The 144,179-nt window shown below is 43.6% G+C and overlaps 2 protein-coding genes and 1 non-coding gene across 4 annotated transcripts; 2 read left to right on the top strand and 1 right to left on the bottom strand.

Annotated features, from left to right (window-relative positions):
* Positions 1–26,428: 26,428 nt before the first annotated feature.
* On the top strand, positions 26,429–40,037 carry CSF1 (colony stimulating factor 1). The gene is made up of 7 exons (XM_056845524.1): positions 26,429–26,553; positions 32,002–32,064; positions 33,565–33,735; positions 34,226–34,403; positions 36,735–37,843; positions 39,381–39,439; positions 39,983–40,037. Exons 1-7 carry the CDS (start codon positions 26,431–26,433, stop codon positions 40,035–40,037), a joined length of 1,758 nt encoding a protein of 585 aa, XP_056701502.1. The 5' UTR covers positions 26,429–26,430.
* Positions 27,036–27,107, bottom strand: TRNAG-GCC (transfer RNA glycine (anticodon GCC)). Its single transcript has one exon. It is a non-coding gene; the product is annotated as a tRNA-Gly (tRNA).
* Positions 40,038–81,433: 41,396 nt separating the features above from the next.
* Positions 81,434–143,023, top strand: AHCYL1 (adenosylhomocysteinase like 1). 2 transcript variants are annotated; one of them, XM_056844622.1, is made up of 17 exons: positions 81,434–81,553; positions 120,151–120,262; positions 124,645–124,788; positions 125,548–125,648; positions 126,095–126,197; positions 128,782–128,876; positions 132,862–132,968; positions 134,658–134,774; positions 134,969–135,032; positions 135,944–136,032; positions 137,874–137,944; positions 138,264–138,358; positions 138,445–138,543; positions 139,309–139,377; positions 140,421–140,499; positions 141,759–141,879; positions 142,506–143,023. In XM_056844622.1, the coding sequence occupies exons 1-17, from the start codon at positions 81,443–81,445 to the stop codon at positions 142,510–142,512; spliced, it is 1,584 nt and encodes a 527-aa protein (XP_056700600.1). In that variant the 5' UTR covers positions 81,434–81,442; the 3' UTR covers positions 142,513–143,023. The 2 variants fall into 2 exon arrangements, with proteins under 2 accessions (XP_056700600.1, XP_056700601.1); XM_056844623.1 differs by lacking the exon at positions 142,506–143,023 and having other exon boundaries at positions 141,759–141,883.
* Positions 143,024–144,179: the final 1,156 nt, after the last annotated feature.

The following is a 144,179-nucleotide window of genomic DNA, read 5'->3' as shown; positions in this document are numbered from 1 at the left end:
GATCCATGCCTTTTTAAAAATGTTGTCAAGACTCAAGCCTCTCTGGAGCTACACACCCTCTGGCCCTGAAGGCCTACTCACTGATCCAGATATTGGCAGCTAGCTGTGGTTACGCTGTGATAAGGGAAAGGCATTCTGCATATGCTTGAATCTTTCTTTTTATGAATGTACACATCCCAGAGCTGAGCCCTGGGCCACACTTGGCCCTAGAAGGAGCTTAGCAGCAGTAAATTGACAGAAAGCCACAGGAATCAATAAGAAGCAAATATTTATCTGTTGTGGAAGGGAAATACGAAAACATTAACCAGAAGTATGTGTTTAATGATTATGGTTCAACAGCTTGCAGACATGGGCCACTGCCCAACACAGAGGGAAGTATGCTTAAGTCAACTGCATCGGTGTGTTTAGTTTAAGAGTGCTTAACCCTGTCTTGGACTGTGGCCCATGGCATTAAGGTGATTGCCATACAGCAACGATACTCTTGCTGTTGCTGGTGTAGCTGATTCAGGGCAGCAGCATCTGGGTTGCCACATGGCAGATCTTCTCACATTTCCATTGCCACAGTCTTGCGAAGTGGCCATTCCCCCAAACTTGATACTGAGAGACTGGGCTTTTAATTTTAAAAAACTTACAAACACCAATTGATAAATGGTTACATTACTATGATCAGTCTATTAGGTCCTCTGAATTCCCAGCTTTCATTTTTAAAAAGTCTCGTCTCTATTATTATAGAGAGCTGCATTTTCCCTTACATTTCTGCAGCAAAATGGACTAGAGTCTTCCTTTTTAAAAATGCTAGGAAATTCTGAGGTCCTATTAAACTGATAATTATAACATTGTCATGCTGTAGTGATTTGTCAATCGCCTAGTTGAAAAGAAAAGAAAATACCTGGGAATGCAAAGATTGGGGCAGGGAAAATGGTACCAATGTGGGCAACACTGGGAAAGATCAGGACTTCTTCCAAACAGCAGCCATTTCAGCCATTTCAGTTTTGCTGTGACCTTTGATTTACATTAATCTTTTTGCCCAGACCTCATTTGCCCCTTTAGGGATGGAACACTCGTAGGGTTGCCAACCTCCAGGTGGTAGCTGGAGATTTCCTGCTATTACATCTGATCTCCAGGTGATAGAGATCAGTTCACCAGGAGAAAGGTGAACTCTATGGCATTTGAAAGGTGAACTCTATGGCATTATACTCCATTGATGTCCCTCCTCCCCAAATTCTGCCTTCCTCAGGCTCCACCTCCAAAATCTTTCCCAACCCAGAGCTGGCAACCCTAAGCACTGGAGGGAGCTTCGACAGCATAATAGCACAGGAATCTTGACTAGGGTTGCCAACTCCAGGTTGGGAAACTCCTGGCATACAATGTTTGCAATTTTGTAAACTGGCTATGCTGTACTGTACTTATTTTTCACATAATTGTAATTATGTTGTATTTTATATGATGTTAGGGGCCTTGCGCCCTGTTCACCAGGGGAGGGTGGGGGGGGGAGGAGGAGAAGAAGAAGAGGAAGAAGAGGAGGAGGAAGAGGAGGAGTTGGTTTTTATATGCCGACTTTCTCTACCAGTTAAGGGGGACTCAAACCGGCTTACAATCACCTTCCCTTCCCCACAACAGACACCCTGTGAGGTGGGTTGAGCTGAGAGAATGTGACTTGCCCAAGGTCACCCAGCTGGCTTCATGTGTAGGAGTGGGGAAACAAATCCAGTTCACCAGATTAGCCTCCACTGCTCATGTGGAAGAGTGGGGAATCAAACCTGGTTCTCCAGATCAGACTCCACCACTCCAAACCACAGCTCTTAACTATTAGCATCAGTGTTAGTATTATCTGAGGCAATTGCAAATTGTCATTAAAAAGTATTTCCTTTGCTAGACAGGAGAAATGGAAGGACCAGACTTGCCAAGTTACTTCCAAAACTAGGATTAGCCTGATGACTCATCAGGCGGGCTGCAAACCTTATGCTCTAAATACCTTTTCTAGAACTGTGGGTAGTGTAGTTTGAGGCACTGCAGATTATGGTAAATGACAGAAACATCTGTCCCAGAACACGGAAAAGGGTCCTCTGGAACTTACTAAGAATTCAATGACTGTAAAATGCAACCACATGGTTTACAGCTATTAACCTTGTTTCCTTTCCCCCCTTTCTCCTTCGCTCCATCTGCTCTTGATATCGTCCAGTGTCTCATACTGCCGCTGCCCAACCCTGAGGGATGTGTCTTTGCTGATCCAGAGCCATGGAATGCCCTGCAGGGCTGCTCCTGCAGAGTGTGAAAAATCACTGTGGCTACTCTGTGGATACTCGGTGGGGGTATGAAACAGCCCCAGGGGGATAGGAACAATGGCTGTGATTGTACCTCAAGGTTAGTTCCACTTGGCTGGCAGCATTTATACTGGCAACAGACCAGTACAATAATTATCGGTAGTCTTGCTCATACAGAGATTTTGTCTTGAAATCTTGCCTGGTCTTGCCCATTAAACCTGAGCCCATTTTACTTGATAAATGTTTCATGGAAATTATTTCCCAGGAAATATGCCTAGGGTTGAAATCAAAAGCAAAAGTATTGATTGTTAGTACTTAAGTATGATTAATTTCTGTCTGTCTCTATCATCCTCGTAGCTTATATGAGGTATTATCTCAAATGGAGGCAGATAGGACTTCCCAGTCCTAGGCTCCTGGATTGTACTTACTGTTTCCAGGGTAGCTGTAGGGGCCTGATCATGCCTGCTAAAGTCTTGATATGACAAATATCTTGTAAGGTTAGGCATTGCAACATACAATTTTGTTCTGCTCCAAGTATAATCCTTCATATGTAGGAGAGTAAGAATTATCGGCATGTTACTGGGGAAATTGGGCTGAAGGAAAATCCCCTTGCAACACACCTTTTGTAGATGCTGATTAAGTAAGGCTTCACCTTCTCCTGTGCAGCCTCCAGACTTTCCTTCAGCATTGCTTTGATGTCATCTTTAGACTAAATTAGAAGAGAAGAAGAAGAAGAGTTGGTTTTATATGCCGACTTTCTCTACCACTTAAGGGAGAATCAAACCGGCTTACAATCACCTTCCCTTCCCCACAAAAGAAACCCTGTGAGGTAGATGAGGCTGAGAAAGCTCCAAGAGAGCTGTGACTAGCCCAAGGTCACCCAGCTGGCTTCATGGGGAGGAGTGGGGAAACAAATCCAATTCACCAGAGTAGCGTCTGCCATTCATGTGGAGGAGTGGGGAATCAAACCTGGTTCTCCAGATCAGAGTACGCTACTCTTAACCACTAACCCACGCTGGCTCTAAAGAGTTTCTGTGATACCTATTTGCTGCTTGCATTGCTGTTAGAAGCTTTGCTATTAGTGCAATTCTTGCTCAATCACATCAGCTCATTTCATCTCCCCAAAGAAACAATATCCTACATGCTAATGACCATGCATGCTTCCCAATTATCCTAGAATTGAGAAATTACAGGGTAACTGCTGCTAGGTGTAGTTTCCTTTAGATGAGACAATATTGGAGGTTTAGCTTGTATTACTAATATTTGTCTTCTTTTCAAATACACAAGCAGGGCATAGTGGAGAAAACAGACTCCTTCAGCTATCAGGGAAGCTGCTAATCCTGTCAGAATCCCAGAGTCAAGTTATTCCAACTCACCTTTGAACTCTCTTCTCCACTTCAAACAACAGATTGGTTATAAATTCTACCCCCATATTTTTCCAAACTCTTCTGAGTATTAAATGTTGGAGACAGATTCCCAGAAAAAAAAGAGATTTTCTATCATTCATTTTCAACCATTTCACACAGGGACTTCACTTTGAAATTATTTTGTGAATCTAAAATGAATCGCTGAATTCTGTGGATGCTGATTAAGTAAGGCTTCACCTTCTCTCTCCCAACCTTTTCTTGACATAAACAAAGGGTTGATTAGCAATATAGTTGTGGTTGTCTAGCAGTGCTACAGAGAGCATTCATTTCTTAAAGCTACAGGCATTGTTTCTATTATTTTGGGGGGTTAATCCCCTAATTTTTAGCCTTAGTTTTAGTTTTCAGACTTTTCTGTAAACCTGGGGCTTTTCTCAGGTTTGTAGAAAGATGTGTTTTGCCTGTTCATGGCTCCAGTCTCTGGATTTAAGTGTCCACAGATGAGGCCATGCTGAGAATCAAATATATTCATGATAGCCCACTTTTCTATTTCTGCACTTCATTTATATCCCACCTTTCTCCCCAACGTGAACCCTAAGCAGCTTACATAATTCTTCTCACCTCCATTTTATTCTCACAACAATCCTGTGAAGTAGGTTAGGCTGTGAGAGTGTGCCTGGCCCAAGGTCACCCAGTGAACTTCCATGGCACGAGTAGGGATTCAAACCTGGGTCTCCCAGATACTAGTCAAACACACATCACACTGACTCATGTTTGGTACTCAGTGGGGCCCCAAAACAGCTCACCACATCATTTGCCCCTCCTCCATTTTATCCTCATAACAACCCTATGAGTACATGAAGCCGAGAAAGAATGACTGGCCCAAGGTCACCCAGTGCTGAGTTTCCATGTCAGCATGGTAGCAGTAGGGAAACTCACTTCTCAATTGATGTTAAGTCTGCGTGGGGAGGACACACGAGGTCGGAGATGGAGTTCAAACAGCAACTGCATTTATTGTGAACTGGAACAGAACTGAAGAATACAGTGCAAACGGCCCTGCTTATATGCCCCCCTGGCTGCCCGCGGCCACTCCCCCCTGATCCGTGATAGGGGGGAAACAACCCTGGGTCACCAATGGCGCATGCCGGCTTAGGGCCAATGGCGCGGGCCGGTTTGGGCCAATGGAGCCTGCAGGACTTAGGATCCTTCGTTCAGGACTCAAGCTCCTAAGTTCCCCCTGCATATCGCCTAACTATATACATACATAACAATTGACATCTGAGGTAGAGACCAAAAACTGTTGACTGTAATGCTTACTTTAAGACAGAATTCACCACACCTGAACCCTTAATATGGACTGTGAGAAACCTGGGTCTAACCACTACACAACATTGGCTTAAAAATGTGTGTGTGTAAAGTGCCATCAAGTCACAACGTACTTATGGCGACCCCTTTTTGGGGTTTTCATGGCAAGAGACTAACAGGTGGTTTGCCACTGCCTTCCTCTGCACAGCAACCCTGGTACTCCTTGGTGGTCTCCCATCCAAATACTAACCAGGGGTGACCCTGCTTAGATTCAGAGATCTGACGAGATCAGGCTAGCCTGGGCCATCCAGGTCAGGGCTGGCTTAAAAATACCACCCTAAAATTGAGCTTGTTGTCACACAGTGTAAGAACAAGTATGTACCTTATTTTTCCCCCTAAAGACCTTTCATTATTCGTCATGAGGTTTGTGCCCTCATAATTCAAGGCAGAATCTAGAAAACCGAGATAAAAGATATCTGCTACAACCTGTCAGACTATGGTAGGCAAAGTTCCCACCTCTTGGAAGTAGACTGTAAAAACAAGCAGGTGTTCGAAGGGCCTTTTGTCTGTCCTCAGTCAGCTATCCACACAGGAATGCGTTTTTGCCAGAGCAAGTAGATTCCTAGCTGCAGTGCAATCCAGAAAAACTAGGTTCACTGTCATTGTCCCACCAGGAGAAGCAGGTTTGGGCTAGCCTCTAAGCATCAGCAGAATTCTGTGTCATTTATCTAGATGTACAATGAAAGCAAAACCTGTAGTAACAAGTAAGATTAAAAATAAACCATTACCAGAGTGGATACTTAAATTAATCAAGCATCCAACTTGTAATCAATTACTCAGTATCAAAGATCTAACTTGCAACAAAGTGTGTGTAATCCCATTATTACTATTGGTATTAAGCAAATATTTTACTTTTTATTGTTCAGATGCTAGGGTTGCCAAGTCCCTCTTCACCACCAGGGGGAGGTTTTTGGGGTGGAGCCTGAGGAGGGGAGGGTTTGGGGAGGGGAGGGACCAATGCCATAGAGTCCAATTGCTCCCATCTATTAAACAAATTGTGAATTGTGCTTTCTCTGCTTTCTCAAAAGGTTTTCCATTTTTAACTGCCCAGTCTGGTTGCTTTTACACAAGCAAAGGGCAAATATGCTCCTCTCCGTCTATAATTAAACCATGAGGAGCTGGCATAGTCTTGGGCTCCTTTTTGAATTCCACCTTCCAGTTCATTATGGCTAGAGTCCATCGTGCTATGTGTGGTTTGGAAACTTGGCTGCCCTGGATTTTGCCAGAGATTATATATTTGAGGGGAAGGTGATCAGTTTGAATGATGACTCTTGATCCGCCAAATAGAAATTTCTATGCCCAGACTAGTGCAAGGCACTTTTTCTCACAAGGAGAAAACAGCTACTCAGTGCTATTTAGAGGCATAGGCTGTTATGTGCACCTTCCTAGTCTGGTTCTTCTTCCCATGCTATTTCAGAGGTAGCCAATTGTATTATGTAGGGGAGCTCAAAATCAGGGTGTGCTAATGCCAGGGCTTGTATCAGGTCCTTCTTGATGGTGGCAAATGCTTTATGCTGCTCCAGTCTCCATTCCCATGTTCTGTTCTTTTGCAGAAGGCAAGTGGCTTGGCTTTTTCAGCAAAAGACTCAATAAATTCCCTAGAGAAGTTCAAAGGCCTTAGCAACACTTTTAGGAACTGTACATCTTTAGGGGCTGGCGGCTTGCTGATAACTTCTACCCACTGCTAATCAGGAGTTCTTCCCTCCTCCTCTAGGCAACCACCAAGGTATTTAACTCTTTGTTGCACCAGCTGGGCTTTGTCTTGGTTAACTTTATATTATAGGGCCCATATCACTCCAGCCTTAGCCCTTCTACACTGGCTCCCAATTGCTTTCTGGGCACAATTCAAGGTGCTGGTCTTGACCTTCAAAGGCCTATGTGGTTTGTGACCAACATATCTGAAGGACCACCTACTCCCTTGTGAAATTGCATGACAACTACGGTTGTCTTTGGAGGCCCTAGGCCCCCGCCTTCTGAGATTAGGTGGGTGGCATCAAAACTTTGCCATTTTCCACCAGCAGGTGAAGACTTTGTATTTTGTTTGGCATTCCTTAAATGATCCCTCCTTCCTAACTCATTTTTGTTGCTTTTATTTTGTATGTGTTTTAATTCTTTTAATTGTTTTAGTGATGTGTGTTTGAGGGTGGGTGGGGTTTTTATGGTTTTAAAATGAGATTTTATTATGTATGTTTTATAGACCCTGATGGCTCTTGTAAGGGCAGAAAGGCATAATACAAATGCCGCTGCCGCCACAACGTCCGGAGTGTGGAGCTGCACAAGGTCCATGGCGTGGAGAAGGTCTCCCTCACCATCCTGATTGAGGGCACCCCGTGCGTGATGGAGGTCGACTCCGGGTCCGCGCTCTCCATCATCTTGGCGGACACCTTTCAAGCCTTGGCCGCACGCACGTCCCTGTCCAAGCTCCAGCCGTCGGACATCCGGGACATCGCCTTCATCAACGTGTGGCACAAGCACTTTGCGCGCTGCCTTCGCCTCGTCGCTGTCAAGGGGCCACGCGCCAGCCTCCTGGGCCTCAAATGGTTCCTGGCGTTGGGGATCCACCTGATGGGGGTGAACTGCATCGACCAGGCTCAACTCGATTCCGTCTGGTCTGACTTTGAGGACGTGTGGCGGGCTCCGCTGGGCCGCTACAAGGGACTGTCCATTCACCTCCAGATCGACCCCGCTGCTGCCCCCATCCGCCTCAAGCCCCGCTGAGTCCCCTTCGCACACAAGGAACGGATCGACGTGGAGCTGGACCGCCTTGTCGCGCAAGGAGTCCTGGAGCCCGTCCCCAACGCGAGGTGGGAGACCCCGATTGTGATGCCGCTTAAGCCCAATGGGGGCGTCCGGATCTGCGCTGACTACAAGTGCACGATCAACAAGGCACTCCAGAGCCATGCCTGCCAGGTGCTCAGCCGGTTCCGGGACGCTAGCCTCACGGTGAAGCTCGAGAAGTGCCAGCTGGGCTTGCCACAAGTGGAGTTCCTGGGCTAGTTGATCGGCGCCAACGGCATCCACCCGATGCCCACCAAGGTCGCAGCCATCCACAGCGCCCCCCCACCCCGGAGCAAGCAGGAGCTTCAGGTGTTCTTGGGACTCTTGAACTTCTACCATGCCTTCTTGCCCAACAAGGCGTCGGTAGTGGAGCCCCTCCACCACCTTCTCGACAAATCCACCCCATGGTCCTGGTGCAAGCCGCAGAAGTGCGCTTTTGAGGCCAAGGGCAGTGCGCTTTTGAGGCCAAATGCTCGTGCATTTCGATGAGCGGCTGCCGGTTGTGCTGACTTGCGATGCCTCGCCCTACAGCATCGGCGCAGTCCTCAACCACCAGCTGCCGGATGGTTGGGAAGCCCCGATCGCGTTTTACTCCTGGATTCTCTCCCTGGCTGAACAAAACTACGCTCAGATTGACCAGGAGGCCTTCCCCATCGTGGCCGGCATCAAGAAATTCCACAATTACATCTACGGCTGGCCCTTCACCATTGTGACGGACCACAAGCCGCTTCTGGGCCTGTTCGTTCCAGATCGTCAGACACCACAGATCCTGTCTTCCCCACATGCTCCGCTGGTCAATTTTCCTGAATGCTTACGACTTCTGGCTCCTGCATCGGCCCGGGAAGAGCATCGCCAACGCGTACGCCCTCAGCCGTTTGCTGCTCGATGGACCCAACCCCAACCCCTTCCCGGCCGGGGACAGCTAAGGAAGTGTTAGCAAGATCAATAACTAAGAACTGTTTTGAACCCCCAGCCACTGCAGATATAATTTGATTCTGCTTAGCAACCACGGGTGCTACAACTGGAGTACATTAATTCACAGCCTGGTAATCAATAGTCTTGCAATACGTAATGTTTTCTGATTTGATAATGCCACAAAGGGAAGTTGCAAACACTGCATGTGTACAATAACTTCTTGTTCTAAAAGATCATCAGTGGTGGCCTTAATGACTTCCTCCACTGCTAAGGGTTATTTATACTGTTTTGTGACGAGAGATCTGGTCTCTTTGTGAACACTAAACTTTCCACTTTGTCATACTCAGATTTATTTTTAATCCACATATTTGCAAATTCTTGCCTCCATGGATCCACAGACGAAGCTGGGAAGAGAGGCAGAGCTTTAGGAGCTGCACGTAGATGAACAGCAGAAACCTCTGGGGGCCCATCTTTTAATTGCCACAAAATTCCATTAGCCAAGTCCACAGTTAAGCAAAGGTTTCTCGGGAAGGACATCCCAAAAATTTCTTTTTCATTTCCCTCATGAGCACAGGCATTGTTTTTTCCTTTCAATTGAGTGACTTGGAGAGGAATGTCCTCCCAAGAAGGAGCTTCTTGAACTTCTCCTCCACAGCCACTCATCTACATAATTTCATGAGGTCTTCCTCTGGACACCTACTTCAGACTGAGAACATTAATGGTAGTGCTTGCATCCACTAACAATCGTGCTAACATTCCCAGATTCCACAGTGTAGCCCTCTTAGTGGGTCTTCCCCAAATATCATAGCTGAGTCTAGATATGGCACAAGAAGACATCTAGATATCCAGGCATTCCCTAGCAAAGATTTATCTCAGCCAGCGGGGCTGAGAACTCCTTAAATCTGGATGCTGATTGACTGGTAAAAGGGACTTTAATGGGAGCTAACGGTAGAACTTAGGGAATATTTCTGTTCATGAGTTCCTCAAATGGGGGAACTTAGGGAATGTTTCTGTACATGAGTTCCTCATGCCGCTGGATGTCTGCCAGGGTGCCTGTGAAGACATTCATGGGCTTGACATGACATTTTCCCACATCTTTGCCCTTCTTGGTGAGCTCTAACCACAGGACCCTGCATGAAAAGGGCTCTCTCCTATCATTCCTGTCTTCCTGAAATGGTGGGCTTATCTAAGATTGCAATTGCAAATAGCTGAGGTTATTCCTCCTCTCTACCAGTCCCGTGGCACAGAGTGGTAAGCTGCAGTACTGCTGTCCAAGCTCTGCTCACAACCTGAGTTCAATCCCGACGGAAGTTGGTTTCAGGTTTGACTCAGCCTTCCATCCTTCCGAGGTAAGTCAAATGAGTACCCAGCTTGCTGGGGGTAAAGGGAAGATGACTGGGGAAGGCACTGGCAAACCACCCCGCAAACAAAGTCTGCCTAGTAAATGTCGAGATGTGACGTCACCCCATGGGTCAGGAGTGACCTGGTGCTTGCACAGGGGACCTTTACCTTTTTATTCCTCCTCTCTAAGTTGTGAGGCAGGAAATTCTTATATGCAGGCTGAGACGGCTAGAGTCCTTCCTTCCATGATATGGCTTTATTGGCCATAGCCTTATGCCTAACCATGCTAATTTTAAAAAATCCTTTTCCCTTCCAAGCCCATCCTAACTATAAAAATTTTGAATTTTATTTTATGCTGAATTACTACAAGATATTAAGAGGCCAAGGACTTAGTAATATTTGGATCATTATGCCAGAAGAAAGGAACTTTTTTTATCATTACTCGTAAACTCATCCTTCTCTAACAACAGGGTTATCCATCTGTATCTATCTTGACTAAATAAAGGGCATTCAAGGAGCCAGGGTACCTATCTTCCCCATGTTACAAGAGCACCAATGTTTTGAAAAAGGAACTCTGGTACACTGGCACTTTAATTCAGGCAATGGTACAGCATTTAACCTGACTCAAAAAATTTACATTATCTGGGAATAGCCAATGATTTTAAATATGCTGGAAGGGTTACTAGAGGTTCTTATCTATTATAGGATACACCCTTCTTGCTTGCAGATTTGTACTTCTAAAATCTAACTTTAATAACTGCTGTTTAGCCCGTGCCAACACTACTTTATCATTTTCCATAGATAATAAAAAAGCAGAAGTAAAACCTAGCTACTCTAATCTTTTTTCAACCAGCCTCTTCCATTTACTCTGAAGAAGTCTTCTCGTAGTCTGAGGGGTCTAGAACTATAATTAAATATAATCTTAATCCTGAGTCTACATTCATCTAACCAAACTGCTGATTCCGCTAAAGGAACTGCAAATTTTTGCTGAACAGGTATACCCATTATACATTTGGCAATCTGCTTATTTTCCTCAAGAATTTTAACAGAAAGGAACCAATGTCCTCTGAAATGATAATGCCATATTGTCCATATAATGTAGAATTGAAAGATCTTGTTGGTTAACAGCCTAATCCTGAGCCTTTGAGGGCCGGGGACAGAGTGGCCGAGGCGCCACCAGAGTGCCTCCAAAGCCGTTCCCTAGGCACTGAAAGGCTTTAAAAAGCCTTTTAAATTGTTTTAGTTTGAAAATGGGGCATTTTTGTCCCATTGAAAACAGCAAGGTTGCACCAGCAAAAAGCTGGCGCAGCAATGCTGTTGTTGTAGACAGCGTACCCAGGGCGAAAGGGGTCAGGAAGCTCTACCCCCCGAGACACCCTGGGAATGCCCCCCCAGGGCGCCAGCATAGGGCTTTGCGCTGGTGGGATGCTGGTGGGAGGCCAAGCTGGCATCCCTGGGCTGCGCTGCCATGGCAGCGCAGGAAGGCCAACATGAGCAGCCCCAAACTGGTGTCCCTGCCTCTCATGGTGGCACAAGTGACCTGGGCACTGGCACAAGCAGCCCGGACACCGGCACAGACACTTTCACTCCTCCTGAGCTCTTTTCTGCCAAGAGCTCAGGAATGGGCTGTAAGAATGAGTGCATGATAAATGGGTCCTGAAACAGCTTTGACAAAATCATTAATATACAAATTGAATATATAGGGAGATAAAAGAGAACCTTGTTGAACATCTTGAAAGGTAGGAAAAGAGTCAGTCTGTGGTCTGGCCTTCCAAAGTACATCTATTTTTAACTTCAGCCCCTTGATATAATCTAATCAGTAGCCATAACAAACTCCTATGAATCATAGTTTCCTTCAGTTTCTGCCATAGCCTAGTTCTAGAAATAATATCAAAGGCTGAATGCAAATACATAAAGGCTACATATAAATGATTATTTACAGAAGACGTGCACTTCTCTATCAAATGAAATAAAACCAGACAATGTTCAGCTGCAAAGCATCCTTGATGAAACCCCACCTTTTTTTTCGGATTCTTCCATCCATTCTTTCAATTTTAAACTCAAATAAGCGTCATATAATTTTCCAATGATAGATAAATGGATAATTAGAAGATAATTCGGTGGATGCAGTCTATTCCCTTTATTCTTAAAAATAGGAACCACCAGAACTTTCTTCCAAATAGAGGGGATACACCTGAGTTATTCATCACAGAGAATAATGGGACCAATGTAGCCCACCATTTGGGATTTGATGGTACTAGGTCTATTGGAACTCCATCTATAGCTGGTGTCTTTCCCAGTTTCCTATTATTTTTTAAATATTCAGTCGTCTTGACAGGCACTAATGTCCAAAACTCAAGCTCTCCAGTCTTAATAAAATTTTCATACTCTACATTAGCACCAGAATATAAAGAACTAAAAAAAAAAAAAAAAAACCCACCATGTAGCGGGAGAGGGAAAAAAAGGAATAAAGGAACTATTCTTACAACAGTGGTTAACAAAATGCCAAAATTGCTTACTATTTCCATCATAAGTAGCAGAAAGCAAAGTTCTCCATTTCTTAATCACAGCTGCCCCTTTTTATTGGTTACCAATTGTTTCCAACCCTCTTTAGCCATTTTAAGATTGGTTAAGGTTTATTCTGATCTCCTCAGTCTGAATTTCTTATGATAAGCTCTCAATTTCTTCAGGTGGATCCAACATTCAAAATCAAACCAATCATTTTTCTGTTATTTTAGTTGGTTAAAATAAGTTAACTGGTAAGCAGGTTTACATAGGTCTATGATCTGATGTAAAATGTCATCATAGGTTGAAATATCTTTAGCTGAAATGCATTCTCATTGTAAAGAACAACACTTCTTTATAGATCTAGTCCAGTGGTGGCGAACCAGAGGTGGCACTCAGAGCCCTCTCTGTGGGCATGCGCGCCGTCACCCCAGCACAGAGTTCACCTGAGTTTGTTCCCCCAGCTGAGGAGGCTGGGGACCAGCGGTGCCTTCCCGGCTCTTCTGGGAAGTGCCGGGCTCCTTCCCAGCTCCTTCTTTGTAGTTGCTGGCTGCGCGCTCCTAAAGTGAAGACAATGATGAGCCTTCTGCCGAGGACTGGAAGATGCAAAGCCGGGATGGGCTGGACCGGGAGTGGGACACCTGGGTGGCCGTCTGCGGCGGGCTGGTTGGTGACTGCAGCGCGGGGGATTGGCGGTGAGGGCCAAACGGGGCCCACCTGGCGTTTGTGCTGGAGCCAAGCCTTTCACTTAGCTCAGGTTTCCACTCTGCTCATTCATGCAACCGAAGGTGCCTCTGAGCGTGTGCAGAGGGCTGTCCCCACCATCACCCCCCGCATAACAGTCTTTTTAAATTCATATGAAGATAACAGTTGGAAAAAGAACCAAACTGAAGGGGTGGGGGCTATGCTCCAGCTGCTTTCCTTCCCCTGCTCGGCCGCCTATGCAGGGTTGCCAACCTCCAGGTAGTTAAGCAAAAATACAGCACAGATACCAACAGCGAACTGTGGAGAAACAAAGGTATCAAGCTCACAATAGTAATGCAAAAAGTGCTCTATTATTTACAAGTGCAAAGCGTCAAAAATATCATGAACATATACAAACATAACACAATGACAATGTGTAGCTGAAAGCTACCCGAAGAAGACAAATGTTTGCAAAAGTAAGTACAATGACTTGTTTGACAACTTTCTTCTTTTAACAGAAAGCAATAATGGAGCCTAGAATCGGGGGAGGCACGCCTCTGCTGGAGCGTTTGCCGGATGATTTAAACGCTTTCGCCGTCCGAGGACAGCTTCGTCACCCGGTGGCCTCAAACTGTTGCTCCTTCAAATCCTTTATAAATAATTTTTCAATAGCAATCTTTCTCTTCCAGGCACCTTTCTGGCTGCCTGAGTGAAGCTGTGTGTGAAGCTTCACTCAGGCAGCCGGAAAGGTGCCTGGAAGAGAAAGATTGCTATTGAAAAATTATTTATAAAGGATTTGAAGGAGCAACAGTTTGAGGCCACTGGCTGATGAAGCTGTCCTCGGACAGCGAAAGAGTTTAAATCATCCGGCAAATGCTCCAGCAGAGGTGTGCCTCCCCCGATTCTAGGCTCCATTATTGCTTTCTGTTAAAAGAAGAAAGTTGTTAAACAAGTCATTGTACTTACTTTTGCAAACATTTGTCTTTTTCGGGTAGCTTTCAGCTACACATTGTCATTGTGTTATGTTTGTATATGTTCATGATATTTTTGATGCTTTGCACTTGTAAATAATAGAGCACTTTTTGCATTACTATTGTGAGCTTGATACCTTTGTTTCTCCACAACCTCCAGGTAGTAGCAGGAGATTGCTATTTCAGTTCACCTGGAAAAAATGGCCGCAATTGGACACTATGGCATCGAAGTCCCTCAGGCTCCGCCCCCAAAACCTCCCACAGGTGGCAAAGAGGGACCTGGCAACCCCTAGCCCCATGTGGACATCTAGGTGTGTTGGGACTTTGCAATAAATAAGTGGGTTTTGGGCTGCAGTTTGGGCACTCGGTCTCTAAAAGGTTCACCATCACTGATCTAGTCTCTTGAGCTAAAGACGATGTCCATTTCTTTACTCTTATTCCCTGATTAATCTGTTCAGCATGGGAAACTAAAGATGGTGTCTTTACAGCTTGTTTATCCACAGTCAAAATTACAGTAAGGGAAAGATGATCTCCCCCTTAAAAAGTCTCTAAAACTCATAGATCTTTCCTAACTTCTCTTTAGGGATCAGACACTAATCAACCATACTGGCACCTCTATGAGTTAAGCAAATAAGTGACCAAAGATTAGGGTGCAAAGGATCGTGGTGGATATTTCTTTCAATGGCATGAAGTGGTCTGGGATCAATGCTATTACGTTACCTGGAGTCAGGTAAGCCTGCAGTGTGTTCATGTAAGTTTTAGTTAAATAATTCACATTACATTATTTCAATGTACATTCATTTGTCCACCATTGGTATAGAAGCACATCTGTATGTTTCCAGCAAGTACTTCGATCTCAATCTCCTCTGTGGGAGGAGTTGTGTGTTCTTCTGTTCATGTGTCAATTGCTGAGATTACTATCTGTTAGAGAAGGCTTAGTCAGATTTCCCAAGATTCATCAATTCATTAATCTTTTTCCACCCATTCAGAAGAGGCCATGCCACATCTTTTCTGTTTCCTGTCTGTAGCATCAAGAAGACAGAACTCAGCTGACGGTGAGTAAGACAGAAAAGCAGGCGGTAAATAAACCCATCTCTTCCTTAGTAACATCAGGAGCCAGGCTTGCACTCTACAGAAGCCCTCCCACAATGGAAATTAAGACCACAACAAGCAAGATTTTTTTCCCCTCTATTAACTTGATTGTACTCGCTAAATAAAATCATTTTACCACTTCCAAGTCAAACTGCAGGAAAGAAAAAAAGCTTGGGGATTTTTCTGCAGTTCAGTTTCATTTTAGTGCATTTAACTATAGTAAACCCTTTTGAATATACATGATGTTTCTCTTTGCAAAAGATTCCCGAAGGGGAAAAATAAAGGCCTATATTTTAATATGCATATATAATGTCCCTTTGAAAAACAAAAGCAAGGTATTAGTTATTGAAAAGGGGGGTATCATAATATCACCTTCACAGAGAGGATCTGCACATTAACTAATTGGCTGGAGGCCTAATCAAAATTCTTTATGAAATCTTCATTCCAAATCAGAAGGATTATTACAGTTCCATGGCTCTGTTTCCTCTCATTTGGCTCCAACTTACACTTCCATGTGGGCCGATAGCCAATTTTAAAATTCCAGCTCATAACTTTTCCTTTTTCCTACATGTGTGGCTCATTCCTTTCACCATCCCATAGCCAATGGATGACCAGGAAGCAAATGAAGCACATCAATCATGATAAAATGAGAGGTTCTTCAAAATGCAGGTTCTCCTCCCCACCCATTATTGTTTTTCCAATTAACAAATACATGCTGCTAATGGCAATTCTTTGTACTATAAAAGTATTACGGTAATACTCCTTGGTATTCCCCCCTGCCAAATTTTCAACACTGGCAAGATTGGATCCCAAGGAGAGAATTAAAGTGCAGCTTGCAACAATGAAAGGCATGCATGTGTAATGCTGTGGGTGATTGTTTTGCATTGTTCATTTGCAGACACGTGGAGATTTTAGAGTACAGAGCTGGGGAATGGTAGTTAGGCAGCTCACCAAAGAAACATTGTTTGGTGTCCACAAAATCCTAGAGTCAGGCTGCTAGAAAACAAAACACAGAAAAGCACGAGGAAACTACACAGATCATTATTAGTGATATTAAAAAGAGCATGTTGACATTAATGTTAATCAAATACATTTGGGATACGGACTGACATTGTGGCTTTGAATTTTACCAAAATATGGAGGAATGAATACAAGGGGAACCATAAAATTCTAATCCAAGTATGAATCAAAATGAGAATCCTGACTATAATTACAAAAATACATTTAATATACATAAACATTATTTGAGCACTGGAGCTATTCTGGAACTATATTCACCAAATTCTGTTCAAATGAATAATTTATCCTCCAAGATCTCATGGGGGGGGGGCAGGGAGGATCAATTTTCTGAGCTGCAGTAAAAGTCAGTTATGCAAAACACTGATTGTCTTGTGACTCGACATCATGGACACCATCCTTCAAACAAACAGGGTAGTCATGATACATGATCAAATACATGTGGTGAACAACCATTATGAAACATAGGAGGCAAAAACAGATTAAGAACTGAAGCAGCATTACATTTGCTGGTATGTATATCAATGTAGGAGGAAGCTTGACTCACCTCCAGGGAGAAAATTCACTGCAGCGACTGCTGAGTGTTACATTTGTAAATGCCCACAACAATCGTATATTCTAATAGTCAAGTGTGGCCCAATCTGTGGATCTCTATATCCACAAGTCACACAGACACAAAACATTTTCTTGCTAAATTGGGGAACACGCCCCCCCCCCCCCAGTTTGCAGAAAAATCTGAAAACATACAAAATACATTGGGGGTTAAAATAAAAGAGCATTCTCTGCATAAGTGCTGAGAAAACACCCGGCCTCCTGTGTCATCCCAGGGAGTCAGGTAGCTGCTCTGAGCCTGGCAGCGGCTACAGCAGAGCCAGGGAGCTGCTCTAGCCTCAGTGTTGGTGGCCATGGAGGCTTGGAGCCACCTGTCTCTCCTGTATGCATCACCACTTACAATCAGGCCTGTAGCCATACCATGGGTAGAACAGGAAGGAGTATTAGTACACCAAGTGTATTAATAGTTTCTTTAAAATCTTCTCTGAACATACGTAATGCAAGGCTTCTCAAGGTTTTGGGTGTCAGGCGCCAATTACACAGTCCTGGGCAACTAGGGTTGCCAACCTTCAGGTACTAGGAAATCAAAAGTCTGCACTTGTATAAAGCTCAATAAAGCACATACAAAGCACTTCGCAAGCAGTTATATTGTGAGGTGGAGCCTCACCAAAACAATATCCCAAGGATATAAATACAGAGCAAGAACTTGTTATAATGCGATAAATTTACATCAGGTAAGTGTATATACACAACAAAATCAGGTGCACAAAAATTGACAATCCAGAATGGTAATGTCCAAATGAAGCACGGAACAGATTTCAAACGCAATGGGCTTCCGGTAAAATCCCCATTTCAGAGCTTTCGTCAAGCTTCAAGGAGTATCACGTGCAAGTATCACCTGTAATAAAATGCATACCTACATAATATCTCAAAAAATCACAGGTTTGTACTATAATAAATAATTCATGGTTCTTAAAATATTTCGTATATACAAAAATATTTTAGCTTACAAAAATATATATCTTATTAATCTATTATATCTTACATACCAAAGTTTGGAGAGACATCTATTCTGCCATTCTGTTTAAGAGGCTAGCTGAGAGTCTGAAGTTAAACTCAACGCAATCTTTCTTAAGGTTTTCTTGATCCCACAGGTGCAAGCAATCTACTCAATAGTACAAACTCATGTTACCGTAAGTAGTGTGGAAGAAGCGAATCTACTAATTAGAAAAGTTAAAGGAAACTGGAGAGATCCAAAAATGAATTTAATCCATTAGGCATTAAAGTGTCAAAAAGGAAGATGAAGCGTGATTCTTGCTGTGCTAAAATTCTATCTATATTTTGATAATGAAATGCTCGACCATGAAACTGCCAAATAACAAAAAATTGCATATCAGTATCTGAATGTTTTAACTCTTTGTAGTGTGCTGTGAGTGGGGCTTCTAAATTAGAGTTCCTAATCCGGGACCTATGCTCCCCTATACGAAGCTTGATCTCTCTTTTCGTTTTGCCTACGTAAAGTAGACCACATGGACAGCGAATTAAATAAATGACCAGTTTACTATTGCAGTTACTAAAGTGCCTAAGTGTAAATGTAAAGCCCGTTCTGGTGTCTCAAAATTCTTTCACTGTGAGTCTCGAACCTTCAGGTACTAGCTGGAGATCTCCTGCCATTACAACTGATCTCCAGCCAATAGAGATCAGTTCACCTGGAGAAAATGGCTGCTTTGGCAATTGGACTCTATGGCATTGAAGTCCCTCCCCTCGCCAAACCCTGCCCTCCTCAGGCTCTGCCCCCAAAACCTCCTGCTGGTGGCAAAGAGGGACCTGGCAATCCTATATGCAGCCTTGAATGCCGCCACTGAACTTCTGACAACAACAAACAAGTGAAACAAACAAAAAGAATAGGATGCTATGAGGCTCACCTGCTGCTGCCGACTTCACTTTAAAAGAAATCCTGAAAAAAAAAATGCTGAAGGAAATGGCCAGAGTCTGCCTGTGCTTCCCACTTTCACCTTGGCTTTTATCCCTGATTCGCTCCCTCTCCCACCAAACTCATCACTGGTTTTGTGTCCTGCCCCACCTTCATTGCTCTATTGCTTCCCCCAGTTCCCAGACCCTGAAGGCGCAGATCTGTTTAAAGCGCCCCCCATGCGCGCCTTCAGGGAAGCCCAGTGAAGGCACATGGGGGGGGGTCTTTAAAGGTGGGAAAAGGCAGGTTCGGGAACACCAAACCTGCCGAATTTATTCGGTGATCACCCCAAACTCGCCGAATTCGGCACGTCCTTCCCCCCCCCTTTTTTTGAGTTCAGTTCCATCTGAACCGGAAACCAACGAATCGGGGGAAATTCGGCGGTTTTTCGGTTCAGGACGAACCGAATCGACAGCCCTACTGAACTGTGCTTCAGCCCGTATTGCTGGGAATCGTTCTCCATTTCTACAGGGAAAGGTTGAGAGGAAAGATGCACATAATTGATGGGAATGGTTATTATTCAGATAGTTACCAATCTTGAAGGGACGTCCAGGGAAAACAGCGCTGAAGGTGAAAATGACCAATGTTTCCAGGAGCACAGGAAAGAGCCCACACGGATCCAAGACACACACACACTATGAATGGCCAAAGGAGCAATATTTATACCTCAAAATGGGTCCAGAGGCGGTATAAGGTAAGCTGGCCAGAAAGCCAGAGACAAAGAATTGATGGCCTTTTCCAGGGTCCCAACAAAAAGATAGGAGAGGCTTGATGAGTCGTCAGGACCCAAAAGAATCCCAGGGGTATCCTCTTGAATGCTGATTGATTGCTGGGATGGGTGCAGATAGGGTAAGTAACGGTCTGCTCAGAGCACTGATTGAATCACCTTAGGGTGACACAATGGGGAATTAGCTAGCCCCATTGTCCAGCCAGGCACACCTTAAGGGCCAGGGGAAAAGTTCAGCAGTCAACCACCTTCCTGTCCTGGTTCACCACACAAGATCCCAAAACTCTCTTGTGGGCAGCAGTGTCTTACTCTTATGCCAGTCATTGGCCCCTGTGCCTTCGTGGAGCCCCTTAGTGGGTGGAGGGGGTCCGACTGCTTACAATGGCAACCTAGAATGGCACTCTAGGAATTCCGCAAATCTTTATGAAATTTGGGGAATTCCTAGAGCATCACTGTAATGCTGCAATATCACTTCCAGATCCATAACCAGATGTGAGGTCATGGCATTGCCACAACAATGCCATTTGGGACTTTGGCCCAATCACTCTCAGCCTAACCCACCTCACAGGGTTGTTGTGAGAAAATGGAGGAGGAACAAACGACATTTCAGCCACTTTAGGTTTCTGTTGGGGAGAAAAGCAGAATGTTATTAATCCTCGTAACAACTGGTAAATCGCTATTATCCCCATTTTTGAAACGGGAAACTGAGGCTGTGAAAGAGCAATTTCCTCAGGGCCCCGCAAGCGAATCTTTAACAGGACTTGAACCCAGATTCCCTCCAGCCAGTTCTGTGTTCCCCGGACGATGCGGCTGCTACTTAACACGCTGCTATAATAACAGGCCATTATTGCATGGTAACTAGCAGCACACTCCAGGCTGAATTGCCTCGCATATTTTTTTGAATTTTGCACACTGAACTGTCATTCCGGAAGTGACTGCGAAGCTGGCGCACAGCAGCTTTGCATTACTAAAGAGCCCATTTAACGCAACCTTTAGCCATGCAGATTAGCTTTGGATTTCACACATTAACAGATCACTTCAGGATACAATGGTTCCATATTAACATACCATACCCTCATCAGCACATTATCTGGATACTTACAGGACAATGGTTAGCACATTACCGTTGATACTTTTTGCAGGACAATGATTCAGCTCACCCCAACCCCTTTCTGACTATATATGACTCTTCCTACACACTTGACACTGTCCTTCAGTGTTACTCCTCTGACGATGCCGGCCATAGCTGCTGGCGAAACGTCAGGAAAGAAAATACCAAGACCACGGTCACACAGCCCGGATAACCTACAAGAACCAAAGCGACCTTTAGGTGTTTGCCACGAAGAATCCCCCTGAAGGAACCATGCAAAATAACAGCGGCGGGTTAGCTATGCACATGCGAAGGGCTATGCAAACAGGAACAAAGGAGCAGGCGAGTGGGGGGTGGAATTTCTCCTTTTGCGTCGCGACCGTGAATCGGCATTTTTCAAGCCGCGTTTGGAAGAAAAAAAAAGAGCTTTGAGCGAGCATCCCAACCGGCCGGGCATAAATGGCCCAACAGTTCTCGACGGAGTCGCAAACAATCCCAGCCGATTCGGGGACGGTGGTCCCAGCCCGTGCAGTCTGCAGACCCGGGGAGAGGAGGGCCCGCGCAAGCCGCGCCGAAACTTCGCCCCGTCGCGAGGCTTCAAGTTCCAGCGGGCGAGCGGACCGAAGGCCGGCTCGGCTGCGGGGGGGGAGGGGGGGTGGGCAGGGGGCAGGGCCCGCGCAGCGTGCAGGAACTGGCGCCCCGCCAAGGGTAATTTCCCGTCAACCACATGTTCGGCAGGAGCTCTTTATAAGGCCGAGAGCGAGGCGGGCGGCCGCGCAGCTTCTCGGTGGCTCCTCCACACGCAGGGGGAGAGGGGAGTCCTGAGCCCGCCCGGAGCAAGGCGCGCCCCTCCTGCTGCAGCCGCTCGCGCCAGCGGAGTCCCCCGAGCCTTTGGTGCGGGCCGAAGGTAGGGTCCCGCGCGGGGAGGGGAGCGCGGGGAGGCGAGCGGCCCCGAGGACCCGATGCCGGGGGGGGGGGCGAGCCCCGGACTCTGTCGGTCTCTCGCTCACTCTCTCCTTGCCGCGGACGTTTGGAGCTGCACGGAAACGCAGCCGAGCCGCGAATCAGTTCAGCCGTAAAGGTGGCGGCGGGTGCAGGCGGCGTCCTGCTTGTTGGGTCTGCTACGCAGACGCCAGCCTTGGTGGCCCTTGCTTCCCGGAGCCCGGCGCGCCGCCGGTTGACTCCCGAGTAAGTTCCCGAGACTTTCCAAGGGTTTGGGGTTGCCGCAGGGGGGACCGCCTGTGAGTAGGAGTGTGCTTTCGCTTCTCTGCGTTGAGAAGCAGCGAGATCCTTTCTGCCGCCGCTCGGGTTCAACCCAAGGGGCCCGGCGCCGGCCTGTGGCCGTTTCTGCACGGGAGGCTTCGCCTTGGATTTGCTGCTCTCCGGATGCACCTTTTCCCTATCCCAAGTCTGAAAACTCAACCATAAGCCCCCATGCAGAGTTTGGAGAACTCAGATGGGGAAAAGGTGCATCTGCAGAGCAGCAAATCCAAGGCAAAACCTCCCGTGCAGAAATGCCCTGGTGCCTGTTTGCCTCTGGCTGAATCGGCGTGCTTCGGCTTTGCTGGCGAGTTTTTGCGCCCAGCTGCCGCTCGTGCTGGAGCCCACAGTTGGTTCTTTTCCTCCTTCTGTCACGCGGCGCGCTGCTGCTCGCTGAGCCGGGAGACGGCTGGGTAGTAAAGGGGCTTGCGGTATAACGGGCCGTATGGGGTGAGAGCGTCGCCACACATGCTGGTGTTAACCGTGTAAATATTGGCCGAAGTGGAGCTGGGGGTGGGTGGGTGTGTCTGTTGAACTAACTTTTTTGCACTGGTGGAAATAGGCACGCTTTTAAGCTACACGGGTCTCTCCGTCGCCCGGATTCGAAGGCTTGAAAAGCTGTGCCTCAGTGGCTGTGCTGCACTAGCTGTCAAGGGCCAGGAAAATCAATGAGTGAGTTGGGAGGTGACGTCGTGGCTGGGTAAAATCAGATTCTTTGCACCCAAGTTCTGCATCAAGAGAAGCTGTGTTCTGTCACCTGCATAAGTCTGTACTTATGTGTGTGCTTAATTTGCGCAGTTTTGCTAGCTGTGAGAGAGCTGAGCAGGGTACTGTGGTCTGCCAGTCTCTAAACTTCCCCCAGTGGGTTGTGTGACTTTGCTAGGCATCGCATACCTTTTGCTGAGACCTGCATGTTAAGTTGCTGTGGTTATGCAGAATTAACCTTGAACCTAGATTTGTCTGGGTTTCGAGGGCCTTTTAGCATGTACAGGATGCTTTTCCTCACTACCAATCAGTGTAGCTCCATAGGTCTAAATTAACAGGATTTATTTATTCTATTTACTTCACTTATACCCCACCTTCCTCTCCAGTGTGGACCCTTGTTGTGTCCTCGATTCTGTTTTATCCTCACAACAACCCAGTGAGGTAGGTTAAGCTGAGAGTTTGTGACATGCCCAAGGTCATCCAGAAAATGTTTGTGATATGATGGGGATTTGAACCTGCGTCTCTCAGATCCTAGCCTCATACTCTGACCACTATTCCTCACTATGGCTGTGTAGTTTCTAGAAAGGCTGAGATTTCTAGAAAGGCCTGAGCCCTGGCACTATGCAGTTTAGGGATAGTGCGTGTTCCCTCCCTGAAGAGGGGGTATTAGTTGCCTTCCTCATGGGGTTGTTGTGAGGTTGGACAAGATCAGGATTAAGTACTTAAATTAAAATGGTATAGAACTTCTTGCAAGTGAGTGCGCATTGACAAGGGAGCCTGAAGTGTTCATTTTCCATCTTCAAATGAAAAGTAATAAATCATGACTGGGAGCCTTTTCCAAATCTATTTAATTCCCTTCCTGCTTATTTCTCCCCTCCCTCTGCTTTTCATTAGCTATTCTCTCTGCCCAGTGAGATGGAAGCTAGGTGCATTTTAGGGACTTTCCCAGAATTGCAGCGTGGTGGCCTCATAATTGTGCCACAGCATCAGGAAAGTTTTTCTTCTTCTTAAGAACAGGAGTTAAAAGAAGTGCGTTTATAAAGTGCAGAATAGAAGATGCCAAGGAAAGGGAACAAGCATGTAAGGGCCTGTATATAGTGCCAGGGAGGGCCCTCTGTGCTGGAGTGGGGGAGGACAGAGAAACAAGTGATCGGGGAGGAGGAGGGTTGGTGGAGGATTCAGTTATATTTGGGTGACAATGGCTTTCTTGGGTGTTCCCAGAGTGCTATGGTAGGAGAATTAAAAGGGGGGGAAAACCCTCTTTTGATGGACTGATAATGACTGCCTGTGGTTTTGGATAAGGTATCGCTTATTATATAGATTGGGGGGGGGGAGTCTTGGGTATTATCTTCCATACCAGTAGCTCTGTTCACAAGTTACAGTGCGGTTGCATACAATCTGTGTGCAAGGTATGCTTGATTTTCTTTATGCCCGTGTTGAGTAGTCCCCCCTCCCCGTTATATTCAGCTGAACGTGCTTTAAAAACCCACCTGTGTCCAGGTACTGGTCTCTGGTTTCATTTTTAAAGTGAATATGTGTTGGCTCTTTGTTATGAACATGCAAGCTGCAAGCGTATTCACTTTAATATGTGACCAGGGCTTCAGTGGGAGAGTACTGAAATGCGGTAGAAGGCATATTATGTATTGCTTTAACCCTCCTGCCATGGACCTCCTATCTTGCCTCTGTGGGAGGTCCATGTGATATTGTATTGTGGCATATCCTTGAGGGGATTCTTGGGGCTGCTAGTTCCAGTCTAAAGGGCAATGCCAAAATTGCAGTGGGATACCAGAGTGCTGGATGGTATTCTAGTACTCAGTACTGTGAGGGAACTCTGGCAGATAAGCTTCAGTGCCAAACGCCGTGGTTAGTTTATGCAAACTCCTATCCAGCTAGCGTTCCCATCTGACAACAAGGGACTATTTCAGAGAAAGATGTACTGCACATTCTCTTGCATGTACAGAGCTCTGTAGAACAGCTGGGTTTTGCTTAAAATCAGGTTCTATTGCTTTTTTAAAACATTTCAGTCATTTTCTGTGTAGTTTTGTCTGTCTGGGACTATTTCTAGTTTGTCAGGATGATGGCATCAGTGTTATTTCATCTGCCTAACAGATGAGCTTTATTTAACCTCTCCTCCAAGGAGACCAGGGTGGCAGATATGGTTCTTCCCTGCTGAAGTTATCTTTCCAGCAACATTTTTAGGTAGACTAGGCTAAGAAGATGACTGGTCCAAGATTACCCAGTGAACTTCTGTGTGTGTGTGACAGAGTGAAACTTGGGTATTCAGCATTCTAATTTTCTATACCACACCATGGCAGTTAATGCTTCATGGAGGAAATAAGCATGCATATTGATGGCTTCTACAATTTGGGAGTTTAATGGAGTGGCAGTATAACTCATGAAATTCCAAGATAAAGTGCTTAAAAGAGCAGGTCCACTTTATTAATGGGGCTTACCTGCTGGCAAGTGTTTCTTAGGATTATAGCCTTAAGGATGTTCTGAGCAATTTGTTTTTGGACAATGATTGCATGGGAGAGTTAAGGGAGAGATGTCAAGGGGGAAAGGGAATGGAAGAGAAGAGCAGGGGCTATGATAAAAGGAAGACATGGAAGAAGAAGAGATGTAAAGGAAGCAGATTGCTCCAGAGGATTCTCTTATGACCCAGTCTGCCAATCTTCTATTTGGGTTTTGTTCTCTGCTGCAGATTCTGTTCGCTACATTGTTAAAGCTGTCTTCATCTAGACATTCAATCCAGCTGAGTCCTAGGAATTTGGAAATTCCCAGCCTGGTGACTAGGCTGACCTAGTCCAATCAGAGTACCGGGGTGGGGGCAGGGAGAGTAGTCTTGCAAGGAGAATTCAAACTGTCCAAAATCTGGCTTAAAATATTGCTTATAGCGGAAACTTCAATTGAGGAAATCCAATATCTTATCAGCTGTATACTGTGCAGGAAGGGATAGTCCATAAACAGACAAATCTAATTCCCGGGGGGGGGGGGGGGCACCAAATTGCCATTGGCGACATGTAGAGTATTTCATACGGTGTGTTCCTGGTACAAAAGCATCCAGAGGAAATACCTGCTGAGATGGTACTTGGAGTACAAGGAACAAACCTTACAAAATACCAAGGATCTTAAAACTCAGTTCACTTTACTAAGGCTGTGTCCAGAGGTCCATGATAGTTAACTGTATCCAGTGCTAGTTCCAGGTTTTGGAGGGCCCTGAGCAGACAGTGCTCAGGGGCCCCTTCTGCCTACCACCAGGCCCCTCTCATGCCTCCCTCCCCACCACCCACCTCTGTGTCTCCCACCTGACTGCATCCTTCCCTACTCACAAGCCTTCCCACCCCCTGCATTTACAACCACTTGCCCTGCATTCATGCCCTTTCCTGAACAGCACTGGCTGTTGCATGCAGCTGGTAGAAATGGGGCCGCCAGGTGTTCTGCTGTTGTGTACCAGCCACATGTACTTCCCCATCAATGGCGAGGAAAATGGGTGGTGGAGCAGTTGCAAATGCATGGGTGGGGGTCAGCAACAGGGCCCCCGAGGCTGGTCCTGACCATTCCTCTTGTAGCAAGGCAGATATTATGTGAGTTCTTGCAAGTAGTCGGAGAGAAAAGTGATCCACTTGTGACTTGGAAACACAATGTGTGGCAAGTCACTGCAAGGGAGAAAATAGCAGTGTACATAATAACATATGCATACATATTAACGTATAATATTGGTGAATTCAAGTGGAGAGGGATCCCAGTTTAGGGGGGAGGGGTGCATGGGAGAGCAGAACACCGTAAAGTTTAATTCTGACACTTTGCATCCACTCTGTTTAGATAAACATGATCTCCCTCATCACATCGGTTCTGTTCTTCCTTGTGGCCTGCAACAGCTATGCAACTATGCTGAGTTCGCACTGCAAACGTCTTGTCACTAAAGATCACCTGAAAAACCTGTCACAACTGGTGAGTTACTTTAAAAAAATGTTGAGATGCGCCTGGACCCCTGTGGGTGAATGTAGTGCCTAGTCTGGTGGCACCCTTGAGTCCAGCCCAGTGGTGTAACTGGGCCAAGAGGCTTGTGACAGTGACAAAGGTGCCTGTTGGTGGTGAAACCTGTACTCATCTGTGGTAAGCAAAGATGCCAAGTCACGTGGAAAGTTTTTGCAAGAAGGTGCAAGCAGCAATGCTAGACATTTTCAATTGTTCAGAGTGTGTTGAACAAGATTGTTATTCCAGCAAGATCTAGTGAGTTGGTTGTGATAATCCCATATCGGGGAGGGGCCCCCAAAGCGGCTTGCTTCAGGGCACCAAATGAACACATGAAGCTGCCTTATACTGAATCAGACCCTTGGTCCATCGAAGTCAGTATTGTCTGCTCAGACCGGCAGCAGCTCTCCAGGGTCTCAGAGGACTTTCACATCACCTACTTGCCTAGTCCCTTTAACTGGAGATGCCGGGGATTGAACCTGGGACCTTCTGCATGGCAAGCAGATGCTCTACCACTGAGCCCCAACCCCTCCCCAATCGGTGGCAACTTCCAACTGATTACTAGCTGTGCCTCAGTCACTGTGCTGCACCAGCTGTCAAGTGCCAGGAAAATAAATGTGAGTTGGGAGGAGAAGTAGTGGCTGGGTGAAATCAGATTCTTTGCACCCAAGTTCTTCTTCAAGAGAAGCTGTATTCTGTCACTTGCATAAGTCTGTACATGAATGTGTGTGCTAATTTGCACAGTTTTGCTAGCTGTGGGAGAGTTGAGCAGGGTACTGTGGTCTGTCAGTCTCTAAACTTCCCCCAGTGGGTTGTGTGACTTTGCTAGGCATCACATACCTTTTTTCCCCAAGCTGGTCATCCAGGAGAAATGTTTACTTTGGTGGTTTGGTCACATAAACACATGAAGCTGCCATATACTGAATCAGACCCTTGGTCCATCAAAGTCAGTACTGTCTACTCAGACCGGCAGTGGCTCTCCAGGGTCTCAGGCAGAAGTCTTTCACATCATCTACTTACCTAATCTCTTTAACTGGAGATGCCGGGGATTGAACCTGGGACCTTTTGCATGCCAAGCAGATGCTCTGCAAACTGAGCCACAGTCCCTCCCCCAAGGGGTAAGAACAGCTTCCACTCCTATAGTTGACTTCTGTGCTGGTACCTGCAAGATATACAGTCCTGATGGCTGGTGTATGTGACCTCTGCTATTCAGTGGTCCGTTTCAGCAGCCTCTAGACCCATGCTAAGCTTGCAGGCTTGATATGTTTAGCAACTGCCTGCCTCCTACTGGTGGTGAGACAAGACACTACAGATAACGAGGAAGAGAGTTATTTGACTGAATGAGTGAATGGAATAAAATAGAGCCAATTTCATAAAGGCTGTAACATTGAGATACAGCTGGTCAGGACCAAGACTGCACTGTAACTTCTTAATGCGGTTGTGCTTCTGTACACTGAAGGAACAGACTTGCAGGCCCTCCCTGTTCCTTCAGGCTGGTCCCCAGAAGTCAGAAAATCTCACAGCCATCCCAAGTATCTGCTTGGCAACTCTGCCCCTTCCCCATGCTCCCCAAGGATGCTAACTACAAACTGGGTAAAGCCAGTAGTCAGCAGCAACTCAGAGTATTTTCTGCTGAATGGAGTTGCATGTGTGGTACTCTGCACCTGTGTTCACATTTAGAGGATCCTGGTTGCTGTGCGTGCGGGGCAGTCCATCGCAACTTTGAGCTGTTGTGCTGCAGGGATGCAAGCTTATCAGCTGCCCCTGCCCATTACTGCATAGGTACAGGGCATTTCCAGAGATCAGACATGGAGCATTCAAAATAAAAGAACATTAAATAGTAAAAAAGAAGACACATGGGCCATTTTGGCTCAGGAAGGGTACAAAGAAAATGTGAAAACATAGAGTCCCCTTTCTTCAGAATCAGTACTTATCCTAAATGATGTGTAAATAGTACAGACTAGTCTACATTCAGTATTATCTTAGCTCTTATGGGTTGGACTTCTTCCTGTTCTTGTCACATAGTTAAATAAAAAAATCCTTCATGGTTTGTTCCTCCGTGATCAGAAGCTGGAAGCTAAGGGAGATTCTTTGGGTCAGAGAATTTATACTGTCGCCTGAGGAGAGTCTGGTCCCCTCTCCCTCAGGTTAGCCAGATCTTCCTGAAACAGTTTGGCTGTCTTGCTCTCTGTCCCTGGATGTTACCTTCAAGCAGGGTGTGGAGGGTAAGCCATTGTCCTGCTTCGTCCAGCGTTATTAGCCTAAACAAGGGTCTGAACACTCTGCTTGGAGCTCGATGTCTCCTTCCTTCAACCCCCTCTTTTCTGCCACCTATGAGTTTGCAGCTGAGTTCCTGAGTACATGCACAGAACAGGCTTCCTCGGGAGGTGGTAAGCTCTCCCTGGAGGTTTTTAAGAGGTTTGGTGGCCATCTGTCAGCAATGCTGATTCTGCAACCTTAGGCAGTTCATGAGGGCATCTTGGCCATCTTCTGGGCATGTAGTAGGGGTCACTGGGGGGTTGGGGGGGAGGTATTTGTGAATTTCCTGCATTGTGCAGGGGGTTGGACTAGATGACCCTGGTGGTCCCTTCCAACTCTATGATTCTATGAATGTAGTCACAATGATGGCAAAATTGGGGTGAAATCTTAAGTGGGAGGCATTTCTCCACACACACATTTCATTTATACTCAGTTATCAGAAGTCTACTCTTCTGCAAGGAGTTGGGAGAATGGCAATATGTGCATAATTCCAGAGGGGTCGCTGGGTCACTCCATTGTAGCAAAACACAAGTTCAGTGGTACTTGGAAAGGGAAATACTTTCCATTTCATCTGACGAGGACATCTCTGACTCAATGAAAGCTCATGCCAGAGTAAATGCTGTTAGTGTTTAAAGTGCTCCTGAACTTCTGTTTTTTGTTTTAGTATATGTGTAAGGTGAGCTGGATGCTCGGCTGCAGGCTGACAAGAATGTAAAATTCTGGGCATGGGTGGAATAGGTCCGGATGATCCAGAGCTGTAGCATCTTCCTGGGAATTTTGTCCTGGCCTTTGAGAGGATTGTGCTCCAAGAGCTCTCATGATTAATTGGCAGAGAGCCACACGCTGATCCAGCCTATAAAGAATTCTGTGCAGTTTAAAATAGGAGCAGTGTGACAAGGCGAAAGTCCAGTTGTGGAACCTCATATTGGGGTCAGCAAATAGCCACCAGGTCTTCAACACATCTCCCTAGCGTCTGGGGTGTGGTGACTGACGCTCTCAACAAGACTAACCTATCTGTGGAGTTGTAATAGGCCAGTGGGCCAATTTGTATGTTAAAATCCTCATGGTCGCCACCAGCACTTTAGATCAGATGTGCGCCTGAAATTCTGTGCTGGGAATTCCTGGGCAAATGGAAGGCTGGTTCAGATTGTTGGTCTAAGAAGAAGGGACTTAAGACTCCTCCTGCACTGCGTCCTTGATGGAATGACTCCAGGGAGCCACTGACTTGCCTGGTTTGGGAAGTTAACATGTAGCAGTCTGTACACGTTAGTTTTCTCAAGGGTGCAAATAGCAGTTCCCCAGAGCTATTTTGCCCTGAACTGGATAGCCCAGGCTAGCCCAATCCTGTCAGATCTCGGAAGCTAAGCAGGGTCAGCCCTGGTATGTATTTGAATGGGAGTTCACCAAGGAACACCAGGGCTGCTACGCACAGGAAGGCAATGGCAAACCACCTCTGAACATCTCTTGCCTTGAAAAATCTTACAGGGTCACCATAAGTCAGCTGTGACTTGACTGCGGCAACAAAAAGCTGTTTCAAGTCAGAAAAACAGCTTGGGGGAGAGGCTTAATCTCTTCCTCTCCACAATGCTTATCCAAACCAGGCCCCCACATGCCTGGCACTGAGTTCCCGGCACAGAACTGCAGGTGCGCATCTGATGGTCCATGTAGCTGCCACATGGGCTCTGCAGAAGAGTTTTGGGCAGCTGATTCATTCAAGTGACAAATCCTACTTCCTCTTGTAGAGGGGTTTGATGTGTTATCTGGATCTTCAGTTGGTTCTTTATCAGCTCAGGTTATACATGTCTAACTTTACTGATTCACTTGCAAAAATATAAAAATTCCTTTTATTTACCATGAAAAAGAAACCTGAAACCCAAATGAAGCAAGTATATTGTAGAGCTTCAGATGAAATGGGAATAGTGCTTTGGGATGGAAAGTGTTCGAACATTTCACAGCCGATCTGTCCACCTCCCTAAGCAATGAAATGGTAAAAGCAAATTGTGCTGTTTCTCCTTTAAATGTTGTGCTATGGAAGAAGCCCAGCCGCAAATGGGAAATTATTGTGCAATTTGCCAAGGATGAGGTTACTTAGCTGATTGTTGCTGTGTCTGTTCTGCTGCAGCTGCTGCTCTGGTTCTGCAGGAAGTAGAGTTCAGTACTGTTAGGCCAGCTAGCACTGGATCTCTTTTTAAGTGGTGAAAATGAAACCAAAAGTGACCCTCTTCCTGCTGTCTGTCTTTCTCTGGTCTGTAGCAAGTCCAAGCCATGCCTTCTGTGCTGTGCCAGGGCTGCACAGTGGCCCAACAGATATTGGCAATGGATCAAGCCAGATAATGGAGCAATTGTTTCCAGTCAGCCCATGCCTTCCTGGCAGTCCCATCTCTTGCCAGCCACTCAGGGGACAACTCAGAATGATTTGGAGCCTCCAAAAAAACAGCCAGAGTTTGAGGGCAGAGCCGATGGCTCAATTCAGTAGAAAAGTGGAATTGGCACTCATAATGGAGGGCAGAAGATGAGGCTTGTTTGGAAGCAAATGAGCAACACCTGCACTTATTCCTTATTCTTTAGTCTGACCACTGTTATGTCACGTGTGCTGTCTCTTACCATTCCAAATACACTTGCAAGTTCAGACTAAAAGAGCATCTTGCTCTTTTGATAAATGCACATTATTCAGGGAAAAAGAAATACACATGCTGGGTATTTCCTGGGCAATGTTTAAATATTTGGGATGCGCAGATGGTGAAAGCAGGTGGGAAAGGGTGGTACAGCTGTACTCTTCCTGCAATTTGCTGGATGAACATCTGAGGCAATGGCTTTTTAGCCAGAGGATGCAAGTGGCTGGCCTGACCTGAACCCCCTCCCCCCCCCCAGAACTCAAGCAACACCCTAAACAGTGCTTGAAATGCAGCGGGGCTTTGAACCTCACTGCATTCTACTCTAGCACTGTTTTCTCGTCTGATCGCCAAGGGTTTTGAAGAGTAGGTAGCTGAGGACTAGAGAGCCTAAGAATAAAGGAGCATGGTGTCATCCTAGACCTCCAGAATCTTGTCCCAGTCCCTTAATGTGGCTTGGAAGAGAGATCCTTACCCAATAAGAATGATTCCAAGGTAACAGAACTGAAGAACTTGAAGGATGTGTGCCCTGACTCTGGTGCTTCTGTTGCAGATTGATACCCAGATGAAGAGTTCCTGCCAGATATCCTTTAACTATGTGGAAGAGAGTGATCTGGTAAGAACTGTTGGATGAATATCTGTTTGCCATTCCTTCCACAAGAGGTTGCTATACCTACCTAGGAGCACCTAGTGCTAAGGAGTAGTTCTCAGACCGGTAATGCTGTCGATTGTCTTGCATAAGAAGCGCTCACTTTGAGCAACATTATTTTAATTTTGAAAGCATGTTGTGCCTTGCATATACTGTCTGAGAAATTCTTGTTTTAATATGCCCCCAAACTTCTGGTTTCATTGGATAAAAATTGTGGAAAAGTCCGTGTGTGTGCGGGGGAGACCAGGTTTTTCCCTTTTTTCTCGTCCATGCAACCTGCAGTCACATCTCTACTCTTTGCATATCAACTTAACAGCCAAGAAGCCTCTGCATGGGTACCACAGAACTACATTGTTGATGCTGCAGTAAGACTCTTGAGGGTAGAAAGTATACTGCAGAGAATTCTGGGGCACATTCTGGAACAGGCTCTTGGATCAAGTGAGGCACTGCCCAGGTCTTGCTGTTTGATCATGATGGTAGCTGTTAGTCTGTCAGTAGCAGCAGAAAAGAGCAAGAATCCGGTAGCACCTTAAAGACTAACAAAAATTCTGGCAGGGTATGAGCTTTCGTGAGCCACAGCTCACTTTTTCAAATCCAGCTAGAATGCAAGTCCCTCTATCCTTAAGTAGAGAAGAGTGAATTAGACACACAACGGCAGTAGCACGTAAATGTCAATAGCAAGTAAATGACATGATGGGATTAGGTGTGATATCCAGAGGGGTAGTATAAGGTAAAGGTCCCCTGTGCAAGCACCGGGTCATTCCTGACCCATGGGGTGACGTCACATCCTGACGTTTCCACGTTTGCGGGGTGGTTTGCCAGTGCCTTCCCCAGTCATCTTCCCTTTAGCCCCAGCAAGCTGGGTACTCATTTCACCGACCTTGGAAGGATGGAAGGCTGAGTCAACCTTGAGCCGGCTACCTGAAACCGACTTCCGTCAGGATCGAACTCAGGTCGTGAGCAGAGCTTTTTGACTGCAGTACTGCAGCTTAACACTCTGCGCCATGGGGCTCCTCATAGGGATAGTAGGCTTGGAGAAATTACCATTGGTAATGAGACAGGAATCCCAAATCTCTATTCTGTCCAGGAGAATGCATTGTCTTGCTGTGTTCATCATAAATTGAGTTACCTGGAACAAATCCAATCCTGTCTTCTGTAGCTATAGCTGCGTGTTGCAGGTAAAGATTTACACCTGTAAAACTATTTCTTCCATCACTTGTCCACTGTTCTCTGAAAGACAGTAAGCCCACCACTGATATAGGTTGAATTAAATGCATTACAGATGAATTTGAGATTAGGCTACCAATCTTGCATGTACAAGGTCTAGGTGTAAATCTTATAGGAAACGATTCCACGGAAATGTAGAGTTCCTCAGTCTGACCTCTGTAAAATGGAGTCTTTCTCTCTCTGGTACCTTCTAGGGGGTTTCCATGACAAAGATTGATGCCTCGCTCTTTTGCCTTCCAGAACCATCAAGTTTGCTTTCTCAAAGCTGCGTATCACCCCCTGGGAAAGCTTCTCCGCGATGAAATGAAGTTCAAGGAAAACACTGCGAATTCCAGGATTCAAGAGATGTTGCTCGAAAGTCACAAGAACCTTAAAGAGGAATGTTTTAAAATTAAAGCTGATGAAAGCCAGGTACTTCCTGCCGATCAGGCTCCTGGGTCTTGCAAATGCTAAGTAAGCTGCGTTGAGTCTGAGAACACCACAAAGCAGCCAAGTCCTGCTGTGTTCCCAGCACTTTAGCCCTAGGAGCATGCTGTTTCCTTAGGTGATTCATCTATTGCAATTTGAAGTGCTGTGTACAAGGTGGCCTTGTAAGTGTTGCAGGCCTCGGAGAGATCCTGTAACATCCCAAACGCATATTTTAGTGTTATGCAATAAAGATCTCTCACTAGTTGAGACTTCCTTGCTGTGCTGGGTACTAGATACACAGTTCCCAATCCTGCGCTGGGAATGCCAAACAATCTTGACTTCTGGAGGTGCAAGAACCTGCTTCTGCATACAACTGCTCTTGCTGGCTCAGGACTGCTGCCCCTTCACTGCGTAAACTGCCTTCAGATATGATTGAATGACGAGGTTTTTGACGGAAACTCGGTGTCTCACTTGTGGTTAATTTTGGTTTTAGAGCGCAGCACGTTGCTTCAAGAAGTTCTCTCTGTCTGCAGAGGAGATGCTAGAGCTGGTGCGCAGATACTTTAGGCTGGCTGAGGAGCTAATCTATAGAAAGGAAGATTTCAGCCAAGACTGCAGCAGGATCTTCCGGAAGTGTTCAGACTCACAAATTGAAGTTGCCTCCCCTACAGGTAAACGGCTAGAGTCTCATCTGGGGTTTGTATCTGCAAACGGCAGTTGGTGTGTTAGGTTTATCAGCTACGCAGTGTGATGCGGTGGTTTGGAGCAGAGGACTCGGATCTGGAGAATGGGATTTGATTCCCCACTCTTCCACATGAGCGGCGGAGGCTAATCGGTGAACTGGATTTGTTACCCCACTCCTCCACACAAAGCCAGCTGGGTGACCTTGAGCTAGTCACACGCTCTCGGCCCCACCTACCTCACAGGGTGTCTATTGTAGGGAGGGGAAGGGAAGGTGATTGTAAGCCGGTAAAGTCGGCATATAAGAACCAACTCTTCTTCTAAATGATGGGTTCTGTGGGTGGGGGGAGGTCATATGTGTGTCTGATGAGTTCAATCTGTTGCTTGCATTTTTGTGTCTGCATATGTCCGTAGTGTGCTTTTGTGTCTACTAAAACTTGTATGTTATGGTTGTTTATGAACAACACACGTCACTGCTAAACCACCTTGAGCAAGTATCTAGATCCTACTTCACCAGATGTTACTATGATTTAGACCACATCAGCTTTTGGAAATGCACTGTAAACCTCTTCAATATGAGTAAAGGGCTGCTTCCTTACAGAAGCTCCTCGTCCTCTCTGTTTTACAGATGCTTCCAGCTCTTGCTGCTGGAAATGCTGGGCAGCTGAGCATCTGTACACTTTTTCCCCACACTTTCCTTGCTTCAGCCCCTGCCCCCTGGATGCCATTTAATCCCCCCCCCACACGCACCAGAACATTTTTAAAAATGAGATTGGGAACTGTTACACTGCTATAGTGTTATAATGATCTATTACCGTGGCTCAAGCAAGGAAATGGCAACAGTGTGGTCATACGTCCTGCAAAAATGCACACCTTCTTGGCCACATGGAATCCAAAGGTGCCTTGATGGTGGTCTGTTTGGAAGATCACATCAAACCAGGTTTGGGAAAGATCACAGGGAAGGGTGGGAAGACTCAGAGGCAAGACAAATAGAAGGAGACGTTTAGATGCCCCTGGAAACGCTGCTGCTGTGAGGAAACCGGGTGGAGCAAGAATCCATGTGGAAACAGCCTAACAATATACTAAGGCCCAAAGCATGGCTTTTTACCCTGAAGATTAGTGCAGTTTCCTGGGAAATAGTCAGCTTACATCTAGTAAAGAACTCCATATAGAACCTCCATGGCTCCAGAGAAGCTTCAAAATACGTGGATGAAGGCTTTTAAAGCACAACCTTCCTGGGGCTTCACTTCATGCATCTAATGAAGGGGGGCTGTAACCCAGAGCAGCTTGTGCTACCAAAAAAACAAAACAAAAAAAAACCCTGCCCTTTGTTACAGCAAACACATACAAAGAGTTATGTCACCTTAGACTAGCACAGTTACTCCACAGGAAATGAGATCCCTCCTAATATTGGAGGCTTTCGCTCATAGAAAAATCACAGGTAGCTCCCATGTACAAGACCTGCCTGTTTGTCTGTAGTTGGATGGATATTCTGAGGATCCAGAAATAGCCAGGTCTGCCATTATCACCCTTGGGTTAGATACAGGAACTCTTGGTAGCGGGCATCCCTGTTAAGAGCCAAGGGTAGTCATGGGCATTGTTAACAAGACAGTCTTTCTGGCTGAGCTGCCTCTTGGATCTTTGGAAGCTGCTTGTATGATTTAAAGAGAGCTGCTGACCTGTGAGACCAGTCTGTGTTCTCCCTGGACCTGGCAGCAGACTGACATGACCTCTCTAGGCTGTCTTCTCACCAACTCTTTAGTTTAGCTTGGTTCTCCTGGGCAGCCAGTAGGTTCAGTGAAGCCTTCTTCCCTCTGGGTGGTGCTCTGCAGTATTGATATGGAGAATGCGGCCATCTTTGTCTGTCCCTTTGTTCCGTCTGTACGGGTGCATGGCTCCTGGGACAAAGCTCAAACGAGGACTAGCCTGCTTCCTTTTGGATCTCGCTTGAGCAGCTACTTGTGGCGGTGACATACGGCTTACCTTCCTGCTTGCGGCTGTGTAGTCCCAGCTTCCCCGTTCTGGGACATTCATTCGGCTCATTAACCAGCTGGATCAAGCTCTGACGGAAGCTGTGCGAGCTTTCTCTGCTGCTCCTAGCCAATCTTGCAGCTGTCTCTGGACCATCTTCTTGTCTCTCTGCCAACTCCTCCTTGTGGCTTGTCTTGTTGGTTCTGGCCGTGGTCTGGCTGGACTGGAGTCTGTCTTCTCGTGGTGATTTGAGGGCAGGGGCAGAGCCAAGCCTGAAGCCTTTTTCTGTCCCTCGCATCCTGGAGGCCGTTCTCGCTATAGCCTCTCTTTTCTGTATCTGGCTCTTTCAGGTGTGGTGACTGACCAAGACTGCAAGTGCCCAGCCACAAGCCCCAACACTCGGGGGCTCGTGCCTTCTTTCCTTCCGACTTTCGAGTCCCTTCCTTCCGTTGCAGACCAGCTGGACAGCAAGGAGACCGCTGCCAGCACTCTCCAGTTATTTATGCTGCCTGGCACCATGCAGCCTCGAGGCCAGTCAGAGGGTAGTACCAGGCCCAGGGTGCCCAGGAGCACCTACAGAGGCCCAAGCATAGACTTGGGGGTTGCCGTTCACGCTGCCATGTCCTCTGCACCAGAAGAATTGGCGTCGGCAGCTATGTCACAGGGACATGACCCTGCGGCCATGGATACTGCAGCATTCCAGGAACTGACCCGACCCCTGCACCCTTGGTTCCCAAGGCCCAGTAGCTTCCCCGCCTTTCCTTCCATACCGCAGCAAACCAAATCTGATCTCCCTGGTTCAGGAACTGGCAGCAGCCAAATTCGGCCCAGTGAGTTATCCTCTCAACATCTATCTCTTTCTGGCTTAGCCAAACCCTCTCCCGGTAATCACTGGCTTCCGACAAGAGATGTGGCCGAGGCCATTCCTGGATCTGCATCTGATTCGGGTAGGACTGATAGCAGCAGCACATCTAGCCTAAGCCTGGAATCCTTTGCCACTTTGGAGCCATTGGACAGCTCAGGGGTGCCCTCCAGTGGCAGCTGGGCAGTTCTCCCACCCAGCGACCCAGCACTGTTCGCCAGCCTCGGCGCCGAGGAACCTTTCTCCTCGACTCGGCAGTCTTTTAGAGCATCCACAAGGGAGAGATCCCCAGACAGCTACTTCTGGGGGGAGCAGAGCAGCAGAGGCCGAGCCCCTGGAATACAGCAGAGCACCCAGGTCCGAGAGAGACGAGCAGGACGAGGAGAAGAGGGCCTGGCCCAGGACAGGGAGCCTGAGGATAGCCTGTCGGGGCCCAACTTTGACCTGAGCTTCATTCCTTCGAACACAGAGAAGTCCAGCAAGACGCCGGAACGCAGAGATAGCCAAAGGATGGCTCTGATGTATACCCTGGTGCCCAGCGTCCTGGGGATCCTGCTGGCAGTGGGAGGCCTACTGTTCTACTTGCATAAGTCCCGGGTAAGGTCCAGTCCTGCCTTGAGAAAATATTCTGCCCTTGAACTTCCCTGCCTTTGCCATTAGCTGTCTTAAAGTGTACTCCCCATTCCAGCACTGCTCTCATTGCGCATGGCAGAGGTTGTCAGTCCCTTCCATCCCCCACATGTCTTTCTTGCTGAGGATACTGAAAAGGAACATGCCTGTTATATTAGGTGCTTTGGAACATGGACGATGAGCACGCCTATGAGGTGCTTCGGAACACAGGCAGGATAATGCTGCTGCAGTCGTCTTGTTTGTGGGCTTCCCAGAGGCACCAGGTTGGCCACAGTGTGAACAGACTGCTAGACTTGCTGGACCTTGGTCTGATCCAGCAGGGCCTTTCTTATGTTCTTATGACCAGTTAGCTAGATCCTTGAAGGATCTGTCCTGGTGCGTATTTCCCAGTTTCTCATCTTGAATTGCCTCGGCATAGCAAACACCTACAACCTCAAGGTAGAGTCGTGCCTTATGGAAACAACTGCTTCTGGCACTAAACCCTAAAGTTTGAAAACATTTCAAGGTGTTAGACGCATAATGCTAGGAGTCAGGTGAAAGTTCTCCTTATGACAAGCCTCCATCTGTTCCATGAGAGGTATTCTGCAACCTTACATGGGTCTTTGCCTTTGTAGGCCAGTGGTTGAATTGGGATGGGAGTGGTGGCGGCAGTGGCTAATTCCTGATACCTCTTCCCATTAGGAACTGGATGGGGCGGTAGTGAGATGTCAGCCTCTGGCACATTGCTGTAATGCTGTGAACATGTGCTTCATCTTGCTGACAGCCTCCCGCCCCCTCAGGGTTTGGATAAGCATTTACTGTTCCTGTTCAGCCTTCTCTCTTCTTCTTCTCTGGGCACAAAGCCAGCAGATTTCTACTGTGAGAAGGGAGAGGTAGGCAGGAGCATCTCCTGACCTTTTCTGGGAGAGCTGCCTTGCACTCAGTACTCAAAAAGGCCAGGTCCTGCTGTTGGCAGGGAAAAGCATCCGGCACACTTATTCTTCAGAGTCTAAAAACTCAGAGTTCTCTTCCTATAGCGGAGAGCTTCTGTCACTGCCAATATTGCAATAGTACAAATGATCTGTCATGGTATAGTGACGGGCCTATAATGCAAGGTAGGACTAGAAGCAGTAGCATGCAAATGTGCTTGAACTCTAAAAGGAGATGATCGTTCAGAATAGGAAAGTGTTCGTGTATCAAGGCATTAAAAATGGAGGCATGCCTTTACTTTGCAGAGATGGCTTCCTCTCACCCCCACCCCACACACACACCAAAAGCAGCATTGTCTGGAGCACCTGGTTAGTGATTTGAATGCTAACAAGTAGTAGTTCCCCACAGTGAGAGCTTGCTAGAGCAATGCATGGCTTGTCCAGTCACAGCTGTGGCTATCCCGGGCAGAAGCACAGTGGACTGAGATCTCCTCCCATTCTCATCCACTCAGACATGACAGTCAGTGAAGTCTCCTTACTTGTGCTGGGTTGAGATCTCTTTTTCTGGTGCTCAGCCTTTCTTCTTTTCCACACAGATGCTAGCAAGGAGGCGACAGCAGAGGATGGGAAGTAACATGGAAGTGCAAGAAGGAAGGTAAGGCTCTACAAGGTGATGCAACCTGACTATAAAACTAGGGCTCCTCTGTCTGGTTGAAGGCAGTATAAACTGCCTTATGCTAAATCGGACCCTTGGTCCATCAAAGTCAGTATTGTCTACTCAGGCCGGCAGTGGCTCTCCAGGGTCTCAGGCTGAGGTCTTTCACATCACCTACTTGCCTAGTCCCTTTAACTGGAGATGTTGGGGATTGAACCTGGGACCTTCTGTATTCCAAACGCTCTACCACTGAACCACAGCCCCTCCCCTCCTTGCTTTGGTTCCTCCTTGCTTTGGCTTCCAATGGCTCTTGACACACTCTCTGGGGCTGTGACTCAGTGCAAGGTCTCCTGTCTGAACATCTGGCCTGTTAAAAGAGAATTATTGGGTGCATTGCTGAGAGGCTGCTGGGCCTGACAGCTGCTGAGCCTGGCTTCCTCACTTACCTATCCTCCTTCAAGGGGGGGCAGCGTTTTCCAGTGATGTATTCTAGTCTTCCATTTGATCTCAGTGTTCCATTCTACTTTTTCCCCCCTCTTGCAGCCCATTGAGGGAAGGGGAGGAGCATTTGGAGTTGCAGATGCAGGGGGAACTATGAGGTAAGATGGTCCATCTTGATGAGAGGAGAAGGGGTGGTCTCAACATGTGATAAAAAACTTCTGGGTGAGGGAAAAGGCTTGAGGTCTTCATACAGTCTGGATGGTAATGAAACTTCATGCTTGGAGGTAGAGAAAGCTATTGGCTTTATTCTGTGCTTTTGGGCTATTTGGCTGGCCACTGTTGGAAACAGGCTGCTGGGTTATATGGGCCCTTAGCCTGCTCCCACCGAGCTACTCCGGGGGGGGGGATCTGCTAGGGCAGGGATGGGGAACCTCAGGCCCCCCCATCCCTTCTTGGACATTTTTTGTGGCCCTCGGGAGCTCCGGGGCCCCGCCGTGGAGGCGCGGCATAGGGCGGCCCTCCCTGAGGGTGTTCCTGGGGCCACGGCTTGCAGGGTTGCTGCAGCGCCCTTTGGACCTCCTCTCGCCTCCTCCTCTTCCCCCTATAACCGCAGCGTGCAGGAACGCCGGGGCACACTGTAAGCCCCTCTTGCTGCCTGTCGGCTGTTGAGCAGCAAGGGTGGGGGGAAGAGGCCCGTGGCTCCCAGCTGCAGAGCATGTGCTCAGGAGCCAATCGGGTTTCAGGGGGCCTTTTGTGGACTCTGGGGCGGGGAGGGCATGGAGCCTGGGGCCAGGTCACGTGGGGCCGGCGGGTGTGTGTGTAGGGGAAGGCTTTTCTCTCTCTCTTTCTGTCTCCCTCTCTTTCTGTCTCTTTCTTTGTCTATCTCCCTCTGTCCTTTTCTTTCTCCCTCTCTTTCCATTTCTTTCACCCTCTCTCCCTTTTCCTCTTTCTTTGTTTTCCTTCCTTCCTCCCTTGCCAATCGACCGCGGGCTGTGCCTCCCTGGCGCCTCGTTTGCTCGGGCCCACCACTGGCTGCCCTCCCGCCTGGGAGGGGGGGAGGACCGGGGGAGCCCTCCAGGCCTTCTCTGTGTGGCCTCCCCTGGGGTTGCCAACCTCCAGGTGGTGGCCGGAGACCTGGCAACCCTAGCCTCCCTCCCCCCCCCCACTGGGAGATCTACACCTGGTATGGCCCCCGAATGATGTTATAAATGTGCAAATGGCCCTTGGCAGGAAAAAGGTTCCCCACCCCTGTGCTAGGGAATTCCAGCAACCAGAGTTATTGTCCCTAATAGCTAGCTGAGTGCCGTTGGGCACATACAATCTGCTACCTCATTTCTATGCGGGGAGGTGTTTCTAACCAAAGGAAATGGGTGCAGTGGAATGTGGTTTTCTCCTGCAGGCAGCAGTAGATATGGATCTCTGCAAATTACAGAGCATTCCTAGTCTGGAGGGGGGGGACTGTAGAACTCCCACCCTTGCATGACTGGCCTTCTTGTGAGTGTGAGCAAAAGTTGGACCTCTTGGACACTTGACTGCTTCTAGCCATTTCCCTTCTATCATCCCACTCCCCCCCTGTGTATGGTAGAAGGGCTGTTAGAAGCTGATCCAAGAAGGATTATGCTAAGTGTATGCAGGGTGCACAGTTAATATCTTGCCTTGGCCATAAATTCTCTAGGCAGCCTTGAGCAAGGTGATGTGGGAGAGGAATTACATGTTAATGATGGCAGCTACATTGACAAAGCATTCTTGCCTTTGGCAGAGCACCTCTGTATGGGGGTGCTTTGAAAGTGAAGAGGGGAAGGGAATGTTTACTTTCTCCTCCTAGCCCAGTTCCCCTGAAAATCTCTTCCCCAGCTACTTTATCCTTGTAAGGTTCCAGATGCATTTTATGCAAGGGAAACACTAATCCAGTATTCAGGGTAAACATTCTACTTCCACTCCTTTTGGCTTTACAAAGAAGTTTAGCTAAATGTGGCTTCAGGACAATATGAACAGGCCCTCTATAGCCTCTGCCAAAACAGGATTGAATGGTGATCTGCCTAGAAGCACTGCAGTGCTACTTGTCCAAGGGAACATTTAAAGTATGAAAATAATGTTGAAGGCTTTCCTGGTCAGAGTTCATCGGTTCTTGTAGGTTATCCGGGCGGTGTGACCGTGGTCTTGGTATTTTCTTTCCTGATGTTTCGCCAGCAGCTGTGGCAGGCATCTTCAGAGGAGTAACACTGAAGGACAGTGTCTCTCAGTGCCAACAAAATAGTTGGTAGAATTGTCCAGTATTTCAGTGTCTTGGAATAAGACCCTGGGTCCTGTTTGGGTCAGTCCATGTTCAGCCACTGCTGATTTCTCAGGTTGGCCAAGTCTGCAGTATCTTTCATATTCTTTTATCCTTGTTTGTATGCTGTGTTGTGTGGTCCCGATGTATTTTGTCATATTACACAGAGAAGCCATTGAAATTCATAAACATCAGCACAACTTTAACAGAAAAGAAGAGAGTTTACAAATGAATAAGGCTTGGCTTCCTGTCCTGAAAACCTCCAGACTAACAAAGACTACAGTCCACAATAGCCATGCGGATTAGCTTTGGATTCCACATGTTAATAGATCACTTCAGGATACAATGTTTCCACATTAACATACCACACCCTCATTAGCACATTACCTTTGATACTTTGCAGGACAATGACTCATCTCAAACCCAACCCCCTTCTGACTATATATTACTCTTCCTTCACACTTGACACTGAGAGACACTCCTTCAGTGTTACTCCTTTAAATTATGGCTCAAGCCACCGAGTGGGAAGCGGGGGAAGAGCGCTCAAGGCAGGGCAAAAAAGTAAAATCCTAATAAACGGGTTGCGCCTCTGGACCAGCAACACAGGAAGCTTTCATATGGAGTCTTGGTATATGACATGGGAAGTAAGCACTTCAGTTTAGTTGCCTGCATTGGAGTGGGGGGATTGTACACCCAGATTGCTTTTGTACAAAGAAGTATTGTGCATAAATGGTTGCAGGCAGCTTAAGTAACACCTTTGTCAGAAGGTAATGTGCTTGGTATTGACTTGGGAAGCCCAAGCTAGCCCAATCTTGTCAGATCTTGGAAGCTAAGCAGGGTCAGCCCTGGTCAGTATTTGGATGGGAGACCACCCCCCCCAACAGTGTCCAGGGTTGCAGTGCGGAGGCAGGGAATGGCAAACCACCTTCGAGCTACCTTTTCCTTGAACCCGCTCCAGGGTCACCATAAGTTGGCTGCGACTTGACAGCAAAGAAAGAGCCCAGCAGCTGTCCTAACAGCAGTTTTTGCACTCCTCCCTAAGTTTTGTCATGTAGTTCTGGCAGTTGTGCTGACTTGCTCGGCACCGCCCATGAAATTAGCACATGCGACGAGCCCATTCATGAGATTCCTGCTATCCATGGATGGCAAAAGATGTGTGGCTCAAAATTGGGATCAATCCTCCCACATTTCAGGAGGGAATAACTTGCAGCGTGATTTCTGGCCCGCGCCAGTGGTTCTGACTGAGTAAGAGGCCTTGTTAGCCAGCTGGAGTTCTTCTCGGTGGTTGGCTAGATTGCTTTGGGACGGAGGGGCCTGCGCATAAGCTGAGGTCATCTCAGCTTGAAACTCTGTACCCTGCAATGGGAAGGGGCAGATAAGTTTGTTAGCTACCTTTCTCACTGGATATTGTGTTCTGATGGTTGTTCTCTTCTTTTCAGCTGGGCTTTTCCCTCTGTGGGATGAGCAACCACATGGGGCTTCGATGTAATCCCCTTCTTCTGGCAAGAAGTTACAGACTGAATTCTGGGAAATGGTTGCCATCTCTTCCTGTGGAGAGCCTTTCTCCGTGGCAACAGGAGGAGCTGGAGAGAAAAAGGACATTTTATCTTTGGCACTCGAGGCTGGCTTCCCTATTGCCACATGCTGCAGTGAAGCCCCTTGTTCCACCAGTTGGTCAACAACCTGAACTAAGCAAGAAGAAACTCGGAAGATGTCAACAAGTCTGGAAGGTGACTTGGACATTTAAACCTCTAATCTGGTGGAGGGGTAAGAGTTTCTAGGAACTGCTGCGCCCGTTGCTTTCTGGTTTGAAAAGACTGACGTTCGCTCCACAGTGCCTCCAGGGAGTAGTTGGGAGTGAACCAACACATGCCTGGGCAAGGATGGAAAAAATTGGTTCAGCCAACTCTTGGAGATCTTCTGGTCCCTTTCTTAAGGAACAGGCTCTCAAGCCGTCTAGCTGCTTTTTCGTCAGACCCTCTGTAGCAAACTCTCTGTTTGTGGCTGCTGTAGGGCAGGCCTAGTTCTTTTTTCCCCTTGGCTCATGCTGTGTGTGGGAGTGTGTGTGTAACTTATTCTCTGGGCCAGTCCCCCGTGTCTGTGTCCCCCCCCCCTGGACTTAATCCCCATTAGGCCGAGCTGCTATTGGCTAGCCCAGTTGCCCTCCAACACTTCCCATAGTCGACCCTACAGTGTTTTAACTATAATTTGTAATGTGGTATCCACTTTTCATTCTTTTTTTTAACTAGGGTTCACACCATTAACTCTTTTAAAAAATGAAATCAATTAAATCTGCATAAAATTGCACATGACAGACAGTGCTTCCGAAGAGAAGTGTTAAGTTTTAGACAACACCTCCTATAACACAGGGATGCACTTGCAGAGGCAATTATGTTCTCTTTTATGAGAGGAGCGGCCTCTTTTGAAAACTGCAAATGGTTATCTGCTATCTTAGAAGCTGTGCAGTTTAAATTCCTCGACCCAGCTCAACAGGTACTCCCAGCTATCTCCAGCAAGTGCCCACTGTCACATGAGCGTTGTGAAGGACTGTGTGCTTGCCTTGTAACGTGTAGTTCTGCTCTCTATATTTTAACCTTGGCGGATTGTGGAGCCAGTACCCAGGAAGCTTTCTCCAAGAAGAGCCTCGCCACTCCCCCTTTCCATGTTATAGTGGAGAGTTTACTGTCCAGAGTGCTAATTGGAGTCGGCACTGCCTATTTTTTTTTTTTAAATGAAGCAAGCTGTTGCACTTTGTATACTTTAATGTTTTGCGTGCCATGTTCAGAGAACATTCCAGTCTTGCCTCTAGGAACCGGGCTGCGGCCGGCCTTGGGTGCATACATGTCGTGTAGCTATCCAGGAAGGATTGGCAAGAGGCAGGGCCAGTCTCTGCTTCATCTCGGTCCATCCTTTTCCTTGCTGGCTTTCTCTTGAAAGTGTTTGTAGCAAATGACCCTGAGCTGGCCTCAGGATCACAATGCTGCCGTTCTGCACTTATAGGTTTAATTGTGCTAGAGAAACTGTTGTCGGAGGAAGGTGTGGGTGAAACTGAGCTCACTGTAAGGAACTGACACTTAGTAGTGCTGTGCATGTTTTGCGTTAATGATGCAAGCAAGCCCCATGTTTGCAGAAGGTTTCGAGATGTGTCTTCTCAGTGTGCCAAATGTGTTTATATTCTGTAAAGCATTCAGCTTCAGTGTGGGTGCAACATCCTGAGCTGCTAGGGTGTATGGTCATGTTTATTTCTCTAGCATCAAACATCTTGATGCTCATTTAGCTAATCCAATAATACCTGCAGAAGCTTGCCTTGCAAGAAAAGAAATCAGCCTCAAACATTCACTTGCTACTATTCTACTGTAACCTGCAGAGAGCTTGTCTACATGTTAGAGCCTGGCAAGATCTTTTCTTATAGAAGCAAAGACAATGGAGGTTCAGATTTAAAGCCACTAGTGGCTTCAGCGAGCCTCAGATCCCAGGTGTCCCGTATTTGGTTCAACGGGAAATTGCTTCCTAGCATGGAAGAGTAACTTTTCCTTGCATTGTTGCATATGGTACAGAGCTAGTTCTGCACTGCCTCCAAAACCCCCTTTGCTATTTCTTTTGCGTGCAGATTTGCCAGCATCCAAGCGGTTCTGCTGGTTTACTGCATGCTGGAACAACTGCAGTGGCCTGAGTTGTCTGCAGCTCCTGTAGACCAGGTGGGTTTAGGAGATGCTGTGTAAAGAGGCCATGTGGGATAATGAGGTTCTTCAGTCGCATCAGAGCAGCTAGCCACAATAGCCAAAAGAAGAACCTCCATGTTTAACAATAGTAAATCTTGACTGCCAGATGCTAGGGAGAAACATGACATGCATACTGCTTTGCTTGGTCAGCCAGTTTCACAGAATGTTGAGCCAACTATGCCAAGCCCTTGCCTGGAAGCTGGTACATTGGAGCTGACCTGTCTCTAAAGAGCAGCAGGGTGTGCAACTGTAGAGAAGAAGCTTTTGAGTCCCAAGTGCAACTGGAGTTTGACCCACTTATTCAAGTGGTATCTTGGGAAAGGGGCAGTTCAGGTTGATCAGACTAGGATGACTGACTGTGGCATACCTGAGACAGGAGTCAGACAAGATCCTAAACCTAGTTTGAATTGCTTGATCCACTGAGTGGAATAGATATAATCATGACTTCTGTCAAATGATAGGAAATGATCCTCTTGTACCTGGTGGCCAGGCTTCTGATGCTGAGCCGGTATAGCAGCTGTTATGCTCCATCCTGAGTATGTACTTGCTGGCAAAGCGAACCCTGAGACGCACCCCTTAATACCTGTATTTGCCAACAGCTACCCTCACTTGCCTCTATATATAGGAGAAACCAGTTGGAAAGTTCCTTAAAGGGAGTTATAGTTCTGGTTCAAACTGTGTGTATGTTTGTGTTCTTTATATAAATATATATATTTTCAAAACAATGGATTTTATATAAAAACATTTTGTGTCTATTTAATAGGAAAGGATGTATTTAATAATAAACACAGATGTGTAACACTTTTTAATTCCTGTGTGGAGACATGATTTAAAACATTTGAGAGGGATGGATGTGGGGGAGGGGACGGGGGACATGGGGTACTTCACATGTGCTTCACTCTTCTCGTCAAGCCGTTCATAGGGCCAGATAGGCTTGGTTTCAGCTAGGGCTGTCAAAAAAAAAAATTCGGTACAGTTCGGATTCGGCCGAATTTGGCCCTTGTGGGTTCGGTACGTGCCGAAGTCCGAACTCCCCCACTTCGGATCCGTTCAATTCGGCGGGAATTCAAAGTTCGGAAACAAATTCGGCCGAATAAAGCCATTAAAAACACAACCGCGCCTTTACGCGGCTCGGGGGGGGGCATTTTTGGGCTTAGAGGTCCCAAACTTTTGGCAGAGCTTCAAAGGACGTTTATTGAAAGACTCCCCAAGTTTTGTAAAGATTGGGTTAGGGGGGGCTGAGATATGGGCCCTGAAAGCGGTCCCCCCCACCCTTAATGTTGTGCATCTCTCAGCAGAGCTTGCCGCCCACGCACAAAGCTCCCAGCCCGACAACAGCGGAGAAATTAGCAAAACAACTGCAAACACAACCTTGTTAAACAACACCTTTGCAACACACAACTGAAACCTCCCCCCTCAAACCAGGGAGCGAGAGACTCGAGGGGGAACACACACCCCAGGCAGAACCGACGAAAGCCCCCTTTGGCTTCCCCCCCACCCACAGAAACTGCTCCCTCCCCACACACACACAGACTCTGCTTTCCCCCCCACACACACACACACATACACAGGAGAAAAAATATAGATTAAAGCCCCCAAAGGGGTCTTACTGTGGCTGTCTTCTGTTCCATCAGGACGGGCTGTAATCCAAGATGATTCCAATTAGGCACGGAACGTTTTGCTCTGGAGAGGAGATGCACACAGGATCGGATCGGCTGCCCCATTCATCCCAATAGGGGAAAGGGGAAAGCCCATATCTCGGGACCCCCTGACCCAATGTTCACAAAACTTGGGGGGTTCCTTAAGAAGCTTAATTAAAGTTCCAGTGAAAGTTTTGTGTCTGCACCCCCAAAAATGCGCCCCCTGCAGCCATGGAAAGAGAAAAGGGGGGGAAGGCGATATTTCTGCCCCCACTGAACCCATCTTTACAAAACTTGGGTAGTATCTTAAGAATAATTCAATGAAGCTATGCTAAAAGATTGGGGGCTATATCCCCAAAAAAGCGCCCCCTGCAGCCACATAAATGGAAAAGGGGGGAGGGAAAAGGGGGAGAGCCCATATCTCGAGACCCCCTGACCCAATGTTTACAAAACCTGGGGGGTATCTTAAGAACACTGGTCTGAAACTCCGCTCAAAGTTTGGGATTTGTACCCCAAAAAATGCGCCCCCTGCAGCCATGGAAAGAAAAAGGGGGGAGCCCATATCTCGGGACCCCCTGACCCAATGTTTACAAAACTTGGGGGGTACCTTAAGAAGCTTCATCTGAAGTTCCAGTGAAAGTTTTGTGTGTGCACCCCAAAAAATGCGCCCCCTGCAGCCACAGAAAGGAGCGAATGTGCACAAGCACCCCACACACACACACGAGGATTTCGCTCTCTCTCTCTCTCTCCCTGGCCGGGCCGCACATCAGCTGATTCCTCCAGTACTCAATCCTGACTGATTGGCCAGAAGAAGACCCAGCTTGCCCACCGATTGGCCGGGGGAGGAGAATGCTGCTTACTGACGGTTATGCTGCTTACTGACGGCCGAATTGGCTGAATTTATTCGCGAACTCCCGAACTCGCTGAATTCGGGGGCCCCGGTTGCCCGCCAGGTTTGAGTTCGGATCCGTCCGAACAGAAAAGCACCGAATCGGGAAATTCGGTTGATTTTCAGTTCGGACCGAACCGAATTGACAGCCCTAGTTTCAGCCTTCATTCTCCTGCCTGCATAGCAGAGACCACATGATGGGACGGAGCAAAGTTCTAGAGCAGGGATGGGGAACGTCCGGCCCGGGGGCCGTATGCGGCCCCTGAGGACATTTTCAGTGGCCCTCGGGAGCTCCAGGGCCCAGCCACGGAGGAGCAGCACAGCGCAGCCCTCCCCGAGGGTGTTCCTGGGGCCGCGGCGCCCTTTGGACCTCCTCTCGTCGACTGTTGGTCGGTGAGGGGAGGGGGAGAGGCCGGTGGCTCCCGGCGGCGGAACATGTGCGCGGGAGCCGATCGGGCTTGGAGGGCCTTTTGTGGACTCAGGCCGGGAGGGTGTGGAGGCTGGGGCCCGGTTGCGCTGGGCTGCGTGTGCTGGCGTGTGTGTGTTGGGGAAGGCGGGGACCCTGGTCCCCGGTTGCGTGGGGCCGGCGTGTGTGGGGGGGGGTGTGTGGGGGAAGGCTTTTATCTCTTTTTCTGTCACTTTCTCCCCCTCTCTCCCTCTCTCCCTCGTCTCTTTCTTTGTCTCCTTCCGTCCTTTTCTCCCCCTCCATTTCTCTGTCTTCCTTCCTCCCTCCCTTACTTCCTGAGGATTGGCTGCGGGCTGTGCCCCCCTGGGGCCTCGTTTGCTCGGGGCCCACTGCTGGCTGCCCTCCCGCCGGGGAGGGGGAGGAGCGGGGGTGCCCTCCAGGCCTTCTCTGCGTGGCCTCCCCTGTGGTTGTCAACCTCCAGGTGGTGGCTGGACACCTGGCAACCCTAGCCTCTCCCCCCCCTCGTGCCGGGAGATCTGCACCTGGTTATGGCCCCCAAATGATGTTATAAATGAGCAAATGGCCCTTGGCAAGAAAAAGGTTCCCCACCCCTGTTCTAGGGTAACGTATCCCCTGGCCATGTAGCTATCTGGTGCAAGAGAAGATTTTTGAAAACCATCCATAATGAGCAAGTCACTGTACATGGAGAAAGGAAGAAACACAGACGGTTAAGCTCGGTTCTGATTCAGGTTCATTACTTTTTATTGAAGAGTTGGTTTTTATACCCCGATTTTCTCTACCTTTAAGGGGTCTCAAAGCTGCTTACCATCTCCTTCCCTTCCCCTCCCCACGGTAGACCCCTTGTGAGGTAGGTGGGGCTGAGAGAGTTCTGAGAGAACAGTGGCTAGCCCAAGGTCACTCAGCAGGCTTCATGTGGAGAAGAGGGGAAACTTTCCAGTTGAGGTATCAAATTTTTAAAATGAACAGACCCTCACGCAGAATGACCTACAGCTCTTAGAACATGATACAAAACATTTATCTTTGAACTTGCAAATGGCATGTACTAATATCAAATGACTAAGTTCTAAAAAATGTGGCAACTGAATAAGCTTCACTCCCCAAACATTATTTCTGCACCAAGAACAAAACAAAAACTTGTTTCCAGTGGTGCCCATTTTGCAAGCGATGAAAGATACATTCTAAATCTGTGCCCATCTCAAAGATGCCCTGAAGTTCAAAAAGGGTATGAAAAGGTAACTTGCAGCTGGATCCAGAGCACGCTGGAAGCAACATGTCGCTTCGTTCAATGGGAAATGCTACCAAGTATGCCTGGGTCTGCAGTCTAAAACATGCTTGGAGCACCTTCATGCAAAGAAAGAGCCAAATGTTTGAGGCTTTTCACATTAGGGAACAGAAGCTGTGTAAGTCTTTTAAGCAGTTCCTTAAAAGTGAGTGGTTATATCAGGCAAATTATTCTCCAACTTTCATTCTTACAACCTGCAACATGCTTCTGGGGAAACACTTGCCTCTGAGTAGCTGTAGCTATGACTGTTCTTCACCTGTGACACATTTCTCTCTGGATCTGTCACAATGACACAGCAGGTCAGCAGTAACTTTCTAAAGCACGTCTAACTTTGGCCATTTTTGCATGGTAATTAGCAGTGTGTTCCAGGCTGAATTGCCCCGTATATTTTTTTGAATCTTGCATGCTGAACCGTCAATCCGAAGCTGGCGCATACCTGCTTTGCATTACAAAAGAGCCCATTTAACAGGACCTTTGGTGTTTGCAGCGAAGAATCTCCCTCAAGGACAATGCAAAACAACAGAAGCGCATTAGCTATGCATCTGCTAATGACTATGTTCCTGTTTGCAAAGGAGCAGACGAGTGGGGGGAGTGGGACTTTCCTTTTTCGCCGGGACCTTGAAAAAGCATTTTTAAAGTCGCATTTTAAAAGAGATTTGAGCGAGCATCAAAATTCACCATGCAAAAGTGGCCTTTGATAAAATATGAAGATCCCCATGATTGGACCAATTCACTCTGCACACTGGACATACAACGTCTTGATGTATCGGAACTAACTTTCGAGAGCATAATGAGAGCTGGAGCTTTGCCTCTGTTCTTTTCGCTGGATTTTTCCAGTTGCTGCTGTTAGCTTGAATCCACTACAGCATTTGCATGGAGGGAAGGGTCAGCCTGATGCAGATGATGATGATGAAGAAGAGTTGGTATATACTCTACCAATTGAGGAAGAATCAAACCAGCTGACAATCACCTTCCCTTCCCCTCCCCACAACAGGTACCCTGTGAGGTAGGTGGGGCTGAGAGAGTGTGACTAGCCCAAGGTCACCCAGCTGGCTTCGTGTGTAGGAGCGGGAGAAACAAATTCGGTTCACCAGATTAGCATCCGTCACTCATGTGGAGGTGCAGGGAATCAAACCCAGTTCTCCAGATCAGAGTCCACCGCTCTTAACCACTACACCACACTGGGTCTCTGATGACCATATGTGCTCATTCCTTGGGCCAGCCTCTCTTTCGGTGTCAGGCCCAGGCACGAATGTAGACTGGCTCTCCTTTCGCGCCAGCCAGTGGGCAAACCCTGCCCCTCCTCACTTCCTTGAAGGTGAGGATGGAGCGCCCGTTGCATGGAGGGAAGAATTTCTGCCAGCAAGCAAGACTTTATCATCTCCCCCTTCCCATTGCATCCCAGGGGTTTCCATGGGTCTGTGTGACAGTCAACAGGCCTCCCTTCCATAGAAATGCTCCACTAGGTCCAAACTGTAATCATTGCCTTGTAACTATTTGCTCCCCACCCCCAAGGGACTTACTAGAACATCTACTGTGAAGGAAGACTTAAGTAAACAAAACTTTACCAGTAAAAGCAATAACTTCCACAGTAGTGCATATGGGTGTTCCAGCTAGCAGTGCTCAGATTCATGTTTTGTCATCCTGCCAAGGTTTCTGGTTGACTAGTCGCAGCCTGATCTCAGCCCCCCCATAAGTGCCCTCTCATGAACGGGGGTCCCACTTGTACGGCTCTGCACACCTTCTCCAATCAAATTTAAAGCACTTGTTTCAAAACCTTCATGGCCCAATTCAGCATATGCAAATATCCCACCTATCTTGCCCTTTCCTGGTAGATGGGCAAATGGCTTTTGCTATCCTGCCTATTTGTCTCCAAAAAGGAAACGCCTTTCCTCTCAGCCTGCAATGTGAGAAGTTTTACGGCTTCATTTCATTCATTCATTAGATTTGTATCCCGCCCTCCTCAGCCAGGAAAGAACATTTTCCTTAAGGCCAGGGCCTCCTTGACAGTAAATCAAGGTATCCTGCATCTCATTATAACAGCCTCTCAGGGTGGCCCAACTTAACTGACCTGCTACCCCTGTAGGTTAGGGAGGCACAACAACATGTGTCTTCAGCCATTACTGGTCTTCACCATGGTGCTGGCTGGATATCCAACTCTGTAACAAGGTAGCTAGAGGTTGGGTCAGTTAAACAAAAATAAATTCAGCATAGGGCCTCATTCATGTGTTCAGCTCCTAAAAACATGGGAAAGACTATGACAGCCATGGCAGGCACAGGGTCTTACGCACAGCCAAATGAATGGGCTGCCACTGTTCTGGGGACACTAATCTCAGGAGTTCCAGCACCAACCCTGAGACCACCTCTGCTAGCTCACATATGGACCATTCTGGAAGGTAGGTGGACAGTATATATGAGCGGGATACCCAGTCTATTTCTGGAACTCAGTACAAGGCACACAATCAAAGCCAGTAATAGTTTGCATTAACACCCAAATAAAACTAAAACACCCTTTTGTGATGGGAGTTGTCAGAAGGAGGACCCACAGCTCCCACTCTAACTGTAGTTGTCATTTTAGTACATTTTCCTGCTCACAGGGGCCAGCTGCCCATTGGTTCATGTCATAATTCTGACCAAAGTTTGACCCTGTCCGCAACAGTGTTCCAGGCCACAAAGGCTGTATATAATTGCTTCTTTGAGTTGTGTGCATGTTTTGTAATCAGATGATTAGGGACGTAGCAAGGATCAATTGTGCTTTTCTTTCCTAAATTCAGCCCTTTGCCTGTGACAAAAATGCTGTTTACAGCTGTCTAATGACCCTTCAGTGTCTCCAATAAGTTTAAAAGCAACATCTAGCAAGCAAAGTGGGTGATAATGGCTAGGGTCTAGCTGTTTTTCTTACTTAGATGTTGTCTGGGGATGATCATCTTCCAATCCAAAGGAGTTGTTCTATAATAAATGAACAGCTTCGCTAAAACAGGCATGCAGATGAATATTACTAGGAAAGTCTTAAGAGTAGTGTGGCTTGGCGATATTTGTGTGGGTTTCCCCCGCATAAAGAATTTTCATTTGGTTGGGAACAGACTCAAGCACAGCTGGGGATTTTTTCAGAGAATATATACTCGGTCTGTTTCATTATTAAGAGCTTGTTGGAAAGCACTTTCTGATCTGGCCTAATTTGAGCTTTTTCAAAAGATCCCAAAATTTGGTAGCATCCCTGGTAGCATGTTTCTGCCTGCTCTGTGCAGATGCTGTTTGTCTCAGCGATGTTCCATCCTTCTTTAAGGCCCAGATTACATGTGACGTGCGTCTATGGGGCTCTCTGTCTCCTTTTGTGTAATTGGGCTGCAAAAACGCAGCTGTAGGAGGAAGTGACTATGGGTAGGAGATACAGCATTGGTGTAGGGTGGGCTGTTCCCCTGTGCAGCTTCCTTGATTGGAAATGCTCCCACTATGCCAACTGAAGCTCCAAATGGGACAAAAAAGACAGGTGCCCATACTCTGCATGACTTTTTCCTTCCCAGGACTTAAAGGAGCCCAGAGAAGGGTATTTCCCAGTGGAAAAAAACAGTGCAGGTGGAAAGATCTCCGCTTCCCCAAAGCTGCAACTTCAGTTCATAATGCTGCTTCTTGCAGCTGGGGATCCAAACAATGCAAGATGAAGGGTCCACAGTTTTTGATTTGCACCCAGCTTTATCCAGATGGGGTGGACGGCAATTATCATGGGCCATTTATGCATGGCTGTTTCCTCGCAGTAACCCCACTGACTACTTCAGGGCCTTGCCTTGATTATGCATGCATTTTCTGATCGTCAGAGGTTGCCTCACTCTCCCCTTGCATTTCCCTGCATTTTTCCCGCATTTTCTGGATTTGTGTTTTGCCAGCATCCAGAAAACCCAGGCAAAACACATGGAAATGCACAGGGAGAGGGAAGCGACCTCTGACAGTCAGAAAATGCATGCATAATCAAGGCAAAGCCCCAAAGTAGTTGGCAGGATGACCATGAGGAAACAGCCATGCATAAATGGCAATGGTGGTTCTCAGAATGTAAAGAAAGGGGGTTTTAGTGCAGTTGTTTTTTTTTTCAAAATAGTCATAGAATGGCATAGCTGGTAAGGAGAGAAATAATATACTTACATGTGCAATTCTAACAACACTTTCCTTGGAGTTAGCTACTGAATGGACCTGAGTAGGATTCTGAGTAGACCTGCTTAAGGCTGGATCTCTCGGGAAATGTGATTTCTCTACAATAGGCATGCTAGCTAGGAAAAGCAATCTAGATTCCCCATTCTCTCCCCTCCTGATCTCGAACAACTTGGGTGCAACAAAATTATTGTCTGGAAAGGCTCTTGTGGTTCTCTGGCATCTGCTAGGAGGGCTGACTGTGGTTGCTTTCACTAGAAGATACTGGGAAGTTTGGCTGCTGCAGGGGAGGAAGTCACCTGAACTGCTGGATTGTGTCTCAAACTGGCGATACTTCACTGGACAGGCAGAAGGGGTACCATGTGTCTCAGATATTGCACCTCCTTGGGAACATTGCAGTATCAGGGTCCCTCTGCTATTCCATTAGTCATAAACTAATACATATCATCATGATGAACTGCTGAAGTTGTTGCTACGCTAGGAATATTAGGAGTTTGTACTTTTTGATTCAGGTAAGGTATGGGATGTGCAGAATCTCACTGAATATGTTTACAAAGAGGAAAGAATCACCAAGCTAATACATAAGCAGCTGAATCGAACCATCGTTAACATGAGAGCAGCCAAAAGTTTGAACTCACTTGGGCCTTCCTGACAAGTAGGAACCACATTTTGGAGAGAGAACAACAATGTTATCACCAGGGAAGGACTGGTACTGCCTTTAGGCATGGATATGTTAGATGAATACAGTGTAGATGCTTTAAAAAAAAAACAATCCAGTAGGTCAGGTTTTTCCAGTTGAATTCCTAGAACTCAGAAGAGCTGATGATCTCTGGGAAATTATAGCTGCTGCACCCGCATTCCCTTAAGCCTAGCTCTTTATATCTGGCAGCAACACTGAGATGTGGAGCCTGATAAGGCCATGTTCCCTCATGGTATTCTTTGACTTCTTTGGCTTTGTTCTTGTTAGGATTGCAGTGCAGTTCTAAGCACAGTTACACTCGTCTAAGTTCATTCATGTCAGTAGGCTTAGGAGGGTGTTAACTCTGCTTAGAACTGCACTGCACGATCTGGCTTGGCTCTAGAGCAAATCCACCCAGCAGGAAATGAAAGGTAAAATGGAAGTACATTAGGCCTTTTAAAAAAACTAAAACGATTAGGGCGATGACGGCACTTTACACACACACACACACACACACACACACATACAGATGTAACTGCTTCCTATGAAATACAATGCAGCAGGGTTAGTTTGAGAACGGAGGTTTCCATCTTATGTTGAGTCAGTCATAGGCAAAGTTACTGAAGAAATCCCATCTGGAGGGAGGAAGAGCCACAGATGGATGGATCACAGACCCTGTCTAAAGAAACTCCTTCCCCTCCTCCAGAATGCTTTACAGCTGCTCTCCTTTTCACCAGAAAAACCACCCTCAGGTGCAGTTATTCTTATACAGAGATGGAGCCTCAGGATACCCCGTCCTTCTACACTGGAAGTAAAAATTGAACCTGGTCCAAATCCAACTCCAGAAGAAAGCAGGACTGGTTTTGAAAAAATGACAGTTGTCTATTCTTTTTATCCAACATGCTTCTCTAAAATAATCTGAGGGCTGATGATACATAATTATAAAAGAACCCTGGGTGCACACACAAATATTCTCTAAGGTGAATATTCTCTAAAGCAGGCCCGGGGAGACATCTACATTTTTGAAATTAATTCACAAATATGAAGAAAACTACCCCACATTATTGAGCTAAAATTGTATATTGTACACCTAATTATTTGGGGGGGGGGGCTCAACGAAGAAATGATTTAAAGGGACAGGTGCTAGTGCATGTGCATCTGTGCAACCATCGTGGCAGCTTTGCGTATCAGGAAGAGACCACACAGCCATCCAGCACACCACCACTTTTACCTATTTTTTATGTGAATCCAAAACTCGGTGTGAATGTTACATCTGTGTAGTCCTAGATTGCCTCCTTTAATTGTGTTCTCCTGACACACAGAATGTAGACTCGCTGCAACGCCTACAGTTGCCAAATCCACCTTGGGAAATTACTGGAAATTTGGGGGCAGTGTCTGGGAATGGCAGCATTTGGGGGGGAGGGAGGTCACCATAGATGTGGTGCCATAGAGTCTGCCCTCCAGCACTGTCATTTCCTCCAGGGGAACTGATCTCCGTAGACTAGAGATCGCTTGTAATTCCTGAAGAAATTCAAGCCCTACTTGGAGGTCGGTAATCCTAGCAACACCACAGTCTCTCGTGGTCATGAATCTGATGTTTGTTAGTGTCAAAGAACTCCCCAACCTGTCTCCACCAGTTGGAGGCTGCTTTGGTTTGGTCAGAAGTTTTCCAAAAGACAAAACCTTGAACTCCAGGCTTTCGCCCCAAGTCCAAGGAGTAGCTGCCACCAGCCCTTTCAAAAGGTTGAGCTCCAGGGGGGAAGATAAGGGCAATCCTCTCCCAACTCACTCCAAAATTGAGTGTAACGCTTACCCTGCAAGGTAGAGACCTGCCAGGGAAAGATTACACTCCCAAAATGTCTTAGGTTTTTGGTAGGTGGTTTTTACACTCACACAAAGGCACTTAGAATTTAGGCTTTGGAATCCCAAAATCACAGACACAAGCCATTTAAAGGCTAACAATTTATTTATAAGATTCAAGCTGGTTTACAGGAAAGAAAAGTCATGAAGTGTTAAGCAAGAAAACAATAAACTATTTAGCATAACTAGCTAATACATTCAAAAACCTTTTTGGTTCAAAAGGATTGGCAAAGGTTTCTTGCATCAGGTTTATAGTTACCAACTTCCAAAGATGCTTCCAGCATTCAAGAGTTTCAAAAGGTTGTCCAAAGGTTTCTCCAAGCAGGTCAGCTTGACCAGAGTTTCCCCGTAGGGCCAAAATCAAATGGGTTGTGATGCAGCCAGCACAGCTCTCCTGCTGTACCCCAAAGCATGCATAGTTTTCTCAAGGGTTGGTTTGTCCTTATATTCGTTTTCTCAGTGGCATGAGCTCATAGAGGCCAATTGAGAAAACGCAAGCACTTAGCTGTTAATTAATCGCTTGGTCAGAATTGCTGACTCACTCAGATGTGTTCAGGTGAGGAAGCCTGCAGAACTACCTGCACCTGGGCATTGTCATGATGGCTGACCGATTGGTTACTATGGCAATGCACGGCCTTGCATTCCAGAAAGGGGAAAGGTTAACTAGCACCAGCCGGGGCTTTACTCCCTCCACAGAAGCAGTTTTCCAAAGGAAACTTATTTTTCTGGTCTAAAATCCCAGTAACACAAAATTCATAGGCCTCTCAGGCCTGAACCAAAAAAATCATGAAATCCAAGAAATGGAGAGACCTCAACTTCTTGACAGTTAGAGTTCTAGCAAAGTAATCAGCTTCCATCTCTGTAAGGCTAACAGTATTAACTGGGATGAGGTGACTGACTTTGTAAATTAGACTGTTCTGCTGTGGAGATATTCACTTGTTCTGGATTTGGCAAATATATGGCCATCTTTTAGCAACGGAAGAGTCAGAGACAGAACCGGATTTAGGTTTGATGAGGCCCTAAGCTATTGAAGGTAATGGGGCCCTTTATATGTCCAGCTGTCCTTTGCCAACAACAAATTGTCGCTGTTTTTTGTGTTGAATATATGCTATATGGTAATTTATGGACCTAATAAGTATCTAAAGCCATTTGCACATAACAAAATATGTATTTTATCAAAGTAATTGTTGAACTGAAATACAATTAAGAACAAGTATATTAATAGTGAAATAATTAATATTTCCTTTAAAAAAAATTTGGGGCCCCAAGAGAGTGGGGCCCTAAGCTATAGCTTGTTTAGTTTATATGTAAATCTGGCACTCTGACTCAGAGATGCAACCAAAAGTGGCAGTATTTTTCACAGCCTGCTTCCATTTTATAATTCTATCTTCTTTCAAAGTTCTGAAGAATGTTCTTCTGCTGTGCCTGTCTTGATACTCCCTCCTACTGTGTTCTGGAGTGGATCTGAGCAACCATCTGGACCTGCCTGGTGATGATTTTCTTTTGTGTTTTCTTTCTTTGCTCAGCCCAGTTTAGGAGGGTTGTCACTGATTTAGCTTCTTAAAAAGACAGATGTGGTTGTGATTAAGGCACCTAGCTCATCTGTTCTTTTCCTTTGTGGGATGCCCCTTCTTACTTGTTTCAGGTCAAAGCCTACTTTCTGAGCTTAAATAACTACGAGTGTAAATGTTCATACATATCAGGACTTGCTGCATGGTGGAGGTTTTTCCCTCCTGTTTTCCCTGCACCTTTGCAAAGGATATGAAAGATATGGAGGGCAGCTGTTTGATCAATGAGTCTGTCTTTCCAATCCCTTCATTCTTCAAACACTTTATTTCTAAAGTGCTGTGTGTACATTTATTCAGTTAAATACATATTTGTATCTCCCTGATCTCCATAGTCTGGCGATCCTTTGTAATTCCAAGAGAACTTCAAGGCATACCTTGAGGATGGCAATCCTAGCCTCATGCTAGGGATAGAAGTATATGTAGCTCATGTAATTTATGTAATTAAATAAATTGTGCAGCTTTGGTTACTGTCATGGGCCTAGTGTCACTATCCCTGTCATGGGATAGTGAGAAAATGTGAGGTATTTGATCACCTGGAGTGACCCTATTCTTGGTCTTACCAGTCTCACCTCTGAATTGCTGTATATCAGCAGTACTCACTTGGTTAGTCTGAGGTCGTTTATGCATGGGTACTTTCACTCACGTTACCCACCCCCCCATCTTTCCCGGTTGTTCCTTGGAGTTATGCATGAGTTTGACGTCCATTAGAGATGACCTCAGGAGGCTTGCAGCTTACCCTTTCCTCTGCCAGTGGCTGTTTCAAGGTGGGAGTCAACTGCTAACTACAAGCCCCACTGGGCAAAGGCCTTGCCCACTTCCCTAAAAGATGGGGCAGGAGACACATTGAGAATGGGGCTTAAAAGAGCCACAGGTAGCATGTCACAGAGTCACATCTAGCTCTCGCACCACTGAGTCATCACTGCTGTAGATAATGTAACAGTGCATTGTATCATAAAGCTGATGGCCTACCAGAGAATCCAAATGTGAAAGCTATGCTGGATTCATCCGGTTCCTACTGAGGGAGTCATGGACATTGGGATGGTCATTTGACCACTGAGAGATTTGGTCCAGTCAAATTGATCATATCTTTTAAAACCTGTATTACAACAACAAAAAGTATCTTAAGGAGTCATTTTGATGTGTATGCTGATTACAAAACCAAATTAACTGTTATATTAAAATGTAATGAGTTATAACTTTTAGCAAAACTAACTGCAGTTTTATAGACATGAAGAACTCACTGAAAACTTCTCTTTGGCTTTCATCCTGGAACATCAAGATCTGCCAAACATTCCACAATTTAACCAATGAAACCTACCATAAACAAGGCAAAACAAGAGCAACTATTACATGTAAGGCTATTTTAAAAGATAGTTGGGCCGTCTGGGCAGTCAGCCAATTCTTCTAGATCTGAATCCAGTCCTTCACAAGAATTTTATGGGATAGCCCAGATCCTAAGGTAGGAGGAGGCAAGGCTCTGGGTGGTGGGGGGAGGAGGAGGTGATCTGAGGCAATGGCAGCGACCATGGGGCAGGAAGCCAAAGCCTCCGCTGGGGAGCTGCAACAGTGGTGGTGGTGCTGGGGAGACATTCCGAGTGGCTTGCATCCCCAGCAGGGACAAGGGATCAGGGAAAGCTATTGCCTCCCACTCTGCCTGTCAGCTCTTCAACTGACATGGGGGGGGTCAGCAGGAAATCGTGACCTAGCCAGCTAGCCCCCTGCCTGTTTTTTGTTTGTTTGTTTGCTAGTGCTATTTTAGTGACAAAACGCTAAAATATTTATATATTTAGTGTTTTATCACTGAAATATTTATATATTTAGCATTTTATTGCTGAAATACCACTAGCAAACAGGTGGGGGACTGGCTGACTGGCTGATTTCCCGCTGATTCCTCCCACCCCTGGTTAGTTTTACAGCAAGTGCTTTCAGACGTCGGGGATCCAACAGAGCCATGCTAATTTCCTGCCCTCCTGTTCTTATGATCCCTGCAGTGAGATTGCCAGAAACAAATTGGTTGGGGGGTGGAGTGTGTCCGGACCCTTCTGTGCTTTGGCTGTAAAATGGCCACTCGGTTCAGTTAAAATGAAAGAATCCCACTGCAGGGCTGGTGATGTATTTTAAAAAAAATGCACTATAGCCAATTAGAAAGCATTGCCAGGGGGGAGGGACCCAGAAGCTCTGCATTTCACTGGGAATGCATAATTGATCACAAGGTACTCCTGGAATTTCTTTGGGGCAAAAAGCCCCCATGCATAAAGTTTTGAGAATTCAGATCAGAAAACTGTGCATCTGCAGAGCTGCAAACCCAACACAAACTTCCCATGCATAAATGGCCTGTGTTTTTGTTTGGAGTTGCCTGCAATTTTAGCAGGTGACCCTTTGAGGGAGTTTTGCCATGGTGCCACGTCTGTCCTTAACTTCTGCGGAGCTAGGAGAGAAACTGACCTCAGTCCTGCCCTTACTAAGAACTGTTACCATACAGAAATAAAAAAGGGCAAACTGTTACCTACATAACATTCTTGGCTCCATGGAATAGCTGGTGAATTACAGGTGATCCACAGACTAGACAATAGACAATATTTGACTAGTCAATTGACTAGAATGTCAAACCTTATTGTTCTCTTTCCAGAAACCCAGGAGGGGCATTTTGGGGGTGTGTGGAATGGAGGTTTCCCCCCTTCCCACAGACAACACTCCCGATCCAATCTGGGGGGCCCTGTGAGTGCTATTAATTGAAATATAACAAGCCATGATATTCAATCATAGATTTCCTTTAATTGCTCCCTCATTATTCAGGCAAATCTGTAGCTAGTGTGAGCATGTCAAGTTCTTTTCATTTCACCAAGGCACAAACCCTATTTACAATATCTGAAGCAGGGGTCCCCAACCTTTTTGAGCCTGAGGGCATCTTTGGAATTCCGACACAGGGTGGTGGACACAATCACAAAATGGCTGCCACAGGAGATGATGCCAACCACAAAATAATAGCATTTAAACATTTCAGGCAGAAGCTCTTTTTAACAGGGTGCCTTTTAATCAGCACAGCCAATTGGAAGCCCTACTGCGCAAAAGCCCCATCAAGCCCCACTTTCTAAAAAGCACTTGGTGGGTGCCAGGAAAGGTCTTGGCACCCACTGTGACTACAGGCACCATGTTGGGGATCCCTAAACTTTGGGCTGCAATCCTCCTCTACTAAAACCAGCAGACATTGTAATAGTGACTTCAACAGGAGCAGGATTTAACCCAAGGACTCTATTTGGCTGTGGCAGAGGAAGGCTTTAGAGCACAGATAAATAAGTAGCCAATAGAAATGGCCCTGCACCATTGGTAACAGGAGCAGTACAGTGTGAAAATGAGATCTTTGTCATTGTGCCTAACCAACGATTTAGCTCCTTGATCTTGGAACATGAAGTTGACTGACCTTGGCTTTATGTCTGAAACAGTTTTCCTGCAAAGGTGGGAAAAAGCTGGAAAGGTTTTTAAATAGATACCTAGTACATAGACAGCCAGTGTGGTATAGTGGTTAAGAGCGGCAGACTCTAATCTGGAGAACTGGGTTCGATTCCCCACTCCTCCACATGAAGCCTACTGGGTGACCTTGGGCCAGTCACAGTTCTCTCAGAAGTCTCTCAGCCCACACAGAGTCAGGCAATGGAAAGCCACCTCTGAGCATCTCTTGCCTTGAAAAACCTAGAGGGTTGCCATAAATCACTTATGGCACTCTCCACCACCACCACCACCACTTAGTACAGAGCAGTTCAAAGTAATTTATAAGATTACGCCGTTAGCAGTTGCCCATTTCACACAATTACAGTGTTGTGGGGCTGGAAGGTTGTGTGCCTCAAATCACTAGGACAAAATATCAGTAGCACTCATCAGATAAACCTATCAGTATTCAGATGACCAAGCTCTAAGAAATCAGATGCACCATTCCAGAGGTGTTTACAGGGCAAAGATTAAATTTAGTTATAAGAAATCCAGATAGACAAGCAAGGGAGTCATACCATGCTTTTAATCTGCATACAAAGTGTTTTTATAATTCTAACTCTCTTTTATCATCACACCAGGTATTTGACGCAGAGGTTGCTTTGTATGTTACTTACATTTGTACTGAGTAAAACTGATTTGTAGGTATAGAGTAACCTTTTCTGTCATGATGGTTGCAGTCTGGAATTCCCCACCCAGGGAGATCTGTCAAGCTCTCTCTGCAGATTCTGCCAACAGGTAATTTTTTTTTTTACTTTTAGTTCTGAAAGCCTTTCACAAGCACACATGATTAATGGACTTGGGCTGTACCAAATGTTATTCCTGTTGCATAGTTGTTTTGATCTTTGCTAATGCTTTTTATATGTTTACCAATACCTTAACTATTAATGGATACGTTTATTGTTGTAATCACTTGGTCATTAACAAGCAAAAATGACCATTATTAACTATGAATGGATTTAATTGTTTGCCTTTATAATTCTGTCTTCCTTACATAAAGGGTGATTAGTTAATTTATGAATAGAGCCAACATGAGTAAATTCTTAATGTATTTGCACTTACAATGGTCTTTAGTCAGTAGTAATTCTGGTTTGTATGTTTCAGATTTATGAGGGGGTATGGCCTGATCTCGTCTAGATCTCAGAAGCTAAGCAGGGTCAGCCCTGGTTAGCATTTGGATGGGAGACCACCAAGATTTACCAGGGTCTCTATGCAGAGGAAGGCACTGGCAAACCACCTCTGTTAGTCTCTCGCCATGAAAACCCCAAAAGGGGTCGCCATAAGTCGGCTGCGACTTGACGGCACTTCACACACACACACACATTTTACTTTAACCTGCTGTGAGTTGTTTGTGAGAGAAGCAAGATATAACTGAGGCAGGCTAGAGATCAAAAGCAAACACAAATTAAGATTAAAAAGTCCTCTTTTGCTTATATTTTGTAGGCAAAAGTTGTTGTGTTTTACTACCTTTCAACACAGTACTGCTTTATAGCAGGATGCTTCCTGCCAATATATATATCAAGAGTTTTGCTGCACTGTAAGTCATCAAGAAACACATTACTTTCAGGCAGTGGGTGTTTCTACAGTCAGTTCAAGAACTAAAGTATCCCCAACAATAAACTGAAAAAGTGTTGTGTTATTTGATTGCACCAGGTTATGTTGCCCTGAAAGGAGGATGGTGTTTTGTTTTGTGTGGTTTGTGTGTGTAAATAATTAGCTACTGATTAAGCCCAGTGGTGTCTCAGATGGTTCTCACATCACAATAAAAAAATTATTATATTGCTTCCTCAAATACCATGTAACAGGAAGTTGGTGCTTGGGGATAAATTGTAGCATATGATTTGTCCTTGAGAGAAGGCTACTTGCCCACGCTAAGCCAGATGGCTTCTGGATGAAGAAGGGTATTTCAATTCATTCTTTCCTATCCACATATAACACTGTAGCAAAGCAAACCTATGGAAGGAATATCAATCGTACCCTACGGTTTTGGCACAACACTGGTGAACTTGGCCCACTGCCCATTATGACTCCGGTGATCGTGGACATATGCTTCTGCCTTTGCTAACTGCTTCCATCCCCAGGGTTTAATGCCAGGCCTATTGTGTACTTTGAGTCCCTAGTTTTGTTTCTTTCATTTTGCATGCTCCCCAAACCAACTAACTGTTTGCTCTTGCTACCCATCCCTGGCCTCCCAGCACTCACATTAGGCTTGCCATTTGCCCACCCATGGGCAAATCCCTGGCCCTCAGCTCCTTGATAATTTGAGGAATAGGAAAAAGGGGGGAGGGGAATAGTGTTGATGGTGATGCTGTAGAATTTCCCCGATCTCTATGGTAACGTTCATTGCCCAGAAGTGATGTCACATTCTTGGGCCCTCCACCCTGAAGTGACATTATATCCTCTATGATGCTCTTGGAATTTCCCAAGTCTTTATGGTCTTTACCATAGAGATTATGGAAATTCTTAAAGCATCACAGAGGATGGGATATCACATCCCCTGAAACTCCACCCTCCCCAGGCACTGGCACATGGGATGGCACTGCACTGAGGAAGGGAACTGGACAATACCACCCCTCTTCCCTCTTGTGTCAGCAGAAAACTTGGTGGGATCCACCTCTGAGATGACAGATATTTGAAGGCAATTAAATGTAAACAATGTACTTTCCTATCTTTTAGGAAAGGGATTTTCTTATGTTAGGAGCTTGGTGTTTGTGAATCTGACCTATGAACCTTATGGTTCTTTCCTATGAACCTTATGGTTCTGTCCAATGGACTTGGCTTTTGGGGGAGGGACTTTGACAAAGAATAGTATTGTTTCTTAATGACTGTAGATATTTTTTCTCAGTGGACCATAATTATTAAGAAGTGGCTCTCTCCTCCAAAGGAGCCAACCTAGGTAAGTACTGTAACTTCTCAAAACAGAGAAGTCAGGATTTGAACCTGGGTCTCCCAAATTACTACACTTCTGGAACTTCTTCCTGCTTGTGGAAATGGGGAGCATGAAACAATATCAGTGTTTGGAAGAGGGGAAATTGGAGATTCATTATAGCTGCTGCAGTTTGAATAATTCAGTAATGCAGATACTGAATTATCTAGCTTTCTTTGTATTTTTAATGCAGCATTTTATAGACTTGAATTTGTCAGGGGACCTAGTTGTCCTTCTGATTCTTTGTTGAAGTCATTCTGAGATCATTCTGGTGGAATGGGAGGAACTGGCTTTCTCACATTTGGCAGGTATCATTAGCAGTTGCCTCCCACACAACCTCATAAAAAAGAAAGACCTGACATGGAGAAGCTGGTGATGAAGCAAGCATAAAATGAATGTTCTGTACACACACACAAATACCCTGTTTCTAAACATGTTTCTAAAATGTTTTCTAATGTTTTCTTAAGAAAACCAAAAACATTAAAACAAAAAATGTTGTTAAAACCGAAGACTAAAAATGAGGCATGGAAATGTAAGACTTGTTTCTTTTGGAGAGAATGATAGTTAGACAGTGCCTGACCTCATGCGCATTTGTGTGTTCATTTTACATTAATGTTCAGATTAGCCCCTTGAGTAGGTTTTGCATGTGCAATCTGTACTGCACATGTGTGCAAGCCTGATGTTGATGTCTGCATTGTACCAGATAACTCCAAACTGAACCTAGGATTTCATACATGTAAAGCATGGGCTGTACCATAAAGCTATGTCTAGTTAATAACCAGCTTAAAACTAACTTAACATTTTTGTTCCCCAACTTTTTAAAACTCAACGTGTATACTAGTGTCCATTATACAAATTACCATGGATTCTCCCCAGAAGAGGAATCAGTCCTATTGGAAATTATGTGACCAGCAAAATCATCTTCTCCAGAATGAACCCATCTGGACACTGAAGTCATCAGGTTTCCTACTACCATTGGAAATCTGGGTGGCAATTTGTAAGAGGGCCTTTGGGGTAGTGGCACCAAGAATATGGAATGTCTCTGCCTGATGAGTTACAATTGACCTACTCTTGTGTGGCCATTAGGAGGCATTGGAAACTTTCGTGCCGCTGTTATTCGTAACTGTTAAATTGCTACTTCATGTATTTTATCCCTTTGCTTTTAATGGGACATTGTGTATACTGTTGGTTGCAGCTAATGCCTGCTTGTTTGGCATTCGTGCCAAAAAAGGGATTGAAATATTTTAATAAATATAATTTACACTATAATATTGGATCTCATATTATGTTAATTTTTAAATACACATGAACACACAGTCCAGAGTATAATAAGTATTGGTTAAATCCAAAGGTTCTGTGTTCCACCAGTATAAGGTAGAACACACTCTTCCACTACAGCAAGGCTTTTTGTGTCGTCAGAATTCTTCTTGCACTGTAGGAAGACTCCAGTGATAGCGGAAGAGAACCTTTTAGATCCAATATATGCACTTTAGTTGCTATTCAGGTTATGAATTTGGTTGTGATTTAAAAGAAAGGTCAGACTTTGGCTAGTATTCCATATAGTGTCATGCACATTAAGTTATTCACAGAATCAATACACTTTAGCAAGACAATAACCTGTGTTTCCTCCAAAAATTGGATTATGGGAAATATTGCAGCCTCAGAAGCACTTTTAAAAGCTCTTGATGGAACATCTTTTGGAAGAGAATATCAACTTTTGGCTCATGACTTTTATTTTCGATGATCACATTTAAACCCACCCTTCCTCCAAGAAGCTCAGAACTGTATACATAAATATCTGTTCCATTTTGTCCTCATAATAACTGCAAGGGAAATTAATAGGAATGCCAGCCTCCAGGTGGGACCTGGGGAAACCTCAGAATTACAGCTCATCTCCAGAGTACAGAGATCAGTTTCCCTGGAGAAAACAGATGCTTTGGAGGGTGGACTCTATGGCATTGTACCCCACTGAGGTCCTTGTCCTCCCCAGGCTCCATCCCCAAATCTCCAGAAGTTTCCCAACCTGGATCTGGCTAATCTAGTCCTCATCACCCGCCTATGGCCAGGGAGGACCCAGTAAACCTAGAGGTTAGGCTGAGAATGACTGGCTCAGGGTCACCCAGGGAACTGATTGCTGAAAGGAGATTTAAACCCAGGTATCCTCAGTCTTATTCTCACCTGCAACTCTGACCACTATGCAACACTGGCCCTTTTATTACTATTACTCTCAGGAAGGCTACAGAGGGATTTATTCACCACTGGTAACTAAAGGTGCCAGACTGAATGTCCTTCCAACAGTTGAACTGAGCGGTCTGTTTGATAAAACCCCATTTTCAGATAGGCTATGTGTCTGTGCATTAGGAGCAATTGAGACAATAGATCACCTTCTGTTATTCTGTGATCTATGGGCTAAACCCAGGGCCACCTGGATTGCAACCATTTTATCAAGACATCATCTTCCTGCTGACTCTTGGGTGGTCCCATTTCTGTTGGGTGATGTTGACCCAGAAATAACCAAACGTGTCCTGAAATATCTGGTAACAATAGTTTCCTTAAAGGTACGGCAGGGTTGGGCTGTTGTTAACTAGTGATATTATTATTGTTGTGGTTGCTGTTGTGCTTGTAAAGTGACTCAATTTTTAGTTATTGTGATTTTAATGTCTTTTGAGCATTTTAAGAATTTGAAGTACATTTTAATAATCTATAATGTTGAAAGTATTTTATCCTATGCACGTTATGCTCAAGACCTCTGGTCAGATGAGCCTGAAATAAAAGGAAAGGTAACTAAAGGGTATGTAAGAAGAGAGGCCTTATTTAATGCTATTGGCATCATTCTCTGGGGGTGGGGAGACATTCTGTCACAGATCAATAATTTAACTATATCAATAATTTAACCCACCTACCTCACAAGGTGTCTGTTGTGGGGAGGGGAAGAGAAGGCGATTGTAAGCCAGTCTGGTTCTTCCTTAAGTGGTAGAGAAAGTCGGCACATAAAAACCAACTCTTCTTCTTCATAAAAATAAACACAAAGAGATAGGAAACAATTTGCTTGCAAAGCGCCATCAGCTAAAAAATATAGATTTTGTGACTGGCTGAAGCTTTGTTTTACAAACAAATACTGTTGAATGTTTGTAAAGCAAAAAACAAAAACAAAAAAACCCACTAATTTGTACAGAATCATATTATTATCTGTACAGGAATTCCTGTTTCATTTAAAAATAAATGTTAAAATAATCTATTTACCTTGAACTGGGTGAAATTATGGTTGGTTGATGTCAACAGATAACAATAATTTTGGGAGACTTCAAAGAGACAGTGACCTTTTTCAGCACTTCCAGACTGAACAGTCAAAATGCAACACAGATCATGATAATAAAAAGACAGTGATTTGAAATTACTTTCTTATCTTTTTTTGTGCCATTAGGGAAGGAAGGCTTATCACTCCCTGTCTGATGGTAAAAAATCATCTTCATGCAGGCAGATGCTCTCCTCTTTTTATAACTGGAATGGTCTCTCCCCCCCCATTTCTATACCATAAATATTCAACACAGGTATGGCTAGTAAAAATGTGTGCAGGGCTAGTAACTTCTATTCAATCCATGCAAGCTGCTATCATGTGTTTTCCAGAAAAAGAAGCAGAGCTGATAGCATCACTTTGACTTTGTGCGTTTAAGCCTTCTTAGACCTACCAACTGTGGTAGCAAACACAGCTGCATCTTGTTTTCACTCAGCCTGATGCAACGTGATCCAGTACGGTGATGTGGTTGCAGTGTGGCACTAGGACCTGGGAGATACAGGTTCAAAACTCCCCACTGTACTATGAAGCTGATTGAGTGACTTGGGCTAGTCAGTCTCTCTCAGCCTAGCCTAGGGTTGCCAACCTTCAGGTACTAGCTGGAGATCTTCTCCTGCTATTACAACTGATCTCCAGCTGATCGAGATCAGTTCACCTGGAGAAAATGGCCACTTTGGCCGTTGGACTCTATGGCATTGAAGTCCCTCCCCTCCCCAAACCCTGACCTCCTCAGGCTCCACCCCAAAAACCTCCCGCCAATGGCAAAGAGGGACCTGGCAACCTAGCCTAGCCTCTTTCACAGGGTTGATGTGAAGGAAAAATGGAGGAGAGAACCCCGAGCTCCTTGGAGGACAGGTGGGATAAAAATGTGGCACGCAGCTAGAAAGTGATGTGTGCAGAACTGTAGGTGGATAAATTGCTACCTACAGCTGGGCTGCATGTAGCCTCACTAAAAAACACAGTGTCCCATAAATCTCTGGTTCAGATTATCTAGTGAAGTCAATCCAAGTGGCCTTGTGGGATACAAAGCTAGCCTTTAGAACGCTCAGATTTGTGTCCAAGTAGTGATAGACCAACTTGGCCTAAGCCTATCCACTTTAAGAAACCTTTCCAGGATGTGCTACCTGGTCTGAATCAGCCACATGGTTGGTTCCAGGCCAAAAAGGTTCAAGCAAGTTGACTTCACTGCCAATAGGTGTTTGCAAATCAGACCTGAAATTGACATATATAACAAGAATGCAGATTTGAGAACAAACGTTTGAATTTGATTCAGCTTCAGGGCCCTTGGAGAGTTATTCCCACCCCTTTTCCTCCTCCCTGCCTACTGTGGTATTTGGAATGGCTGTTCCACAATCCAGAATGGCACAATATAACCGCATAACTTTAGCCTGGGGATGTCCAATTTGTTAACACTAGGGACCCTGTCTCTTTAATAATTATGTAGAAGAGGGAAGATAGTTGGTGTAGCATAGTGGCTAAGAATGTGAATTGTGATATGGGAGGTTCAGAGTTCAAATCTCCCTTCACCTTCGAATTCACTAGTTGGTAATAGGCTGCAATCATCTTCGCCTCTGCCGTGCCTGACATCTGATGCATCATGGGACCATGGCTTATCTTTCAGGGTTGTCGCAGGGACTATTGATATAATATTGTATGTGATGCACTCTATATGTATTAAAGCTGTCCTATGAACACTTAAAGTGCTGTTAAGTTGCAGCTGACTTATGGCAACCCCACAGGGTTTTCAAGGCAAGAGATGCTCAGACGTGGTGTGCCATTACCTGCCTCTGCATGGGCTGAGAGAGTTCTGAGAGAACTGTAACTAGACCAAGGTCACCCAACAGGCTTCTTGTGGAGGAGTGGGGAATCGAACCCAGTTCTCCAGATTAGAGTCTGCTGCCTCTAACCACCACACCACACTGGCTCTCTATGAACACTTACCCCAGAGTAAAAGTTCAGTTGAATGCTTCCATGCAAATGTTCTTAGGTCTGGTTCTGCACATATGGCATATGCCAACTTCTGCAGCACTTGTAAATGACAAGCTGCACCTCCTGCAAGTCCTTATGCACAAGAGCCCTCATGTTGATCTCTATTCATATTGTGCCCCTACAGATCCCCACCACAGCAGGCTACCTTTTAAAAATTCCTCAGTACTACTACTGATTTCCATGTGGACAAGAGATGGCTGTTCCCTGAGCATAGCATCTCATTGACAAAATGGAAAGGATGCAGTCCATTTCATGTCAGCTACATTTTAACCAGCCTCAGTATTGACTGGTTAGGGCAGGGATGGGGAACGTCAGGCCAGGGGCCGTTTAAGGCCCACAAAATCATTTGATCTGGCCCTTCGTGGGTCCTGGCAGATCTCTAGCCCAGAAGGATCTAAGACTGGCGATCCACCCCCTCCCGCGGACAGGAATAGCCTCTATTCAAGGTGGATGTGAGTTTGTTTTGCCGAGAAAAGGAACCTTTTTTCCTCCTTGCAGAAGAGTTGTTAGCTATGGAGCTGCTAGGACCGCCCAAGAAACTGTGTTAACCCTTTCCCATCTGGGCCATGGAGAAATGTATTCCCTCTGAACTACAAGAGGGCTGGGGGCAGAAGTGGTGACAATGGAGGGGTTAAAGGGGGCAGGGCCAGAATGTATGGGGCGGGGGGGGGGTCTTAACCAGTGTGTCCTCATTTCATTCTTGCAGGCGGAGGTAGCAGGAGCCGGCTGTAGAATCTGGCCCCGACCATGCGGAGCAGGAGGAACTCTGGCGTGTGGCTGGATGGTTACACCCAACTGGTGCAACAGACCATCCTGTGCCACCAGGTGGGTGAGTGCACCACCGGTTGGATGCCTGCCTGCTTCCCTGCGCTGGGGGGGGTCATTTGTGGCAGCTGCCTGCTTGGGGCTTGGTTGGCTAATTTTTAAGTTGATAATTTTGTATGGCCCACGAATGATGTTATAAATATCCAAATGGCCCTTGGGGGAAAAAAGGTTCCCCACCCCTGGGTTAGGGCATGTGATTCCTTGGATCAATTTAGGGGGGCCTTGGGTTAGGCAAACAGGTCAGAAGGAAGCTTGATGTGTTGCTGCCAGATCTATAGCCTTTTCTGATTTCTGCATTTCATACCAATGGTCCTATGGTAAGTAGGTTATGTTACATTTCCAAGAACATAGTTTTGTGGTTTTCTTCAGAGTCCTGGTGGTTTTACACATTAATAGCAGGAACAGAAACAGAATGCGCTTTCAAGGCTTCAGGGTAAGGTGACAGGACCTGGTTTGGGTGCAGACAGAGGAAAACATTTCACAGCCCTGCAGCTTATTTGTTTATTTCATTTCTACCCTGCTTTTCTCCCCAGTGAGGAACCAAAGTGGTTTATATCATTCCCCTCCATTTTAAAATATTGTCGAAGGCTTTCACGGTCAGAGTTCATTGGTTCTTGTAGGTTATCCGGGCTGTGTAACCGTGGTCTTGGAATTTTCTTTCCTGACGTTTCGCCAGCAGCTGTGGCCGGCATCTTCAGAGGAGTAACACTGAAGAACAGTGTCTCTCAGTGTCAAGTGTGTAGGAAGAGTCAGAGAGGGGTTGGGTTTGAGCTGAGTACTGTCCTGCAGAAGTAATGTGCTAATCATTGTCCTGTAAGTATCAAGATAATGTACTAATGAGGGTGTGGTATGTTAATATGGAACCATTGTATCCTGAAGTGATCAGTTAATGTGTGAAATCCAAAGCTAATTTGCATGGCTATTGTTGACTGTAGCCTTTGTTAGTCTGGAGGTTTTTCAGGGCAGGAAGCCAAGCCTTATTCATTCTTAAACTCTCTTCTTTTCTGTTAAAGTTGTGCTGATGTTTATGAATTTAAGTGGCTTCTCTGTGCAATCTGACAAAATAGTTGGTAGAATTGTCCAGTCTTTCAGTGTCTTGGAATAAGACCCTGTGTCCTGTTTGTGTCAGTCCATGTTCAGCCACTGCTGATTTCTCAGGTTGGCCAACTCTGCAGTATCTTTCATGTTCTTTTATCCTTGTTTGTATGCTGCATTTTGTGGTCCCGATGTAAACTTCTCCACAGCTGCAAGGTATACGATATACTCCTGCAGAGGTGAGGGGGTCTCTTTTGTCTTTTGCTGATCGTAGCATTTGTTGTATTTTCTTGGTGGGTTTAAACACCGTTTGTAGGTTATGTTTTTTCAAAAGTTTCTCCATCCTATCAGTGACACCTTTAATAAATGGCAAGAATACCTTTCCTATGGGAGACTGTTTTTCCTGAGTTTTCTGATTTTTGTTTGGTTTAATGGCCCTTCTTATTTCATTCTTGGAATAGCCGTTTGCTAGCAGTGGGTGATTTAAATGATTAGTTTCTTCCTGTGGTTCACAGATCCATCTTGCACGGTCCATTAATGTTCTGATTATTCCTCTTTTCTGTCGGGGGTGGTGGTTGGAGTTTTTGTGTAAGTAGCGATCTGTGTGAGTTGGTTTCTGGTAGACCTTGTGACCTAACTGAAAGTTTGTTTTACGGATGACAAGGGTATCAAGAAATGGGAGTTTACCCTCAATTTCCTTTTCCATGGTAAACTGAATGTTTGGATGGATATTATTAAGATGGTTTAGAAAGTCCATTAATTTTTCTTCACCATGGCTCCAAATGGTAAATGTATCATCTACGAATCTGAACCAGACTGCAGGTTTGTAAGGTGCCGATTCTAATGCTGTCTTTTCAAAATATTCCATGTAAAAATTTGCTATTACTGGACTGAGTGGACTTCCCATAGCTACTCCATCAGTCTGTTCATAAAATTCTTGATCCCATAGGAAATAACTTGTGGTCAAACAATGGTGAAATAAGGCTGTTATATCTTCTGGAAAAATCTGGTTAATCAATGAGATTGTGTGTTTTACTGGAACCTTGGTAAAGAGGGATACAACATCAAAACTGACTAATATATCCTGTGGATTGAGTCTCAACGGACTGATTTTGTTGATGAAGTGAGTTGAATCTTTGATGTAAGAAGTGGTTTTTCCAATGTGGTCCTGTAGAAGGGTGGTCAAATATCTAGCTAATTCATATGTTGGGGAACCAATGGCGCTCACGATGGGTCGGAGTGGGACGGAATCCTTATGAATTTTAGGTAGTCCATATAATCGTGGTGGTTGTGCTTCTGTCTTGCATAGTTTTCTGTGTGTGTCGGGATGAAGAGTGGAATTCTTGATCAGTATGCTAGTTTTCCTGGTAATTTTGCAAGTTGGATCTCGTTTTAGTTTTTTGTGTGTGGCAGGGTCCAGAAGTTCCTCAATCTTCTTTTTGTATTCTTCTGTTTTCATGATCACTGTGGCATTGCCTTTGTCAGCTGGTAGAATAATGATTTCTGGATCTGCATTGAGGGTCTTGATGGCGTTTCTCTCCTTGCGTGTTATATTGCTAGCAGGGGGCTTTGCTTTTCGTAGAATTCTTGCTGTCTCTCCTCTTATTTCCTCAGCATCTTCTTCAGGTAGATTACGAATGGCAGATTCTACATTTGCAATGATGTCTTCCACCGGAATTTGGGTGGGAGTGACTGCAAAGTTTCCTCCCTTGGCTAAGATGGAAGTTTCTTCAGGTGATTTCACACATTAACTGATCACTTCAGGATACAATGGTTCCATATTAACATACCACACCCTCATTAGTACATTATCTTGATACTTACAGGACAATGATTAGCACATTACTTCTGCAGGACAGTACTCAGCTCAAACCCAACCCCTCTCTGACTCTTCCTACACACTTGACACTGAGAGACACTGTTCTTCAGTGTTACCACTCTGAAGATGCCTGCCACAGCTGCTGGCGAAGCGTCAGGAAAGAAAATTCCAAGACCACGGTTACACAGCCCGGATAACCTACAAGAACCTCTCCATTTTATCTTCACAACATCTCTGTGAGGTAGGTTGGGCTGAATGTGCATGACTGGCCCAAAGTCACCTAGTGAGCTTCCATGAGAGACTGGGGATTCAAACCTGGAGGATCTTGAAGATCCTAGTCCAGTACTCTAACCACTACACTGGCGATATTGTTTCCATACATGAACAAATTCCACAGCCCACACTGAATGTATCTTTCCCTGGTTCAGCCTCTGAATACATGTTACTCCACTTCATTCGTTTCCTTCCTGCCTAATTCTCCATTGGCTTCTTTTTGGCAGGGTTCTGGGAAGTGCAGATAAAGACATACTTGGCATTCCTCTAAGGGGCCAGTGCCCCAGGAATGTGCTGCATTGACCTAAGATCAGGTGGTCCTGAACCCAGTGGAATGCCTCATCCTTCTTAAAGGCAGAAGCAGACAATCTGTACCTCTCTCCGTGACTTTATGTAAACTCTGTTAAACTTAAAGGAATACCAACATAGGATATAAACACAGGGTGTGGGCCTTCCTGAATCCACATGCAGAGGTTTCAATAAATCAAACTCTGAAAAGAGTGCCATTCAGATTCCCTTTTATTAGAAAAAACTATCATATCACAAAGAAATGAGCAAATGTCCGCGTCAGGAACTTGCTTGCTTCTTTGGTCCTAATAAAAAAATGTTATGCCACTATTGCTTTTGGATTCTTCCCCCCCAACCCCATGAACCAACAGGGCTACACTTTAGTGCCCCATTTACATTTAATGAGCTGTAAACTATTAAAAAAATTATGCCACAATAAATCTGTTAATCTTTTAGAGTGCTACAAGACTTCTTGATACAACAGGTTAACAGGGCCTTCTCAATGTTTGTCTGCCTTCACTTTCAATTTAGAGGCTCCCAGGAAGCAGCACAAAGTGGTGCAACACTGCCACCTTCAGGTCAGAAATGGAAGGCCCTTCTTCCTTTCCTTTTCTTTCCGATCTTGGCTCCACACATCCTTCTCTGTACCTCTCCTTTGAAGCTCATCTGCTCATCTGTTTCTTGCACCATACTCAAGGTTTCCCCCCTGATTTTCCATCTCACCTGCACCTCACTGTGCTCTGCCCCTCCTTCTCTACTCATGGGCCAATCCCTGTTTTCTCTGTTCTCTTTTAATCGTTTAATGTAGGCCCATTTTGAAGGATCATTTAATGCAACAAATGCATGTTTTTTTCTCAGCTACCATGGTGCATCCATTGCTATCATGCTTGCCATAGGCAATGTGGCTGAGTGGCCTGGCTGCCTATTGGATGCCCTGCCCCTCACTGTGCCCTGCCCCTCCTTCTCTACTCATGTGCCAATCCCTGTTTTCTCTGTTCTCTTTTAATCATTTAATGTAGGCCCATTTTGAAGGATCATTTAATGCAACAAATGCATGTTTTTTCCCTCAGCTACCATGGTGCATCCATTGCTATCATGCTTGCCATAGGCAATGTGGCTGAGTGGCCTGGCTGCCTACTGGATGTTCCCTGATGTTCCTGGTTATGGTTTGGATTACCTGGAGCCATTTCCAGGTAATCTGGAGCCATTTCACACTGACTTCCAGCTCATGTTTGATATGGAGTTTGCCTTGGTTGCCCTGGCAGATGACCTGCTCGGAGAGAAAGACAGGGGAAGGGCAACTCTATAGTCTTCCAGAACTTTTTAGCAGTTTTTGATACCATTGAGCACTGTAGTCTTCTGGATTACATGGGGAGTAGAGGCTCCATGTTTTGGGAGTTCCTCTATTACCTGGTGGAATGCTACCAGATAGGGTTGTGCATATCATTACACCCGAACTGAAAATAAACCCGAAATTAGCTGTTTTGGCAATACTCGGGTTTCAGTTTTACAAAACGCCAAAACCTCGGAATCTTCCCAAAGCCATATAGGCGATTCCCAAAATTTTCGGGTTTGGATATTCACGTTTGTACAGATGCACAGCTCTGTGCTTTCTCCCATTTTTCTATCTTTTTTTGACTGGTTTTGTTAGGCCCCATAGTTGGGGGCCTTTTGAGGCTGGGGTCGTGTAATCTGAGCCAGTTTGGTCTGACCAACCATCACTTTTCAACAGATTACTCTGGATCAAGCATAAGGGTTATTTAAAAGACAGGACTCACCAAGTCCCGTCTGGAGGGATATACCCTCCTACTAAAAAGAACTGGCTTCAACAGCTGCTCACACCACCAGGCTTCGAAAGGAGACTTCCTCACCCGCGCAGATAAGCAATCTCCTTCAGACAGCCCCCGTGGTCGAGACTTCGGCTGGCTCCGATATCACTCCCCTGAAAACCTGCTGTCAAACTGAAGGTCACCCCGAGTAGAGACTTCGTTTCCCCACATCATGACCATCTCTTGAAATCAGATTTTTGATTACTATAATAAAGGACTGTTCACAAGATGTCATTTGCCACCAAGGATTTTTTCCCCATGCCTTATTTTTCTTGCATTTAAGCCTTTTCCCTCAGTTTGGGAGCTAATTTGCATGGACATCATGCTATGCGCCCCAGATATGAAGGATGGGGGTGACAACTTTGCAGACCCATAAAATTGGAACCCTGCCCCAAAGTTCACCGAACTAGTTGCTTTTATAGTCGCAAGATTCCCCAGCCTGTCCTGGAAACTTGCTGGATGATCTTGGGATAGTCACACCCATCACAGAGTTGTTGTGGGGATAAAATGGAGGATATGAGAATGTTGTGAGCTACTTTGGGCCCCCACTAGTAAATAAAATAAATAGTTGTGACATTTGGGTTGGTCCTAATAAATAGGGTTGCCAACCACCGTCTTCTTTACTGATTCCACCACATATGAAGCCTTTGGGACTTGTTAAATAATACCAAAGAAGACTTTGTTGAAGACTCCTTGGGAGCTACGTATTAATCATTCGTATTGTTTGTTTAGTGTCTGTTGTTTATTATTTGCACATTCTTACCACTTGCACTAAATTTGTATTTGCATTTAAAGTGTTTGTTTGGTACTTATTTTTCCTCAACCTCCAGGTACTAGCTGGAGATCTCCTGCTATTACAACTGATCTCCAGCTGATAGCGATCAGTTCACCTGCAGAAAATGGCTGCTTTGCCAATTGGGCTCTATGGCACTGAAGTCCCTCCCCTTCCCAAACCCGGCCCTCCTCAGGCTCCTTTACTCCCATTGTCATCCAATGGCGAAGAGGGACATGGCAACACTACTAATAAAAGCATTGCATTATACAAGTTTTGGCTTTGTACCTATTCTAAATGACTCTTCGGCTCTGGATCATGCCATCATGGAAATGCCACAACTGACAAAAGTCAGCCCCATACATGCTCCACTTTTAAGGCAAGGAAGTGGCGTTTCAGCCCTGGCACCTCTTGTTTGAGCATTGATTAACTTCTAAACTAAAAAAATGTATTTAATAGATTTATATCCCCCCTACCTTCTCAGGAATGTTCTGGAGACCTTCAGTTTCTTAAGGACAATAAAACCAATATCAAGATAAAGAGGGGTCAAGGTACCTGAAATCACAGTTGATTTCACAACACAAAGGAAATGCAAGCAAAGAGTTGGTTTTTATATGCTGACTTTCTCTACCACTTAAGGAAGAATCAAACCATCTTTCAAACACCTTCCCTTCCCCACAACAGACACCCAATGAGGTAGTTGAGGCTGAGAGAGCTCTAAGAGAGCTGTGACTAGCCCAAGGTCAACCAGCTGGCTTCATGTGTAGGAGTAGGGAAACTAATCCGGTTCACCAGATTAGCATCCACCACTCATGTGGAGGAGTGAGGAATCAAACCCTGTTCTCCAGATCAGAGTCCACAGCTCCAAACCACCGCTCTTAACCACTATACCATGCTGGCAAACAATTAGAGATGCAAAAACAATTTTGAGGGACATATTGCTAAACACATCAAGACCAACAATAAGAAATTATTTAAGTACATTAGGAGTAGGAAACCAGCTAGGGAAGTGGATGGACCATTGGAAGGAACAATAAGGGAGGATAAAGCAGTTGCTAAGAAACTAAATAAATTCTTCTCATCTGTCTCCACAGTTGAAGATATAGGGCAGATACCTTCTCCTAAACAGAGGTTTTGGGGAGAGGAGAATGAGGAACTGGAGCAAATAGTGGTAACAAGGCAGGAAGTCCTAGAACGTCTAGACAAACTGCAAACTAACAAGTCACAGGGACCAGATGGTATTCATCCTAGAGTTCTTCAAGAATTGCTGAACTTCTAACAATATGTAACATGTCCCTTAGATCAACCTTTGTACCAGAAAACTGGAAAATGGCCAATCATGTAACACCCATTTATAAAAAAGGTTCCAGGGGGGACCCAGGAAATTACAGGCCAGTTAGCTTAATGTCTGTTCCAGGTAAATTGATGGAAAGCATTATTAATGTTAGAATTATCAAGCATATAGAAGGGCTAGTTCTGCTGATCAAAACCCAGCATGGCTCTGTAAAGGTAGGTCCTGTCTCACTAACCTTTTAAAGTTTTTTGGAAGTGTTAATAAGCATGTGGACAGGAATGAGGCTGTGGACATTGTGTATTTGGATTTCCAAAAGGCTTTTGACGAAGTCCCCCACCAAAGACTGCTAAGTAAACTTCATAGTTATGGGATAGGAGGACAAGTCCTCTGATGGATTGAGTGCTGGCTGAAAAAAAGGAAGCAAAGAGTAGGAATCAATGGCCAGTTCTCACAATGGAGGGATGTGAGCAGTGGGGTCCCTCAGGGATATATGTTGGGGCTGGTGCTTTTCAGCCTGTTCATCAGTGACCTGGGGTTGGTGGCGAACAGCGAGTTGGCCAAATTTGCAGATGACATCAAATTATTTAGGGTGGTTAAAACAAAACCGGACTGTGAAGAACTCCAGAAGGATCTGTTCAAACTGGAGGAATGGGCATTAAAATGGCAAATGAGATTCAATGTGAGCAAGTGTAAAGTAATGCATATTGGGGTGAAAAATCCCAACTTATACACTGATGGGATCTGTGCTGGTAGCAACAGACCAAGAAAGGGATCTTGGGGTGGTAGTGGATAGCTCGATAAAGATGTTAACCCAATGTACGGCTGCTGTGAAAAAGGCAAATTCCATGTTGGCCATCATTAGACAAGGAATAGAGAATAAAACTGCTGCTATCATACTGCCCTTGTAAAAATCTATGGTGAGACCACACTTGGAATACTGTGTACAGTTCTGGTCACCACACCTAAAAAAGGATATTGCAGAGCTTGAGAAGGTGCAGAAAAGAGCAACCAAAATGATCAGGGGGCTTGAGCAACTGCCCTATGAGGAGCAGTTAAAACGCTTAGGGCTGTTTAGCTTGGAAAGAAGGCGGTTAAGGGGAGACATGATAGAGGTCTATAAAATTATGCATGGTATGGAGAGAGTGGACAAGGAGAAGCTTTTCTCCCTTTCTCATAATACTAGAACACAGGGTCATCTGATGAAGCTGGAGGGGGAGAGATTCAAAACAGATAAAAGGAAGTATTTCTTCACACAACACAGTTAAATTGTGGAACTCCCTGCCCCAGGATGTGTGATGGATGCCAACTTGGAGGGCTTTAAGAAGGGAGTGGACATTTTCATGGAGGATAGGGCTATTCATGGCTACTAGTAAAAATGGATGCTAGTCATGATGCATACCTATTCTCTCCAGGATCAGAGGAGCATGCCTATTATATTAGGTGCTGTGGAACACAGGCAGGATGCTGCTGCTGCAGTCGTTTTGTTTGTGGGCTTCCTAGAGGTACCTGGTTGCCCACTGTGTGAACAGACTGCTGGACTTGAGGGGCCTTGGTCTACTCCAGCATGGCTGGTTCTTGATAATCCTGGTTTAGGTGTCAATTGTGGCTAAGCACTCTTTACATCAGGGGTCCTCAACCTTTTTGAGCTTTTAGGCACCTTTGGAATTCTGACATGGTGTGGTGGGCACAGCAACAAAATGGTAGCCACAAAATGGCTGCCGGAGGAGGTGGAGCCAGCCACAAAATAATTGCTGCTGCTTAACTTTAGTCACACAGTGAAGATTCTTGTGTTATGGGGGTAGTTGCTGCTAAAACAACATTTTAAAAAAATCTGCACAGCCATTGAAATCTCCAATAGCCAATCAGAAGCCTTGCTGGGCAAAAGCCCTACCCAGCCTAGCCCACTACTTAAAAACGCTTGGCAAGCACCAGAAAAAGTGTTGGCGGGTACCATGGTGCTTTACATGCTATGTTCAGGAACTACACTGTTGCTTCATGTAGGATCCAAGACATGGGTTAATTAACAGTTGGTCTACACAAAGGGTCGCCATGAGTCAGAAGCGACTTGACAGCACTTAACACTAGGGTTGCCAGCCTCTGGGTGATGGCTGGAGATCTGGGATTCCCACTGATGTCGATGGGACAGAGGTCAGTTAGGGTTGTCAACCCCCAAATACTAGCTGGAGATCTCCCGCTATCACAACCGATCTCCAGCCGATCGAGATCAGTTCGCCTGGAGACAATGGCCGCTTTGGCAATTGGACTCGATGGCATTGAAGTCCCTCCCCTCCCCAAACTCTGCCCTCCTGAGGCTTCGCCCCCCCCCCCAACCTCCCGCTGGTGGCGAAGAGGGACCTGGCAACCCTAAAGTCAGTTCACCTGGAGAAAATGGCTGCTTTGGAAGGTGAACAGTATGGCATTATACCCCATTGAAGTTCGTCCCCGCCCCAAATCCTACCCTCCTCAGGCTCCACCTTCAAAATCTCTAGGTATTTCCCAATCTGGAGCTGGCAACCTTACTTAACACACACACACACACACTGCACATGCAGAGGTGGATATGAGCCGCTAAAGTGCTGAGACAGTAGAATGCGGAGACACTTTAGCCTGGAGGTCAGGGGTTACATTTTTCAAAGTTGCCTAACCCGGGAAAAGATGGCACAGCATTTAATTTGGCAAAACTATAACTATTTTCCGCCATTGCTGGGTTGTTTTTTTTAAAAAAAATTATTTATTTACAGGCAGACTTTACATGGGAGCATTAAAAAAATGTAGCCTTCCCCTTTCGCCCGTCTATTCTGCTACCTAGTTTTAATGCACGTGCAGACCAGCTCTTAGACAGGCCCCAAACGAAGCTCTCTGCACCCGCGACAGGACAGTGCAGTACAGTACAGGCACGCAGAAGCCGGGCACTGGAAGCCGCACGCAAGGTCCTGGCGATGGCGTCATCACTCGCAGCCTCAGCAAGGGCTCCGTATTCCCCCCTTGCTGAGGCTGCGAGTGATGACGCCATCGCCAGGACCTTGCGTGCGGCTTCCAGTGCCCGGCTTCTGCGTGCCTGTACTGTACGGGCGCTGGCGGTGACGCATGCGGCGGCTTGACCCGCCCCCTATTGAAACGCGGCGGCTGCGGGCTCGGAGGTTGCAGAGCCGGGTCGCGGAGCCGGTGTGGGGGACGGAAGGTCGAAGGCGGCGGCGGCAGCAGCAGCTTTTTTTGCCTCAGCGGCCTGCCCTTCGCGACTCCCTCAGGATGTCCTCTCTGCCGGACGGGGCCGTCGGAGACGAGATGAAGCAAGCGAAGGAGATGGAGGACGGCGAGAAATACTCTTTCATGTCCACCCTCACCAAGGCGCCCAAGAAGGTGCGGGCCGGCCAGCCGGGGTCCTCACCCGCGGTGTGGGACGGGGTTGGGGGCGGCGGGAAGGACCGCGGCGGCTTCCGTCGCTGGAATGGCGAGAGGGGCCGGGGCGCTTCTGAAAGGCTGACGCGTTTTCCTCCTTGACCCCCGGCGGTTGTGAGGTCGCTTGTGCCCGGGGGCTTGCTTTGAGAGGCGGCCGAGACCTGACGCTGGAAGCATATTCCGGGGTGGGGGGGGGCATAAACCTGACAGACGTGACCCCCCCGTGAGGTGACGTTTGGGGAAATGGGCCAGCGCGAGGAAGAAGTGGCGGAGAGGTGAGGCGTGGGAGGGCTCTGGAGCCGGCCAGGCGCTTTGCTTGGCTGGCAGCGGAGGGTAGAGGTGGACCCCCTTCGAGAAGCGGTGCTTGGGGAGGGCTGGCCCAGGCCGCCTTCTGCCGTCGGTGTGGAGCCCTCTATTTACAGGTCCCTGCGGAGGGCCGGCTTCTAGAGCAAAGCTTCTTAAGCTGCGGGTCGTGACCCCATATGGGGTAGCGAAAAATTCGGCAACAGTCATTTATACTTTTAAATTCCGTAAATATGCCATAAAATAGTGCAAACCCCATATCAGTAAATGTAGTTCATGGGAGGGGGGCATCTTGGCCATCTTCTGGGCACTGGGTGTGTGTGGGGGAGGTAGTTGTGAGTTTCCTGCATTGTGCAGGGGGTTGGACTAGATGACCCTGGTGGTCCCTTCCAACTCTATGATTCTATACCTATATACCTGGAGTCGGGTAAAATTTCTTGGGTGGAAAGGGGTCGCGAGTGGAAAAAGTTCAAGAAGCCCTGTTCTAGAGTAGCTGCTGAGAGTACTGGTTGTGTCTGCTCATGGTGTCTGAGCTACATGCTGGTAGTGCTGGCCGTCATCCACATTGCTGGCTGAGATCAACGTGAGGCCAGCGTGCGCTTTTAATGTGATCTGTAGTGAAGGCTTTCAGTTGGATGCCCCTCAGGAAAGAGCTGCTTGTCTTCCCTATGCACACTTTGCACCTTTTTCATTTGGGACAGATCTAAAAGTTCTGGACTTTTGATGGGGGAGGTGTCAGAAAGAAAAGCATGGCTGTACTTTAGGGGAGAACTGAAACGTGCTCTGTTTACTTTAATTTCTAATCTAACATTACTTTAGTACTTGAACATAAAAAGCATTGTGCATATCACATGTATTGTTATGAAATCTGAAAGCATAAATGCCTTAATATTCATTTAACAGTTATAGATGTGCCCGTTGTAACAGGTGGAGCAGTAAGCATCCCTCTGGGGTCCTGTCACATACCTTAGAGCAATAATTCCCAACCCTTTGGCTTTGTGACATTCTGTTGTAGTCTGTTTGCATTTTATGACACCCCTTCCTCCTAAACAGAATAAACAAGTTTGAATATATATATGTAGTATAATTTTAATGTTACTCTTTTGTTATTTTTATACTTTTTATAACATACACCTCACAATTATATCCAGTCATCAAAAGATACATAAGGCTGAGCTCCATATTGGAATGTATTATTGTAGGGCATGTTAACCGGAGACCATTTCTCCACAAACTGATTAACTGTATCACTTATTCTTAGATCTCACATGATAAGTTAGTTTTATCATTAGCACAAGTTTTCTGATACCAATCTATAATCTCAAATTTGTCGACTTTTTCCTCAATTTGCTTCATTGCAAAGATTTGCTTTAAGCATATTAAGAATCCTTAGCTGATTTCGCAACTAAACCTTTCTGGTAGCATAACCAATTTAGGGTCAAAATGCAGCAGACATCTCATAATAGCATAGAATATCATTATAATTGTGCTAAAAGGTTTGAATTTTAGAATAATTCCAAAAATATTCTCCCATGACAAGTATGGCATTAGATAGCATTTATATTGTATGTTTACAAAGTAATCCATTGAGATTGATGTAGAATTTTTTTTTTTAGCCCAAATCTAGTCTTTTCCTGGATCACTTGGTTAGGACCTTTCTCTGATTTAGACACAAAACCATGAGAGGAACAAAATTGGAGTTCTTTGCAATTTCTCCATTGGAAAGAAATCCTGCAGCCCCTCTGACTGTTCTGTTCCCCCCTACACACTCACTGACTCTTCACCTCTATAGTAGGCATTGTTTGTATGGATATCATACTATCCATTTGTGGAATGTGTTCCATTATAATGAGCCAGTTCAGATACAATACTAAATCTACAGTTTGGCATTATGTGAGTCTTGTGCTCTTGCACTATCCCTTCCCCTTCTGGTTGCCTCTCCATAGGTTTTCAGTTCTAGTTTGTAAGGTTGATCTAGTCCAGATCTTTTTTTTCTTCTTGTTTTCCCACCCTTTTGGTTTTTTTGTACTGAACTTCCCACCTGAAGAAGAGTTCTGGAGAACTCAGAAACTTACTTACTACTTTATGATGTTTAACTAGTCCTTATAAAAGGTTACACTACCGCTGCTTTTGGACCATTGCTATAGTTTGTGGTACAGATGAGATAAATTCAAGACCTGCACCATGGTTTTGATTTAATTTGTGTGAATACACCTTCAGATAAAAGTGTGAGGTTCCTTACTGTCTGGAATATACTCTTATTTAGCTTTCAGAACTTCATTGAGCCATACCTGACTGGTTAGTTTCGAATCCAGTAAGACCGACAAGATTTTCAAGGTATGAGCTTTCATGAGTCAAAGCTCCCTTTGTCAGATACCAATCTAGCTGTTCTATTGTAGACCAACACTGAAAATACCTGATTGGGGAGATCATAAAATGCAGTTCATGACTCTTACTTTGTGCTTTTGCCTAATTTAGGATTTATTTATTTTTTAAAAAGAAAACTTCTATAGCTCTCTATAATAACTGTTGTTGTTAGTGGAGCAGTACCTATGATTTCTAAGTACATAAATATAGCTAAATTTTCCACTTAGATTTGCTGTGGTGAAATTTATTTATAACTTGCATTTATCTCTGAAACTCATGGAGCATTGCAAAATATTTTTAAAATATAAGACATGCAATAAACAATGCAACAGAACGTTCTGTTCTCTTTTGCCCTATGCTACATGGTTCTGGGATAAAACATGAACAAAGCACAGGGCAGCAGCTCCAAGCATAGTGCTGCTTTTCTTAGGTGAATGATAACTTTTCTGTTGATAGCTGAAGTAGGATTACACTTGCTAAGACTGCTTTTCTTTAAAAACACATTTGAAACTTTCCCCTCCTGCCCAGCCCTTCAAAAAGGTTAACTGAAAAGCTGTGATCATTTTCTGCATAATTGATTTATTCAGCTTGATATCAAACTCAAATGAGATGGAGTCAGCTCCCAACCAAGAAAGTTCCCAGAGGCTAGCCCCATAATTTCTTACTAAAAATGTCAGCTCTGTCTGCTATTAAACGATCATTTCTAACCTCAGACACTAAAACTTAAACAATTGGGATTTTTCCCTTTTAGCTTTGACAAATTATCTGCTCTTAAATATGTATAGTAAGAGTGCAATAACACAAAGAGAATATGTACTTGCATTGACTCCGTTGTTGTTGAAGGGGCATTGCCAGTAAACATTTGCCTCCCAAAAGCCAGCTATCAAAACAGGTAACATGTGCATCTATGGTTATTTAGGCAATGGTGTGATGATTGCATGGCCATGTTGCAAAACCTCTAAAAAGCTAATCTGCCCCCACCACAAGTTTTAAAGCCCTGAGCTAGTGTACAGCAAGTTTTCAGAGGCTGCAAACTTCTGTTTTCAAAAAGATGAATCTATAGCCGGAGCAAATTACTTTCTTTCTGGTACTTATATCACTGCTTGCATCTTTGAGACTTGTTGGGCTGTAAAGAAGCAGTTGTGCCACGGAAAGCAGTTTGTTTCATGTTTGAGGCCCCAATGTGGTGAAGTAGTTAGCATTTTGGACTAGCTAGGGGCTAACGGTGGTTTGCCATTGACTGCCTCTGGGTATAAACCCTAGTATTCCTTGTTGGTCTCCCATCCAAATACTGACTAGGGCCTACCCTGCTTAGCTTCCAAGAGCTGACAGGATCAGGCTAGCCTGGGCTATCCAAAATTGGGTACATTCCTAAAAAAGCAGGAGTTTTTCACAATATCGAATTGTCAAGTGCATACTTGCGGTGTCCTCTTTGAACTCTTGTTGTACACAGAGTCGGATTCCAGCCTGTACTTAAGAAGAAAACTGAAATAAGTCTCTTCTCCTAAGTCCTAATTTGGGGGGGGGGGGGGGTGTTTGTCAAATGAGACAATGTCTTATGCAGTATCTTTTAAGATTTGTCAAATTCCTCATGATTTAACTAATTTCTTATCCAATGAGCACATATTCAGTGCTTTGATTTATGGAATATTGGAGGGCTGAAAGTTTAGTTTCCTAGAACCTTCAGGTTTGCTACCTTTATATGTTGAACATATTTGTATTGCAGATACTAAGATACACTGTATTCAGCGTCATACATTTTTAATAACATGGTTTTGATATGGGTACTTGCTGCAGCTAAACCACTGATTGGCAAGTGCAGTGGTGTGAAGGTTATGGGAGAGCCCTTTTGTCATGTCATTACTGTGGAATCCTTAGAAAAGCAGAAATGTGGCATAGTATTGGGTTGTTGCAGTATACTTTTATTGCTTCACATGAGAAGTTGGACTTTCTGACCAGCAGAAAAGCAGCTTTTTATTGGTCTAGTGAACTGTACTGGTTCACATGGGAAAAGTCTAAATGTGAAAAGATGACAAAATACCACCTCTCATTGATATTGCACCTTATCAAAATCCTCTCTGTCTTTGAGAGAATAGTAGTACTTCCCCTGTCCCGCACACAGAACCACTCGTGTTAGTCTGGTTTTGCTCTGCTAATTCTTGTTTTTCTCCTACTGTGCCTTGTGGCATTGGTAGAATCCTGCTGAAGTGGTACATTCAAGATGTTATGGAGAATGTTAATGTATTGTTACCACTTTGTATATAGGAATTCAGACTATGCTATGGCAAACATAGTGGGAAGGATAGTTTAGTGAACCTCAGATAAACGGTAGTAGAAAGGAAAGTTTTGCCCATAAAAGATGTAGGATTCTGATATTTAAATCCACTTTGAATGTATTACATGCATTTATCTCAGGCAGCTTGAAAAAACTGCTCTTGTGTTTCTCTCTGACTGGCTGGCCTTGATTCAGTCAGGACTGCATTCTCAGGGGGACCTGTGCAGCTAATTCCTTCCTAGTGTAAATTTGTTGTAGAATGACCTCTCCCCCGAAATATTTTTGTGTACGTTGTTATTGATGCTACAAAAACCCCTCAAGCTTGCTTCCTCTGCAGAATATAGGATCTTAGATGTTTTGATATATCTGAGAGGAGTATTTCCTGGTATGTCTTATGTTCATCCTTATAGTTGGTTATTGAAATGCACCTTTTTGTATATTGTTTCTTTCCCTCTGAAACTTTATAAACCTTTCAGATACTTGTAATGGTTCATAGGTCTCCTCCTGGCTCATACTTCCATCATAGCCAACTGCTGTATCAAGGTTTAGCTTCCTTCAAAACCCAGAATTGTTTGGCTGCTTTACAGTGTTGTAATATTTAGTCAGAGAGAAAAGTATGGGGGGAGTTATGGAAGAGACAGTACATGTTTTAAAAATGTGTAATTTTCTTATAGATTGAGCCTGATTTTTTTAAACTTGGAATGAAGGCTGTTACTGCACTAGGTATTCCCAGCGATGTATCAAGAGTTTGGAAATGTTATAAAAAACATCGCTTTAAAATGGTTTTTGGATGCCACAACTAAAAAATGGTTGGAAGACGTCTTCACACTAAAGGGGCCAAACAAAGTGCGAACAGTATTTTTTACAACAGTTTCAAACTCTTAATACATTGGTGGGAATACCTAGTGCAGTAACAGCCTAAGTCTCAGTATCAGCAGAGTCATTAGCCCTACAGTATAGCTTTCTCCAATGGCAATATGTAAAAAGTATGCAAGAGCTGGAATCCTGTTCTCTAACCAGTACTTCTTGTGCCTTTTCAGCAAGCAGTATATTTGCTTCCTTTGACCTTCATTGGTTCTTGTACATTGTATTCCCTCCCCCAATCTTGTAATGCTTCCATATACACATTCAGGATTGCTTCCTGATGATGCACCTTCTCCTTTGGCCATAAAGTTCAGTATGTGGGCAGATAAATAGATTTTTTCAAGCATAGAAGTTTAAATAGGTGTAGATTTTTCTAAGACTAGAACTGATAATAGCTCTCATTTGCTGATCAAAATTACTCGTAGGATGGGGGATCATTCCACATTTGTTAAAGTTGGTCCTATGGAACAACCTCACAGGTTTCTCAAGAGTCTCATTAGAATTGACCCAGTTGTTGATGAAAATATTATGTACATATCAGTATAAATAGTGTAGTTCACCTGACAGTGTGTTTTCACATCCTAATAAAACAATGGGAATTAAGTTATGCTAGATATGAAGTCTTGCAACAGTATACTGGGGAGGCAGAAAATAGCTGTAGCTTTTAAAACTTTCTCACAAATGAAGGAGTGACTTGCATTATAAAACTTCCTTTGGATTCTCAGAACCTCTCTGTGGTGGGATCCAGTCTTTGTAAACATTTAGTCCTACTCTCACTCCTGCTTTCTACTTTGCTTTGAATGTAGTTTGAGTTGTGTATGAACATCTGAACCACACAGCAATCTTTATCACTCTGGTACTCCCTTGTGGGTATAACACAATTTGATCCTGAATAATCATTGACTGTATCAAGAAGTAAAATGTGACATGATGATATTGGGTACCGAACTCAAAATATTACCTTATTTCTGAGGTCTCTTATATTGGCTTTACTGTACCATCTACATGTTTAGCATGCTTTTGTACCTTATAAGAATGTTGCTTTATCCCCCCCCCCCCTTGGGCTTTCAGTAATGCCACAAATGTCTGATAAAGATGTATGAACAAGAAGTCTAGTAAAAACCAGTGAGCAAGCACCTTATGTGGAATTACTGCCAAGACTTCCTAATTGGATAAAATTTTCAAGGAGTTACTTGCATTCCTTGATCTACAAATGCTGCATTTGCTTTGAAATAAGGTAAATATCTGCTTGAGACATGGAATGTCACGTGGTAAAAGTACTGGTTTCAGTTTGGTGTTCACTAGTTTATAGTTACCTAATGACCTTCAGGGTTTACCAGCATTGAACATGCAATCTTTGACTGTCCTTTCCTTTATTAAAGTTGAATTGTCATTGTGAGTGATTTTAGTCAGAAATTGCTTTAAATGTTCTTGTTGTACACTTTAATTGCTCTTTCCCTAGGGTGCAGTTCAACACGCTTTTCTACACTGGCAAAGCCATCCCTGAAGGTGGCACCATGTGGGAAATGACTTGAAGGAATAACACCACAAAGTTAACCTTTAATCATGCAACAAGCAAGCGCCAGATAACCCTCTTTTAAATCCCATCAAGCTCTTTAAAAGAAGTCTTTCCTTTGACCTAGTCAGAGTTCCTGAGGGTTCAGGGAGTGCTTTGTCCTACCTTACTGAGCTAGTTGAACTCTATTATGTGCTCTGATCAATACTGTGTCCTTGGTAACCGCCGTACTGTTACTGTAGAATCTGTTCACTTCTGGCTTGAAACAGAAAAAGATTTAGCTGGCCAAGGACATGGTGTTCTAATAAATTAGATTGGAAATATGGTGATGCAAACTGAGAATCCTTGTGGTTGGGGAGGGGCCAAGTGTGCTTGTACTGCTTGCAGGTGAACTGCCTTCAGCTAAACATCTGGTGCCATTGCTTTCCTAGCACTAGCAGTATACTTGTGTGTGGCAGTTTGATTCGTGGATGTCTGAACTAGAAAATGGTGTTTTGCTGTTAAAATTGGACATAGGCAGAAATACATGGCTTCTATCTTCAGACGTATTGGAGTAGAACAAATCAGTAAATGTGTGCTTTTCCCTTGCTTTTTCTCCTTTCAAAATATATTGTATAACTTGAACCTGTGTGTTGTAGAAGTTTTCACCTTCAACTGTTCTTCCCACACTCACAAGAATTCTGGTCAGAATTTTTCACATACTTTTCCAGTCCCACAGGGTGAAGATTAATTTGAATCTAGGCAAGCTCCAAATAAGAACATATTGCCAATTCTTATTACATTATAAAGCATGACCTTCTTTGACTCAATCAAGCTAATTCTCCTGTGTTCTACTTCCTGCAGCTGTGTTCATTGAGGATTGTATTCTGTAATTCTTTTTATTTTTTAAAAACGCCCTGTAACTTGTACAGGGACCACCCAAAAAATTTATTTCGGAGCATTAGGTTTCAGGTTTTTAAAAAATGTGACAAATTTGTAGGAGATCAGATATCAAAACCCTCATTATTATTCATAGAATTGATAGCATTTAACTGGCCCATCTCATGTAATAATGGAGATGAGGTAGTTTTCCTTATTGTCTTGTATCAATGAAATATGTAAGTATATATAATAGATATTATTCTGCTATTTTTACCAATCATTTTATGAGTTGGTGTATAAGCCACTGTTTCAGTCTCTTCCTTACCTCTTGCTAAAGGTAATCAGCTAATCTAATGCCACTTCAAATTGAAGGGAACCAAACAACATATTCCCATTGTTATCAGTAGCTGTCATCCCTTCTATATTGCAGATGCTCTGTTAATCTGGAGGCAACTGGACCTATTTATTCTCTCGGTCTTCTGGCAAGGATAATACCTGCTGCTAATAAAGTAAAGCTTGACTTCTGTGCTGCTCTTCAGATTCAAACTGGGTACTGTTAACATGATTCTCGATCATCTCCTTTGCCTGAGCCTCCCAACCGCTTGTGGCTTCCTATAATTTCTGGACAATAGAGCAAATTGTTTCTTGCTACATATGGCTTAGATTAGTTGAACCTCCAGATTGGAAACAAGGTTTAGGTGCTTCCATGAATGGATGAAGTTAGAGTGGAGAAATTGCCCAAAATAATCTTACAGAAACCTCAGGAAGAGCATGACATTGTAAATGGATTAATGGAATTAATTTACCCAAAAAATTAAACATTGCATAAATATACAGTGTCATGCTTCATAATTAAAAATGAATCCTTATTTCATGATGAATAGCCCTTGGACTATAGTATACCTTAAATAGAAAACTATTTAAGCTTTCTTGAGATATAGTTTTCATCAAAAACCATTTTATTTTAAAAATCCAATTTAAATTTTAAAAAATCTGATTTAAAAAATCATTGATTTCTCTCCACCATGGATAAGGGATTGCTTCTCTCGTCCCACCCCTGCTGTTTTCCTGACCTGGAATATCCCTAGAATGGTATTATTTGTTTTATCAGGGGGGCTGCACTTACACTGTATGCTTGATTATTTACTTCATTTATGCATGGCCTTTCTGCCCAGTGGGGTCCAAAAGCAGCTTACATCATTCTCCTCTCTTCCATTTTATCCTCACAACAACCTTGTAAGGTTTGTGTGACAGACCCAAGGTTACTCAGCAAGCTTCCATGGCAGAGTGGGGATTCAAACCTGGGTCTCCTAGATCTGGCTCTTGTACATACAGCCCCCCCACAGGGCAAATACTGCTCCCAGGACCATTTTGGGTTGGGGAAATGGGGCAAAGGGAAGGGAGGAGCCCCTTCCCCCCCAATACTATTGTCTCTATCCAAATAAGGCTGTTGCAGCTCTTCTGAATTGAGTTCCCAGAGGATGACAGCTGCAAATTCCCGTAATGATCATTTGGTAGGTACAACATATAGTTTGGCCCTGAGAACAAGGATTAGGAGATGTCCCTGTCTTTTTGAACATTGGCAAATGCTGTGGGTTTCTAGAAATGGAAAATTTCTAGAAATTTTGAAGCTCTAGAACAGGGGTCCCCAACCTTTTTGAGCCTGCAGTTACATTTGGAATTCTGACATGGCGCAGTGGGCATGGCAACAAAATGGCTGCTGCAGGAGGTGGAGCCAGCCTCAATAAGTATCAGCTTAACTTCAGTAACACAATGTAGATCCTTGTGCTGGAGGGTAGCTGCTGCCAAAGCAACATTTTAAAAAATCTGCACAGCCAATCAGAAGCCTTAATGGGCAAAAACCCTGACTAACCCCACCCACTTCTTTAAAACACTTGGCAGAGGCAAGAAAATGACTCAGCGGGTATCACTTTGGGGACTCTTCTCTATAACAATACCACCTTTTTAGGATTAAATAGGAAATTTGGGGACATTAAAATATGAGATTTCTTGTATTGATACTTGGCACATAAAAATGTACTGTGTGGTATATTTATGACTTCTAAAGTATGATTGCTATACTTTAAAAAACTGAACATTACAAATATACCCAGGGATGAAAATAAAGCTCAGGCACCTGAATACATCCTAGTTTTTTGTCAATTGGGACACCAGGAATAAAGTGAAACTATTGACTAGAAACCATCAGTAGTACCATAATCATAGAGAGGTTTTATTATGCTGGCTTAGAACTCTCAGCATTATCATGCAGCAAAAGGAGCTCCTATTTTAGAAGGCTCAGAAAATAAGTCTCTCTCTTACATAATAAAGGAGTACCAGTATATTTGGATATTGTGCTTTGTAATTTTCAGTAATATATCACCATCCATAGGAGGTAAGTCCTCAATCCTGTGTGTGTATTTGTGGAATAAGCACCACTGAATTTAGTGAAGCTTCTTAGTGTGCATAGGATCTAGCTGCAAGTGTAATAGCATCCAGATTAACAAAATTTGCTATTTATTAACTACAAGATGGATCAGAATATAGATCTGATATCTTTGAAAATGTCAGCATAATACAAAGGGGGTAGCCGTGTTGGTCTGTTTTAGCAAGACAAAATAATTCCAATGGCACCTTAAAGACCAGAGGTTGGGTATGAATGAGTCTTTCAAGTATAAATTGTTTAAGTGACTAGAACGAGTTAGTAGTTACAAAGAAAATTACAAAGTAGAAAGACCTTGGCACTATGACATAGGAGTAATATGCTTGTCGCACTTATATTTATTAATTTAATTCATTTATACCCTGCCTTTCTCCCTAATGGGGACCCAATTACATCATTCTCCTCTCCTCCTTTTTACTCACAACAGTCCTGTGTGAGGTAAGTTAGGCTGAGACAGTACAACTGGCACGAGGTCACTGAGCGAGTTTCCATGGCACAAGGAGGGATTTGAAATTCAGTCTCCCAGATACTACTGCAACTCTCTTAACTGCTGCACCTCACTGGCTCTCTTAGATGATCTGAATACCTGAAGATGACCTGTATTTTTGTAACATTTAAAAGTAGCACTGAGCTAAAATTCACATTCCTCATGTCCCTTCCTATTGGTGTTCACAATACTGTTGATTTTAAGAGCAGAGTGAGAGAATATGTATCGAGTTAAAATGATGCAGTGTGGAGGGATTACGTTCGTGTTCACTTGTGCATCTGGATGCATATCCCAAGCCACATTGTATCCCAATTTACCATTCATAAATATTTGCAACTAGACCTGAATTGAGTAAAAAATCTTGCAGCTGTTGGTAAACAGTGAAACTAATAAGACAGAGGCTGTTTTTCAATTAAAAGTTCTCTATTATAAAATATATATATTCAAATATTATTCTAAGTTTAATGTTTAACTAACAGTTATGATTAAAGTTTATTTTCAAATTCTCGGAATTTTTATTTTGAACCTTGTGGTCCCTGCACCGAACAAAAAAGTCCTAGTGGTCCCTGGTCAAAAAAAGGTTGGGAACCACTGCTTTAGAGACACAGGCTGGATAGGACATGTGATTAGTACCCCTCTGCATTTGCTAAAGGAGGACATGTTGCCAGTGTGCAGATTTTGTGATCTTTTAACGGCTAACTTATGAGTGAAAATCTAGCTGGTTTTCTTGGCAGAGGTGTTTTTTTGTTTTTGTTTTAAAGGCTGTTAGTTTGGTTGTCATTTTAGGTCCCAAGGGAGCTTCTGATGCTGCATGATGTTAGACCCCAGTATATTAATTTTGAATCTGGTCCAGAGAAAATTCTGTGAAGGCCAGGTGGTTTGATTCCCTTTTTTCTCTCGTTGGCATATCTTGAGGCCTTTTAAGTCATCGATTACTTGGTGCCTTTTATTTTGTCCAGGTAAATAATGGCGCATAGCACAATTTGGCTTAGCTGCCATCTAAACTTTTTATTTGGAATTGGGACTTCAGCAGTTTAAGCAAATAATGTGATTGATTCACACTGAAGTTCCAAAACTTCTATCAGTGGTTCCCAACCTTTTTTTGACCAGGGACCACTAGAACTTTTTTGTTCAGTGCAGGGGCCTCAAGGTTCAAAATAAAAATTCTGAGTATTTGAAAATAAACTTTAATCATAACTGTTAGTTAAACATTAAACTTAGAATAATATTTGAATATATATTTTTATAATAGAGAACTTTTAATTGAAAATCAATGTGATTTTTGAGCTTGCATCCTTTTTACAAGCTGGACAATTTTGGGGCTAATACTGTTGTTCAGAGCTACATGAATATCATCACTTGCTTCCAATCGATTTCTGGTCTGAATTATAAGCAAAGCAGAAAACCCTTGTTCGCATAAATAAGTTGTGGAGAAGAGCATAAGATATCACAAGGCGAATCCCCGAACTGTAGGATATGAAATTGATTTTTTACACCAGAACTCTTCAACAGAAACTGATTCAAACGCATCCTTACAGTGTCTATCATTTTGGAATTCAGTGAGCTCTTCCAGGATTTCTTCTGCAACCTCTTCAACAGCAATACCAAAAGGATTGTGAATCAGCTTTTAGGTATCTTTTGATTCGGTCTGGTTATATTCCGGGAGGTAACGGTGGAATTCATCGACCAGCATTTGCAGATGACTTCTGATGTTGTCTTGTATATTCGCGGTGATCATGTCATCTTTACTATCATCGACCAGTGCTTTTAATGTCACAAACGCAGAATAATTGTTTTCGCCTACTTACCCATAATTGAAGTTTGCAAATAAAGGCACGCAGCTTGTCTTCAAACATCAAAATGTTTCCCACACCTGCTAAATTTATGTTTCCAGAACCTTGCAACTGTAAGTTTAGTTTATTCAAATGTGAGAAAATATCCACAAGATAAGCCAAATGCATCTGACTTTTCGAATCAAAAAACTGCTCTAGTAAATTATTAATTTTCTTCTCGGCTAGAAACAGCTCAACCTCTTTTCTTAGTTCAAATAACCTTCCCAGCATATTGCCTTTCGATAGTCAACGAACTTCGGTGTGGAAAAGAAGAGTCTCATGATCGGAGTCCATTTCAGTGCACAGTTTTTTAAAAAGGCGTGTATTTAAGGCACTGCTTTTAATAACATTGACCACTTTTATGGCCATTTCCATGGTATTATCAAGGCTTTTAGGAAGAGTCTTGGAAGCTAACGCCTGACGATGTATGATACAATGAGTTGTTATTGCTGAAGGATTCTTCTGTTTTATTAATGTTGCTAGACCGGAGCGTGATCCTAACATGGCTGGAGCGCCATCCGTACAGAAGCCGGCGAGCTTTTCCCACATAATGCTATGTTTCTCAAAATACTTCGCTATTATATTCATGACGTCGATACCTTTTGACGTCATTTCCAGTTTCCGCGAAATCAGTAATTCCTCTTTAATAGTGTTGTTGTCGTCTAAAAAGCGAACAAATACGAGCAACTGACTGCAATTAGAAACATCTGTCGATTCATCACACTGCAAAGCGAAAAATGGCGAATTTTTTATTTTCGCAACAAGCTGCTCCTTGATGTCATTTGACATAATTTCAAATCGAGCTTTTACCGTGTTGTTTGATAGAGGTATTTTTTGTATTTTCTTTTTGGCTTCCATCCCTGAAACTTCTTCGACAGCTATTATCAAACTAGGTTTGATGAGTGTTTCTCCTATTGTGTGTGGGTTTTTTTTTGATTGCGCAATCAATTTCGATATCTCAAACGACGCGACTAATGTTTTTTCCGATGACGCATATCTTGAACCGCTAGGCCCAAGTTTCATCTTTTTCAGATTCTCTAATTTACCTTCAAAGAATTCAGGTGGTTGGTCAGATAAATTAGGATGGACCATTTCTAAATGGTGTTTCAATTTTGACGGCTTCAGAGCATCGTTTCTGAGAACGGTGGCACATATAACGCACTGTGGTTTTATTTCTCCATTACTTTCAATGGAGGTAAATCCAAATTTAATGTAACTATTGTCGTATTTTCTCTTTTTTGACGCCATTCTCTGAAAATAAAAAAGACGCAATCAAAATTCATTTCCATAACTATGTCATTTTGAATCAATAAATTAACACACTAATTATGTCCAGCAGTGGACTGCGATAGGCTGAGTTGATTGATTGAAATTAACCTCTCACATCCCAGTCTGGGACCGTACGGTCCCGCGCAAATTGACGCCATTTTGGGTTGGGACCCATGGGTCCCAGCTACACCACCACCTAGTATTTTATTTTATTAATTTTTTCACGGCAAATCCTAAATCCAACATCAAAATTAAAAAATAAAAGCTCCTTATGGTATGTGATCGAATAACGATTTTTTATAAGAGATACAGTGGTCAATAGCTTAAAACAATTTACCAATAGTGTGTAACTTCAGTGAAAAGTGAACCAGATGGTTTTTTGTGTTGCGCTCATCAGAACTACGTGTACTGCCACCAAATAGTGTGCGCCGCAGGACGCGGGGGAGCATGGCGCATATTTCGCAGGTATCTTAGAGGTTAATACAAATTTGAAGGACTTACCGTTACTCTGGAACTGTCATATCACTTCACTAAACAGTAGTCATGGACGCAGCCCTGAGCAAAACAAAGTAGGTATTTAATGCGTGCGACACGACTTGCGCTACGTGTGGGCGGATGCGAAGTGGCGTGAGCCGTGAGGCTCGCTTGCACTCTCCCCCGGCCTCCCCGCCCCCGCATGTTCCTTACTCATCACACGCTGCTCCTGCAAGTCACCACCGCACGCCGCCGCTCTCTGCGTCTGCGAGCTGCCGCCACACCGCCCATGTAAATATTAATTTATTATGGGTTTATAGCTTTGTTTCGAGGACCTTAATTTAGTTCTTGTGGACCCCTGGTGGTCCGCGGACCACCGGTTGGGAACCAGTGTTCTAAATTAAAGTTGATTGAAATGTAACTTACGTTACCATCTATTACCAGGCTCAATTCAAGGTACTGGCTACAGAGCATTTCATGGCTTTGGTTCCTCGTATCTGCAGGACTGCCTCTCTCCCTATTCTATGCCATGAAGGCTCAGGGCCTTCTGCAAGTCCCACCATGCAAATGGGCAAAATAAACAACTGCCAGCACATGTGTGTTTTCTGTTGTGGCCGCCACCTTATGGAAAGGCTTGCCTGATGAGGTCAGGAAGGCTCCCCCCCTCCTGGCATTCTGCAAACTATGCAAAACTGAATTATTCAAGAGGGCTTTTCTGCACAGGTAATAGGGCCGTGTTGGCGAACCGATGGCACGCGTGCCGACTCTGGCACGCATAGCCCTCTCTGCCGACACGCACGGCTCAGCTGGGCGGCTGGGGCTTTGAATGGTTCAAAGCCCCCGCCCCCTTCCCTGCACTCCCCGCTGGCCCAGCCCCCACCCCCTTCCCTGCACTTCCCTGCTTTGAACCGGATTGGCTTCTCTTTCTCCCCGCCTCCTTCTCCTCTTCTGCCGCCACCTGCGCCCCCCTTCGGCTCGTCTCCTCCTCCTCTCACTGGGCCCGGCGGCTCTTCCCCCCCCGGCCCCCAACTTTCCCCACCCGCAGCCGGCCGCTCGGCTCGCGCCCCTCCCCGCCTCCCCAACCTGGCCGCCCCCCCCCCTCCGGCCACCGGCAGCAGCCCTGACGAGCTGGGTGGCTCAGGCTGCACTGCCGCCTCTCCGCCCAGATTCTGCCCCATTCTCTCCCCCTTCCTTCCCGAGCCAGGACTCGCTGCTCGGGCTTGTAGCACCGGCCAGCCGTGTATGAGCAGGGCGGCTAGCTGTGCGTCAGTCCCTGGCGCAGGCCCCGAGATGCTGGCTTGGCTTCTCTTTCTCCCCCCACTCTCCAACCAACCATCCTCCTCCCCCTCCCCCTCCCTCGCCAGCCTCAGCTCTCTGAGCTGCGCGCGGCTCTTGCTCGTCTGAATGAGTTACAGACCCGTGCGCAGCAAGGCAGGGAGATCAAGCTCCCCCCCCCCGTTGCAAATATTTTGGAATGACTGACTGGGGGGAAAGAGGAGAGGTCCCAACAGCGGCGTGTGGGGGGTGGAATACTCTTTCTACTCGCCCCCCTTTGCAACAAAGGGGAACCTCCCTATCGTGGCAATGTGATTTCCATCTACGGAGGTGGGTTAAATTAGGGTTGCCAACCACCAGGTACCAGCTGGAGATCTCCTGCTACTATAGCAGGAGATCTCCAGCCCATAGAGATCAGTTCACCTGGAGAAAATGGCCACTTGGGCCATTGGACTCTATGGCATTGAAGTCCCTCCACTCCCCAAAGCCCTCCCTCCTCAGGCTCCACCCCAAAAACCTCCCGCCGGTAGTGAAGAGGGACCTGGCAACCCTAGGTTAAATCCATATCTTTCTCCCTCTTCCCCCCACCCGAACCATCCTCCTCCTTCCCCCTCCCTCACCAGCCTTGGCTCTCGGCTTGTCTGAATGGGTTACAGACCCATGTGTTACAGACCAGCAGACAGCGTAGAGCGGTTCAAAGCCTCCACCCCCTTCCCTGCACTCCCCGCCGCCCAGCTGGGCAGCAGGGGCTTTGAACCGCTCTGCGGGAGCAGTTCAAAGCCCCCGCCCCCTTCCCTGCACTCCCCGCCGCCCTGGGCGTCCATGAATTTTATCCCAATTACTGTTTTCACAAAAGTTGGCACATCTGCTAAAACTCAAGGAATTCTGCTCATTTGCAAACCTGTAGGCCTTTATCCCTGTTTGATAACCCAGGAAAGTGAGCTTCTTGGCTCTTGCTCCTCCTTTCCTTCTCTGGTTTAAAGGAACATTTACCCAGGCCTTCACTCCAAACACTCTGAGATAGCTCAGGCTAGGATCTTTGTTATACAGTACCCTGTATGGAATATTGTCTATGGACCTAGTCCAGATCCTGTTGGACAAATAGCTGGCTGCCTTTATGGCTTCAGCCCAAAAGGTCATGGGTAATTCTGCATCTCGCAACATTTCATACATTTTAGTCTGTAGCATCCCACTATGCCTTTCAGCTATTCCATTTTGCTGTGGCACAGCCACATTTGCCACCCTGTGTTGCACACCTTGTTCCTGCAACCACTTAGCAAACGCATTAGACATAAATTCGCCACCAAAGTCTGTTTGCAAAGCACACAGCTCCTGACCAAGCTGCTTTTGCACCCTTCTAGCCCAGTACTTGAAAGTTTCAAACACATCAGACTTCTTCTTTATGGGAAACACCCACGTGAATCTACTATGGTCATCTGTCAGAACCAGTGCATATTTATTACCTGAATGGCTTTCTCTGAAAGGACCGATTACATCGCCATGCACCAACTGTAAAGCCTTTTCTGACCTTCTGTCACTGTGTCTAGCCACTGGGTAAGCCTTAGATTTGACACATTTACAGATCTCACAGTCCAGAAACCTCCCACATTTTTTCACTTTTTCTTTTCCCAGCAAAGTCAACGTCTTATTTATAACATCGTACCCTGCATGGCCGAGACGCCTATTTTAGCCTCCACATGCACATTTTCCACTACATATACATTATGACACAACCTCCCCTTCAGAAGCACTTCTCCATCCTTTGCTATCTGGCATGACTTTCCAGCAAAAGTTACTGCAAACCCTGCATTGTCTAGCGCACAGACACTCAGCAAATTATTTTCAATGGTTGGTACACACAGCACCTTTTTAAACACATAGCTCAGTGCAGGGAACCTCACACTTCCCTCACAAGCCACATCTGAATTACGTCCATCAGCTAAGCTGACATGCTGTAAGCTAGAACTGTGCACATCCTGTAACAGCTCCTCATTCTGGCAAATATTCTGAGAAGCCCCAGAGTCCAGAATCCAAACGCCAGTAGAGTCATTAGTCTCTGTCAGCACCAGTGACGCCTTCTGACCTCTGGTTGCGTTCTTTGAAGACTGCTCCCCTCGGCTTCTTTTCTTGACATTGGGGCAGTCCCTCTTTAGGTGATTTATAGATCCACATGCAAAGCATTTCCTGACTTCCAACGTCACATGCTGAAAATCTTCCTTCGGCTTTCTTTCTGTGAATCTCTCCCGACCGGTGAAGCAATGTGTCTCCTCCACGCCTCTCCAACTTGGCAGTTTTCCCAGATGCTGACACGTTCAATCTCTGCTCGTGCTCCAACAGTCTCCCTGTGATGTACTCCAAGGTCAGTTTATCTACTTCCACCGACTCCAAAGCAGTAATTAGCATGTTATAGTCCTCAGTCAGAGAGCTTAGTATGATAAAGACTTTGTCTTCCTCCAACAAAGTTTTCCCTCTCAGTTCTAGCATCTGGAAGCATTCTGTTAACGTGTTGATATGCTTCCTAATTGACACCCCCGTTTGCATAACAGTCCTGTACATACGCCTGGTAATGGCTATTAAAGAGCCAGCCGTTTTCTGCACATACACCTTACACAAGGAATCCCATGCTGATTTGGCTTTCAGCTTACCCGTGATGTGTACAAGTTGGTCATCAGCTACGCTGAGCACAATTGTAGCCAGTGCCTTCTCATCTTTCACCATGTCTTGAGCTGTTTCAGGGTCTGGGGAGTTGGAGACATAAATCTATAGTGCCTCCCTTTTTAGATAGTGTTCCATACGCAGCGCCCACACATTATAATTGGTAGACGTGAGCTTCTCCACAAGCAAGAACATTGCAGCCTGAGCCATGGTTTCTTCTGCTCCCAGCTGCTCCTCCTCTGTGTCGCTCTCCTCCTCCTCAGACACGCTGCTTTCAGCAGACCAGCTTGCCACCTCCTCTGCTTCGTCTGAATCCACACCAGGCATTCACTCACTCACTCTGCTCACCACAGCCCTTGTTCCACAGATAGAACCTCCGTTCAGAACCTCCAGGACGTAGCGCAGTTGAGCTGAGCTGGGCCCATAGCCCTATTGGTGTTTTGTGAGAAGTGGTAGTCGCCCCAGTAGCGAGTGAATACAGCAGAGACAGCACGTATACAAAAGTGCTCTTTTATTCACAGTGACAAAGTGCTTCGCCAGCATGTCCTTCTCACACCCCACAACAACTATTCACACATATTACATATATATATACACTTCTGACACAGTGTCCCAGCCAATGAACTGTTGGCTGCCTAGTTGCCAGGACCATATAGCTCAGTCCAGTTTCAGCCAGATTTTCTGCTCAGTCATTGAGCTATCATGTGACACCACCTATCACCTGGCTATCACTCAGATCATTGCAATCTGCTTGCTCTGTGCAGTCTTAAATATCAACAGTTTTGGGGGGAAAGGTAATAAATTGTAGAAATGATCCACCTTTGGCTGGCAGTATTGTAAGGTTGTACTTGTAGATGTGAGCAGCTCTCATGTCTGCCAAAAGGATTAACACCAGTTTGTCAGTATCCTATCCTAATAAATCAGCAACTTAACTGTATTAAAAGAAGACTAAATGTAGTACCAGAAATCATTACTCCCATAACAACTATGCTGCTCCCTTACTAATTACTTCACCATCTGGCAACTCGCCTGGCCACTCCACACAGAGCACAAATCAGCAGGCAGCAGAATCATAACTGTATAGCTGTCAATAAACTTAATTTTACCCTTTTGATCTGATCAGTCAAGGTTACAGGGATAGAGAAGAGCAGTTGTCCTTTTGGATGCCCTTAGCTCTGACATTGATATTTATATACTTGTTTATTTATGTTATTTATAGCCTGCCTTTTTCACAGGGACTCAAGGCCTATTACACAGAGTAATCACTAGAATCAACAAAAAGGGACATTCAATAAACAATGCAATAGGATTAGGGTTTGTAGAACCAATCAGAAATCTAAAAGATAGAACTGAAATATAGCATAAGTGTTAACATGGCACATTAAGCGATGCAAAAATTACATAGTAGGATCCTACTTACAGTAAGCTATACAAGCAGTATAGACAACAATCCCTATTAATTTATCCATGTACGTTTGTAAATCATTTTGTACAGTGCAACCCTGTTACCTAAAAAGGCCCTCTTGAATAATTCCATTTTGCATAGCTTGCAGAAAGCCAGGAGACTGGGAGTCTTCCTGACCTCCTTGGGCAGGCCATTCCATAAGGTGAGAGCCATGATGGAGAAAGTACGTGTACAGGCAGTAGTTGATTTTGCCCATTTGCAGGTTGGCAACTGCAGAAGGCCCTGCCCAGATGAGCAAAGCTGCTGCTGTGAAGCATAGGGGAAGAGGTGGTCCCACAGATAAGAGGGACCAAAGTCATGAATGTCTTTGTATGTCATGGTCAATACCTTAAATTGAGCCCGGTAACAAGTGGGCAGCCAATGTAGCATCTGCAGAATGGGAGTAATATGCATGCTCCGCCTAGCTCCCCATAGTAGCCGAGCTGCAGCATTCTGACCAGTTGGAGTTTGAGTTGATTTTGAGGGGAGACCAATGTAGCGTGCATTATAGTAGTCTAGTCTCTGTGTTATTGTGGTGTGGATCCAGGTGGCCAGATCAGCCGTATCCAGGTAAGCGGCCATTTTATGGGCTAGGCTGAGTTGGTAGAAAGCATTTTTGCAGCTGTATTAACTTGCTTCTCCAATAATAAGGTTGGATCCAGTATCACCCCAAGGCTGTTAATTGAGTCATTAAGGTCATTTAAACTCCATCAAAAGTGGGAAGAACAATGTCCTTCAAGACCTCCACCTTCCCAGCTAGCATTACCTCTGTCTTTTCAGGGTTTAGTTTCAATCTGTTCACTTTTAGCCAGTTAACCACAGCAGCCAGGCAGCTATTTAGGATCTCTACCACACACCAGAAGATTTAGATGATATGGATAGCTGGTTATAGTCAGCATGTTGATGACAACCAACCCCAAAACTGTGAAAGGTTTGACCTAAGGGTTTTACATAGAGATTGAAAAGCTTGAGGGATATAATTGCACCCTGTGTGTGTGTGTGTGTAAAGTGCCTTCAAGTCGCAGCCGACTTATGGCGACCCCTTTGGGGGTTTTCATGGCAAGATACTAACAGAGGTGGTTTGCCAGTGCCTTCCTCTGCACAGCAACCCTGGACTTCCTTGGTGGTCTCCCATCCAAATACTAACCAGGGCCGACCCTGCTTAGCTTCTGAGATCTGACGAGATCAGGCTAGCCTGGGCCATCCAGGTCAGGGCAATTGCACCCTGTGGAACCCCATAAAAACTGTCCTACATGGATGATAACTGGTTTCCAAAAGCAACCCTCTGAGTCTGATCCTTGAAGAATGATTTGAATCAGTTCAAGGCACATCCCCGATACCTACCTCTGTCTCCAAGCATCTCAACAAGATGGCATGGCAGTATATGGTAGGTCAATGGAAAATGCTGGTGTATAAATCTCCTTACATGAGCATTTACTTGTTCCCGGACCCAACCTAGATCTTCTTGAGGGGATTGCCCGCCTTGTGTGAATGATTGTGTCAGAAAAAATTCAAAGTAATGAATGAGGGGACAGGTCCTACTAGGCCATACTGTAGTATTTAATTTCTGTGGAATTCTGTGAAAATTACTAACCTCTCAGTGCAAGTGAACTACTTTTAGGGACAGGTCTGATTTGCAGACTGTTCCCTGGGTAAAGTACCTATTCTGCTTAGAAATCTTGGGCTGAGCCTTGGCTGGCTTCTATGATGGATTTTTTTGGGGTAAAATGACAGAAAGCCTTGGCTGCTGCTTGGGCCTTGGTCAGTACTCAGTGCAGATGCAGGCTCCAGATTGTCTTTTAGCCTAATCTCTTCAAAGGTTATCCTTCATTGTGTCATTTTCATGGAATTTCTGCTGTCTTCTGTGGTAAGATGTGCCTGTTTCATGTGTATTAAATATCCCTTACTTAGTGGCAGTTTTTTTTTTTTTTTTTTGTCAATAGATAAAAAGTTGAGAACTTCCGGTGGTGCCGCTGGAGAGAGCACTCCATTTCCCCAGGCTGTCCTGGGAGAAATCCAAGTTTGCGTTATTTCTGGGGTACATAGATACCCCAATCCGACCCTTGCAAGTGGGTTGGAAAGCAGGAACTCCCTGCAGCCCGCAAACGCCGTTTGACCTCCTAGGTACTCTGAGGGGGCTTTTTTAAGCCCCTCGGAGTCCTGGACGCCGGTCCTGCGAGGGCACTAGGGAAGGACATCGCCAAAACGCAACTCTGGCCTCAAGCTCTACCCTCCACCACCTTATTACCAGCATAAGGACTACATAAAGAAAAGAACCTCACCTCTTGACACCCAAGTGAGTACAAAGAACTCTGCGTCTACTTACTGGAATATTTGAACAGACGGGGGGCTGATAAGAACATTTCTGAGACCCCCATTCCTCCTTAATTCGAACTGAAAAAGTTTGATCTGAGTTAGTCATCGGGATTAGCGACAGGACCTTTATCAAATTGATCAGCCTAAACCATAACAAAGAGTCGGAAGGATACCTTTTAGATTGACAAGAACTATCACCAATGAGAAGGTCCGAGGGAAGGGGAGGGTGATCTTTCTTCCTGATTTTCCGGCGAAAAGAATTTCCTGCCACTTTTGTAGTAAGGGAGCGCCTGGAACGGAAGACTTTCTATAACACCCTCTCTATCATCGGAACTAAAACAACAGGAAGTAGCTGTGGGACTGAATATGCGTCGCACTCGAGTTACTTTGAAATCATTCCTGAAGGAATAACCATCGAGAAGAGGCGGTAGAAGGTCCGCAGCACTTGCAACTTCCGGTATACTTCCTGATTAACCCGATCTAGAGCGACTGAAAAAACTCACTGGTATTTTAAAACTTTAAAATGCAATTTTAAAGCCAATTTCGACTCTTTTCAACCCGAAAAAATTATTAGGCTGATGTTTGAATTATCATCTTTTAATCAGCACCTTAAAGGCCCTGTCTGTGGACATGTATTTTACCAGCTTTTTTTGAATGTAAATGTCTCGACCCCGCTCTGGCTCACTACACAGCCCTGCCTATACTAAACTAAGGGACTCTTTACAAACCTCGACCATGGAAAAAAAGTTACAGGATATGCTAACTAAACAAACTGAGGCAACAAATAAACAGTTTGAACAGATGTCTACACACATGGCACAGTTGACTTCTATGATGACAAATCTTGGTCAAGCATCCCAAGCTATTAATCAGAAGTTGGATGTGGTCACTGGAGACTTGAAAGAAGTAAAAACTCAAATGACTGTTATGAAGACAGATATGCAAGCGATGGATGTATCAATTAAGAAAGTGATGGATGAGCACAAGGACACAAAGAAAAAATTAACAAGCCAAGAAAAACAGATTGAAACAATACAAACTGATCAGATGGCAGCAAAAAATCAAATGGCAATGATGGAGATGAGAGTGAGAGAGACCAATCTTCGTATACGCAACTTTCCAGATATGATGGGAGACAATAAAGAAACTGCAATACCAAACTTGGCCTACTTATTTCAGATAGATGAACAAGAATTAAAACAAGCCATTAATAGAATATATAGGATACCATTACCTGCCAGAATGAGAAGATCTAAGCCAAGAGATTTGATGATAGTGTTTTATGACACCAGAGTTAAAGATAAGATTATGAAGATTCATTATGAAAATCCAGTGTCAGCAGGAGATTCCTCTCTTATACTACTGAAGGATATTCCAAGGCATCTACTCTCACAGAGGAATAACTACAAAGACTTTGTGTCTACACTGAAAGCTAATGGTATCAAATACCGTTGGATTATGCCACAAGGTTTGGCTTTCACCTACAAGGAAGTGAAAACGACAATTCTATCTCAAGCAGATGTGGGGAAATTTCTGAGAAAATATAAGATGGACCTTAAAGAATTACCTGGAGAGAAGGAGGAAGAAGAAGAGGAAGAAGAAGAGGTACAGGGTGCAGAAGGAGGTACCAAATTATAGACTTTTTATTCTGCTAAAAAATACTACATTATGGCAAAAGCAATTTCTTGGAATGTAAATGGACTGAATGAGAAAACTAAAAGGGCTAGAATCTTCAAATATCTACAGAAATATAAATACTCCCTAATTTGTCTACAAGAGACCCATATAGCTTCAAAGCATAAAAAATACTTGGAGAAACAGGTGCTTGGACAAGCATTTATTGCTTCAGCCAAAACTAAAACAAAGGGAGTGGTAATCTATGCCCACCCCAATCTTTGTCCAGAATTAGTATATAAAGATAATGAAGGAAGAATTGTAATTATCAGAACTAAAATACTGGGACAAAGGACAATAGTGGTTGGAATTTATGCACCCAATGAAGGGAAAAAACCCTTCTACGAAAAATTACACGATTTGATAGCCCAGCACGCAAAAGACCAAATTTTATTGATGGGCGACTTCAATGGAATTATTCTCCCATCTCTGGACAAAAAATCAAAAGCAAAAGACATCAGTGATGGATGCTTGCCTAAAACTTTCTTTACCTTGGCTTCAGAATTAGAATTACAAGACATTTGGAGAACAATGAATACAACAGCTAAAGAATACACCTTTTATTCAGCAAGACATGATTCACACTCCAGAATCGATATGATATGGGCCAGTAAATCAATCTTCACGCAACTACGTAAAATTCATATCTTACCTAGAACTTTTTCTGATCATAATCCTGTTACTTTTGATTGGAACAATAAACAAGCATTTAGATGGCGAATGAATGATAAACTTTTAAAAGACAATAAGATACAAAAGGAATTACAGGTTTTAATGAAAGACTTTTTTGAAATTAACCTTAATGGGGAAACTTCTTTGAATACAGTTTGGGATGCATTCAAAGCTGTTCTGAGAGGTTTTATGATACAGAAACATTCGGCCTGGAAGAAGACTCAATTGCAATTTACAAACAATATACTTTGGAATTTACAAAATTTGGAGCAGAAATTGGTAACGGTAACACAGGAAGAGGAGAAAAGAGAAATTCAAATAAAGATTTCTGCATCTAAACACCAATTAAATTTGGTAATAATGGAGGAAATGAATAAAAATCTGAAACTTGCTAAACAAAAGTATTTTGAATATGCAAATAAACCAGGAAAATTTTTAGCAACACAACTGAAGGACTCATTTCAAAAGAAGATTATAACAAAAATCCAAACTGTTAAAGGACCAGTTTATTCAACTTCAGAAATTCAGAAAGAATTTGTTTCATTCTACTCTAAGTTATATCAGAAAGAAAATACTCCAAAACAGAAAATAGATAAATTTCTAAACTCAATACAGATGAAAGCTTTGTCAATGACCCAGAGAGAATGTATTGAAGCTCCAGTAACAAGGGAAGAAATACAAGAAGCAATACTGAGACAGAAGACGGATAAAACACCTGGACCAGATGGAATTACTACACTATTTTATAGAACATTTAGTGACAATTTAGTTGGATTTTTTGGCTCACTTTACAATGCAATTTTGGACGAGGGAACATCCCCGGAGACTTGGTCACATGCATTTATATCATTGATACCTAAAGAAGGAAGAGATCCAGAAAAAACATCCAATTATAGACCTATATCGCTGCTAAATGTGGACTACAAAATTTTTGCTTCGGTTTTGGCATGTAGGATAAAACAATTTATTAAGGATCTTATACACGAGGACCAAGCAGGTTTTATACCAGGAAGGCAAATAAAAGACAATGTAAGAATTTTACTAGACTCACTGGAATATTATGACCAGAATATTCAACAAACTGCGGCTTTTGTATTTTTGGATGCAGAAAAAGCCTTTGATATGGTCTCTTGGAACTTTTTGAAACGGATTTTGGATAAATTGAATTTTGGAGATCGTTTTCAGAAAGGTATATCGGCTATCTATACCTCCCAACAAGCTAAAATTTTGGTTAATGAATCAATGTCAGATAATTGCCAAATCACGAAAGGGACTAGACAGGGATGTCCCTTGTCTCCACTTTTATTTTTGTTGGTGTTGGAACCGCTATGTGTGAAACTAAGAAGTATGGAGGACATCCGCGGGTTAAGAATTAAAAAACATGAATTTAAGTTGAGAGCATTCGCGGATGACCTACTGCTAATTTTGGAAAATCCAACACAGTCAATGAATATACTTCAGGAGACTTTGGACGATTTTGGAAAAGTATCAGGCTTTAAAGTGAATCAAGAAAAAACAAAGATAATATTTAAAAATTTATCGGAAACACAGCAACAGGAATTTATATCTTATACTGGCTGGGAGAAAGCTAACAAAGTTAAATACCTGGGAATTTGGATTACTGCAAAGAATAAAGATCTGATAACCAACAATTACCTCAAGTTATGGGGTAAGATTAAAACTGATATGATTATATGGTCAAACAAAAAATTGTCACTAATGGGACGTATTTCAACGATCCAAATGAATGTCTTACCGAGGATGCTCTTCTTATTCCAAAATTTACCAATTATATCACAAACTAAATATTTTGAAACTTGGAGGAAAGACATTTCAAACTTCATCTGGCAAGGGAAAAAACCAAGGACTGCCTATAAATACTTGGTGGATCTAAAAACTAGAGGAGGTTTAGCACTGCCTAATTTTCAACTCTATGCTGAAGCGGCAGCTTTAGTATGGCTAAAAGACTGGATGAACTTGTCAAATATACGTTTGTTAGACTTGGAAGGTTATAATAACTTAAGTGGATGGCATGGTTATTTGTGGTATGATAAAATTAAATTACAAGCAACATTTCGTAATCATATAATCAGGTCCTCTTTACTTCGTATCTGGATGAGATATAAACATATTTTGGAACCAGAAACACCGATGTGGATATCACCTCAAGAAATGCTAACTTTGCGCCCACTTAGACCAGACAAATTTATTACTTATCAAGATCTAATTAACTGGGAAGGAAAGAAATGCTCACTAAAAGACTTTCAACTTCTTAAGGATGATTTACAATGGCTCCAATACTACCAAATCAAATCAGTTTTTATACAAGATGCAAAAAAAGGTTTCTCTAAAGCAAAATCTCCTTTTCAAAGGATTTTACTAGATAATAATACAAAACTGATTTCTAAAATGTATAATCTCCTTTTAACAATATATTGTGAGCAGGATACGATTAAACCAACTATGATCGATTGGGCTCAAAATCTGGGACATGATATTGTTTTAAATAAATGGGAAAGATTATGGTCCAAAGATCTAAAAGGAATAAAAGCACAGTCAGTGCGAGAAAACATTTATAAAATGATGTATAGATGGTATTTAACACCCAAGAAAATTGCAAAGATTTATAAAACGATGTCCCCTACTTGTTGGAAATGTAACAAAGAAATTGGTTCCTTTTATCACATGTGGTGGACCTGTGACAAAGCTAAAGACTTCTGGGACATGATCTATAATGAATTGAGATTAATACTACAAAAGAATATACCCAAAACACCAGAAATGATGCTACTGAGTATGATTCCAGACGACTTAGCAATACAAAGAACTTTTTTGATTTATGCCACAACAGCTGCGAGACTGCTTTATGCAGCGAAATGGAAAGGGCTAGAAACTCCTGAGAAAAAAGACTGGATTGTTAAAATGTTTGAAGTTGCAGAAATGGCAAAACTCACAGCTATTCTAAATGAAGAAAATGACGTTCGGTTTTTGGGGGAATGGGGGGCGTGGATGCATTATTGTGAATATGAGTTAAAAATGGGAAGAATGGAAGAATATTTTCTAATCTGATCCAGAGGATTATTTCTGATCTTTTTTATAATGATTAAGTATAAGTATATTTACTAACAGACTATGATTTTTTTTTCTATATATGGTATTGATAGTTTATTAAGATTAGATTACCTACGACGGGATGAACTTTTTATTAAGAGGCAGATAGAGGTGAAGGGGAAGTCAAAAATTTTTTTCCATTTTTCTTTTTTCTTTTTTTTTATTATAAGATATGGAACTATAACAACTCTAAGTTAGAATTGAAATTTGATATTGTTATAGATGTTGTTCAATGTAATGGAAAACTTCTAGTATAAAACCTAATAAAATTTATATAAAAAAAATAGATAAAAAGTTGAGATGTTGGCATTCAGTATAGATCCTTTTTGAGCCTGTGGTCACCTTTGGAATTCTGACACCGAGTGGTGAGTACAACCACAAAATGGCTGCTGCAGGAGGAGGAGCCAACCACAAAATATCCAGGATTGAGGTCATGCATAATCAAGGGTGAATTGGCCATTTAATTACAGGATAATTCCCTGATGGGCCAGTGCCCTAGAGGGCTGCTGGTGGCCAGGAGCAAACATAACCAAGTGCTAGAAACCCTGCAAGAGCCTCAGAGGCCCCTTGGTTCAGACCGTTCATCGGTAGTGATAAGTGATGTCAGTTTACCAGTTGTCTTTTCCTACACTGCTGCCAGTTTTGAGGCAATGGGTGAGCTAATACCCACTGTTTGCCCCACTCAGCTGAGTGACTCTTGCAGCACTAACTTGTAGCACCACAAAGGCCACTCAGCTTGGCTTGCTCCAGGGCCACTTTTACTTCCCAGTCTGTTCCTAGCTCTAAAAGTAACTCTTCAGTACTTAAGGCAGAAGCTGTATTTGACCAGGATGCCAACATGTTGTTTAAAATATCTCCTTATCTTCAGTCATACAGTGAAGATCCTTGTTTTGGCAGCAGCTGCTACCCCAGCACAACTTTTTAAAAATCTGTGCAGCCAAACCAAAGTCCTACTAGGCAAAAGCCCAACCTGGCCTTGCTCATGTTCTAAAAACACTTGGGTGCTGTGGAGCCTATGGGTTGGAAACCTCTGGTATAGGACTTTGGCACAATGCCATTTCCTTTTAAAGACATTCCCATCAGATGTCTGAAAGTTAAAATCATTCCAATACACTTTGCAAGCTTCAAAGACCAACATGAGGGTACTCATATTCAAATTACAGGTAGGATGGGCTGTTAAGTATGATGATGCATATCTGGTCTTTCAGTTGCTGAATTTATTTAAAATCATATACAAATTTAAATAATTCTAAATCCATATCCATAATCATGTTGATTCTTCAGAGTAAACAGGATTAAAAACTAGGATTATGCAAATGAGTTCTAACTTTCTGATGCTGCTTTTCAAGCCATGATATTACTTTGAGTGAACTTTGGGATAGGTTGAGAAACTTTCTGCAGCTGCTCAGTGATATGGAGTGAAGTTTGAATGTGGAAACTCTAAGTGGCAAAGAACCATTCAACACAAGACAGGCAAGAGAAGTCTGCCGTGACTGCAGGCTTCATGTAATGCCATCTCAACAAAGCTGTTATAAGCCCACTAAGTGCTTTTCACACAAGACCAGAATACAGTGATAGATTTTATTTATTTTTAATTTATTCCTTATATTTATAGCCCACTCTTATTCCCAGCAAGCGAGGCTCAGAGCGGGTTACAACAATATGATTATAAAACATTGATTAAAACATACCTTAAAATTTCATTTAAACTCTATGCATATAATAATAAAACAAGATAGCATTCAGTAATCCATAATAATCCTAAAGAGTTGACACTAGAAAAACCTGGCCAGGCAGTGAGCCCCCACATAAACGATGACGACAGTGGAAGGTAACTTGCAGCTCTCCTGTTAGAAGCCTGGCGGAACAGTTCCGTTTTACAGGCCCTGCAGAACTCATTTAGGTCCTGCAGGGCCCTGATGTTGCTAGGGAGACTGTTCCACCAGGCCGGGGCCAGAGACAAAAAAGCCCTGGCCCTCGTCAAGGACAGCGGCACACTCCTCAGGCCAGGGATCACCAGTAAATTGTTGTTCATAGAGGCTGTCTGGTAGGCATACCAGGAGAGGTGGTCCCATAGGTACGAAGGTCCCAGACCATGTAAGGCTTTAAAGGACAAAACCAGTACCTTGAACATGATCTGATACTCCAGCTGGAGCCAGTGCAGTTGTTTCAGCACTGAAGTTATATGTTCTTGCAGCGAAGCCCCTTTAAGGAGCCTCGCTGCGGCACCCTGCACCAGCTGGAGCCTCCTGATCAGTCCCAATGGCAGCCCTACATAGAGCGAGTTACAGTAGTCTAGCCTAGAGGTGACTGTCGCATGGATCACCATGGCTAGATCGGGGTGGGAGAGGATGTCAGTGAGCAGGCAAGAAGGGAGATTAACCCCAGTTTCAGTGCTCTCTACCATATGAAATATAGAACAGTGTAATTGCCCCATGAGAGTGGAATTGAGGAATGGCGTGGGCAGATGAAAATGCGCTTCTTCTCACAAAGCCACAAGATGCCATTGTGTCATTGAGCTTCAGTGGACTTGAAGAAAAAAGTGAACTGGATCGCAGGGGCAGTCATATCTATCCTCGTGTGATGGGATGAGATTCTGTATCACTGTGCATAGAGTTCAGCTGAGGCCTCAAATATGGTGACAGGTTTTAGTTTTTAACATCATCCTTCTTCCCCATTTTGGGTGGCTTTTGTCACATTTCAGAATTAGAATCTTTGAGTCCTGATTTTATATGGATAAAATCTTTCATTGTTCAAATGCTGAATTCACTCCCACTCATAGTATATTTTTCCTCTTGAGTATTTTTCAGGTAAGCCTTTCCCTTCATTAAAGCCACTGCAGTTTTATTCTCCTACTTCCTTAGATTTAAGCATCTTTATTTTTTCCCCCAGCAAATAGTTGCTATTTGCTGGTTTTTATAGATTTTTATTCTCCTTCAAGATCTAGTTTATTCTCGTCTCTTTATTTTGAGCAAAGGAGTTGATCTCTCCAGTTTCTTGATAAGAACAATATGTACAGAACAAATAAGTCATAGAAGCTACATGCAGAGTTCAGATGTTTCATTTGTTCTGTGAAAGCAATTTAATGAGTTGAAATTAGTTCAGTAATCTCAAATATGAAAAAAAAAACAATTCTATGTTGAGTAGTGATTTACCTCCTACACAGTTTTCTCCAGGCTGCTTTTGAGAGGCTTTGAGGGCCTGCTTGGAGGTTTTATTTTTTGTCTCTCACCCCATTCCCTTATTTCCAAGAACAGATGGGTAGTAGAATTTCTCTGGTCCATCACAATCTCATCCTTCTCTTTGTGTCAGTGTCCCAGTTTGAGTGTAGGTACCTAGTAATTGGGACAGAGTAGATATTCTGCTAGTGTAGGGCCCACCTCCCTGCCTAAACTTTTTAAAGTTTTAAATTAAACTTTTTAGTTCAACTATTGAGGGTAGTATTGGATTTGCTGTTTGGACTTACAGGTTTATTGTGCTAGAAGACTTCATCTGTCCTGGCACACTCATTCATCCATTGTGGTTTGGGATTTCATAGCTGTCATAGCAACTATGGGGCCGTGCTCTAGATCCTAAACTTAAAGCATCTGATATGAGGATATGGGTTGATCAGTAGTCTGGTGTTTAGAGAATTGTCATGGTCACTACTTGGCAAAACCTAAGACTACATGTTTTGTCCCAGGAAGGCTGTAACTCAGTGCAGTTTATCTCTCAGGGCAGACTTCAGTGAGCAATAAACCTTGGATTAAATAGGTTGGTTACAACAGTTGTCAGAAGAATGCTCATGAAGCTTCCTGTACTGAGTCAGACCATCAATCTGTCAAGGACAGTATTATTTATTCTGGCAGTGGCTCACCAGGATTGCAGACGGAGGTCTTTCCCATCACTTACTGCCTGATCGTTTTAACTGGAAATGCCAGGGAGTGAATCTGGGACCTTCTTGCATGCTCTACTACTGAACCATGGCCCAACCCCTGTCATTACATAGGCTGTTCAGATGCTTATTAATGGCAAAGATCAGCCTCCCTTCCAAAACCGACAAAATGTGTCCCATAATGTTTATGCATTAGTTCGTCTCCAATTAAAATTGCCATAGCAAAATGTGGCATTCTGTTTGTAGCATTTTGCCCTACATTATTGATGAATTCTTCCTTTGTTTTCTAGAATGAGACCTAAAAAAAACCAACTGGTTAATTATTTAATGTCAGTATAAATAGCCTCAGGAATGGGCCTCCAGAACACTGAGAACCTGAGATTGAAACCAGTAGTAAGTATGCTGTTTTCTGTGGAACAATGTAAACTTGGAGACATTAAGATTTTGTCTGTATTTGTAGGTTTCCATCTCAGTCATTTTAGGAGATATCAGTCAAAATCTGGGATGGTATGTTTGATAATATGGTTTAACTCTTAAATCTTGTTTCTTTTGAGATTCAAGGATTAAAGCTATAAGCAAGAACTACAGACTGTTTTCCATACTTTGTATTGGAGTATTGAGATTAAAAAAATATTTTCTTTCCTGCTAAACATTGTGCTCCACCTAGTTGAGAAAGCTACTTCCAGCTGTGAAACAAAGTTGAGTTCCAACAAAAAGATGACATTGTAAAGATTGCTTTTGGCTTTGGAAATACAGTGTGTTGATCTACAGTGAAAAAGAAGCAGCTTTCTGGGTGAAGCCAAATCAGCAGGCCCTGAATGTGGCAAGCTGACTAGGCTGTTCCAAAAACAAGTGCATGGAGGTCTACATTCCACAGCACTGTGCACAGGAGACACTTTGCAGCAGGCAGTATTTGTGTCTGAGAGATTTTCGAGAGGATTTTCCTTCCAGTGCCAGTTTGAGATTCTAGCCCTTGAACAAGGAGATGGTATTATGTGGACGTCAGTGCTGAGATTGCAGGTGCATCCTACGTTTTATTTTTCCAGGACTGTATTGCAGCCCCATCAAACACCTTTTTGATTGCTCACTAAGTTTGCAATTGATTTAATGCTGGAGTAAATCATTTCATTAGTAAGCTGCTTGCAATGTTTGATAATATTTTTAGACAGAACAGATTTCACTAAGCTGCACAGTTCAGATGAGCTCCTTTAAAGCTGGTGCAGGGATTATGGTGTTAATTCAGCAGTTGATTTCATTAGCAAGCAGTTTCCTAGATCCAAATTGTCCTTTGTAGAGTTTAAATGCCCGTTTCAGGTACAACTTGGTATGCTTCTTGTATTCTGGGCAAATGCTGTTGGACAAGATGGAGCACTGGCCACTGTACAGCAAGAGAATCTTATCTCTAAATGAAAAAAGGCCTTTCTTGGGGGAAATGGGAATCTTCTGTTAATCTGGACTTCTGGGGAAAGGTATGCTTAAGGTTACTATGCTTGAATATAATGCAAAAATAACTGAAATTCACAAATTGTGTGAATTTGTATCCATGAATTTGTGGCCATTGACTGCATTTCAATGCCAGTATGATAGGCTGTAGCCTGGATTATTGGTCTATCATTGTATGATATGCTACAACTTTTTCTACATAGGCATGTCATGTGGTGGTCACCCTGAATTAATTTTTTGTCTGATGTTAAATTTACTGTGATTGTCTGGTTTCTGTGTTTATAATTGTGTTTGATTGTGGTTAAGACAAATCGAAGGCTTGGACAGTCTAAGCTTTCTCTGCAGGACTTCTACATATGCCAAATGTTTGTTCCCTGAAGCTTCAAGTCAGCAATGAAATAATAACCCCCCCCCCCATTTTAAACCTCTTCTGTGTACATTCTCAGTGTTTGGAGCTTCTCTGCTTTGTTTCAGGGGACACATCTGAGCTATTCCAGAATGTACAAACATTTCTATAGCTGAAGGTTTCCTCTTATCCACCAACTGAAAACTTGATTTGGAGCAAATGTCAAACATTCCCTTGTATTCAAATATCAACTTTTAGGTGGTTTCATGTTGTTATTGTCTGTCTAAGATGAAATGGTGTAAGTGAACTCTCTCTCTTTAACAAGTTCAATAAGTTCTCATTACGTAGTCAAAGTCATTTATGGTGCAGCGATTATGGTGTTAATTCAGCAGTTGATTTCATTAGCAAGCAGTTTCCTAGATCGAAATTGTCCTTTGAATAATTCAAAGTATTTTGCGTATATTCCAAGTAATCCTTACCATCCTGTAAAATAAGTTAGTGTTTTCCCCATTGCACTTGCTCAAGAATTAAGCTGAACAATAGTGCCTTACCTCAAGCCACATAGCTACTTCATGGCTGAAGAGTCTTAAACTGGAAAGTCTCTGGCTTCTGCTTGCTGTCCCTACTGTACATCTGCTGCAAAGAACACCAGTCTGGGGTAGTCATTTGCTTAACAGTGATTTGATGGTGATTGATATTTCCAAGTTTTTTGTGTTTGTGGTTTTAGTCCACTTAAAGCTTTTCTATAGTTTGGCATTAACATATCAACTAAAATATCCCTGCTCGTTGGTACTAGCAATGTCTGAATAATGTAATACAAAGACATGACACAGGTGATCCTGAGGGGAGCATCTTTGGATAAAAAGGTGGCTCTGGAAGATAACGGCCTGACCACAAACTTGTTTTATTGGAGGGCTACCCTGAGGAGGACCAAGCTACTTCCCTGGCCTCAGGGTAGATTGTCAGCATGTCCCATAGGCACGCTATCACAGCCTCCATCCCATACCAAAGATGACTGCAAAGGGGTAACCATTTTAGCGTCTTACTGCAAAATAAAACTCCAGTGGCACCTTCAATATGAGCTTTCATGAGACAGCTGACTTCCTCAGGTATCTGATATCAGATACCTGAGGAAGTGGGGTGTGACTCATGAAAGCTCATGTTGAATTGTTGTTAGCCTTTAAGATGCCACTGGACTTCTGTTGTGTTTAGACATACCAAAGGACTACTTTCCATTCTTGGCCCATTGAGAACAAAGTTCATTGGGGTAGGGGGATGAGGAGGTAGGGTGCCTATTATTTTGTTCAAGGCTATTTTAAATCTGTGGTTTAAATAACAATTAAGATCACTAAAGAAGACTTCTTAGATTATTTAAATCCATTGTATCATGTAATTCATACTAATTGGTTTGTAAAACAATTAAAAACATACTGGTTTGCAACTAAATAAAACCCTTTATGCAATTTAGCAGCATAATCCAAACGCTTTGGATATATACTACACATGCCTTTTGCACTAAATAATTATCTGCTTACAGACAAGGTGGGTGATTATGGAATTATTGGGTTTCAGTTTGGCACTAGCTGTACATAAGCAAGGCACAACATTGATGAAATGCTCAAAGCCCTTTGAAGATGAGGCTAGTAGTTACTGGGCAATATAGTGTATTTCCATTAAATGGAAATTAAGGGCACAGTCTAGCATGTTTCAATATCAGACCTCTTTGTCTTATGGCTTATAATTGCTATGTAGTTGACACTCATTCATAATGTGCCACAATAGCATATGATCTGTTGATTCATGCCTTTAAAGTTTGACGTTAGGCTTTTGCTCAACGTGTTCAATAGACATTCACTTTTATACATTCACTTTTAAAAGGTTATGTGTAGACATGCTGGTCTGTATTAAAGATAAGCTTCATTTTAAGCCATATTTTAAGACACTTATATTTTTTAATATATTTAAATAAAGGTGGGATCTAATTTTAAGATGTACTTTTGGTTGATTTTCATCAATCCTGTGAAAGAGCAGCCGTGTAGGGCGCAGTGTGGCTCAGTGGTAGAGTATCTGCTTGGTATGTAGAAAGTCCCAGGTTCAATCCCTGGCATCTCCAGCTAAAAGGATCAGGTGATGAGAAAGTAGATGATGTGAAAGAGCTCTACCTGAGACCCCGGAGAGCTGCTGAGTAGACAATACTGACCTTTCTATCTTTCTTAAAAATATGGCTGACAGCCAAACATATACAGAAACATATACAAAAAAATGATTTCCAACAGCCCAAACAAATAAAAATACAATAAGACAAGACTGATCTTACAACAGTGTTGGCCTTGATGGACCAATAGTCTGATACAGCTTCATGAGCAAAGTGGATTCTATTGGACTTGGACATTAAGAGATTTCTTGGATTCATTATTGCTATAATCTGTATTTTAAAAAAACTAGTGGTTTGTTTATTATTAATTAACTGCTTTTGTTCTTTTATACCACTTGAGAATTTATTGGATCTGTTCAGCTAAAGGCTGTGCCCTCCCTCAGCGCAAGGAACCTTTCTCTGCTGCAGCAGGCTCTTATGCCAGCAGAAGACCCTCTTGCATCGGGGGAGGCTTCCTGTGCTCAAGGAAAGCACCACTGTTAGCGGAAGGGATTCATGGGTGTCAACTTGTGGTCATGAGGGAACACATAAATAACAGTCCATGACGAAGTTTAATGTTTGATCAAGATGCAAGTCTCTTTGGGAGTTTTTCAGCTAAAGGTTTGACTTGTTAAATGTCACTGATAATATCTGAATGCAGTACAGAGTCCCTGTTAATTCTCCTGCTAAGTATAATAAATTGGTATTTAAGATGAATAATGCTTTTGAACCCAGTTCGTGCTGGTTGGTCTTATCTGTAGAAGTTACATAAATCTATTCTAGGCATTTATTAAACAAGGGTTAGTCTGACGAAGCAAAGAGCATTACAGTGAAAGTGCAAATAGATTAATAAAGAACTTCATCCCAAGGAACAGCTTATTACATCTTACTCAGAACTATATTGCCTAAAGACATAGAGAACATGTGTTTCTCTTATAGAATTCAAGAACATTTGACACAGTTCACAGTGGGTAGCCGTGTTAGTCTGTCTGCAGTAGTAGGAAAGAGCAAGAGTCCAGTAGCACCTTAAAGACTAACAAAAATATTTTCTGGCAGGGTATGAGCTTTCGTGAGCCACAGCTCACTTCTTCAGAAAGCTCATATCCTGCCAGAAAATATTTTTGTTAGTCTGTAAGGTGCTACTGGACTCTTGCTCTTTTCTACTACATTTGACACAGTTGATAGGATTGCTTTGATAAAACTTCATTTATTTATCTTCCAAGGCCAAGATAAAATCATGAGGTTGGCGATTTGATCAGAAAGCCTATATGTGGATAGATTTCCCTCCATTTTTTGTTAGGACACAAATAAATGATAATACTAACAATATATTGTTCATGTCTTTTATCCTTGAGTCTATAAAAATAGGTTCACAAAAAGATTTTGTGCTGTTATTTCCTTAGTACATTTTTATGCTGCCCTTCCCACTAGGAGCTCGGGGTAGCATACATGATTCTCTCCTTCGAGCCTGATTTTCCCAGTTCCCAGACTGTCCACTATGCCACACCATGGCAAAGGTTGTTACTTCAGAAAGCATAATCAAAGGCTTAATGTTTATGTAAGTGTAAATATAACAGGCAGGCAACCTTTCCTCCTTTTTAAATCTCGGGTTCTGTCTTCCAGCTCTAATTCTCAGAAGTACCCTTGCTATTGTGTTGCTTGCATGGCCTTGCAAGCAGCACATGGGATTTGTTAGCTGAAATTGTCAACTATTTTTTCCCCCTTTTGTTGTTGAGCTGCTTACTTCTGGAAAGAAGATGTTCCCTGGTGAATTTTTGGGTTGTTTTTTTTAAGCCTTGGAAGTATTTTGGGAAGTATGAACAGCTTCAGATTACCATCTCACCTCTGCCATCCATATCTGTCTGGTACTGCATGGCCTACATATAACTGAAGGAAACAATGGCAGGTGATGCGGACCGCACAGCAGTCTTGCATTAAGAACAGTTATACCCTGGGGGAGTGAATGCAGGCCCTTTCCTGGGTCAGTTCCCATGTTTTCAACTGTGAGCTATAGTAACTAACTGGATGCCATTTGATGTCCTAATCAGGTAGTTCTATCACAGTCCAAAGAAATTCATCTAGCAATATTTATGTAGAATATACCGGTTTGTCAGTTTAATTGTGAAACTGGAACAATTATATAGTATGCACAAACAGTGGCTTTGACTAATGGTGGTTGTGAGCTTGTACCAAGGTTGAACATTGTTGATGAAACTTGAACACATTAGAAAAAATGGTTTGACAGAGGTTTGTCCCAACAATTAAGGAATATTTGGTTTACATTCTACAACTCTTTCTCCAACTAGTAAACTTTTCTAATTGAATAGTATTTGATGTTTAATACTTTTTTTATGTAATGTGTGATTTTCCATTATTGTATTTTGTTGCAAATTATGATGTTAAACAGTTTCTTAACTGAGAAAATGTAACATTAAATTGGAATATAAACACATCTCCCAAGTGTGGCATTTGTTCTTGTAAGGTGCAGTTCACTGTTGTGGAGGTAATAGGCTAGCTCTTGTAATGCCGTTATTCTCATTACTGAGCCAGCATGCATGACTGATTTGCTTTAGTAGCAATATCATTATTACCATATGACTTGCTTTGCAGAATGCATTTCATATTTTTGTCTGATATAATGCTATTAGCTATTCTTTGGAGCTCCTTCTCAAGGGGTGATATGTTGATATTTTATAAGGAGGAGAAATGAATTTGTGTTGCTTTCAAATGCACCTGGTAACAGTAGTGAGTAGAAAGGAATCCACCTTTGCACAGAGGGACAAGCATAAAGCAGCAAGCCCTGCTGTGGGGTCTGATTTTTAGCAAGCGTAATCCTAACCTGTAAAGTTCATGTTGTGATATCTCTGGAAAAAACAGCCTGTTGATAAATGGTAAAAATTGTCTGTTTATGCTTATTTGTTAGCAAATCCAGTTTGCAGATGATATGCAAGAATTCACCAAGTTCCCAACCAAGACTGGTCGCAGGTCCCTATCTCGTTCCATTTCACAGTCTTCCACTGACAGCTATAGCTCTGGTAGGTGTCTGCCTCTCTTTGACTGTATTTCCCATTTGGTTTGTACCATTATGAGCATTAATCTGTTCCACTTTTCAGCAGTGTCGTAGCATCAGTAGTTTTTATTGGACTGGATTGGGTTGCTCATATTGCTTGATATGATGAAAGGCAGTGACTGGCTTGTTAACAGCCTATCTATCAAGGTGGGGAAAGTCTGTGTATTTCAGAGTCTGATCCGGAGATGGTATACTCTGTGCAATTGGTATTAATTGGGCTTTTCCTACTTCTAAAGTTAATTCTTTCTATCTTGGATTCAACCTAATAGACACCACCAATACAAACGGCTCTGCAGGCATACATTGCCTCCGCTACAAAGGTCAATCATAATTTGCTTTTCTGTTTTAAAATACATTAGATTGGCTTTTTATACTTGTGGGCTTTTTATACTTGTGGGCAACAATAGTTCGTTTTTTCTCTGAGTCAGTGGTACTTCCTTCACTGCTTGTAGAGAGCCATATTCAAAAGTACCATCAGTGAAAAGAGCCGCATGCCCTGTGTGCCATCCTGTCAAACACCCACTCTAAATAATATTATAACTATTACTACTAAATATATAAGGATAATCTTTTACCAAAGTACCTTTGAGCATGAAGGGTTGTATCCCCCAGCCCTGCTGAACCTCAGCCAGCCCTTGTGTACCTGGAACGAAGGGAAGAGAACAAGAAAACGGAGATGGAAGTAAAGGGCAGTCAGAGTTCTTCTCACTGGAGGAGCCTGGCTGAGTCAGGCCATGAGACCCTGGAGAGCCACTGCCAGTCTGAGTAGACAGTACTGACTTTGATGGGTCTGATTCAGTATAAAGCAGCTTCATGTGTTCATGTGAGAGTTTCCATGGGAAGCTCCAAGCCAGTGCTGCAAGAAGGATCCTGTAGTGGGAAGCCTGTGTAACCTTCATTTCCCTCACTGTTGCCTCACTCTCTGTCCCTGGCACAAGGCTCACAGCTCAGATGAAGGTGAAAGGGCTAGAGATAATCTGCCTCATGCCAGGGAGAGCATGAAGGCTGCAAGAAAGGTGAAAGGCTGCCTACTACAGAAGCCTGATGTGAGCCAGCCAGCAGCATTGTGAAGCCGCAAGAAACCTGTGATCCTCTACTTCCCTTTGACTTCTTGCTCTCTCCCTGGCATGAGGCCCCAGCTGCACAGGTGTGAGAGAGAAATTGCCAAAATGCCCAAAGGAGAGTATGTTGACCATGGAGAAATGGGAGAAAAACCATCACCACCCTACTGTGGGCAGTTGTTCTTTTCCTTGGTAGCTGCTGTGGTAGTGGTGGTTTATCCTCTCATCTATAACCATTAGTTGAGAAAGAGTTGCAAACTGCTGCAACTTAGTACATATTTGTTAATTTTTTAGATCTGAGAGGGAAAAAATAAAAGTTGAAAGTAGAGAACAAATTCTATAGTAAACAAAAGAAAGTATTTAGATAGAAATAACTCTCATATAGTAACAGTAGGTAGATCTACCAGTGTATTTGAATATTGTTAAACTTTGTAACATTGAAAATACTGAACTCTTTAATAATGTATTATCATTAAACGTATAATATATTGATAGTTGCCAAAACTATTTAAATTTAAACAAAAAAATCTTGAAAATACTATGTATTTCTATAGTATACATATAAATTAGCATTGTATATTCTAATAGCCAAGTCGGGCAGATCTGAGCATACTAGTTATAGTTTATTAAATATAGTCATTGACCAGCATTACAATAAAAAACAATCACAATAGAACACAATTAGTGAGCTGTTTCACATAACATCAGTGATCTCCGTGTTCTGGTAGCAATATAACAGAACTTTGCCACTGTGTGTGAGATGGTGGTACTCTTATCTTCAAGTGAAAAATTCGCCATTAAGACACTAGCATAATTAGAATGACTAGTACAGGAAACCTGGACAGCAGAGGCGAAATTAGGCGACTTCTGACATCCCTATAGAATTCACAGTTCAGTAAAATATGAGCAGTTGACTTGCTCATGTTGGCACTGCAGGGACATAGCCGTGCCTCCATGGGCCAGTGTTGGAATCTTCCACTATAACATAAACAACATATTAGGCAGCTAAAAAGATACTTTACCAAAAAACAACATCCAATAAATGGTTAACTATGAACAGTTTTACTGATGACTGCTATTGTATGCTCAGACATACAAAAAATACTCTGAAGAGTTGCAAATACAGATTGACAAGATACCCAAAAACAACTATTGTATAGTAGAAACCATAATCAAATACATTCCAATATCAGCTGGTTCAATAATCAAACCATCGATGTCCAATAGTGAACAGACGAAAGCAACATCACTAGAGTCACATGAAGAGATATGTAGTCCCAAGGCAGGGATGGGGTATCTAGATTATTCCGTTTCATGTGAAGATTTCATTAGCCTTTTTTTTTTTTGCTTTTATATGTTAGCTTTTCCCCATGTATGCTCTCATTTTGCATTCTTAGCAACATTATTCTAAGAAAAGACTGATGAAATCTTCACATGAAACGGAGAAGTACATGAAAAAGAGTATATTGGGGGGGACTCAAAATGATAACAGGAACACCTGTAGCTTTAAAAAAACAGAAGCCCTCAGTGTCATTTTCTAAGCAACCACCACATTCTAGGCTAAGTTTTTGTAAAATAAAATAAAAAAGGTGGTAGGGGAGCAGGGTCCTTTCCAGTGCTGTTCTGGCTTTTGAGGAAGAACTCATTGGGGCCAGGCCTGGCACTAACCACCAGGTGACTTGATACTACCTGACTGCAAGACTCACCTAGGCTGGTTGCTTGCTAATGTTCAATATCAGCCACTCTATGAAAGGCAGTGTAGTGTAGCGGTTAGAGCTTCACACTAGGAGAAATAATGTGGGGAGGCTTTCACTGAGTGGGCTGAATCTTTTAACTCTTTCCTCCCCAGATGAAAGGGGTTCAGTTTGATCCAACTTGTAATGGGAGCTGAGTCCCTCTATCTTCCACCAAATAATGCATCTAGCCAGTGAGTCCTCATTGTGCTCCCCTGGTTTTATGGTACCAGGTCAAGTTATTATAAGAAAGTAATCTTGCCTCTTCCTAGTAGTGTAGCAAAAGGTTCCCCTCGTCAATCCTCCTGTGTGTCACCAGAGGATTTTATGGCCTAATACCCATATGAATGGGTGTTTTCTTCAAGGCTGCTGGGGTCGTAAAAACAAGCTTGCATATTTTACAGGGAACCCCACATTCCCTTGTCATAATACTCCTTAGTCTTTTTCATACAGTATATTTGGAATGAGACAAACCTTGCCTTAAGAAGCATTCACTCATTCTACAAGCAAAAAATTAATGCGCCCCTAAATTTCACATTTCTTCCATCAGAAAAACTGGGAGGGAAGGGGGGTTCTTCAAATGTTTCCATTTTTTTTCTGGGCCTTTGCATCTCTGGGTGGCAGCCCATGCCAACTACAAGCCCGCCTTGCCCATTTTCTGGAAACATGGGTTGGGAACCACAGTGGGGAAGAGTGTTCAGCCACAGGTGGCATGTCAAAGGGCCAGATACGGCTCCAGAGCCACTGAGTGAATATTGCTGTTCTAAATCTACACAGACTAAGGATTTGAAGGAGAAACTAGTCATTTATTTTTAAGGACGCCACTGGGGAATTTCAGAGCCTAGCATAGCACTGCAATGCAGAGTAGTTAGTTGTCAGTGCTGACCTTTTGGTTAGAAGCACATGTCCCAGCTAAACACCTTTCTCCATCACAGCTGGAATGCTGTAACAGCCTTCCTCTTGTCCCTTCACAGCTGTTTTTGTTGGAAAAGTCACTTGATCTGTTCTGGCTTTAAACTTTACAAAAGTCGTCCTTCCTCCTCCTTGTATACAGATAGTATGAAAGACCCTTTTTATGTCCCGTATATTTTGCATACACAAAGTTATGGAACTTTCAGCACCATGCTGTTTGTTGGGAAAAAATAGTTCCTTGTGTAGTTACATGTGGCTTTACCATGGCAATAAAGCACCTTGAGGCCCTTGTAAGATTTCTTGATTTACTGGCTTGGTTAGTTTGAAAAGCAGTCTAATTTTTTTTAATAAATAAGATGTGCTTTGTCTGCCAGTAATCTTTCAAGGATGTTGATGTCATGCAATTTTTGAAACCCACATGGTGCCACCTTATGCCAGTGTATACAAGCCAAGAAGTGAAATACTTGAAACAGGAAGCAGATTGACCAGGACTTTTGCAGTGTTTAAGATGAATTGTCAGAGTAAAGTTAAAATAGCACAGATGGTAAAATGTCAGAACAGGATAAGACATCATGATTGTCTTGGTCCTCCTTCGTGTATATTCTGTTCTTACAAAGCATGTTTTCTTTTTGTTCTTGAAGCGGCATCCTACACAGACAGCTCTGATGATGAAGTTTCCCCTCGAGAAAAGCAGCAAACTAATTCCAAGGGCAGCAGCAATTTCTGTGTTAAAAATATCAAGCAGGCAGAGTTTGGGCGCCGAGAAATAGAAATAGCAGAGCAAGGTAAAGGATGGGTTGTTGGACTGACTTTCTTTGGTTTTTGAGAATTGTATTCAAAAGATCTATGGTACTGCAAGGGTGTTGGCAATCATTTTAGTAGCCTAGCTCTTTTGAAATGCCGGCAAATAATGTAGATTTTATTTTAAAGAAATACCTCAGGATGTTAGTGATGGTCTATATACCCAACCTTGCCACCAGTCAACAATGGTGATAACCATGTGAAGAGTTTAACCATTGGAATACTAGAGATAAATTAATAGGCTGTGACCCTTGAAGTGTGGAGCAGAGTTAGACCTTTGTGCTGTATAGTTTTTTGACAACATCCATCTTTTTCCAGCAGTGTCAATTTGTCCATTCGCCATCTAAGATGTTGTGCAGTGTCAATTTGGCCATGCTTGATGGTCTCTCCAAGGTTGTGGGTAGGACGTTTCTGGAACTGAAGCATGTAATTAGTAGAATAACAGTCAAACGATTACACCTTTCTAAGTCCAGTGAAATGAATGGGCTTAGAAATGTGACACTCTTCTTAGGATTGCTCTGTATTCTATGCAACCTAAGAAAAATATTCATATTTGCTTAATATGCTCAATTTGTCCATTTGCCATCTGAGATGGGGTACACCGCTGGTCTTTGCTTCTCTAGAGTGTTTGTTAGCTAGTACCTCTTCACATACGTATATTTCTTTGACTTGCCTAAATCTGGGGACACAAGTGGTTGTTTTGTTTTGAACTTCATTAAAAGCTCTTTATCTTGTTTTCATAGACATGTCTGCCCTGATTTCACTAAGAAAACGAGCTCAGGGGGAGAAGCCTTTAGCCGGAGCTAAAATTGTAGGATGTACTCACATTACAGCACAGACTGCGGTGAGTATCATTCTTCTGCAAGCTGTATGCAAGCTGGCTTTTCCTCATAACCGCTATCTGTGCAGGTCATCCATCCCTTCCAGCAGAGGGAGATAAGAGGAAGAGATGTATAAATACACAATAGTGATCTGACATAATCTGGTTACTGTACCATCTGTTTGTGTGTGTGTGTGCACGTGCGTCACTGCTCTGTAAAGAAGTTTGCATTCTGGCAACACCAGAATTTAAGCAGTGTGTGTGGGGATTGCATTTTCTTATGTCCTGCAGCTTTTACAGTTTGTTGCATTGGTTATTATATATAATCTGTCTTGAGTCTTTGGAGAAGTGTGGGTTAGACACTTAAATGAAGTAAATAACTTTATAGTTCTTGGCTTGTATGTGTCAAATCCCCAATCAACTATTACCCTTGCTCTTCAGGTTGATTGTGTATTTGCTATGTTCCTCAGGTATTGATTGAGTCACTATGTGCACTGGGAGCTCAGTGTCGTTGGTCTGCTTGCAATATTTATTCCACTCAGAATGAGGTGGCTGCTGCATTGGCTGAGGCTGGTGAGTAAAGAACAGTGGCAGGAGTCACAAATACATATGATTTTTATTTAATGCAATACTTATGAGCTCCATCACACTCTTGAATGCTTAATAGTATGTGGTGTACCAACAAATATGGTTGAGTTAAAATCTGTTTAGGTCTTTTTATTTATTTGTATTTATTTACATTATTTATAGTCTACCTTTATAGAACCAGCGTGGTGTAGTGGTTAAGAGCGATCGACTCTAATCTGGGGAACCGGGTTTGATTCCCCACTCCTCCACATGAGCGGCGGACGCTAATATGGTGAACTTGGTTGCTTTCCCCACTCCTCCACATGAAGCCTGCTGGGTGACCGTGGCTAGTCACTGTTCTCTCCAAACTCTCTCAGCCCCACCTACCTCACAAGGTGTCTGTTGTGGGGAGAGGGAGAGAAGGTGATTGTAAGCGGGTTTGAGACTCCTTAAAGGTTTAGAGAAAATCAGGGTATAAAACCCAACTCTCTTCCTCTTCTCCCCCCCCCCAAGATTACACAGTGACAATCCATGCAATCAGTAGGATGATACATCTAATAAACAATGTAATAGGATAAGAATAGCAGAAACTTGAAATGTAAAGCATGAAAGCTCCATTATCAGAATTCTGCAGTTTGTCAAAAGCCTGCATAGTTAGTATCAATCACAAAAAGAGGGGTTTTACAACAAAAATTTGAAGGAAAATCACTTAATGTTTGAATAAGTGGCATTGTGCATGACAGAATCTATCTTCAGTGTATCCTGGTGATGTGAAAAGACCCTTACAAAGATTTTGTTGTCACAAGCTTATGCTTTATCTTCTGATGCATTTATTTACTAGATAATAAGACGAAACTCTATCTACAGATACGGATCTCTGTTATAGGGTTGCCTGTTGTAATAGTCAGTGTTGCTTCATGTAGGAATTGGCACTGTGGAACAAACCTAGAGAACAATAATTAAAGTATAGAACAATATATAAATAAATGAACAACAAATGCTTACAAAGAAATGAAGAAGAACTTACTTTAGAGTTGTGCATGTTCAGGTAGTTTTTAAAACAAACTTTTAGATTTAAAAATTATTTAATCATCAGTGGGTTTGATACTTTTGCTAATTTCAGAATCAAATTAACTGTTGTAAAACAAACTAACTTTAAGAAGTTGGGTAACTGTTCTTTTCTCCTAGAATGATCTGCCTACAGTTAGAAAACCTCTTTAAAAAAACCCAAATTTTAAAATAAAAGCAAAGCAATCCCAACTAATAAAAACAAAAAGTATGTTTGTGGATGCTTGTAGTTATAGCAGGTAGCCTGGAGGAGAAGCTTTGCTATAATAGTTATGATACTACGTTTTCCCCTGACTGCTGCAGGGCTGGGAGGCAAGCAACCCACATTTCTGGCCTTGCTAAATATATCACCATAGTGAAATTGAAAAGGGTAAGCTGCCTCCCACACAGAGGCGTTCTTGGCTCTATGGCATATTTGACTGTGGTCAAATAATAGACAGTCAATTGACAGTCAATCTTAATGTGCAGTTTTTCCCCAAGAAAAATGATCATTTAGAATGTTAGCACTTATAGGAAAATACCGTATTATTGCTGAGCTTATGCTAAACTGGTATGACTTTAACACTTATCTGTCTGGGTTTCTAAAACTTGTGGTGTGAAAAGAATGAAGGTCAAATACATTTGCCAGATTCACTGTTCTAATATTTTTGTAAATTCCCTACTCGACCAGCCTATTGAGTATTCTGCTGGTTTTGTACAAAGAAACATTCCACACCCAGGTGGACTCCCTTGAACTTGTTGGGAGAACGCTAATGAGAACTTGTTTAGTTTTAGATTTCTTACCGTATTCTGGATGCAGCTCTTGCCTATAAAAACCTCAATACATTTATTTTTTCAGGAGCCATTAGGACTTTGTTTTACTGTGCTCTCTGTTCCTGCATATTCCAGCCAAGAATCCCGTCTAGGGAACAATAAAACTAGCAAGCAAGAAACAGATATTAGTTGTGACGCTCTGAGCAAGGGATGCCAAAGCTTTCTGTAGATTGTACAATACTGTGTCATGCTGGAGTAGGGTGGGTTGTTACCCAACCTTGTCTTTAGTTATACTTCAGCATCTAAAGACTGCTGCAAGAGATCAGGGTCCTATTATTTATTCATGCTGCTGAGCTAATGACTCTTCAAATAGCCTGGTCATTCAAATTGTCTAAACAGAGGAAAGCAAAAGAAGTAGGCACAAACTGTGCTGTTTGCTGGCTCTTGGGCACTTTAAGAGCAATCCTAAGCAGGTCCACTTGGAATCCTACTCAGGTCTATTTAATGAGGCTTACTCCCAGGAAAATGTTTCTAGGATTGCCGTATTCGTTCAGTAGATTCTTGGATTCTCAGTCTGGTGCCCTAACGTAGCTTCTTTCAAATGTGCGATGCATAGACAGCTTCAGTTACATGTGTTGCTGCAGATGACGCTGAAGTGCCAGGGTAAGAACTTCTTGCCTTGGCTTCTCTGTCTCAATAGTGGCTTAATGCCAAATGTGCTTTGAGTACTTCTGCTTCAACAAAATGCAACATTTTTTTTTCTTATTAGGTGTTGCTGTGTTTGCCTGGAAGGGGGAGTCTGAGGATGATTTTTGGTGGTGCATCGACCGCTGTGTTAATGTGGATGGATGGCAGGCCAACATGGTAATTTATTTATTTTTATTTATTTACAATATCTGTATCCCACCCCCAAGAGCACCTCCAGACTATGAACCCATTCCTTCAATGGCAGTGCAACCCCATCTAGATCAGGCGACACCTTAAATCCTGGGTTAGACCTTCCACCCACCAGTAGCATTTCCATCTTGTTGAGATCAAGCCTCAGTTTATTAGCCTGCATCCACTCCAAAACTGCCTCCAGGCACTGCTTCAGTGTTTCTTCAGCCTCCCTGGGATCAGCTGGAAGTGCAAGAAAGAGCTGAGTGTCATCCGTGTATTGGTAACAACCCAGCCCACATCTCCAAATGACCTCACCCAGTCATTTTATGTAGATGTTAAAGAGTTCAGGGGACAAGATGGAACCTTGTGGGACCCCATAGGCCAAAGGCCAAGAGGCTGAAAAATAGTCCCCCAGCACCTACCTTCCAGGTATGACTGGAACCACCACAGAATGGTGCCTCCCAATTCCAGGCCAGGTAGATGTTCCAGAAGCATACCACCATTGATGGTATTGAAGGCTGCTGAGAGGTCCAGGAGAATCAACAGTTGCACTCCCTCTGTCCATCTCCCGGTGCAACCACAGCAACCAAGGCTGTTTCAGTCCCATAATCAGGCCTGAAACCAGATTGGAAGGGACCTAAACAATTTGCCTGATCCAGGAAGGGTTGGAGGTGTCCAGCTACCACCTGTTCAATCACTTTACTCAATAATATAACATTTGAGGCTGGTTGATAATTATTGAGATCTCCTGGGTCAAGGGTAGGCTTCTTTAGAACATTCTGTAAAGCTTCTCTCATTTTTTCTGCCCTTCTCTCTTCCCCCATTCAGTAATGCTTTGTGTTGAAAGAATGGAAACATTAATTTGGCTTCTTAACTTGTTGATACTTGTCTCAGCAGAGTGTCAGTGAAGTTCAGTACATAAAATGTTGGACCCTGGGGGACCCAAGTTCAAATATTTATGTAGTCATAGAGCTCACCATGTGGTTTTGAGCAAGGCATAGACTCTTATCCTAACATTCCTCAGAGGGGGTTGTGAGAATAACATGTAATTCTATTTATGCAACAAGAAGGGGAGGATACAAATGTGATAGATACATGCTTCCTGGGCTCTACTTGAGAAGTCAAGTAGATGTACAAAGAGAGAGAGAGAGACTGTTTATTGTTGCATAGCTCTGTGAGCTCCGTTACATCTGTGAGGTAGAGCTCACTTCATCAGATGCATTTAGAAGGCAGATCCTTTTTGTTTGCAACCTTTTAATAGAAATGCGTTAGCCTAATCATTGTACACTTCATGCATCTGATGAAGTTAGCTTTGATTTATGAAAGTTTACCCTTATCTTCATTATAGATTAAATGGGTGTGTGCGGGGGGGAAGCCTCATAAGTATCTGCCCAACGAGGGCATATTCCATTTCATCAGGCAGAGTGGACCGTACTCCACAAAAACTTATGATGGAATAAAATGTTGTTAGTCTTTGGGTACTACAAGACTTCTGTTTGTTTGCAGCAGGCTGTTGCAACAGTATGTCTGTTACCGAAAACACCTTTTTAACCTTTCTGCTGTTCTGGGAGTACATCATGCACTCTGTTGCCCAGCTTTGTCTTGAATGTGCTTGTAGTAAAATGATCCCTTAGGCCCTTTTTTCACAACAGGAAATAAGGGATTTTCACATAAGGCTCAGGTACAGGATGGGAGATAGTTGGCTTGACAACAGTATATGTGAAAGAGATGTGGGTGTCTTAGCGGACCACAAACTGAACATGAGTCAACAGTGTGATATGGCGGCTAAGAAGGCCAATGCAATTCTGGGTTGCTTCAGTAGGAGTATTGTGTCTAGATCAAGGGAAGTAATACTACCACTGTATTCTGCATTAGTCAGACCTCACTTGGAATACTGTGTCCAGTTTTGGGCTCCACAATTTAAGAAGGATGTTGACAAGTTGGAGCATATCCAGAGGAGGGTGACCAGAATGATCAGAGGTCTGGAATCCATGCCTTATGAGGAGAGACTTAGGGAGTTGGGTTTGTTTAGTTTGGAGAAGAGAAGGTTGAGGGGAGACATGATAGCCATGTTTAAATATTTGAAGGGATGTCATGTTGATGAGGGAACTAGCTCGTTCTATGTTGCTCCAGAGACTAGGACACTGAGTAATGGATTTAAACTAATAGAAAAGTGGTTCCACCTAAACATTAGGACGAACTTTCTGATGGTGAGGGCTGTTCGATGATGGAACGTGCTGCCTCAGAGGGTGGTGGAGTCCCCGTCTTTGGAAGTCTTTAAGCAGAGGCTAGATGTCCATCTGTCGGGAGTGCTTTGATTGTGGGATCCTTCATGGCTGGGGGGAGGGTTGGGGTCACTGGGGATGTGGGGGGAGGTAGTTGTTAATTTCCTGCATTGTGCAGGGGGTTGGACTAGATGACCATGGTGGTCCCTTCCAATTCTATGATTCTATGATTCACTGATCTTAAACTGCTAGACGTAAGTGAGGTCCTCTGTTCAGCTTTTACCCCACTCCACCCCTTTCTGTGTACTCTCCGCTGCCACCACAGTCCACAAATAGAATTGCAGTCTGACCGCCTGAGTGACATTCTTTGCAAATATTAGAATCTTCTCCATCTCTTTGCTTTCTTGGGAGGAAGGAGCCAAATTTTGAAGTCTTGCTTACTAGAGATACTGCCAACTATGCAAGCTCTCTTTTACCTTGGTTAGCATGAATCCGAAGTACATGGCTTTGTAATTAATTCCAAATTCAGAAAACAAGACTTTATGTATAAATATATAAGCATTCTCTAGATTCAAAAGTAATAAGAACATCTGTGCAGCAAAATGTTACAACATCTGAGCTTTTTTTTTTTTTACAGGTGCTAGGTTAGCTGTTCATGCTCTGTTCATTTCTGTTACATCTTTTTATCCATTGTGTGTGACTCTTTGCTAAAGCATGTCTACTTAGGAAGTCAGCTTCTTCTCAGTTGCCTCAAAGAATGGCTGCCCTGCTACTTAAAGGGAGCACTTTGCCCCACAAACCCCCTTGTCAAAATAAGCCAGGGAGGGACAAGGGCAAAGACTGCACCATTGCCTACATGACCAGGCTAGAGTCCCCTCTCTCCTTTGGCTCCTCTAGTTACCCTATTATGCTAAGTTTCTTTATTGTCCCTCCTCAGCTTAGAATTATGAAGGGGAAGGAGTCTTAACTCTCTCTTTTGACCAGGTTACTTTTCCTTGCAGTTTGATTAACCCCTGATCATTCACAGATTAAACTCACCATTCACAAAGAAAAGTAGAAAATCCTTACACAGATACTTGGGTGAAGTATCATTTCATAACAGAGCTCACTTCAGCTTTTATGGCACTTCAGCTTTCATGTGTATCTCCATGATATGTATTAGAAAATCAGGCCACCTATGTTGCTTCAACAATGCATTTCCTCTAATTCAGGGGTGGGGAACGTCAGGCCTGGGGGCCATATAAGGCCCACGAAATGGTTTGGTCTGGCCCTTCGTGGGTCCTGGCAGATCTCTAGCTCAGAAGGATCTAAGACTGGTGATCAGCCCCCTCCCGTGTACAGGAATAGCCTCTATTCAAGGCTGATGTTAATTTGTTTTGCCGAGAAAAGGAACCTTTCCCCCCCCCTTGCAGAAGAGTCAGTAGCTATGGAGCTCCTAGAACCGCCCAAGAAACTGTTAACCCTTTCCCACCCAGGCCATGGAGAAATGTATTGGTTGGCTAATTTTTAAGTTGATAATTTTGTTTGGCCCGCGAATGATGTTATAAATATCCAAATGGCCCTTGGTGGAAAAAAGGTTCCCCACCCCTGCTCTCATTAATCAAATTTCTTCTTCTTAACTTGTATGTGACTAGATCATTAACTCCATAAGAGAAGCCCTGGCCTATGCCTTAAAGTGAAGTTAATTTTACCATGGTTACATAGTAGTAGAAGAGCTGAACTGATTATATTTCTCATGTTTTCAGATCTTGGATGATGGGGGAGACCTGACCCACTGGGTTTATAAGAAATATCCAAATGTCTTTAAGAAGATCAGAGGGATTGTAGAAGAAAGTGTGACGGGTGTGCACAGGTAACAAACCAAAATGGAACATGCAGATCGGGCACATTCTTTGGCTGTACTTGTTTAATTTGAAGCTTTGGGCTCTTTTATAGCCCCTTCCCCAATTCACAACAGATTTTTTTAAAAACCAGTAAAACTCATTCTGTTCATAAACCTTTGTGAATGAATGATGTATCATCATTTAGGAGCTGCAAAGTTAAGCATATGTTGGGTAAAGTGCCTTAACTAAGGCAAAAAAGGATTGTTTATGGCTGAGCTAAGGTATAGCTGAGCTAAGGCTTTAGCTGTTAAACCATAAGACTTAAACTTTGGAATTTAAATTAATGTGAAGAATACTTTCAGCCACACACCTATCCTCTCTTGGCTTCCTCGTGACACATTTTATGTTAATAAAAGAGAGAGAAAAACAATTTAAAGAAGTTGAACTGCTGCTACTTCTTTTCTCTTGCCTTTTTCATCAGTATTTTAGTACAATTACAATACAAGCTTTGTTATCCTGTACTAATGGGTTATGGGGGTTGCTGGTTAATCAGATGCCAAATATTCAAGCTTATTCTGCCCCACAGCAATCAAACCCCACTCCATTGGGAACACAATGGCAACACCCATCTGCCTGGCAGGACCCATCTCCCCAAGCCATGGAGCTGCCCTATGCAGTAGACACACAAGTGGTCCAGCTGCTTGGGGAGCCCCCTCCAGCAGAGCTGGCTCCTGACATCTCGAGGCAGGTTGGGGGAGAAGAAAGAACCCAGAGATAATGTCAGCTGATGCCACCAGCTGTCAGTATCCCAGGAATGACCAGAGACATCAAGCTGGTTGTCTGGAGGGGTGGGAGTGGGCACAGGAGGTTTTGAAGATGTGGGGTATGGTAGCTGAGGTGGGAGGAGTTTGCCCTCTGGGTGATGCTGGATTATAGATCATTCTTGGTAAGCAAGTACCAGGTAACAAAGTGTTTACTGTACTTGTATATACAAACCATTTCAGTGATTAAAGTTTCCAGTATCTATATTGTTTGCAATTACTCAGTTGAGTAAAACTCATTTCTTAGCCTATCTTTCCAGTGAATTCTGCTCTATTTCTGTAAATTTACTTAATTTAGGGACACTAATAAGCTTACAGTGCAATTTTAAGAAATGTTGTACCCTAAGCTCATGACTTTAATGGAGTTAGAAGGATATAATTCTGCTCAGAATTGCACTGTTAGCCTAATAATTTAGGGTGTTAGTAGCGAAGGGAAGCAATGGCAAATTACCTCTGCTAATCTCTTGCATTGAAAACTCCATGTGGTAGAACTTTATGGGATTGTCTTGGTGGCACATTTTACCTTAAACTTGACCCTGGTAATGTGAGGGGGAGCCCATTGTTTTCTAATTCTTGTTGATGACACATGAGATTGGCTTCCAATAAGCATTATATGATAAACAAAGGCTCTAGCTACACTGAACCTAAACATACCTTCTAGCTTCAGATTTGCTTCTTTTTCTGTATTTTTTTTTAAACCGTAGACTTCATATATTCTGGATGGAGAATCTATTGGGGACCCAAAAAGTCTCTTACAGCAATATATACTGTGCTACCATTTAGAAAAATCAAAATGTAGAGCTTTGGTTTTAATCCAGGCTACGCACAGTGCCTTATCATGTTCTTGTCAGATATTTAAATGAAATTCTCAAAATCCCTCTTTATGTCTCTTTTCAGGTTATATCAGCTATCAAAGGCTGGGAAACTGTGTGTTCCAGCCATGAATGTCAATGACTCTGTCACTAAACAGAAATTTGATAACTTGTACTGTTGCAGAGAGTCCATCTTAGATGGGTGAGTCTGATACAAAGTGGTGGGAAGAGAAAACACAACCCCAGGCTTCCATCTTGGGCTGGTGCGCCCATTTCTGCCACTGAGTTTAAATCAAAACCAGTCTATGATGTTCAGTTGCATGAAGGTAGTGTGTTGGGTACATACTTAGCATTGCAGCTGACTTAGTTCAATAAGAGTCTCTTTCTATCCCACAGCCTAAAGAGGACAACTGATGTGATGTTTGGAGGGAAGCAAGTGGTAGTGTGTGGCTATGGTGAGGTGAGTTCTAAAAAGTGATCCTCCAGTAGCCTGGCTGATTTAGCAGCTCTTAGCAAGTTACCTTTGCATAGTATTCTTGTCTGTTTATATTAGTAATGGCTTCTTAGTTTGGTTAACAAAGTGAGCATTTGGAAGCAATTGTGTCTTAACAGAACATTATGTATCTAATTGTAATGGCTGACATGGGTAATTGCAAGCTGCTGATGTTAGCAAGTTCTGAATTTGCACATCATTAGATGAAAATATCTGGTCTCATTTGTGTTCATTCAATAAAATCTGGTAAGAGTTTTAAGACATGATTGCAGAGGACATTATGTTCCAGATTATTTGGAAACTGGCATGGACTGGTTGTTTCAGCATTGTCACTACCAGTATCCTCTGAATATATCTCTATAACTCCCTGTATTTTAGGACGAAACTAGAGGTGACAGCAGCAGTTCCGTACGTTCAAGTTGGAATTGCCACAATTCTATAGAAAGAGAATTGTGTCTCTGTTTGTCCCATTTTAATGGCAAAACTCTTGCCCTGCCTGCAGCTTACCTCTGTGCAGCTCCTCCTCTGAATGTATTCTTAGACACAGCCCTACTGGAAGTGCTGTTGGCTGGTAGAAAAGCACTAGGGGAGATGGATAAGGAAAGGGTTGTGTGGACATCTTGCTTGTGTACCCCTTTGGCTTTTAAATTGGATCTCTTTGCCTACCTCCCCACCCCCACTGGACTAACACTTATTCCCTTCTTCTCCACTGGAAGTTTGTCCACAGAAGGTAGTAACTCTAAATTAAACCAGGGAAACTGAGGGGAAACAATATCCTTCTTACTGATTTCTAGTTAACTGTCTCTGCAGTCATTGTGGGAATAATTCTATGTCCATAAATGAATGCTTTGATTTGTTGCTGTTTTTGTGTATTGCAGGTTGGAAAGGGATGTTGTGCAGCTCTGAAAGCCTTAGGAGCTATAGTTTACATCACAGAGATTGATCCCATCTGTGCTCTTCAAGCTTGGTAAGAGATGAGGTATTACAAATGCTGCTGTCTGAGAGCACTAGCCTCTTCTCTTACTGTTTGCCGTTCACTTGAGCTACTTCAGAAGGCTGAAATGAAATCAGTCCACTTAAGAAGAGCCTTTGTGTACCCAGAACCCTCATAATCCAAGGCTCTCCTCATTAAGGTATACATCTTTGGTGGAATGTTCCATCCCTTGTGATCAGATAGTGGGACCTCTTTTGAGAGTGTCATCAGTATGCATCATTGAATCGTGCCCTCATAAATTTACCTCATAAGTTTCAACATGTACTAAGGAAAAGTTCACTCAAACACTTCTGTCAACATATGATGAATTGTAAATGAAAAGATGCAATAAACTCCTAGAGTGTTTCCTCATAAAGAGAACAGTGGATGGCAAAATACGAAGGTAGCACTGAAAAGCTCCACTGCTGTCAAATGTTGTCTAATCCAAGAATGGAATAGGAAAATGACATCCAGTTTGATTTAGAGAAGCAGTAGAATCTAACTGGAGTAGCCATTTGACTATTCCAGAGTTAATTTTTTAAACAGGATTAACTTAGCTGTTGAACACTTAAAAGCATTTGAAGCATGCTGTTTTTAGTATATCGTGCAAAACATCAGTTTAGCATTCAGTTTATTCTTTTGTCCTACAGAATAGCTGCTTCTCTTCAGACCATCACACAATCTATTTGTACTTTTCAAGTCTGCTATCAGTATCAGGAAATGTGAATCCTCTTTCTCTGTTGTGTATTTGCAAGGCATAGGAATACTTGAGATCTGTTTAGGGCTGTGTGACTTACACAGCAGCCTTTCCTATCTAAAGGTGAGGCACCACCACTAAAAAACCTCTGTCCCTGGTTGTCACCTGCCTCAGCTCTGCAGGTAGGAGCCCAGAGAGCAAGACTTGGGAAGAAGATCTTAACTGGCAGGCTAGACAGTGAGAAGGAAGTGAGGTATCCATAGGAAATTCAAAGCGGTGGCTTTATCCTATGAAGCCATAAATGGTCTGATATGCATTAAAAAGATCAGTTGATCCCATGTGACCCGTCTGATGGAGGCCCTGCTCTTGGTGCCCCTGCCTTTAGGGGTGAGGCAAGCGGGAGCCAAGGAAAAGGCTTTCTGTGGTGGCAGTCCAACTTGGAACTCCCTCCTCAGAACAGTTTGCAAAACTCCATTGCTAACAGTTTTGTAATGTTCTTTATTAAAACTTTTGCCACCTTCCCCAGTATTTAATTATTATGTGCTAATTCATTTTCTTCTATGGGGACTTATTTTTTGCTTAGTAGTCTCTGAAGGTTATTTTTATACTTTGTTACTGTTGTTACAGTGTTTTATAAGCCACTGTGGAGACTTTATGGTTGAAGAATGGGATAAAATGTTTTAACTAGAAGGAAATGTTTGAATGCATAAACCCTGAGGATTCTGATTAGTTTGTTTTTCTAAAGAGTCAATTAAGTATATACTTTTTGCTTCCAAATCAGATTTTTTCACTGCTGATGTTGTAATTTAATAAGCTTTATATGAATTTGACTTGCAGTTCAAAAAGCAGAGCAGAACATAAACAATCTTGTGCTTCTATTCAAACTTCAGCTACCATCAGTTATGAATTATTTTTTGGTGAAAACTGCAACTATATGTTTTATGAAACTGGAGTATCAAGGAGCAGCATAGATGTGGAGATACATGTTCATGATCACACTGTGATACTCGCAGTAGATTCTCTAATTCTGCATCAGATTTGGGGGAGTGGTGGCTGGTTTTAGTTGGTCAGAGTAGCCTGAGCTTTCCTGTTTTATCCCATGACGTATCCCTTTACTGTGTTACTTTCTCTTTGGCAGCATGGATGGGTTCCGAGTAATGAAGCTCAATGAAATAATTCGCCAGGTGGATGTGATCATAACTTGTACAGGTAAAACAGTCTATAATGGGTGCAGAAGAATGTGTATATATGTCTGTCCATGCTGTTTTTCTCCCCTTTGCAATCCAGATCCGTCTTGCTAGTTAACAAGGTAATACTGATACGTTATCAAGAAGTACTTCCCCACTCAGAGTTTGGTGTTAAAGCAGGACTTTAAACTTCTCTGGATATATAGGGAATATATACTGTACCACTGCTTGACGAGTTCCTTATGCAGTTTTGAAATTAAAGCTTTAATCGTGGAGTGGGAAAACTTGAAAGTTCGGGGTTTCTTTCTTCAGCTTGATTTAGCTGCTTCTCTTCATTTTAGGAAATAAGAATGTGGTGACTAGGGAGCACTTGGACAGAATGAAGAATAGCTGCATCGTGTGTAATATGGGTCATTCCAATACAGAAATTGATGTGGTGAGCATCTTTTAAGTTTATTTGCTCTTACAGCTCTCTCAGAAAGGCCTGGTATTTGAACCCTGTCTCAATCTCTTCCCTCACAGGCCAGCCTGCGTACCCCAGAGCTGACCTGGGAGCGTGTACGTTCTCAGGTGGATCATATAATCTGGCCCGATGGCAAGCGTGTTGTCCTGCTAGCTGAGGTATGTCTGGGAAGACCTTTCCTTTTATTTCAAGCTCATCTGACCGAGTGCAACATTCATAAGATAAAAACAAAATTTACAACATTATAGAATGTTAAAATATTATAAACAATATAGCTTTAAAATCTTAGGTGTCTGGGAAGGCACAAATAGAACCTTCTGTAGCAGATGATATCAGGAGTCAACTTTCTGCTTTTCAAGTTCAGGGTATTGAAAGATGGGACAGATACCAGTTTGTACAGTGCAAGCAAGAAGAAACTGCTGTGCTGAGAATAGAATGAGACTGGTATGTGGAGTAGGAAGGAAGGGTGTCCTTCTGACAGCTTGTGATTGTCATCTGGTTTGTTCTTTACAGCAGAGAACAAATGCCAGAAGACCAGTAGGGATTTAGATATGGGGAGGCTTCAGGGTTTCTGCTAAGCAGATCTGAACACCTTTTGTACCTGCATGGATTCAGTCCAGATTTCAGTAACTGAAAGTCAGTCTTTTCCTGATGAAAAAATTAACTTCATCTGATAATCTTTGTACTTATTAGTCTTGGATTGGAGCTACAGTGATCCTGGCCTAAGTGATATTTGTTTTATGTGCTTAAAACAGCGGAGATAGTAGCACAGTCTGGTAATTCAGGCGTTACATGAGTCTGTTAACTAGCAGGTTTCATATAGTAGTGCTTGAGTATGAAATATTATGCACAGATTTTCATGGCTCTAAGGTTGCATGTACTGGTAACTTATCTCAGATTTATTTTCTTTCCTGGCTTTCTAGGGACGACTTCTCAATCTGAGCTGTTCAACTGTTCCTACCTTTGTTCTGTCAATCACAGCTACCACTCAGGTACATGATTGTGACATCCATGGCCTCCATATCTTGTACCATATTTATAATGTTTTGTGTTCTTGGGATTGCAAAATATATGCTGAAATCCTACTTCTTTAACAACTTAAATCTGAGCAAAAGTATATTTAGCATATTTATCTCAGCAATTCTTTGCATGTTATTTTAACATTTTTAAAAGACACATAGTATTAAAAATTATTGCATTAATAATACTAGTGTGCAACTAACCATAAATTCCTTGTACAAATATACATCGCTTGTAATCCTGCATGTTTATTTTGCAGCATTCTTTAATCTTAAAAGTTCGTCAAACATGACTTGTGAGGAACAAAGGCTTGAAGTGAAATTATATAATAAGGTAGCAAATAGGTAGACATAGGAGAAGGTTAGGAAATTTATGCAGAGTTCCCAGCTCTTTCTTGGGTTCTGAGCTTTTCCTCTACCCTGCCTTTGTGTGCTGCATACTTTATTTACAACACTAAAGGCACTTGTATCATAAAGGAACAATCAAGGTTTTCTTCTGTTCTCACACAGTGCATTGCAAACCAGTGACATACATACATACCTTTGCAAACCTCTCACCTCTCAGTGTGTCCATCCTGTTTAATTTAAAAAAGCATAATGGCTATCTGTTACTAAATTTGGGCATGGTTTCTAAATGGATTATATACTTCAGCAGTTGAACAGTTCTAGTCTTTAATGAAATACCATTATGCACCTATTTAGGTAACTAGAGTGTGTTTATTATTTTTTTAGCTTTTTCCCATCTCTCTGTCTTAATCTTGAAACCAGCAAAGAGATCCCTTTCAGTAACAAAGGTTACTCTGTACCAAAAAAAGCCTTCACTGCAGTTTGGTAAACTACTCCAAAAAATTTGAATCCTCAGAACTTTTTTTTTTTTTTAATTTCCCTTAAGCTAGAAACTTGGTGCCACTATAGAAGTTCTAAAATAAATGTGCTGATTACAGGCTGATTGGTTAGCTTCAAGGCATGTGAAAAGAATGGCTAGAATATACTTTCAACATCTCTAATATTCACAGGCTTTGGCTTTGATTGAGCTTTACAATGCTCCTGAGGGACGATATAAACAAGATGTATACCTGCTGCCTAAAAAGATGGGTAAGCCAAAGCATGACTGAATCTTTAGCAGTAGTTTTCTGACTATTGAGAGGTCCATGATTCAGAGATAACTCACATGTATGCATTACATTTAGTTTCTTATTAATCACAAACTTGTGATGGGCAGCCATGCTTCTCAAATGTGGGGAAAATGTTGAAGAAACCAGGTATAATATATCTGAGGACTTGAGGTATGCCCAGCCCATGCTGTTTCATGCCACACCCCTGACCCATAGGCCCCTGGAATTTAGCTGTGTTTAGATACTGACTCTTTTGTGTCCAAAATTGTTTGTGTTGATTAGTTTTGATCTGTTGTGTGTTGTTGATATGACTGTAAACCTGGGAATATATTCTAGAAAAATCATTATCAAAGGATATAAATCTAAAAATAAATATTTGTGTCTGCCAGCACCAAAATGTGAAAATTCACCAGCAGTTTTGCATAGGAACATAGTAGTCTTGTAAAGGGTGTCTGTATTCTGCATTGCTTTCTAATCTACCTGTTTCTGCCTACAAGCCCATTGATAGGATGTTCAGAATATGAAAAACAAAAGGTAGAAGTATCTGCTGTGCCCTCTTGCAAGAACTGTAAAAATCAAAGCATCTGTTAAATATAGTGAGCCAGTGTGGAGTAGTGGTTAAGAGTGGTAAACTCTGATCTGGAGAACCAGGCTTGATTCCCTACTCCTCCACATGAGTGGCAGACTCTAATCTGGTGAACTAGGTTGGATTACCCACACCTCCACATGAAGCCAGCTGGGTGACCTTGGGCTAGTCACTGTCCTCTTAGAGCTCTCTCAGCCTCACCTACCTCACAAGGTGTCAGTTGTGGGGAGAGGAAGGGAAGTAGATTTTAAGCTGGTTTGAGTCTCCTTAAAAAGGTAGAGAAAATCAGCATATAAAAACGAACTCCTCTTCTTCTTGAGTCTGCAATGAGATAGTTCAAGGTCCTGCCACTGCTTAGGTCACTTTCAAGGTACTGATTTTGCTGTTCTGAAGTTCCAGGCTTGAATATGAAGGAACAGCACAAAACTGAAATACTTGTGAATAGACAGTCTTTCTTACTATTCTTATAATATTTTTGATCCGTAATAGAAGCTCTAGAGTTGCTGTGCTGGACTTGCTAGTTGGCTTTATATTGAATCTAGCGGGAACAGCTTCCAGCATAAACTGCTTTTCAAAAATGTGTCTGGACACTGTAAAGTATTCTGGAAAACATGTTAATAAATGTCAAGCACTTTTTAATTTTATTTTCCTAGATGAATATGTTGCCAGTTTGCACCTGCCTTCATTTGATGCCCACCTGACAGAACTATCAGATGATCAAGCAAAATATCTGGGTCTCAATAAAAATGGGCCCTTCAAACCAAACTATTACAGGTAACTATCTCCATGAGGGAAAATGGGACACGACTTGGGTCGTCTGAAAAATAGGCAGATCTAACAACATGGATTGTAGAGTTCTGTAGTTTTTTTGTGTGTATTGGTGAGAACTGTTTTTATATCTGTGACTTATGGCACCTTAAAGATAAACAGATACACTGTGGTGTAGACTTTTGTGGACTAAAGTTTGTCATAATAAATCTGTAATCTTTAAGGTACCACAAGACACTCGGCTGTTTCTTGCAACAGAGTTTCATGGGACTTGGTTGCAGGAAACCTAGGGTTGCCAAACTCCAGGAGGTGTGTGGAGATCTCCAAGAATTACAACTGATCTCCAGATGACAGAGATCAGCTCCCCTAGATAAAATGGCTGCTTTGGAAAGAGGACTCCATGACATTGTACCCCACTGAGGTCCTTCACCTCTCCAACCCCCCTACCCCTACCCGCCTCCCCATGCTCTATCCCCCAGTCTTCAGGAATTTCCCAATTTAGGAGTTGGCAATCCTAAGGAAACTCAAGTTTATAAAATTATCCCGATTGCTGTGGCAAGAGTGCAGGTGACTGATTGCTATCACTTGGTGTGGTGCCTAATGCTTAATTTTGTATGTCATCTTCGTTGTAGGTACTAATGGACCATAATGCTGAAGGACCAGACCACATGCTCAACACAAGAGCTTTAGCAAGAATATTTTTAAAGAATGTATTTTTGTTTTACTTTCTGAAATGTTTTTATTCCTTTATGTGATGTTATTGTCCCTTTTCATTCTTGTTTTTAAAAAATATTATTTCCATGTCTGTGTCTGACCCTGCAAGACAACCTGGGATTTCCCTACTACATCACCACTGAAATAGTGTGGTTTCATCCCCTTACCTCTCTTGCTAGTGGGAGGATTTCTTTTGGCAATGAAGGGCGTTCATTTCCTGTGGCAGTTTTCTTTTAATTTAAACCTTTCCAGTGCACCTTAATTCTAGTTAATGTATCTAAGAAATATTAAGAGTACTATTTTTTTCTCTGTGGAAAATTCTAAATTGCCTTAATGAGCCTCGATTTGTTAGCTGCTAGATCAATGCTCCTTGTCCTGCACTGGAACAGAGTAGACACCTTGTGGCCACCTAAGATAACAAGCATATATTCAGTAAATGCCTAACCCTGATCTTAATTGTGTTATCTGGGGGAGAGGGGAGTCCTTTTAACTTTCAGTGGGACAATTTCAATCAGTTGTATTATTTGTTTTTTTTTCTACATGAAACTTGTAGTTGCATACATGGTTACACAAAGCCTAGGTGGATTGCTAGTTCCTCTTTTTTGAGAAGTTAGGGTGCTAATTTGAATGGATATTGCCTATCCACTGTCTTTGCCTTTCTGTAACTTAGATTTTAGATTTCTTTCTTTAAGACAAGATGTGTTAATATCCTATTTTAAAAGGTCATGGGTGAGGATTCCTTTTCTCCTGGTTGGGATAATTTTAAGCAGAACATGTTAACAATTGCATTGCTGAACTGTTAGTGCCCACTCCCATCAGCCCTTTTGAGCTGAAATGGTACCTCCTGTACTCCAGCCCTTCACTTGCATTGCACAGGCAATGTTTAGATTATGTAGCAGCTCTAGTTTTTCAAGTCTTACAAAGGATGATTAATTGTGTAAAGCATTCCCTCCATCTTCAGGCTCCATTTGTAGCAAATGAATATTGAAGGTGGGTCCTTCCCATTGGCACTGCTATTTTAAGTGCTCTGCTGCTTTTAATTACATTATATGGGTAGGCTAGTGTATTCTGTTGAACTAACGTGATGCACTGGAATCTCTCCTGTGGGATCACAGTGCAGCCCAGCTTTCATATAGTGCCATAAAACAGTGGAAGTTTCAGCACCTTGGAAGCACACAATGAGCTAAGAGTGGTTTCAGGCAAGTGTTGTTTAGGTAGGTCTGATTGAGTCACACTTGTGCTGCAATCTCAGTGGGCAGCGGTGTCAAGAGACTACTATGAAGCATGGTGAACACACGACCAACCTTGAACTTTCTGCCTTTTATGTAAACTCTGCAGAAACCTTGATGTAAATACTGAATATGACATTCCTAACTCCACTGTAATATAATGTGTCCCACAATTGTATGACCCATGCTGGGTTAGGTAGGCTGTGGTCTCCCTGATGGTCCTCCACTGAAAAACAGTCTGTGATTTGGAGAGCCTTGCAGCCAATAAACCTTTGCACACTCATAATGCCTGCTGTACAATTCTCAAATCGCTAAATTACCCTTATCAGTTACCAAATAGTTGCGCATTGGCAACTAAGCCTT

This window comes from Euleptes europaea, chromosome 2, assembly GCF_029931775.1.
Source record: "Euleptes europaea isolate rEulEur1 chromosome 2, rEulEur1.hap1, whole genome shotgun sequence".
NCBI lineage: Eukaryota > Metazoa > Chordata > Lepidosauria > Squamata > Sphaerodactylidae > Euleptes > Euleptes europaea.
Note: the sequence above shows the minus strand (reverse complement) of the source record. Positions and strands in the feature narration are given on the sequence as shown.

Bases quoted from the DNA above. Each gene is read 5' to 3' on its own strand.
- CSF1 (XM_056845524.1), top strand. From the start codon at position 26,431: ATGATCTCCCTCATCACATCGGTTCTGTTCTTCCTTGTGGCCTGCAAC. The intron at 26,554-32,001 runs GTGAGTTACTTT...CTTCTGTTGCAG, and splicing joins TGAAAAACCTGTCACAACTG to ATTGATACCCAGATGAAGAG. The intron at 39,440-39,982 runs GTAAGGCTCTAC...CCCCTCTTGCAG, and splicing joins ATGGAAGTGCAAGAAGGAAG to CCCATTGAGGGAAGGGGAGG.
- AHCYL1 (XM_056844622.1), top strand. From the start codon at position 81,443: ATGTCCTCTCTGCCGGACGGGGCCGTCGGAGACGAGATGAAGCAAGCG. The intron at 124,789-125,547 runs GTAAAGGATGGG...TTGTTTTCATAG, and splicing joins AATAGAAATAGCAGAGCAAG to ACATGTCTGCCCTGATTTCA. The intron at 136,033-137,873 runs GTAAGAGATGAG...TCTCTTTGGCAG, and splicing joins ATCTGTGCTCTTCAAGCTTG to CATGGATGGGTTCCGAGTAA.